Source organism: Trichosurus vulpecula, chromosome 8 (genome assembly GCF_011100635.1).
Source record: "Trichosurus vulpecula isolate mTriVul1 chromosome 8, mTriVul1.pri, whole genome shotgun sequence".
Classification (NCBI taxonomy): Eukaryota; Metazoa; Chordata; class Mammalia; order Diprotodontia; family Phalangeridae; genus Trichosurus; species Trichosurus vulpecula.
In genome coordinates this window covers 93,731,661-93,875,839 of record NC_050580.1, presented here as the reverse complement: position 1 = coordinate 93,875,839, position 144,179 = coordinate 93,731,661, and positions in this window count along the sequence as shown.

Below are 144,179 nucleotides of genomic sequence, written 5' to 3'. Positions count from 1 at the left end.
GGAGAGTCCTATGATTAACAAAGAAGAGTCTTCCCAATGGAACTTGGGCACAAAGAAAGTCTATTTATGCCCAGGAATCATAGACATAGCTCACTTCCTTCCCAGTTCATTCTCTGATGTCCTCTATCCACTTGTTACCTCCCTCCCACCTCTGCTTTCCACCTCCCCTTTGTGTTTTGCATTCCCTCATTAGTGGGATGGGATGATCTTGTTTTGTATCCCCAGCACTTAACACAGTACCTGGCACATAGTAAACACCTAATAAATGCCGTATCTATTTACCTATCTATCATAGAATTGTAGAATCCTATGATGTAAGAGTGGAAGGAAACCTTAGAGATCACCTACTCCAAAATTCCTCTTCCTCCCCCTCCCCCATTTTGTAGATGAAGAAATTGAGACCCAAAGAGATTATTAGCATGCATGTGGACATGTGTCAAGGGCAGTTTCCTTAGCCCAGGGTTAATTAATCCTGGGGCCACTTACCTAATTATACCTAATGAAGCATTGTAAGGGATGACAACAACAAAATGTATGCATGAAAGAGAAGATAGGTCACGTGGAGAAGCAACGGACAGCTCCCTTGCTCCACCTGTAAAGGTCCAGGGTACTCAAGGAACCCCTCCTCCACCTCACCCCCAACATGTTTTGGTAGAGATCTCTTGTGGCAAACACATGGGAAGACATGGGCAGGAGTGTCATAGGGTGGACAGGCATGTATGAATAATAATTTGCATCCTTTGGGAGAACACTCTCATTGGTGAGATCAAAGATGTACTTGTGTATTTGAGTACACAGAGATATAGACAGCCCCTCCTTTCCTCTCTTTGCTGCTTCCCTTCCCTTTGCTTCTCCGTTTGTCCCTGCCTCCCCTTGACAAGTGATAGGGGAGCTAATTAGAGGTGTGCCAAATCCTCTCTCTTCTGTCTGGTAGCTAGAAAAAAAAGGAAAAGAAAGGTCAAGTGGTCTTCTCTCTTAGAGGGAAAAAATACAATCCTAGTTCTTCCCCTCATCATTCCCCTTATCTCCTCCTCCCTTCCCCCTTTCCCAGCAAAAGGGATTCTTATAACCTGAATAAAGTCCATATGAACAATTAATTTCCTCTGGATAGAGGGGACCCTTAGAATAAAGGCTTTATCACTTCCCAAGACTTTCTTGCCGCAGCCTCTGGATGCACATCATTTTTATATTCTAGAACAGAAGGCTTTTCCAAAAGCTACTGGAGGAAGCCGTGGTCAACAGCAGAATATAATAGTAGCTGACATTTCAAGGCACTAGGAACACAGTTTGGAGCCAGTCACTTGGGATAGAGTCCAGGTTCTCTCTATGCCTCCTAATGAAGACAATACTGGAAAAATGGTTTACATAACTGGCTGAGGATAAAAGGGGCAGAGGGGGGAGGGGAAAGGAAGCTTGTGGTTCACAATTTTCAGATTGTATTGCTCCATTTTGAAAAATCTGTTTCACTGCTGTGCAATTGGAAGTTTTGACCCGGTCCCTTGAAGAGATAGCCACTGGTTCCCTCTGATTGAATTAGTATCTATCCAGTCAATCAGAGACCCTGCTCAGGAATGACAGCAGCAGGAGCAGGAGAGGCCCCCTTTGCTAATGATATTTCCTGTGGCAGCCAACACAAGACAGTTTCACTGCACTCCAAGGCGAGTAAGGAATGCATCATGGTTCATTTCAATAATATTTTCTGAGTTTGGGGGGACAAGGAAGGAGGCTCGATAGCTAGCAGGTTGCCCCGGAGTAAGAGGGAGCTGGGACAGGCTCGATACTCCCTGCTGTCTTCAGAGTGGCAAAAGCCAAGAAGAAAGGAGAAATCCAGTCCTGACCTGATGCTTGGCACTCTCCTGTCTGGAAAGCCTAGCCCTGTTCAGTCTACTTTTAATTTATGCCAGTGTTCCATGCCCAGCCATTCGGCAGTGCCCGGGGTTGAGCTAGAACAGAGGATGACGGGGTGTTTGGCAAAAAACCAGGCTGGTGCTTAGAAGGGGGGCCCACGTCTTTTTGTAGTTACAGGAAGAGAAAGGAAATGTCAGGAGCTATCTATTGTCACTTTTCCCTTAGGCCTAGATTCACCCACACCAGAACATTGCTCCTTAGGTGTGGGGGCAAAGGGAGAAGGTTTGGACCAGTTTGTGATTTCACTGGCCTATGGCATTCCCGATGAGGAAACTCCTTTCACCAGCTCTGCAGGCGGGCACCAGCTCTGTAATTTCTAGTCTTTTGTCTGGAGAGATGCGCAGGACTGAGAGGGTAGCGGCTAACCTTCCTGTTTCATCGAGACATATCAAAGGGCATTCTCCAACAAGGGTTAGGGGCTCGGAACAATCTTATTATTTTCATGTAAGTTCTATATCATCTTCTGGATTCCAGACCTTTTTCTGCCTTGACCAAAGAGCACTTTTCGGTACTGCTTCAATCTTGGTGCCTTCTGCTTTTCCTTCACCCCTGGGAACTAAATAGCTCAGACTTCCTCACTGAGTCTTGACTACTTGGCTCCCAGGCCTCTAACCTGACCATGAATAGCATGAACTTCTTAGCCCTTCTCTTGACTTTCTAAATCCCAGATGCCCACTAACCAAAAGGACTGAACCTCTACCCGCTATTCCCCTGGGTCCAGTCCCTGGCCATACTATCCTTAAACTCTGTCATTATGGCACTATTACTCCAGCGGTAACCATTCATCCACAGAGTACTCCACTGTGGCCTAAAGTGGAAACTTTTCCATCCTGTCGTCTTGTTCTAGTTCAGCGCTCATCTTGGGGAGAGGAGCATGGGGGAGAACATCCTTCCAAGAATTTCCCCCCAAATCACCACACATTCATTCCAGCTCTACCACTATATTGCAGGGTGACCTTATTCCATCTCTCTGGGCCACAGTTCCCTCCTCTGTTAAATGAGAGGACAGATCAGAGCAGGGGCTCAGCCTGTTTTTGTATCATGTATCCCTTTGGCAGTCTGGTGAAGCTTATGAACCCCTCCTCATAACAATGTTTTTAAATGCTCAAAATAAATACATGAGAAATAAAATGCAAAAAGGAAGCCAATTACACTTAAATAGAGTTCAAAATATTTTTTAAGTTCACAGACTCCTGGTTCAGAACCCCTTTATTAGATGATTTCAAAGGGCCCTTCTAACTCAAGCATTCTTTGCTTCCATGACTGTAGTTGTATCAATTCCATCCAACAGACAAAAAAAAAAGCCAGATCTTGGACACTTTAGGGCAGGCCTGAAACACAGGTAAGATTAAATAATTTACAACTAAGACTATGAGTAGTTAATTCATATCATCTAATGGACTGAAAAAGTGATCCAAAAAAGGGGCAGCTAGGTGGTGCAGTAGATGGAGCACTGGCCCTGGAGTCAGGAAGATGTGTGTTCAAATCTAGCCTCAGACACTTAATACTTACTAGCTGTGTGACCCCAGGAAAGTCTCTTAACCCTGATTGCTTATATGCAGAAAACAAAAAAATGTGATCTTTTCAAGCTTCTACAAATAGAAGTCAAAGGAATAAACTTCTTGGTTCTGAGCATACACACAGAGGCTCTTCCTCTGTTACCCTGAACTTCCTCTGTCCTACAGCATTGCCCAATGTGGTACCTCAGAGATGATTCTAAGGCTTTACATGCTCTCCCATAGTTGTCTCCTTGTGGTCATTTGGGAGCTCTGCACCTACAAGATTGTTGATTGCTGGGAACCCCTACACTTTCTTTCAGTGGTCTGTCCTCCGAAACACCTTCTACGATCCTGCTTTCTATGGTTTAGCTTAGAATTACAGAGTTTTTTATTTTTCTTCTTTTCTTTTTCTTCTCCTTCCCCTCCCCCTTTCTATGGCATGAGTTCCTACCTATCCTAGAGTCCATGACCTTGTTTTTTAAATATTTTGATAACCAAATCTCAATATAATTGTTTTCCTTATTAATGCTAGGCATTTTGTTTTATGTCTTTCAAAACATTATTCTTAGAAGGGGTCTATAGGCTTTACCAGACCACCAAAGGGGTCTATGATACACAAAGGGTTAAGTTTTCTGTGTGGGGAAGAGGAGGGAGAGATTTGGAGTAGGGCCAGAGATCAAGCCCAGGGCATGAAATACCAGTCACTCCACACCCTAATGTTGAAAACTCACCTGTTATTAAAAGCATTCCAGCTGCCCAAACACATGCATTCCACTGCAGCCAGGCCCAGCTCCCACCCACCCCTTTCCATCCTGAGTCATGTGGCTCCCACCAGCTGATTCTGATTGCTGGCAGAATCCTAGGCCAAGAGCCCCACAGGTGACGTGGTGGGTTGTACTTGGGGAACACCATACCAGGTGTCACTCAGAGCAACTCTAGAGATCTGGGGCTCTTTCTAGAGAGGGAAGGGGAAAACTAGAGCTGACCAGATGTCCAGGTTCAAAAGGCAAAGGCCACTCAGCTAGGGCTATGTATGAGAGATAAAATTAGTCTCCCATGCCCAACCAACCCTTTGTTATAGAAATGAAGAATGTTAGACCTGGAAGAAACTTTAGGAAACCTCTAGTCAGAGGTTCTTAACCTTTTGTATGTCATGTACCCCTTTGCTAACAGTCTGCCATACACCCCAAGAATCCCAGATCTAAGTCAATCCCCTCACACACAAGTGAAGCCCGGAGAGGAAAAGAACCAGATAGTAGTAGAATTGGGTTTACATTCCCATCTCCCAAACCCTAATCTGCCACCAGCTCAATGGAGAGCACTTCTACCCATCAGTAGGTACCTAATAAGAACAATAGGCACTGAAAAGGGAAAGAAGTTGTGTGTGATTAAGAGATTAGACCTTGGATACCTCTGTGGAAATACCAGAAGATAAACCCTGTGGATGCCTTCAGCTCGCCTACTTACTTGGCCAGGTGGGTGTTTTATCCTTATCACAGGAGAAACGAAAATATTTACAGTCTCTCTTCCCTGCCCATCAAATATACTTTTTAGATTTCCCTTTGAGTACCATTTAAAATTAAAAAGGAAAAAATGGCTAAATTTGTTGCAACTTCTTCACTAAGTCAGCTTCTAAGCATCCTTCTTCTGAGGGATTATTTAGAGTAGGAGTCATTTCCTTCACCATCTTTGTATTCCTAGTGCGTAGTACAGTGCCTGGCACATAGCAGATACTTAATAAATACTTTGGGATTCCAGGGGACTCAAGATGAAACATACTAGCTACCACCTGATGGAAAGGAGATGGGCTCAGAAAAGAGAGAGAGAGAGACAGACAGACAGAGACAGAGAGAGAGAGACAGACAGAGAAACAGACACACAGACAGAGACAGAGACAGAGACAGAGAGAGAGAATAACAAATGTGGGAATTTGTTTTGCTTGACTATGTATATTTATAACAGGGGTTTTGTTTTACTTGGTTTCTCAGTTGGAGATGGGAGGAATTCAAGGGACAGAACATGGATTTGAAAATACAATAAATGTTCATTTAAAAAAGAAGAAGAAGAAAGGGAGATGAGAACAAGTGCTCACTGAGCATCTATTTTATGCCAGGCATTTTACAACTATTATCTCATTTGATCCTTACAACCCTAGGAGGCAGATGCAATTATCCCCATTTTACAGTAGAGGAAAGTAAGGCAGACAGAGGTTATGAGATCAGTCCAAGGTCACATAGATAGTAAGTGTCTGAAGCCAAATTTGAACTCAGGTCTTCCTGACTCCAGGCCTGAAAAGGAATGAAGGAAGGAAAGAAGAAGGAAGGAAGAAAGAAAAAAAGAGAAAGGAAGGAAGGAAGAAAAAGAAAGAGGGAAAGATAGGAAGGAAGGAGAAAAGGAAAGAAAAGAAAGAAAGAGAAAGAAGGAAAAGAAGAAAGGAAGAAAGAAAGAACCTATTGGCTAATTCTTCTTATCACTTTAGTGAGATCTCTGGGCCTTTGTAGATGCCCCAAATCCACCCCCTCCCCCACCTTGACAGACAGCCTCAATTAGGTTGCTGAATAACTGAGAACATGGCACTATAGTAAACCTGTCACAAAAGCATGTTAATCACAGCCCAACTGACGCTTGACATCCGCTGGTGAAAGGCATTTTTACAATGTTTCATTAAAATTGAAAGAAGGATTAAGAGGCCTCTTTCTTGATTAATGACGTTCTCTGCCTGGGAGATGTAATCCTATCTATAACCCCAAATTACTGGAAACAAAATTAAATTTCTGCCAGTGGATCATTCAGGGCACATATTGCACTGTGGGTGAAAAGTATTATTTTCTTTACATATTTTATCTAGCTTAGAGGTATGAAGAGTTCTTCATGTTAAAAACAAACAAAACAAAAACAAAAAACCAGAACCACATTGTCCTGATGTTGATGGTACCAGAATATCCCTGGGCACTTCATGGTCAGTAATAAATATATGTTGTTTAAAGAAAGAACCACCCTTCCTTATATAATGAAATCTGTAAGATGGGGAAGGGAGAATGGTTTAATCAGAAAGCATCTAAACAAAACTTGTCATTCTACCTCCTTTTCTGTGCCTCTAGCTCACCGACAGCTTCTACCAGTGCCCAAGGTAAACCTAAACAGCCGTTCCATCCCATCCCCATTCCAAATAGACTACCACTGCATCCATGTGAACATCTGAACTCAGTGACTGCCCCAATCTGGACCCAAGAAAACTAGTGGATTCAGGCCCCACCAAGGCATTGTGGGGCCTGGAATATCTCAGGAAAGACTGGGGGGTATCTGTCCTAAGAAGTGGCGCTGACTTGGCATCTTTGGTCTACATTTATTATCCCCCTCTCAGAGTTTCCAAGGATGTTGGGACACTGACCTCACGGAAGCATGGGCTTCTCCCAGCCAAGATTCTTAGCATAATTGTGATGATCAGAGGGTGACTGTGATGTTTCTGTAGACAGAAAACATGCTGATACTATTTCTGGCTTGACTAATGCCTCATCCACTTACCCAACCTTAAAGGCTTCACCCAGGTTCCATGTCTACCATGAAGTCAACTTTCCTCAACTCGTTGGCTCATCCTTACTGCTCAGTTTCACTCAGTTTGGCAGCACGGTGTATGGGGAAAGAGTACTGAATTTGGAATCATGGGATCTCAGTTCAAATTTTGCTACCTGTATTACCTTCGATAAGTCACAACCTCCTTGGACCCTTAGGGTCCTCATCTGTTAGATGAGAAGGTTAGTTTAGATGATGTCTAGGACACTTTCTAGTTCTACATCTATGCTCTTGTGACCCAATGACCTCTAAGGTATCTGACAGGTCTAGCTCTTTGATCTCAATTACTATATGTGTCACTTAATTCTATTCAGGTTGTCTATTCATAGCACATAGCAAAAACTGGGACTAGAACCCAGATCTCAGGATTCCCCGCCCAGCACTGTTTCTACTACCTCCTTCATATATAATTCCTTCATATTTATATTGCATTGACTTTGTATTGATTTGTCTGTGTCAAGTCAAAACAACAACCATTTATTAAATAATTACTACATGTCAGGCACTGTGCTAAGTGCTGGAGCTACAAATATAAGCAAGCAAAAAAAAAAAAGAGCTCCTGCCCTCAAACTTACTTTCCAATGGGGAAAGAGAATATGTAAAAGGTAACTGAAAAGATGGGGGGGAAAGAAGGTACCTGAGTAGGGGCAAGGCAACAAATTCCAGAGAATGAAGAATGGCTGGTCTTGTCCCTTTCTCAAAACGGAGAAACTCATCAAGGCCACAGGGCCCAGGGATGAGACAGCTGAAACATGGTGATAACGTCCAGAGAGTAAAGCCCGGCTGCTATGGGCTCATTTTATTTCTGTCTTTATATCCCTAACACCCAATATAGTACCTTGCACATAGTAGGTGCTCAGTAAATGTTTGTTGGGTTGAATTGTACTGGAGAGCAAACCGTTGCCTTTATCCTAGCATAACAAAAGTTCTTTGTGAGAAGCCTGTTAGAATCTTCCCCAAGTGATGCCTTATTCTTCAGTAGAGAATGTCTCCCAAAGTAAATCAACAGAGAAAATGAGGACTTCTATGGCCTTTTCACACTTCCGTTTCCCCTTCCATTCCCAGAGCTGCTGCTTTGGAGTGGAACCGAGAAAAGGAAGAAGATGTCATGTTCAGGGTGAGGAGTCACAGATAAGCCACCCTCTTCCTAGTGTGATTTTCCCTTGAGAAATAACAACAGCTAAAATGAAAAATCAGTTTCTCTGAAAATGAGTCCTGAAGGAAGAGGAAGTAATGAATGCCAACACACACACACACACACACACACACACACACACACACACACACACACACGAATGCTGACTCATCATACTCCACTCTTACCAGAGACATCCTGATGACCAGTCTTCTGAAGTCAAGCTCTTTCTAGAGGCCACTGGGTGGCATGGTGGATAGTTAGCCGGGCCTGATATCAGGAAGACTTGAGTTCAAATCCAGTCTCAGACATTTGCTACCTGTGTGACCCTGGGCAAGTCACTTAACCTCTGCCTCAGTTTTCCCAAATGTAAAAAGGATCTATAATACTAGAACCTACCCAAAATGCCTGGCACATAATAGGTGCTTAATAAATGCTTGCTTCTTTCCTTCTTACATGTCACTTCATCCAGGATAGTGGAAGCAATAGCGGAGTTAGGAGAGAACAGAGTTCAAAACCCTTCTCTGACACTTAGTAGTTATTTGTGTGACAACCCCTCAAAATCACAATTTCCACAGCTTAAAAATAATACCCACATTAAAAGTTACAAGGATCAGCTGAGGTAATATACTTACAGCACTACCTAAATGTTGCTTATTAGTATTACTACCATTTAATTCCATGTTTAGCTGAGCTGAGAAAACTTCAGCAATGTCAAGCAACTAGAAATTGTTGCTCATGGGGGTGGCACCTCTATAAATTAAAGCTATTCCTCAGGAAGTCAGTTGGCTACATATGTGATTGGGGGTGGGGGAAGGGCACCTTCCCTTCTTCCTCCATAAAGTGTTTATAGGGACCTCTGGGTCAGCAGGTAACAATTCCCAGTGTACCTAGGGGTAGCTGAGCCTTGACGAGCACCTTTCTTCATACAACACATGAAGGAGACTGATCAGTCATTATCTGGCGTCCCACCACACCATGCTGTGATCTCTCCCAGCTCTCATGACAAACTTTACTTCCTGAGGGAGTAAACAGACCTGGTTTCTGGTCCCATCTCTGCCACTATATCCCTATGTAACCTTGGGCACTCATTTAACCTCTGTGGACCTCAGTTCTCTCATCTCTAAAATGTGCAGATCTGCACAATGTGTAAACTTCTTGGGTTGCAGATAGGTTAGACTAGAGACAGACTGATGATGATTGGTTGCCGAGGGTCATGTGACAAATAGGAGAGTACACAACGGCAACCCTACATTTTTTGCGGAGCCACCCAAAATCCTTTGGTGGGCCACGAGCAGCTGAGAGCCTTGTGTTGTGCAAACCTGGACTAGAGGATCCCCAAGATTTCTTACAGCTCTAACATTCTGCAGACCAAAGCTGGATGCTGTAAGATGCTATTCTATTCAATTCAATAAACAAGAATTTATTAAGCTCCCACTTGGGAATGCAGAAACAAAACAGCAGTCCTTGTCCTCAAGCAGTTTACATTCTACTGAAGGAATATAACATTCACAAACACATTTTTTAAAATATATACGCCTGTATATATTATGTATGTATATATATATATGGATGTATACATGCACAGCATAAATGCAAAGTAATTAGGAGATGAAGGTAAGCCCTAACAACTGCAAGGATGGTGGGACATAAGCTGAGCCTTAAAGGGAGTTAGAGATTGCAAGAAGCTGATATCAAGAGAGAGAGAGAGAGAGAGAGAAAGAGAGAGAGAGAGAGAGAGAGAACGAACACTCAAGGCATGTGAGAGAGGCTCAACAAAGCCAAGGCTTTGAAGACAAAATGGTATACAAAAAGGAGAGCATAGAGTCCAGTTAGTAGTTATCCAAATTAGCAGGTGACACAAAGGTAACAGGAATACTTAATACATTAGGTGGCCAAGTCAGGATTTGAAAAATCTGGGCAAAGTAGAATGATGGACTCACATGAACAAGATGAAATGTATTAGGGGTAAATAGGAATAAAGTCTGGTACTTGAATTTTTAAAAATCAATTCCACAAGTATGTTAAGGGGGAAGCACGGCTAGATTACAATCTGTCTAAAAAAGATTTCCATTTTAATGAACAGCACATTCAATGGGAGTCAAGAGTTTGACATGAAAGTCAAAGAAACTAATGTAATGCTGGCTAATTCTAGTATCAAGATTTCCATTATGAGTAAATACATCATTATCATTATTATAATCATACATTCAACTGAAATGCCCTGTATAATGTCATCCCCATATTCAGAGATGTGGTAATCCATTGACAGATGTCAAAGTCTCTGCCAAAGTCCAACCTTCAAAAGGACTTAGGAACATTGCCAATGGCTTAGGAATTATCTTCTCTGAATCTCCGTGCTTAGATTCACTGAGGAAGACAACTGGGAGGGCTAGCCCCTGGGAACTTTGGGGTGAAGGATCATTGCTCGAGGTTTCAGGATCCATGGCAAATCACATATTGTGCCTATCACCATCTTATTTGTAACATACACTTATATCCCTGCATTCATTCAACAAGCATTAATTATGTGCAAAGCACAGGGCTAGCTGATGGAGCCAGGTTAATATAAATATCAAGGACATTCTTGAAAGATAAAAAGTCACAAAAGAACAGTCTGGGTAGGAATAGAGAAGAAGGGGGGGGAGTTTGCCAATATATAATTTGCCTTGGTGGGGAAGTTTAATATACCTTTTTACAGATATATGAGCTTCTAATCTCTCCCAGTTGAGAGAATCACCATCATATCTCTTAATTCCCATTACCCTGAGTCACTTTACAGAAGCATAGACCTCAGTGCCCATCAAAACATGGTCAATCATCTCAAGTTACTATAGCTTCAGCTCATCTTGGAGCATGGGATCCTATAGTTACTCATTGTATAAGATGAAGTATACTGAGGAAGGTGAGAAGAAAAATCCCTAGCTTCCTAATTGCATCCACTCAAGAGCCAGAGCAGAGGTTGCTCACTCCAGGACCCTGGCCAGATCCCAGAGAGTGTCACTAAATCCAACTGGCTTAAAAAGCTTAAACTTCCCCCAGCTGTTTCAATTAGGAACATTATGGTTCTTTTCTGTACCCAGACTGTAGAAAGAATTGGCTTTGGGGCATGGAAAAGAGCAAGACCACACACCTGCCACAATGACCTTGCAGAGCTGGAAGGAGCAGTCATAGGCTGCCACCCTAAGGCTTCCCATGAGGTCATCCAAAGGGTAAAGCTTAGCTTTGCCTCAGCACTTCCTGACCCTAGTCATTTAAAGTCAGTGTCACAATTCACCTTTAACTTAATTTCTTCTAGATCAAATAATGAATGAATCCTCTTTCCTGAAAACAAATCAGTATTAGGTGCTCTGACAGATTGTTTACAGCAATTCATAATCAATTTCCCACTAGGTCAGAGATGTGTCTTGCAGTTAACAAAAGGATTGATTTTTTTAAATGCCTTTGATCATTAAGAGAATTATTAAGGCTCTCTCTCAGTTATACTTCTCCAGAAATGAGCAATGGGTCTTCTTGAAGAAAAAAAAAATATCAGGAGATTTTTCTAATCAAACTTTTTTCCCTGGCAATTTCTTATTTTTAATTAGTCTATTTCTTCTTATGAAATACTTCCTTTTCTATTTGTGATTTCATTCATAAAGAAGATCATTTACATCACATATGGCTGGTTTTTTATTTACTTATTTATTTATCACAGGGCCATATGGCGTGGGGAGCTGGAAATTTAAGAAGGAGCATATGCTGAGCACATCAATGAGAACCAAAGCCTCTACCCTGTCTGGATTTAGGATAAACCCTGATCAGTTTGGCGTGACAAACAGCAGTCACAATGAAGGCATCACATTTGCCCTACCATGGTGTACACGGTAGGCGTGCAATAAAAACCACTTGACTGATTGACATGCACAACTCACTCCTAAGCCAGGGTGGTCTCATTTAAAATTGTATTTAGAGAAAATTTATCAGGAGAGACCCCTGCGTCCCTTCTATCGAACTAGATGACCTCCAAGGTTCCTTTCAGCCTTACAGCTATGATCCTATGGCATGCAGGTGTGGGTGAAGGATGGGAGAAGAGGTTCCCAGTATCCTCCTGCTGTCTCTCCCTCCCACTATCAAAATCTCCTCTCTCATCTTTCGGTCAAACCTGGGTGTTACGGGATCATAAAGAAAAGCCCAAAAGGGGTATTAGTATATTCCCTTTGGTTTACAGGTGGAGAAACTGAGGTCCAGAGAAGTTAAATGACATTCCCAAAGTAGAAAGCAGCAGAGCTAAGAATGAAATCTAAATTCTCTTCCTGCATATATAGTGTTAACAGATGACACTCATTGGATAGATATTACCTATTAGGCATTGTGAGGAATAGGGATGTATAAAGCATAGTCCATGTGCTTGGTATAGGAGTTTATAACTATTAGTCTTATCTACATTATTTGCCCAATTTGAAAGAGCTAACTAATGAGTAGGGCCTGGGTCTCTTGATTGCTGGGCCAGTGCTTTTCCCATAACACCAGGCTTCACTGGGGAAAGATTAGGGGAAGGTCTGGAGCTTTGGGAAGCAGGGGAGAAAAGCACTACAGCGGGGAACGCTGGGTAGACACCAAATGGAGCACAAGGAAAGGCCTCAGGGATGCTGAAAATGAGTCCTGTGAACATGTCACACTTGAAATTCCAAGAGACTGAGTTCCAGTATGATTAATCAATTTATCAATTAGGCTAGCAAATAATCAATAAACCCAGGTCAGTAATCTCTCTCTTGGTGATCAAAGAGCACACCTTAATCTTCCGCTTGACGCTGTATCATTGGGATACCCTTTGGTTTTCGAAAGGCAACCCTAATTGGGGGACATTTAATGAGGAGGTAGGCTAAGAGTTCTTCATTGTTGGGGAGAGGAGAGGAAACTAAGAAATGTGGCCTGGTTGTGAGACTCAGTTGTCTCTAGTAATCTGGGCAAGGAAAACCACCCTAATTAGAATCTTCCTGGTTTAGTTTCCCCTTTGTAGACCAGGTTACCCCTAATCTTAATTAGAAAGCAAAGAAAGAAGGGGTCACTCTTTGATAGTGTGGACTTAGCTCAAGCTGGCTTCTATTTATGGGATAAACAAAGCCAGGGTCCCTGTCCAGGCAAATGCCTTGGGGGCTGGGAGTTATTGTATTCCTCAGCTAGAATGGAAGAGGTTTCTTTTGAGCTGGGCTAAGAGATGGAGGTTTTGACAGAAAAAGGAATGATGCAGATTAATATTAATAATCAAATGATACAGCATTAAAATTAATTTTCCTCCCAACATCAGCTCATTTCTCCTCATCAGAAGACTACACCACACCTGATACAATGGGCTGCCCTGCCACCCTCCCCACAATCTGCACCATGAGGATGCTTACTGGGAACCAGTGAACAAATCGATGCCCCCAAACCTCAAAACAATTCCAGCAGAGCAAGTGGCTTTTTTCTTTACTCTATATAGAAGAAAAGGGGCAGGGGGGAGGGGATAGAGGGAACTAGTGGTGACCTAGGAGAATGGGTTGTCATCCCAGCCCTATCATTAGCTCACTATGTCACCTTGGGCAAATCATTCCACTGCTCTGACCTTGGTTGCCTCCAAGGCTAAGTTAAGTGAATTCACTCTATGATCCCTTTAGGTCTGGACATACAGTGACCCTCTATGAGTCTGAGAGAGCCTCATCACCCTGCAAATGGGAAGTGCCAAACCAAGGATGACAGCCCTGCTGAGGAAGAAATCAAAAGAAGAGCATCAGCTGGACAGCAAACCATGCTGCTGAGCCAGAGAATCTCCCTCCTGCTGGATAACTTTGGGGTGTCAGGTCGAATTTAGCTGGAAGATTTCACAGCTTTTCATCATCCCAGCCATTCCCAAGGGGAGATAGATCCCTGCAGCTTAAGGAGAGGAAAAGAAAAACAGTGAAGACCAGCTTCCAGGGCCTTCTATGTAAAAGCTGCTGTGTTGGATCAAAAACAGCCGCCCCACTGAAGTCAGTGGAAGGAAAGCCCAGTGAAAAAAAGGCTTAATCAAGGTGCCAGGCAATACTCTACAAAATGGTATGATGAAATCACGGTATCTCAGAGGTGTCTTTGGTGACCGGTGAATCAAAGCAACGCCCTAAGATGAATGTACACTACAACATACCTGAGAAGTTGTTATCCAGCCTCTGTTTAGAGACCCCCAAAGAGCAACCCCCCACCTCTAGAGGCAGCCCATTCTACATTTGAACATCTCTAAGGAGGCAGGGTGGAATGATGGAGAGAGAGCTGGTGTCACAGAGAAGTCCTAGATTCACACACACACACACACACACACACACACACACACACACACCTACCTCCTGGCTGTGTGACATTGGGCAAGCCACTTAGTCGCTCAGTGGAGTCCAGGCAACTCTAAAATTCTAAACTGCAGAGAAGAAGCTAACCTAGATGGGGAGGGAAGTCTCCTCATCTAGGAGTTCCCTATATCAGTAATCTCAAACTCTGATAGAAACAAGGGTCACTAAATCGTGCATAAGGATCCCTGTGAGTCATAGAATACAACATACTGACATTATCTATGTTCTATTGTACTTTTATTTATTTTGCTAGATATTTCCTGGTTATATCTCAATCCGGTTCTGCCAGCCCAGGATTACTGCAGGCTGAATACCCATCTCTGCCCTCATATATGAGGGTAATCACAGGTCTGGTACCTATCACACCTAAGGAAGCAAGGTGGTCCAGCGGAAAAAGCACCAGCTTTAGAGTCAGAATACACAGGTTCAAATTCACCTCTGATACTACCTTGGGCAAATCAATTACCCTCCACCGTCTTCGGTTTCCTTATCTGTAAAATGAGGAGGTTAGACTGGTTAGCCTCTCAGATCTCTTCCAGCTCTGTACATCTATGTTCCTAATCGTTAAGAAGTTTGAAGCTCTCAGATAAGATGCCTTTAGATGACTTTGTTTCCAAATATGATCTCTCCCTCCTTCTTTCCATTCCTCTGTTAGTTTGAGCAACACAAACTGGCTCCATCTGTCAGATCAGACCAGAACTTGAGTACACCTGTCACAACAGGAACTACCAGGAGATGAGATTTCAAGGGAGGGAACCATTCTTTCAATCATTCAACAAGAACTGAAGGGCCTACTATATGTCAGGCACCATGCTAAAGGCTACGGATATGACAAAAATAAAAAATTCTCTACCTTAAAGGAGCTTATAGTCTATGGGGTAGGGAGAAGCTGAACAGCACATATATAGATAAATAACTATATTTAAGGGATAAGGGGTGTGCATTGTCCCTGTAAGATGTATATGTCCACATAGGTGACTAAATCTGACCCACAGGGAGGCATTGATGGATGTCTCTTAGATTCCTGCCTGAAGCGGAACAAAAGTGGGATCCACAAGGCTGGCAGCCAGGTGGGGCAGTAGACAGAGTACTGGGCCTGGAGTCAGGAAGACCTCAGCTACTTACCAGCTACGTGAACCTGGGCAAGTCATTTAACTTCTGTCTGTCTCAGCTTCCTCAACTGTACAATAGGGATCATGATAGTATCTACCTCCCAGGGTTGTTGCGAGGATCATCTGAGGTATCTGTAAGTACTTAGTAGTAGATGTTTAATAAATACTTATTCCCTTATCCCTTTCTCTTCCCCCATTCTGTTCTTTTCTCAGAGAGGGAGTGCCAAACTAGAATATCTTTCTTCCCCTCTCTAAATATAGCGGATTTATGGGAATGATTTATTTAGGTTCAAAAGCAACAAAGATGTTCCTTGGTTTATCCCTTAAAGGGGAAAGGATGACCCCAAGTTTACTCCCACAGGCTTGACTCCTTCCTACCAAATCCTGTTACCCAAAACACCATCACAAAAACAGACAGTTCTCGTTTCACATAAGTGGACCATTCCATACATGAAGTGATTTTTACGTAATGTCAATTTGTCCCTACACCACCCACTTCATTAAGCCCACAAAACAAAGACATACACAAAATAACACCTTTACACAAGTCATAAAATGCACTAAAATGCAGACACATTAAATACTGTGCTGTGAATGATCCAAAACAACCCCAAGGGACTCATGATAAAGCATACTATCTGCCTCCAGGGAATAAACTGATAGTCTGAATTACAGGGTGAAGCATGCTGCTTTTCACTTCCTTCCTTCCTTCCTTCCTTTCTTTTTTTTATTTGAGTCTTCTTGTACAAAATGACAAATATGGAAATGTTTTACATGATTGCACATGTATAGCCTATATCAGGGGAGGGAAAAGGAGAGAAGGATAGAATTTGGAAGTCAAAACTTTTTTTAAATGTTAAAAATTGTTTAACATATAATTGGGGAAAAATATTGTATTAAAATTTTTTAAATACCTTACCATGATAAACAGAATTATGAAGTGAAAGGTAAAGTTGATGATATATATGCACAGTACCGTACAGTAAAGTTAACATAGGTATACAGTATGTTGCCCCTTCCCCACCCACTGCACCTAGTCTTTATCATTGGAGGCTGGCTGCCCAATGTTTCTTATGAAGCTATGGAGAGATGGTTTAGACAGTGGCTCTCTTTTTTTCCTCATCTTTATGACAACAGCAAGCAATATTATCCTCACCTAGTCTTTCAGGATTCTTTCCATAAAGTCAAATTTGCAAAATGCAAATTTACATAAAGCAAGAACTGTCTGTAGTGAATAACAGGTAATCCCATTTATCCAAGCAGATGGCAAAGGGAAATTGGAGAACTCGTACAGATTAGAACATACCAGACAATATGCAGAGTGTACAAGCTCTCTCACTGGAAACAAAATATCTCAGCTCAACCAAGAGAAAGTTTGCAATCTCACCCAAGGAGAAATTCCTGGAAGTCCCTAGGCAGGTAAGCTGGAAATTATGAACACGTACAGGCATCAGTCCCTCTACGTCATCCTTATCTGCTTCATCCCAAAGTCTTTTTCCCCTTTCTTCACAGATCTCTCCCACAAAGTAATTTTGGGGAGCAGGAAAGCATTAATACACAGGAAGAGGCATCTAAGAGGTAGAATCATGAAGAGAGTTTTAGCTAGGTGTGGCTGCAGATTGGGGCATACCCTAAAAAGAACATAACCTCTTGCCTTTCACCAACTAGCTTGTAAACCTATAGCAAACCTTTAGATGAAAGTAGGAAAGAGTATATTCAAGGAATGGGGAAAAACCTGTATAAAAGCTTCTCACCGGGAAATGGAATGTTGTATGTGGAGAACAGCACGCAATAGCTCACATTTATTGAGCACTTTATACTTTATTAAGTGCCTGCTCTCCCTTTTCGACAGAGGTGGAGGACTATGGGTATGAAACACTGCATCAGGTATTTTCAACATATTGGCTAGTTTTGCTGATTTCCCCTCTCTTTTTTGGTTTTTATTATAAGTGATAGAGCCAGAGATGTGCTGGAGCCAGCTCTAATCAGCTTGCACCTATTGTTAAATTTTCAGTGTGAGCACTTACACCTCAGAAATAAGCAACCTACAAACCAGGGCTTAATTTATTGTTTTGTTAGGAAAGTGTCGATAATACAGATTAAACTTACAAGTGTAAGTGCATACCTATCACCTCATTTCCTCAGCCTGGTTGTTAAACATTTACCAGTAGGCTCCTATATTGCTCAATAAACATTGTTTGAGAGGTAGGTAGGTGACACAGTGAGTAGAGCACTGGCCCTGCAGTCAGGAGGACCTGAGTTCAAATCCTCCCTCAGACACTTGACACATTTACTAGGCTGTGTGACCTTGGGTAAGTCACTTAACCCCAATTGCTCTGGGGTTCCCCCCTCCAAAACAAACAAACAAACAAAAAAACATTGAGTTCAGCAAGAGTGTAGTAGGAGGTTCAGAGAATGAAGCCATCATCACAGGAAGGCTAACAACAACAGTAACTGGCATTTATATAGCTCTTTAAGGTTTGCAAAGTGCTTTATCTCCAGGATCTCCTTTGAGCCTCACAATACCCCAGATATCTATCTAAGAAGGGGTGGGGGAGGGGTAAGAGGAAAGGACACTTGGAAAATGTAGGTGATATTAAAAAAAATTTTTTAATGTAAGTGCCTCCTTTGCAACAGCTTTGAAATAAGTGTTTTGCAAGTATTCTTCTACCCAAATAAGGAAATTTGAGCTCAAAGAAGTGACTTGTCCAAGGTCACACCACTAATAAATGATAGAAACAAGATCGGACCCAGTCCATCTGTCCAGTTCCAAGTTCCAATGCTCTTCCCATTTCCAGAAAAGAACCTGCTGTCATATAAAGCCAGATCTGGGAAGGATCTGAGAGCTCATCTTGCTCAGCCTCCTCATTTGACAAATGACCAAACTGAGGCACAGGGTTGGGAAGTGGCTTGTCAGCGAGTTTGCGGCAGAGCTGGAAATCAAACTCACCATCTCTTGTCGGTTTCCCAGTCTAACATTCTATCTATGCTGCCTCTGTTTACACCAGCAAGGCTAGCCCTGTTCGAACCTAGAGCTAATAATGGGAGGTTTTCCAAGCACCTTACACATGCTATATCATTGGATCCTTCCTGGAAGAGAAGTGCCATTACTGCCCTACTTTTACAGATGAGGAAACTGAGACCGAAAAAGAGATTAAGTGGTTTGTCCATAGTCATATAGTCTACGTGTCTGAGACAAGATTCAAACCTGAGTCTTCCTGACTTCAAATCCACTGCTCTGTCCACCCCACCAATAATCATTATTATCATCATCACTCCCCCGGGATAATAATTGTTACCCTTCATATCGAACTGGCCTTTCTCTGATCTCATCCTACCCTTTCTGATCTTTCTTCATGCCTTTGCAAAAACTGTCTCCCATGATTGAAACAGTCTCTCTCTACACTTCTGCCTGTTCAAAATCCTTTCATTCCATATTTATACATCAGTCAAGCGGTGGCTTTCTCCAGTGTGGGATGGGAAAGGAGGGAAGGAGACAGTTTGGAACTTAAAATGTAACAAAAAATAAATATTTTTTAAAAGTCTTTTCAATGAGGCAGCTAGGTGGCACAGTGAGTAGAGCGCCGGCCCTGGAGTCAGGAGGACCCAAACTCAAATCCGTCCTCAGATACTTGACACACTAGCTGAGTGACCTTGGGCAAGTCACTTAACCTCAGTTGCCCTGCCTTCTCCCCTTCAAAAAAATCTTTTCATTCCATCAGACACTCAGACAGCACCACCTCTATTCCACCACCCTTGATTGCCATCCCCTATTCACTTTAGAGTTCTCCTACACAAAAATGTCCCAAAAGTCTTAGTGCAGTTTTAAGCTAGTAAAGCTTAATGCGGCTGGGGGTGGGGGGAAGATAGCAGCAGAGCATATCTATCTGTGTAGTTGTCATAGGACCAAAGGATTTAGAGCTAGGAGGGACCTTAGAGTTTATCTAGTTCAAACCCTTCATTTCGCAAATGAGGAAACAGGCAGAGGGACGTTAATGACTAGGTAATTTTCACATGAGTGACAAGTAAGAGAGCCTGGATTCAAACGCAATTTTTCTGGCTCCAACCCAAGGGTTCCTTCCAGTACAATCATCCTCCCCACTCCTACTAGACTGTAAGCTCTTTGAGAGCAGACACAATGCCTCATTTCATTTCTGCAGCTCCCCAGGCCCCAGCACTTGCATTGTACGTGGTATAAGCACTGGATTATTTTATGTAATCCTGACACAACCCTATGAGATAGGCAGGGTAGATATTAGCATCCTCATTGCACAGATGGAAAAACTAACGGTGACTGGATTTAGTGCCTTGCCCAAGTTTACACGGCGAGTCTGCGACAGTCAGCTTGAAAATGCTATGATGCTATCATTCTGTGTCTTCTGAGAAGTATCTAAGGGTTGCCTGGAGAAAAGAGAGCAAGGAGATGGAGTGAGGACAGATGGAAGGTCGCAAGGTCTCTTAGCAGGTCCGAAGCAGTAGCAGAAGACAGAATCAGTGCACGATCAGGGTAGAAGCACAAAGAGGCAATTTGGAATTGCTTAGAAGACAGGCCCTCCGTCCCAGGAGCTCAGCGGCTTTTTGGACTCCATCACCACTCAGCAAATAGCTCCCCTCGCCAAGCAACACAAAGCATTCCTGGCCTGCTGGAGTCTTTGTCTCTGCACAGCCCAGCTCCAGTTTCATGGTCTAATAGAGCCGGCCTTATCATTCCAAGGAACAATGCATCCTGCCATTGGCATCTGAGGCAAACAGACTCTAAGCTTCTCAGCACATTCGTGGGAGAAAGCAGAACTGCTTATAAAGACAGGATTAGAAAAAATCTTTTAACTGCTATTTCGCCTAATAAAATCAAGTCTGGCTCTGGGGAACTAGTTCAGATCGTACATTTCACTAGGACACCACAGATCATTCCTTCCTGAAGATGGTGGTTAGTTCAAGGTCTCCATTTTATAGCAGCTGGGCAAACTGAGGCATGGGGCAGCATGCGTGTGTATTTAATAAGAATGTACGTGTGTGTGTGTGTGTGTGTGTGTGTGTGTGTATTTAGAGATTCTTCTGCATTATAGAATGAGAGAGTGAGAAAGATTTTCTAAATTAAGAGCAAGACCAGAAAACTTTGTAAAGGGTTTATTCTCCAGCATCCCAGACTACCCACTCAGCTCTTTGCCAGAGCTCTGGAAAGAAATTCATTAGGAGCCCCTCAGATGCAAGGCTCCTCTCCAAGCCAATCTTTACCCATCTTTTCTCTGCTACCAATGTAAAACCCCACCAATTTCTTTATTCTTCATTCAATGTGCTGATTGATGTCAGTATCATGGCCCATTTATACCCTACAAACGAACCCACATAATATTGTCCTGAATAACATCTTTTCATGATAAGATCGTTAATATGTTATAAACAAAACTCACTGTAATTTTCTAAAGCATCTCTATGACATCATTGGGCAGACTAGCCACAACACAAATCAGATGGCATAGATGCCCCCTATGATTTAGTTTCATCTAACATGTTTTCATTAAAGAAGGAAGGAAACAAACATTGAAGTGCCTACTGTGTGCTAAGCACTTTGTAAATATCTCATTTAGTTCTCACAACAACCCTGGGAAGTAATTACTATTATTATTCCTGTTTCACAATTGAGGAAACTAAGACAGACAAAGGCTAGACGACTTGCCCAGGCTCACAAAATAAGTTAATATATGAGGTTGGATTTGAACTCAGGTCTTCCTGACTCTAGGTCCCCACACTATATCCATTGTACTACTTCACTCTCTATTAACTTCTCTAAGGCAGGAAGGGAGAGGAGGGTAAGAAAAAAAAGTTATATGATATTTTTACCATATATTTAAAAGGAACAGCAAGTTGTATATAATAGATTTGCAGTTTTGTGTGCAATCTTTTTTTTATTCCACTATGTCATGGAAATGCTTATTTTACTTCATAAATTAAAAATTAAACCAATTAATAGTGGTAATTGATGTATACCTGTATTGTTTTCTATTTTCTCTAAGTGTTTCGTATGAGTGAATCACTATAAGTCTCTGAAAGTGACCCCTCAGTGCCTTGAAAATAGTAGGTGTTCAATTTGTGTTTTGAAAATGAAGGCCAAGATTCTGTTATCTAGTTCCAGGTTCTTAGGCTAATTGTGGAAACTTGCTTCAGTGGAATCTGTACTGGGAATGAAGTCATAGCACCCGGGTTCAAATCTCAACTCTACTACTAACTAGGCCTGTATGACTTTAGACAAGTCCCTTTTCCTCTCTGAGCCTCAGTTTCCAAGTCTGTAAAATGATTTCTAAGGTCCCTTATACCTCTAAATCCCAGTATTTGTATAACAGTGTTTAGAAAAGGACATGGAGGGGAGCTAAAATATAGAGATCTGCCTTTCTTCTAGAACTGAGACACCAGGGGTAATGACTCACATTTCAAAAGAATTTTTCACTTTCTATAGAGTTGCCTTAAGATTTCCATTAGAGAGAGGCTTAGAATCACAGAAGCACCTCCCTTAGAATTCTGTAAGGGCCAGAGCTGAAAATAACCTTAGAGATCTGTGGGGTTAGTCCAACCCACTCACGGGCAGATGACAGGATGGATGCACACAGAGATGACCCAGGCTACACAAGAAGTTAGCAGCCAAGCCTGGAGTAGAGAAAGAGAAGACGTTGGAGGTAGCCTGAAGAACAGTAAATACAACTCCCAGTTCTTAGGTACCATGAAAACAAGCCCATCTTGGAAATCCATTTATAAAAACAGAGCTTGGTTTAGGTTTTCTGTGTTAATGCTGAGGGGCCTTCCCCACAGGATAACTTTAAGACAGAAGAGGTTCCAAACCCTGAGCCCCTTGCAGCAGCTGAACAAAATGTCATTTCAGTAATCTTTTCATTATTCACCTAAACTTCTGTAACGAGGTGGCTAACTATTGGGTTTTCATTTAGGACATACACATTTATCATTTGATTAAAAAGGATTACTTATTTTTATATAAAACATATATCCCTTAACAGGGGCAGACAGTTACAAATAACTTGCAAAACTCCAGCCGACTCCCCAAACATCATGATTTAAGATGAAAGAAAAAACCTTTCTGATCACTGTCCTTTGGTGTTGGCCAGCCCATTTTTCATGTTTATTTGCTATTGGGGAGGATAAGTCATCACTGGGGGTTGCATCACATTTCCTCCCCATCCAGGAGGATGTTATTGCAGAGGAAGGGAGGAATAGCTGTCAGATCAGAGACACAGGGCTGGAGCCCTCCAGGAGGCAAAGCAGGGGTCCAGGGCCTCTGCCCTGCAAGCTGACAGTCAATTAGCTCCTGTCTAAATTGGTCCAGGTTGACAGCTCCCCTAGAGTTGGTGGAGGCTGGTTCAAGGTTAGAGCCATACACAAGGTAACAGCTGGGAAAAGGGGTTCAGGAACCACAGGGTGAAAAGGCAACCACTTGTATCCCCCCTTTGGGCCTTCCCACCCCAAAGGGAGAGATTTCCTTATGTGGGCTGGCACTCCTGAAAGGTTGGTCCAAATGGTTTCTAAATTCAAAGTGAAAAGCATCCAATGTAAAAACAGACTGCTCTCTCCCTACGAGTCTCTTTTGCTTTGAAACTGAGGAAGGTGAGAATGATGGCTGGGAGCCACAGACTCAGAGAGGTCAATGGCTGTCTGATCTGTCCCTGTCCTAGCCCAGAGCCCAGCCTCAGCCCCAGCCACAAATGGCCATTCACAGGGTCATTTCCAGTGGTTTCTCTGGACCACAAGAAAAACTCTGGCTCAGAAATAAATGGTTGCTGGGTTTGTTGCCTGATGGGTTTATACAACAATGGTCCAGACCAAAATCCTTAGGGGACTACAGAAAAAAAGGAAATGGAATGATGGAAAATGGATTTGTGCTTTCCAGGATAAAGTGTCATAAGCACCAAAGACTTTCCCAGCCATGGGAGAGGGAAGGAGAGATGGGGGTAAGAAGAATATGCTGCAGTCTCCAAGCTCACGCATGAGAAGAAGAAGCGATGATTTCCACATGGCAATTTTATCAATTTTGAGTCGAGGGTAATAAGGGCAAGTCTGATAAACTATGAAAATACAGTCAAGCTCACTGATTTGGGACTACTTAATAATAATAACAAAGATAGCTAGCATTTATATAGTATCTACTACGTGCCAGGCACTGTGATAAGTGCTTTATAATTATTATCTCATTCGATCCTCAAAACAAACTGGTGCTATTATGACCCCCATTTTATAGATGGGGAAATGGAAGCAGAGGTTAAGTGACTTACCCAGGGTCACACAGCTAGTAAGTGTCTTTGGTCACATTTGAACTCAAGTCTTCCTAACTCCAGGTATAGTGTTCTATCTACTGAACCACCTAGCTCTTTTAGGTACCACCTAGCTGCCTGCCTAAAAGATCAGGTTGAATCGGTGAAAAGCCTAAATTGCAGAACTTTTTAAAAAATGCAACCCCCATCAAGGAAAACAACTGTGGTGTTAGAGCAAAAGCACTGGGCTGGAAAAGGTCAGGTCTGAGGTCAAATCTTGCTTCAGATACCTAAAAGCTGTGTGACCTTGGACAAGTCACTTAATTTCTCTTAGGCTTTTTTTTTCATCTGTAAAATGAGGTTAATAATAGCACCTGCCTCTTCGGGTTGTTGTGAGAATCAAATGAGATTAATATTTGTAAAGTACTTTGCAAATCTTAAAAGCACAATATGTTAGCTTTTATTATTAAATTCTGACTCTGCTATTGACTTTGTGACCTCAGGGAAGTCACTTATCCTCTCTGAGCCTCAGTTTCCTCATCTGTAAAAGGGGGAATTGGAGTAAATGACCTCTCAAGTCCCTTCCATACACTGTATACCAAGCTAAGATCAAAATGGGTACCTGATTTAGACAAAAAGGGTGCCACCATAAGCAAATTAGGAGAGCAAAGAATAGTTTACCTGTCAGAGCTATGGAGAAGGGAAGAATTTATGACTAAACAAGAGATAAATAGCATTACAAGATGTAAAATGGACAATTTTGATTATATTAAATTTAAAAGTTTTTGCACAAACAAAAACAATGCAACCAAGATTAAAAGGAAAGCAGAAAGCTGGGGAACAATTTTTACAGCAAGTGTCTCCGATAAAGGCCTCATTTCTCAAAAATGTAGAGAACTTAGTCAAATTTATAAGAATACAAGTCATTCCCCCATTGATAAATGGTCAGAGGATATGAAAAGGCAGTTTTCAGATGAAGGAATCAAAGCTATCCATAGTCATCTGAAAAAATGCTCTAAATCACCATTGGTTAGAGAAATGCAAATTAAAACAACTCACACCTATCAGATTGGCTAATGTGACAGAATAGGAAAATAATAAATGTTGGAGGGGATGTGGGAAACTGGGGACACTGATGCATTGTTGGTGGAGGTATGAACTAAATCCAACCATTCTGGAGAACAATTGGGAACTATGCCCAAAGAGCTATAAAACTATGCAAACCCTTTGATCCATCAATATCTCTACTAGGTCGGTATCCCAAAGAGATTTTTTTTTCAGGAAGGGGAGGAAGGACCTATTTGTTCAAAAATATTTATAGCAGCTCTTTTTGTAGTGGCAAAGAACTGGAAATTAAGAGGATGCCCATCAATTGAGGAATGGCTGGACCGGTTGTAGTAAAGTATTGCAATGGAATATTACTGTGCCACAAGAAATGATGAGCAGGCTGATTTCAGAAAAACCTAGAAAGACTTATATGAACTGATGTAAAGTGAAGTGAGCAGAACCAGAACATTGTATACAGAAACAGCAATACTATACAATGATCAACTGTGAATGACTTAGCTACTCTCAGCAATGCAATGATCCAAGACAATTCCAAAGGATACATTATGGAAAATGCTCTCTACCTCTAAAGAAAGAACTGATGAAGTCTGAATGCAGATAGAAGCATACTGTTTTTCACTTTCTATATTTTTTGTGCATGGTTTTTCCCTCCACTTTGGGCCTGTCTTCTTTCACAACATGATTAATATGGTAATATATTTTACATGATTGAACATGTATAACCTATTGCTTACAGCTGCTGAGATGGGGAAGTGAGGCAGGGAGATAAAAAATTTGGAACTCAAAATTTTTTAAAAAAGAATGTTAAAAATTGTCTTTACATGTAATTGGGAAAATAATTATTTTTTTAAAAAGAAGTCCCTTCCAGCTATGATGGCCCATGATTCTATGACTTTACCCTAATCTATCAGAACTCTCATGTCTCCAACCCCACCCACCCCACCCCTCCACTACTAACCCACAAAAGGCACTAGATGGAAAGTCAAAAGATCCAGTCAGCCTACTCACAGCTCTACCACTAACTACCTATATGACCTTGGGCAAGTTATGTACCTGAGGCTAAATTTCCTTGTTTTCATAAAGGTGAACTTTAAAGTCCTTTTTAGGCTTTGGCTAACTGGATCTACAAACTAAAAGTTATACAGCTAAGTAAGTTGCCGCTGTTTGTCCTTCACTCTCAAAGAGGACCATGACATCAGGGAGATGATGCCATGACATGCAAGTGACATGGATTTAAGTGAGGGAGGGCTGTGCAAAGTCACCAGCTCTACTTTCACCTCCCACTAAGCAAGCAGAAAAAATATCACCCCTACACTTAGCTTTGTCTCTCCGTGCACCTTTCTCCAAACCCCCACTCATCTATCTACTTGGGAGAAGAAAAATGAGTTAAAAAACTGGGGACTTCAATGGGTTTTTTGTTCTGATTTCTATTTGGCTCTATTATTTCACTGATATAGGGAATTCCCAGAGAGAGAAATTCCTCCACCAATATAGACTGACTTCTGTTCTACACTTTTTAGGCTTAGATAGTTGCCTGTGGTACTCAAAGAGTAAGTAACTCACTTAGGGTCACAGAGTCAAGATGTATCACAGGCAGGACTTAAACCCCTATCTTCTTGGCTCCAAGACTATCTTAGCACCATGATGCTTCTCTCTTTCTTTGAGAGAGTAGATTTTGTTATATATTTAGGGCAGATAGATAGCACAGTGGATGCAGCCCTGGGGCTGGAGTCAGGAAGACCTGAATTCAAATTCCCCCTCAGATACTTACTAGCTGCATGACCCTGGGCAAGTTACTTAACCCTCTTTGCCTCAGTTTCCTCATCTGTAAAATGAGCTGAAGAAGGAAATGGCAAAGAACTCCAGCATCTTTGCCAAGAAGACCTCAGTCATGAAGAGTCAGATACAACTAAAACAATTAAACAATAACAATGCTATATATTAAAAAAAGAAAAACCTTTGTGTCACACACTCTCCTTGTAACAAGTGATGAAAGGGCACTAGACGTCACATAGTATGACCTTCCTTTTTTTCCCTTCCCTCACTCCCTTCCTCTCCCCTCCTTCTTCTTGCCCCCTTGCATTCGAGTCCTGCTTAAGTAAGACCTCTGATAGTTTGGCCTGCTGTTCTTAAACACATGAAGACTAATCCTGGCTACTGAGACAGATAACTTAATAACCTGTACGCAGGCCCGGATCAACCATGACAAAATCCCTTCTCAGTGGCCTCTTTTTCAAGCTCTCCCTGTCTAGCTCCTTCAGCCCTTGCTTCCAAACGTGCCCTTCGGTGCTGCAGATAAATTCTCATTTGCTTTTGCTTCCTCCCCTTCCCCCTCCTCTTCTGAGTGATCTCTGAGCCATAGAGAGCATTATGGCGGCTCTCCTGTAACAGCAGCTTCTTGGAAGGGGAAGGGAATTAAGATTGATTAGCTTCATATGATCACACAGCTCAGAATCTCTTCCCCACACCCACACCCCACCTCCTTGCAGAAACTAGGGAGGGGTGGAGAGGAAGGGAGCTCGTGGGGGACTTGCAGCTTCAGAAACAAACAATCCACCCAGTGCCAGCCCCCTCAAAATCCAATGTGCATCAGCCCTCTAAAATACACCTTCACCCTCAGGGAAGGAGACAGTGCAAGCTCATTGGCAGACCTGAAAAGGGGATTTGAAGCAGATGGATGTTTAGGCCTCTGCTGAGACTGGCTGGGCCTAGAGGAATGCTTTGGATTCATCCCCCATCTCTCCTGAATTCACTTTAATTCAGGCAGCTGTCTGTCAGTTGGCCTTAAAGGAATGTGTCTCCAATTGCTTTTAAACTGACATCCCCGAGACAGGTCTCTGTTTCCCACTACATTTGTCTCTGCTCTGAGAGGCCTTCTGCCACCATAAAATAAGAGTCTTTTAATAATAGGAATCATATGACCATTCAGCCAGTTATTAGCCAGGATTACAGACCTCTATAAAGCCATAAGAATGTCTGAGGTTTGGTAGGGCAAAATGATGCTTAAAAATTATAGTGTCATTAACTGTTTCAACTGTTTTCTCCTCTTCTCCGTTTATTAAAGAGACAGTGAAAAAGTGCTATTCATGGAATAAGAAGGCCTGGGTTTCAATTTTAGCTCCATTGCTTACTAGCTGTGAAACCTTAAGCAAGGCTACCTCTGAGATTATTTTCCTCATGTGTAAAATGAGAGCAAATTACTTATGCAGTAGTTACTGTACAACTTTCCTCATAGAATTGTTCTGAGGACAGAGCTTTGCAAAGGCTCCATAAAGGTAAACAGTTACTCCTCCACTAACATCATCCTCTGGTGCCTACTCATGGTATTAAGGAGTCCCTGAGTTCTCAAAGCCTAGGCTAGGGGTAAGCTAACTCTGGATAATTCTCCCAAGCTAGACACTGAACTGACAGACCATAAAAGGTCTGAGAGCCTCATCACCAGATTGTCCAGGGGGGTGATTAATTTTCAGACATAACTACTTTTTTTAAATTTCTAAACATTTTCATTTAAAAATTTGAGTTCCAAATTCTATTCCTCCCTTCCTCCCCGCTCCCTGAGATAGTAAGCAATCAGATATAGGTTATACATGCGCAATTATGTAAAACATTTCCATATTAGTCATTTTGTACAAGAAGACTCGAAGAAAAAAATGGGAGAAAGGAAGTGAAAAATAGCATGCTTCCATCTGTATTCAAGCAATATCAGGTCTCTCTCTGGAGGCGGAGAGTATGCTTCATTATTAGTTCCTTGGGATTGTCTTGGATCATTGTATTGATGCAAATAGATAAGTCATTCATAGTTCTTCGTCGAACAATATTGTGGTTACTGTGTGTGAGATTCTTCTAGTTCTGTTCACTTCACTTCACTAGGCTGAATCAGCTCATGTAAGTCTTTCCAGGTTTTTCTGAGATCATCCTGCTTATCATTTCTTACAGCACAGTAATATTCCATTACAATCACAGCACAGCTACTTTCATTGACCATCTGCTAAGTCAAAGAATGGCTACAATCTGTGTCATATTCCTAATTTGTTCATTTTTTAAAGCAAACACATCCATTGAAGCAACTACTGGCTTTTTAAAAATTACTACTTCATATACTTTCAGTAGAATTTTTAATTCTAATAACTCATTTCTTTGACTTTGAAACTTGAACAGAGGGCTAATAAGGGACACATGATCAACTCAATGAGGTTACAAGAAAGAGAGCCTTTGATTGGGACTTTGATTGCATCTCTGTGGGCACCCTAATACCTCACTGAGAGGACTGAGCATATCTCCTGGGCCTGGGTACCTATTCGCGTCTTATTGAGAACAAGTAATTAAATCTCAGCATCAGATGATTTGATTGGTTCAGGGTATGGTGGATCAGGGTCACTGTTTTTGCACTGGGCCTTTAAAAGGGAAGGAAGAGGTGGGCGGTCAGAGAGAGAATTGCAAAAAAGCTAAGAGTAAATCTGGATCAGGGAGATGTAGGGAGGGGAAAAGAGGGACAGGAAAAACAGAGGTGGGAAGAGAAGGGAAGGAGTGAGGAAGGGAGAGGAGAGATAGGCTTGTGGTAATCTTCGAGCAGCAAAGGCAAAGGCACATTCCAGTTACCTGTACTTTTGACCTATGTGGCCTGCGAGGGGATTTAAGAAACAGTAACAGGGCCTCTGGGCTAGGTAGTGCTAAGAAAGGACGGAGCCACATGACCAGCCTTTGAATAGAGGAGGAGTGAACTGTGTAAACCGAGTCCCTGGAATCATTTGTGAAAAGGCAAAGGATTAACCTCTCAGGCTGAGAGGGGGTAGCCTTAAAGACAGTAGTTGCCAAGTGATAGGAGTCCCTGTACTCCAGTCTTCAGGAAAAGTGTCCAGAGGTCCTAAAACTATAGCATTCTGGAGGAGGATCAAGAATTCTGGGATTAAGTCACTAATAAATAGTGAAATACAAAAACATCTTTGGAGTTTCGCCTCACACCTAGCAAATTGGCAAAGATTATAAAAGTCAAGTCAATCAAGAAGCATTTAAGTACCAGCTATGGGCCGTGCATTGCGCTATAAACAGGGTACCAGAAAAAAATTAAAAAGGTAAAAAAAAAATCCTGCTCTCAACCTTATCTGGGGAGGTAACATGCATATATAAAGGAACGTAAAGAACAAGCATACAAGATAAATACAGAAGAATAAATATGAGGTCCTTAGAAAGGGAAGGCACTATTAGTTGGGGAGACCAGGAAAATTTTTATGTCAAAAGTAGCGCTCAAGCCGCACCTCTAAGGAAATACAGAATTTCATGAGATGTAGGTGAGGAAAGGGTACATTCCAGGCACAGAGACAGGAGATGAGGATACTTAGATACTGCTGCTGGAGTTGTGAATTCAAACAAACATCCTGGAAAGCAATGTGGAATTGTGTTAACAAGGTGGCTACAATATCCATATCCTTTGACCCAGATATCCCACTTTGAGGCATATACCCCCAAGAAGGTATCTGCACTTTGGCCACATGGCTCCCCTCTCCAGGGTACCATGGTACCAACAGGTACCATTTGCTTAGTCCACTGACTTTTCACATTTGGGTCCAGGTTCTATTGATGTCTTGGTTAGTTTCTGCTGACCTACTTTCTCTCAGTCTCTCTCTGTCTCTGTCTCTCTGTCTCCATGGACAGTGAGAGAGGGAAGGAGAAGGGATATATTTAGAAATGAAGTCAATGAAAAAAATTTCGAAAAGTTCCCAGACTAAGGATTAAGCATGTGGTCCCAGAAAGGAAGGAATAATAAGGGACTGAGCCAAAATAGAAAGGACAAAACAGAAACCTGGATCCTGCCTTCCACTACTTCTGTCAGGAATTTGGATGGTACAAAAACAATAGGAGAGTGAGTTTTCTCACTAGCAATCCCAAGTTTATTGTCTTTCCATCCTTACAGTAGCACAGTAAGGCTGGAGATCCATGGGATGAAAGCAAGACCCACAGGGAAGGGGAGAATTGCATTGACTATTTATAGGCTAGTGAGAGTCTTTGGTGGTGTTTTGCATTTTCTTTGGGGTGAAAAAGAGACTGTCCTCTACATGATAAGCCTAAGATTTGTGGTCCTTTTACCTCTATCTGTGGAGACCTAGTTACATCTATTCTCTAGGATTTTCAGAAGAAAATCTTGGTGGTAGCAAAACTAGGCAGAGAGATAATTTTTTTGGAGAAGATCCCAAGATTGAATTCAGATTGTAAAAGCCCAGAGTCTGGGACATTGGACCATGGGATTAACTTAAGTTTTTTCAACTTTCTCAAAAGCAGGTAGGCATACAAGGCAATCAGACTTATGGCACATAGGAAAAGAAGAAACATTCTTTTAAGGCAGAGTACAAAGCATAGCAGTCTCTGTGTGTAAGAAATTAGAGAACAGTCTTGGTGGACCAACGTGGTCAAAGTGGTATTTGAGGGTTTAGGGTTCTCACCCTCTGTGAATTTCTGTGGGCTCATCTGGGCTTGACAGGATTCCCAGAAAACTCTGAAAGTTCATAGCACTAGGAGTAGTGAAGAATGAGACACAGAGGATGTGGAAAAGGCCAGTGATAAAAAAAATCATTCCAGGCTCAATCTCATGCTACCTGACTGACACAGCTAAGTGGAATATCAGATTAAGGGCTGGACGTGGAGTCCGGAAGACCTCAGTTCACTGACCTCAGATACTTACTGCTGTGTGACCCTGGGCAACTCCCTTAATACCCTTTGCCTCAGATTCCTCGTCTATGAAATGGGGCTAATAATAGCACCTACCTCCCAGGGTTGTAAAGATCAAATGAGACTATATCTGTAAAGCCCTTTGTAAATCTTAAGGCATTATATAAATGCTAGCCATTATTATTACCCAGAAAGCCTTGAGAATTATTATAAATCTGGACAAGGCTTACCTGCCAGAATCAGAAGCTCCGGTCTGTCAGAATAGGCTCTTGATTACTAATTGTTCCTAATTGGTAAAATTTTAGAGAAATTTTCTCAGTAAAGAGAGCTGGTGATTAGAAGGTCTTCCACATTTCTTAGCCAGCTTTCCCTCTCTCTCAGCAACCGTCTGAGAACGTTATCATCTGCAGACTGAACTTATCTCTCTTAACTGATGAACGGCCCATATACAGTTAAATTTAGGGTTGAGGAAGCTGAGCCGTGTCACTTAGAGATCTCGAAATCATTTGGCTCAGAACCATTGCTTAATAATTTCATAGGGCAGTGAAAACACATTTGTGCTTGTTGTGAACTGCAAACCATATGGGGGAGGGAAAAAAAGTTTTAATTAACCCTGGCATCTTGAAGTCACCCGCTGGGAATGGTGGGATACTTTGGTAAGGGGAACATGTGACTGTGTTGTGGGGGGCAGAGGCCAGTATCATCTTTTTCAGAGTGAGTCCAGAATCCAAAGAAAGAAGGACTGGGACAACAATAATGGTAATAAAAGCAGCCCACCTTGGGCTCTCCTCACAAAAATATCTGCCTCAGTTTCCCCATATGTAAAAAGAGAAAATCTACAAAATGCTATAGTAATAGCACCTACCTCCCAGGGTTGTCCTGAGGATCAGAAAATACTTGTAAAGTGCTTTTCCTACCTTAAAGTGCTATATAAATGACAGGATGTAAGTGCTACCACCCCCATTCAACGGACGAGGATACAAAGGTTCAGCAAAACGAAGTGACTTTCCCATAATCACAAAGCCAAGTGTTAGGGCTAGAACTCAAACCTAAGTCAGCCCTCTGACTCAAAGACCAGCGTTCCACTAACTCCACAGTGTCTGTCTCTTAATATTAATGTGTATACAGAACTTTAAGGTTCACAAAGCTCTCTGTGTATATGTATTATGCATGTATGTATATGCATATATGTGTGTTTATGCAATCCTATTTGATTTTCACAACAGCCCTATGAAGTAGGTAGTATATTTATCCCCATTTTATAGACGGGGGAATTGAGGATGAGTTTAAGTGACTTATATGGGATCATACAGCAATTGTCTGTGGTGGGATCTGAATTCAGGTCATCCTGACTCCAAGTTCAGTGCTCTATCCCGTGCCTTCTAGATGTCTCTTACGCAAATATGTGTGTGTGTATGTATGTACACACACATACATGTACATAGGGACATATATGAACACATACATAATCATCTCACGAATACAGCACTTATAATGAATTGTTACCTTACTGTTAAGAATTTAATGCTGCATTTTAAAAACAATCAAAGAAGCTAGCATTTAACTTTGCTGTACCTACGGTTTCAGTTCCTTTCTCTTCTATTCTTCAGCACGTTCTCCCCCAGGGGGTTACTAGACAGGTCCCCCAGGCCAGAAACCATTTCTGTCCTCCACCTTCTGTCCCACAGCTTTCTGGCAACCTTCCCCATGGAATTCCCAGCACACATATGCAAAGAACCTTTATGGCTTCCCACACACACACACACACTCCACAGGGTTGTGACCAGATACGTGGGGGCACGAATGTTAAATGAAGAATCCTAGTAACAGCTCCCCGGAGAGCTCATCTTGCTATTCCAGGCGCTGCTAATGCCTGAGGTCCTTGACTAGCTCCAATAACTGCTGAGTTTCCCTTTCTTACTGGTGCTTTCCTTACTATCTGGTTCTTACCAGCTGCTAGGCCTCCCTCAGGCCAAAGAAATCCTGAAAGAAGCATGGAAAAAAAGGCTCTTATGTTAGGCACATAAAAAATTTTTCTGGTCTTCTAAGATCCCACAGGTCTTTGGAGTTAGAGTGACTCAGCCCATACCCAGGGATTGTTATTTTTGAAATGGGAGGTTTTCAGAAGGACACTGGGAAAAAGATGGAGCGTTGGAAGGGAGATAATGGCCATAAGAGAAGCCTTCCCTGGGATCACATGGGACATTGCCTTGTCTGGTTGGGGTTGGCAGACACTGTTTCTCATGGAGGTGTGGTTAAAACACATACTATTTGAGGAACCTCAGGTGTGGACTATTTTCTGCTCAGTGATCTGACACTGTGTCTAAAATACAGCATGTTGCACTGGGCAAGGGTCCAGCTAAAGGGCCAACTCATGCCAAGAGCCCATCTTATCCGGTCTTCCAAATTTGACTCCTCCCCCAACCACCTCTCCAACAGCCATGTAATATCTACCATCTGATTTCAGAAACATAATAAAAGAGAAAACTGAGTCTCAGAGAAGCAGAGAGACTTAGCCAAGCGTGCTATGTACTCAGGAACACACAGAGAGGTGGAGCAGCTACCTGATAGAGTGAAAAGAGAACTGGCTTTGGAGTCAGATGACCTGGGTTCAAATTTTGTCTCTGTCGCTTGCCTGTGTGACAGGGAAAGTCACTTTCTCTAGTCTTCAATTTCTTCATCTATAAAATGAGGGGATGGTGGACTAAATGGCTCTAAAGTCCCTTTCGGTTCTAAACTCATGATCGCAAGACATGGCCACTGCCTTCCAAGAGCCTTGAGCCCAGCAGCGGGCAGGCACCATCTCCAGTCTTCCTGATCTGTATCTGGCCACTGGACGCAGATGGCTCCAGAGGACAGAGTGAGGCTATTGATTTTGTACAGCCCTGCCTCACTTAAATCCAATTCACCCGGCATCCTCCTCCTGATGTCACGGTCCTCTGTGAGAATGAAGGACAAACAACAACAGCAGTCCATGAGGATAAATGGGGACTGGATCTAGGTGGTTCTATCCCATCCTGGGAGGGAAAAGGCCTTTTTCCAAGTGAGCAGCTTTCTCTCATCCCCTATACGCATATGTTCTGATGGTTAATGGGCATGAGTGGGACCACAGCACAGTGAGGGACATCAGCACCGTTTATGTGACAATTATGAGGAATGCGACAATTTGAGCAGCCATCAGCATTTTAGCTCTCACATCAGATGGTCTCCAATCAGCTGTGCAAGAAAACTGTGATAATTTTATGGCCCTTTAACAGGCCCAGCAGTGAATCTAATGCCAGGGAAGCAGGTGAAGGCGCCTCCCCCTTTCCCAGCTACTTACTGTGACTCCAAGCTCTGTTAATGGGCACTACCCAGCACTACCTTCACCATGACACCAAAAATTATTTATTTCCCTTTCATGTCCACCACATGCCCAGTGTATTCAAGGGGCCCCATAGAAAGCACCAGCACTTTACAAATGCTTTGAAAGGGAAAGAATTAGCCACAATATTCACTGGTATGACCTCCACTAGGGAGGCTGTAAGTGAATGGTATGACCCCACACTCCTCCCCACCCCTACTTGATTGGCCCTTGGGTGGGACAAGGCTCAGTTTGTGCTTCTCTTAAGGCAGCATCTTGGTGGCTTCTGGCTATTTTGATATGCCTTCTTGGTCACCTACGGCATAAAAAATCCATCCACAATGGGACAGTGCCCTCTGTGACTCGATAAATGCCCACATGCCATAAGAATCACTCCACGCTGGCAGCAGAACAGAGTGGGTGGAGGAAGATGGGGGTGTGCTAAGCTAAGTGCTGTTGCATCTTTGTCCCATATCTTTGCTATGTTAGGGCTAAGTAAATCTCTTGTTAACTGTTCAATGACCTGCCACATTTTATCCCTCCATTGAATGTGAACTGTCAGTGTGCTGGCTAAGGACTACCCCTAATTCTTTGATAAAGACTATTCTCACTAGCTGTGTGACCCTGGGCAAGTCACTTAACTTGTGTGCCTCAGTTTCCTCAAAGGTAAAATGAGGCTAATAATAGCACCTCCCTCCCAGTGTTGTTGTGAGGAGCAAATGAGATATTTGTAAAGTATCTGGTATACAGTAGGTGCTTAATAAATACTTGTTTACTTCTTTCTTTCTGTGCCATCCCAGATTCTATTTCTCAAGGTTGCAAATAGTTCTCTGGTAAACTGATCCAAATTTCAGGATTAAAAGGCCATTTGTGGGCTGTTATCCTTAATAACTTAACTGGAAGGAGTGATTCTCTAACAGTAGAAGGAATAAGATCATAAAATCATAAATTTAGAAAAAGAAGATCATATGATCATGGCTTTAGAGCTGGAAGAAACTTTAAAGATCATCTAGTCAGTCCGTTAAGTAGCATTTATTAATCACTTCCTTATCCAATCTCATCATTTTACAGAGGAGGAGACTTAGGCCCAAAGTAGTTAAGAGTTGCCCACAGTCACACAGGTAGTGTCTAAGGCAGGCTTTGAGGTCAGGGCTTCCTGAATCCAAGTCTATACTCTATACCACACAGCTATCCCCTACACTCTGTTTTCGTAGATGAAGAAGCTGAAGCCCAGTGTGGTTAAGTAATTTCCCTAAGGTTCTGCAGGTAGAAAGTGGCCAAACTGGTATTCAAACCAGGTCTCTTACTCTAACTCTTTTCACTGTGTCACAGTGACTCTCTGCTTCTCAGAACAAATGATGCGGACAACAGGGAGAGAAAACAAAACTACTCACTCTTAGCTCTCTCAAGAAGGATGATCTCTGCATCGAGACTGACAGAACAAATATCAACAGAGATCTAAAACTCAATATATGTAAGGTGATGGTAAGGGAGGACCTGGTTGACCACTGTGAGGTCAAATCACAGGCTTCACCAAACTATATCTCAGGGTAACAAAGGTATTTACATATGGAATCACTGAGCTGCTGTCAGGAATGTATCAAAAATCATGCAGAATATTAGGATGGTCAAAGGAATGGAGAAAAGAAATCTTGTCCTTGTTTTAAAAGGGTGTGGGAATAGGGCTCTAAGGTAATGAGCTTGCTTTCCATTCCTGTCAAAATTGGGGAACATAGTAATAAAGTGACAGTTTGTAAGCATCTAGAAAGGAAAGGGGTGATCACTAGGAGCCAGCAAGGTTTCACATTTACCTCCTTTCCATTTTTGACAAGGTTACTAGGTAGGTAGACCAGGGGAATCCTAAAACACCATACTTAGATTTCACTAGAGCATTTCACAATGTCTTTCGTGCTATTTTTCTGGACAAAAAGATTGTTGTTCATCCTTTGTTCTTTTTTTAATGGTATTTTATTTTCCCCCAATTATATATTGACTATTTTTAGCATTCTTTTTTGTAAATAAATTTTTTTATTTAATATTTAATATTTTTAGTTTTCAGCATTGATTTTCACAAGAGTTTGAATTACAAATTTTCTCCCCATTTCTACCTTCCCCTCCACTCCAAGTTGGCATATATTCTGATTGCCCTGTTTCCCAGTCAGCCCTCCCTTCTGTCACCCCACTCTCCCCCATCCCCTTTTCCCTTACTTCCTTGTAGGGCAAGATAGAGTTCTATGCCCCATTGCCTGTATATCTTATTTCCTAGTTGAATGTAAAAACTTTTTTTGAACATCTGCTTTTGAAACTTTGAGTTTCAAATTCTCTCCCTTCTTCCCTCCCCACCCACCCTCCCTAAGAAGGCAAGCAATTCAACATAGGCCACATGCATATCATTATGTAAAACACTTCCACAATACTCATGTTGTGCAAAACTAACTATATTTTCTCCTTCCTACCCTATCCCCCTTTGTTCAGTTTTCTCCCTTGACCCTGTCCCTTTTCAAAAGTGTTTACTTTTGATTACCTCCTCCCCCATCTGCCCTCCCTTCTATCATCCCCCCTTTTTTATCTCCTTCCTCCTTCTTTCCTGTGGGGTAAGATACCCAATTGAGTGTGTATGTTATTCCCTCAGGTCAAATCCTATGAGAGCAAGGTTCCCTCATTCCCCCTCACCTGCCCCCTCTTCCCTTCCTACAGAACTGCTTTTTCTTGCCACTTTTATGCGAGATAATTTACCCCATTCTATCTCTCCCTTTCTCCCTCTCTCAAGATATTCCTCTCTTCAACTCACCCTGTGCCCTCTGTTTAAATATATATATATGTATATGTATATGTCCTTCAGCTACCTTAATACTGAGAAAGGTCTCATGAATTATCCGTATCATCTTTCCATGTAGGAATGTAAACAAAACAGTTCAACTTTAGTAAGTCCCTTATGATTTCTCTTTATTGTTTACCTTTTCATGCTTCTCTTGATTCTTGTCTTTAAAAGTCAGCTTTTCTATGCAGCTCTGGTCTTTTCACTGAGAAAGCTTGAAAGTCCTCTATTTTATTGAAAACCCATATTTTGCCTTAGAGCATGATACTCACTTTTGCTGGGTAGGTGATTCTTGGTTTTAATCCTAGCTCCATTGACCTCCAGAATATCATATTCCAAGCCCTTCAATCCCTTAATGTTGAAGCTGCTATATCTTGTATTATCCTGATTGTGTTTCCACAATACTTAAATTGTTTCTTTCTGGCTGCTTGCAGTATTTTCTCCTTGATCTGGGAGCTCTGGAATTTGGCAACAACATTCCTAGGAGTTTTCTTTTTGGGAACTTTTTCAAAAGGCTATCATTGGATTCTTTCAATTTGTATTTTTACCCTCTGGCTCTAGAATATCAGGGCAGTTTTCCTTAATAGATGGCTTACAGGAAAAAAAAACAATCTGGGAGGGGAAGACCATTGGGGTTTCTAGCCAGAAAAGAAACAATTGCTATTTATACTCAGAGCCATCAAAACCCAAATGATGATAGAGTGAAGCTTGGGCTCGGACCTATTATTGGCCAATCAGTGAGAGTCAGAGTGATTTGGATTTAAGGCATAGTCAAATAGTTCCATTTGAATCCCAATGGGCTTTATCAAAGCCTGGTTTTCCAGAGCTCTATTTCAAGAAATCATAAATGAAACTACATGGGACAAAAGAGCTAACTGTCACAGTTTAAAAAAAAAAGAACAAATATGTAGGGGACAGAAAAAAATCCCAAGATATCTTGTAAGGTTTAAGCAATCAAAATTTATATTCCCTTGGGCAGAGATCCACATACGCTGGTATATAGTTTGGCATTAGATGAAATACTAGATTTACTTTAATGGAGCAATAGCAACTCGAAGGGATGGTATATAGAGAAAATACAATCCGGATGGTGAAGGAGACAAGGGGCTCACTCCATGGGAGGATTGATCAAAAGAAATGGATATGGTAAGCCTAGGGGAAAAGAAGACCTGGGGAGAGGCACCATGAATCTGACTTCAACTATTTAAAGGCTGATGTGTAGAGAAGGAGTTTTTGGATGCAAGAGACAGAATCAGGAACCATAATGAGTGGAAGTAGATAAAGAACAGATTTCAGTTGGATGCAAAGAAAAACTGCCCAATAATTAGAGCTATGCAAAAATGAAATGAGCTGTCTTGGGAAATGATGAGTTATCGGAGGTGTTTAAGTAGAGGCTTGTGCTGGGCCAGGACTATTCCAGCTATACACCCTTTTACTCTCTGTGAAATTATTGCTTCCCATGGGCAGCTAGGTGGCACAAGGGCAGCTAGGTCTGGAAACGGATAAAGTACCCTGCCTAAAGCAGGAAGATTCATCTTCCTGAGTTCAAATCTGGCTTACAGACACTTACCAACTGTGGGGCCCTGGGCAAGTCACTTAACCTTGTTTGTCTCAGTTTTCTTATCTTGCAAAATGAGCTGGAGAAGGAAATGGCAAACTACTTCAGTATTTGTGCCAAGAAAACTCCAAATGGGATCACAGAGAGTCAGAAACGACTGAACAACATGGGTTAAGTATCATCTCTATTCAGATGACTCCCAAATCTATATATTCAGCCCTGATTCCTCTTCTGAACACATATCTCTAATTGCCTATTGAAACTTTCCACACAAATGATGTCTTTGTATCTCAAATCGAATATGCCCAAAATGGAAATCTTCGTCTTTCCCTTGAAGCCACCCCCCCACACACACACACACTTCTAACTTCCCACTCAGATCTTTCACACCTGGCCAAGACAGGTACAGGCTCTGGAAAGCCCCCTGAACTTTCCTTTGAATACCTAATATCCAAATTCTCTGTTGCCCAGCCCTCCATTGTCTGTTACCTACAGATCACCTGGCTACTTCCCACCCTTGATCCTATCTAGACTCCATTCTCTTGGTCCAGGCAATCAACCTCCAGTCACCCCAGCCTACTGGCCACTCCCATCAAGATCCTCACTAGACCCCTCCTCCTGTCACCCCTGACTACTTGGCCACTCCTAGATCCCTCCCAGAGTCTCTCTGTAAATAAGATCCATCTTGTTTCCATTAAAGTGCTCATATTCAATCTGGCCAGCTTGCATTAGTGATACAAATGTTCAGATTCCTTAAGAGTCTCACCAATATGATGGATTTTTAGAATCACACCCACCCAGTTGGTGTTCTAATAGACCTTGTCTTTGGCTGAAAGAAGGCTTGGGTCGAACTCATTCAGGCAGAACCCGTGTGTCGCTACTTCGTGGTCCCAGCACCCCTAAATCTCAACAGCCAAAGCCAGGTCTCTATCCACTACACCACCTTGCCTCTCCTCCCTATCCATCTTTATTAAAGGTGCCTCTTCCTAGTAACACAAGTTTATAACCACAAAACCTTGACTTTTCTCTCTCCCTCAACACCCTATCTAATCAATCACCAGATCCTGTCAATTCTACCTCCACACATGAGTCACATCTGTCTCCTTCTTTCTAACTCACCAACCACAATCCCTCCTCTTGCCTAGTAGCAGCCTCTTCATTGTTCTGCCTGATTCCAGTATCCCCTCTCCAATAAATCCACCATGCCACTGCCAAAGTAACCTTAAGGCACAATCCTTGCTGAAAAATTTTCAGTGGCTCCCCATTGCCTCTAAGATAAAATACAATCCCTCTCGGCACGTCATTCAAGGCTTAACAGCATCTGGCACCAATTGACTTTTCTAGCCTCTTCACAATATTCTCATTCACACACTGTACCCCAGCCAAAGTGAACTACTGGCTGTGTCCCAGTCTCAACATTCCATGTCTCACCTCCATACATTCTCACAAGCGAATGCATTCCCTTCTCTTTACCACTCAGTTTTTGCTCCCCTCTAAGTTTCCACCTCCTCCATGGAGCCTTCCCTTGGTTCCCCTTGGTTAATATACCCTCTAACCTTAAATCACCATATATTATACTTGTCTACAAATATTTTGTTACTCTTTACCAGAAAGTGAAGGACTGATTTTTTTTTGTCTTTGAATTTCCAATGCCTAGCTCACATAGTAGGTTCTTAATAATGATTTTTTAATTGAATTGAGGATGAATGACCACTTGGGTAGATCCTTGGTCAGGTACAGGTTGAACTGGATGACTTCTGTGTGAGGGTCCTTCCAACTCCAGGATCCTATTGATTTCACACAGTGGTAGACCAATGCGAGAGAGAGATTTATAATCAGTTTCAGTGCCTTCAGATCACTGAGTTGTCTGCTGTCTACACAACCTATCCATAAGAATAGCTTTGCTAACATTCTGAGAGAAGAAATAAGTAGAAAGAGAAGAAAGAAGACTCTAAATACAGGGTAATTAAAGAAAGAGCCACAATAATAAATACCAATTTATATTTACATAATACAAAGTACTATTGTCACAACAACCCTGCATGGCACGCACTGTAAATAGGTTTTTTCAAGCAGTCATTAGAAAACTCCTTCTCCCAATGCAGATAGCGCCTGCTCTGCAACTTCTCTTCCTATTACAACACTTGTGATGTCAAAGAGTTAGTCAGTCAACAAGCATTCGTTAAGCTTTTACTCTGTGTTGGGCACTGTGAGAGGTTGCCCCAGGCCTCACAAAGACAGTAAGTTTCTGAGGCAGGCCTTCCTGACTACTAGGCTGGGTCTCTAACCACTACAGGGGTTAGTAACCACACCACCCCAGAAAGATGAAATGACTTAGCTAAGGTCTCACCGGGCAGGATTCAACAGCAGAGTTTTCTTGACCCCCAAGACCAAGGTTCTTTACACCCGTACCAGGGTGCATACCTGCTACAAACCACAGGTACTATAGTCACCCTATTCTTAAGAGAAAATGCACAGAGTTATGTTCCTTTGACCAAAAAAGAGAAGAGGGGCTGGGAGCCTAAAAATCTAGAATAAAACCTTGTTGAATTGAATGAATTGAATTACCTGGAGCTGAAAAGAGTAGGCGTGAGGTGATGTAAAAGGAGTCCAACCTCACCCATTCAAAACTCCAGGAATAATTCTTTTAAAAGCAACTTGGTTTTAAATAGCTTCAAACCACCCAATAGATCTCATCATAACTTCTGCAGAGGGAGAAAGAGAGCACTTAGGGAGGCTGCCCCCCTTGGCTAAGGAGCCTGACTGTGAAAGGTGCTGATTGCTTTTGCCTGCAAGGAGGGGACACTTTGTTTATAATCTCAGCCTCTCCTCCAAATGACAATCAGAGTGATTGGCACTGACTTCCACACAAAGAACTCAGGGACAATTCTGGTTACCTATTATGTGTACTTTAACTTCCCCAGAGATATATGAATAGGGACGGTGATAGAGGCATGACAGCTTTTCTCTACTGCTCCAACTTTCTCACCCCTATTGATCTGGATTTCTCAATTCATACTCCTTAAAAAAAAAAGAAAAGAAAGCCTAGAATTCAAATTTAGAGGTTCCTCCATGGAGCCCAGTAGTTCCTGCCTTCCTCCTTCAGAATTTCAACTGATTTTCAAAACAGAAAAGGAGGGACTAGATTGGGAGTCAGGGAATTCCAGGGAGACTGGGAATCAGGGTTTAAACATGGTTCTGCCATTAAGAGGCTATGTGTCCTTGGGTAAGTCAACTTCCCCTCTCTGGTCCTCAGTTTCCCCATACATACAATCCATATATATAGATATAGATAGATATGTATATATGTGTATTATATGTGTATATGTATGTATATATAATATATTATATATACAGATTAATTGATCATGATGATATATTCTGGCCCTGAAAGTGTAGGCTTTAAGGTACTGGGAATGGGCCCAGCAGATGGCTAAAGGAATTGGAGATGAGATACTTAACGGAACACAAAACCTGGCTAAAAATAAATGAAGCCCTACCATGTAGAAAAGGCTTGATCTATTCAGCCTTGGAGGATAGAACTAGCATCGATGAATGGAATTTACAGAGATAAATTTCAGTTCAATATAAAGACAAGCATCCTCCTAGTGATGATAACTTTCCCAGAATGCAATGAGATGCCTCGTGGAATATTGAGTCCTATCACTAGAGACATTGAGCAGAGAGGCTAGCTGATCATTTGTCAAGGCTGTTGTAGGTAGGATTCATGATTTGAGTAGGTGGTAAAATAGATGACCTCTTAAGTCCTTTTCCCATCTGTAAGTAATTCAAAAACTCTATGGTAAAGAACAGAATGCGAACGACAGCGGTAAGACTGATTATGACTACACCTGTAAATTCTCCAAGGACCAGAAACAATCCCTCTGTGAAGTCTGCTTCAACCTCAAAGGGTCTTGAGGTAGTCAGGGTTCCATTAATATAATATCTACAGCTTCCCCACCCCAAGAGTCCTGAGTCAGGACACAGATGGAACTTTCTAGTTTCCAAAGGTGTGAGCACCCTTCACTTCCTTCTCTCAGCCCCCTAGCCTTGGGGGTTCTGCTCTCCAATTCATCCCTGGATGGAGCACCTTGAAAAGGGAACCAGGGACCCTGATAGTTCTATAATGGTCCAGCCACACTATCTCACCCATGCTCTTTTGTAATCAAGTTTATTAGGAGTTGTTAAAAATGTTAGGAATAGAAGGAAATTGAGAGGGATATACAGATGAGCAGGTGAGTGTTGGAACTAAACAGTTTCAACTATAAATCTTTTTTTCCCTGCTTCTTTTTCAATATTGAAATATTTGTGTCCGTTGGTATTAGTTAAGTTTGGAAAGACAGATTGACAGATAGATAGATAGTTTGATAGATAGATAGACAGACAGATACATAGATAGATAGATAGATAAGGAGTTAGGGGCACAATGTGTGGTTATGTAATAGAGTAAAATAAATATAGCCACATAGCCACAAACCTGAGACAGGACTTCATTAGTCCAATCACTCCAGCCAAACAATCTAACAGACTGGTGGTATGGAAGCTAGAAGCAAAGTATGACATCTGAGTGGGCTAGAGTGGCCAGGGCTGAGAAAGTCCCTTCTAAAATCAATAAATAAATGTATATATACATATATATATACACACGTATACATATACATATCAGCACTAATAGCTGAAATCAGACAACTGGAATTTGTTGTTTTGTTTTTTGGGGTTTTTTTTATTAAAGTTTCTTCCTGTACTAAAATGCAGCTGTACCCTAGGAAGGTCATACACTGGACAATCAATAACTAACACCTTAAGATGAGTGAATTTATGGGATCATACCCTAAAAACAGGCTTTCCTATGCAATGTCTTCCATAACTGTCTCTATTTTCAAACTCAATTAAATTTCAATCTCAATTTGGTTCCAATTAGTGTCCCTAATTAGAAAAAAATATTTCTTTCCCTGAAACAAGGGGTGTTAAACAGTGGCAGTTCTGCACCATATTGAATGTTTCTTTCTTGGGGTGGGGGGAGGGAGAGAAGAATTAGTGGCAAAAGCAGAGAACTGATTTTTGTCCTATAACATCACATGACTGCAGCCTGCATGTTAATTAAAGAAGGCTTCCAAAGACACATTATTTTGATCATTTGCAAGAGGGCAGCTGAGTTACAATCTGGATTTAATCTTCTTTCAATCAGTGTGAAACAATTTTGCCTGGTGCTACAGGCAAAAGAAGCTACAGAAGGAGCCTTGGATTTGAAGACAGAGGAGCTAAGTTTGAATGACAGATCTGCTGCTTGCTAACTATGTCACCTTGAGCAAATTATTTAATCTCTCCATTCCTCAGTTTCTTCTAATATACAAACCCATAGCCCAGTCTTGGATCTGGCTTTAAACTGGCAGATACCCAACCATATCTTTCTTTGACTTGCTTTGCTCCCACTCAGAGTTTATATTTCAGAATATAGCTCACCATATATATATGTAAAAGGGTTCTCAAGTCCCATACAAGTACTCATGGTAATAGTGCATATCAGGTATAGGACAACCTTTATTGCATCCCACCATATGTGTGTATGCATGTTTGTGTGTATACATATACATATGTCTGTCTGTGTGTGTGTGTATTTATAAAATGGACTCACCTTAGCCCATAAATGTCAATTAATATAATTCTCTCCCCATTAAGTGCCACCTTTCTCTAAAGCACTACAACTCTCTATTCTCATAGCACCACACTATGGATTGGACTCTCTTTGGAAGGGAAACAAAATTTGGGTTGCAAGTGGATATACTCTATCGTATTCAGTGAGACCTTGTTATATACACATACACATACCCCAGAGACTCATACATGTACCCAATCATATGATACTAATCTGATGGTTCAGACTCCTTCAAGAAGATAAACAAACTTGAGCTGCTAGATAGGCAATCCCATGGGAATACACTGTCCAATTAATTCTCTGTAATAGTGAAAAGAATTGTGCCAGGTCTTTTGCTCCCCTTTGGCATAGCTTAAAATTTCCTGCTATTCTTCCAGCTTCAAGGGTTTTATATATTATCTTGTCTCCCTAAGAAGCTGGTGTTGCCCAGGAACTCACCAAATCTCTTAAAATGGCTGGATTGTGGAAACCTCTTTTCTCTCCATGATGCTTACAGTGCCCAGGAAAACTGGGTCTTAGAACTTTCGAACTTGAAATTGCTAATGAAGCAACCCCAATTCTGGGTATAGCCTAGGAATGGGAGATTAGATTCTGGGATAGTGCCTAGCACACAGTAGTTCTCCCTCTCCCTTCCAGGAGATTGGTGTTCAGGAAGTCCCATAACTCCATCAACTGAACAAGCATTCACTAAGCTATATTATGTGCTGGGCACTGTACTAAGTGCTAGGGATTAAAACAAAGGTCCTTGCCCTCAAGGATCTTATTATCTAGTGGAGGAAAATAACATGCAAACAACTATATACAAACAAGATGTGTGTGTGTGTGTGTGTGTGTGTGTGTGTGTGTGTGTGTGTGAAACTGGAAATAATCTTAGAGGGAAGGCACTAGCATTAAGGAAGGCATGTATTAATTTCATATATTAACTGGTGGCATCCCTAGTGTTATTTTTTTGACATACCGGGTAGTTGTTTCAACAATCTGGCTAGTAGCCCTTGTGGGGGTGAAAGACCAACACAAGCCCAACAACAAGCACACTACCAGTACACTGCAAAAGCCCAGGTTCTTTTGATCTGCTTTAGTAAGGAAAGCAACGTTAAGGGGTTGACAAGCTTACTTTAATTCATCATACAAATATCACTTACTTAGTTCAGGGGAAAAAGCCAGCACCCTGAACTTCAGAGCAAATACAATTTACAAACATCAGATAGACAGACCAACTACAATTCATAGTTACCAACATCTAGGTTCAGCCCGGGAGCTCATAACAAGGGCTGGCCCGGAGTCAGTCGTGCCACCACAGCTGTGGGTAAGAGCTCCAAAAAAGAGAAAGCCAACCCCTGGTTTTATATCTTTTTCAGGGTCAAGGGTGAGTCACACATGCGAATCACCCACGTGACCTAAAATCGCCACAAAGAGGCGACTTAAACCCACGTGGTCTAAAAGCCTCTGATGTCCCAAACGTGCCACTCAAACTCACGTGTAAACTAGGTCCTGCCCTGAGGCAAGGAGGTCACCAAGGACTCAATCTAATCAAGGAAACAAAGGCCAAACTCTTCAAGGGCACTTGGTTGAACTGAGTGCTAAGAGCCCACTTTGTTTACCCACACAGCAGTGCCTTGGATTTTGGAAGAGGAAGACATAAGTTTGAACCCCACTTCAGACACTTACTAGCGACGTAATCCTGGGCAACTGTCAAATGGGGATAATAATAGCCCTTACCTCACGGGGGTGTTATGAGGATCAAATAAGATAATATTCGTAAAAAGCACCTAGCATAGTGTGCGGCACACAGTAGGCAAATTAAGTGACGATTCCCTTCTCCTCCCCCTTTTCCCATAGACAAATCACTTAACCCCTTTCAGCTTCTATTTCCTCATCCATAAAATGGGGATAATATTAGCAACTATTATTAAGGGATAAATGAGATAACATATGCGAAGCACTTGTAACCTTAAAGTGAAATATAAGGCTAGCTATTATTATTATATTATTATATTATATTATATATTATTATAGTTTCTGCCTTGCCTCACCCCCCATGTATCCAGCCTTATCTAGACTCTAAGCTCCTTTAGCAGAGGAAGTGGGTCTTAGACATCTTTGGATCCCTGCCCTGAGCCCCACCCCCGCCCCCACCCTCTTTGAAGCACCTACGTAGAGCAGTAGACAGAGTAATGGGCCTGAAGTCAGGAAGATCTGAGTTTAAATTCAGCTTCACATACTAGCTGTGACCTTAAGCAAGTCACTGTGTCCTGCAACTAAATGGGGATAGTAACAACAATTACACCAAAAGAGTTGCTCTTTACCAATAATATTCGTAAAGCTCTTAGAACGGTGTCTGGCACACAGTAGGTGCTATATAAATGCTTATTCTCTCCCCGAACCTCAGTACCTGCCACGTAAGTAGGCGGTCCATGCACATTTGCCGACAGATTGTTAAGAACTCCTCCTTCCCAGCTAGGGAGCTGGTGAAGGCAGTGTAAGACCAAAGGGATCCTCAACCATTCATCAGATTCTACATAGAAGAAGCCCCAGGCACAGGAGGGCAGAGGGCTAGATTAGCTGACTGTAAAGGAGAGTGGAAGCCAACAGATTTAAATCAATTAACTCTTAGAGTGAGTGGCTATCTGTTACCTGAGATGACTGGGTCCTTACTGAGGTGAAGACTATACTTACAGAGGGAAAGCTAGTAGCTTGTGGGATCCCAAAGACAGAAAAGAAGTAAAGATGGTTCATTCTCCTCAAGGATGTATAAAGGAGCATAGCAGAAACTGGGCATAGACCAATATCTTACACCATATACCAAAATAGAGTCAAAATGGGTTCATGATTTAGGAATAAAGGCTGATACTATAAGCAATTTGGGAGAGCAGGGAATAGTTTACCTGTCAGATTTATGGGAAAGGAAAGAATTCATGACCCAACAAGAGATAGAGAATGTTACAAAATGCAAAATGGATAATTTTGATTATGTTAAATTGGAAAGTTTTTATATAAACAAAGCCAATGCAACCAAAATAAGGAGGGAAGAAGAAAATTGGGAGAAAATCTTTACAACCAGTGTCTCTGATAAAGGCCTCATATCTAAAATATACAGGGAACTGAGCCGAATTTATTGGAATACAAGTCATTCCCCAATTGAGAAATGGTCAAAGGATATGAACAGGTAGTTTTCAGAGGAAGAAATTAAAGATATCTATAGGCACATGAAAAAATGCTCTAAATCACTATTGATTAGAGAAATGCAAATCAAAACAATTCTTAGGTACCACATCTCTCCTGTCAGATTGGCTAACACGACAAAACAGGAAAACGATAAATGCTGGAGAGGATGTGGGAAAAATGGAACACTAATGCATTATTGGTGGAGTTGTGAACTGATCCAGCCATTCTGGAGAGCAATTTGGAACTATACCCAAAGGGCTATAAAAATGTGCATACCCTTTGACCCAGCAATACCACTTCTAGGGCTATATCCCAAAGAGACCATACAGGTAGGAAAAGAACCTGTATGTACAAAAACATTGATAGCAGCTCTTTTTGTGATGGCAAAGAATTGGAAATCAAGGGGATGCCCATCAATTGGGGAATGGCTAAACAAATTGTGGTATATGAATGTAATGGAATACTATTATGTTATAAGAAATGAGGAGCAGAGGGACTTAATTATAACCTGGAATGAACTGATGCTGAGTGAGGGGAGCAGAACCAGGAGCTCATTATACATGATTATAGACACACACTATCTGTAAGGACTAATTTTGATAGACTTGACTCCTCTCATCAATGCAAGGTTCAAAGACAGCTCCAAAAGACTCATGATGGAAAAAGCTATGCACATCCAGAGAAAGAATTATGGAGTCTGAATGCAAATTGAGGCAAACTATTTGCTCTCTCTTTTTTTTCCTTTTTTTTTTTTGGCTTCGTTTCTCCTTTCCCATGATTCATTCCATTGGTTATAATTCTTCATTACAACCGGACTGTTATGTAAATAAGTTCAATGTGAGGGAACCTACATTGGAATACATGCCATCTTGGCAGGTTGGGAAGAAAAGTGGGAAGGAGAGAAAATTTGGAACCCCAAAACTTGTGGAACTGAGTGTTGTAAACTAAATATAAAAACATTTTTAAAAATACATGAACAACAAAACAACAATTATTCTGTTAGTTTGATTTCCTGTTTGATTTTATACTTAGTACTAGGTATAATGTCTAGAACATGAAAACTGCTTAATAAAATCTTGTTAAAATTATAGCATACAGGATCTATCTATCATCTATCTTATATAATTTTTGCTGTAACCAAAATTTAGAAAGAGTATGTCCTCCTATCAGAAAGCAGCTAAACAAATTGTGGTGTAGGACTATAATGGAATATCACTGTGCCATAAGAAGTGGCAAAACAGACGGTTTCAGAGGAAATTGGGAAGACCTTTATGAATTAATACAGAGCAAAGCGAGGGAAAACTAAGATAATAACTCATGCAATGAAAGCAACATTATAAAGAAAAAAACACTTTGCAAGACTTTAGAATGCTAGTCACCACAATGAGAAACCATAAGTTCAAAAAAATGAAGATGAAACATGCCACTCATCTCCTGACAGAGAGGTCATAAGTCTAAAATACTGAAAGACATAAATTTTTGGATATGAATAATGTCAAAGTTTGTTTTGCTTAGACTATGTATACGTGTATTGAGAGATTTCTTTTTCTTTTAATTTGTTTCATTGGGAGTAGTGGGAGGGACAAATTAATTAAAAATACTTGTTACTTAAAATTTTTAAACAATTAAAATAAGTAAAAGGGAAAAAAAGAATGTAAAGGAGCAAAGATGGACCTGACAAGGGTGTTGGGGCCCCTTCTCTGGAGAAATGCCTTCCAAATGGTAAAAGAACTCATTTTCTCTTTGCATACTTTCATGCCCCTCCCTTTATCACTTTCCCTACCTACTGTTCCACAGTTCCCAAAGGTAGCCCCACAACCTGTCTACTATGTACTCAACCTCATTGCCTCAACGTTCTGGTAGCTAAAAACTCAGTGTTTGGGTAAAGATACCTCAGCAGACTGTAAAGGAAAAAACAATATTCAATGGAACGAGATACGTACAGACAGGATGGGGTTCCATATGGAGTAAATGCTCCGATGCAAAATGGTTCACATTTTAAGCTGCAAAACACCTTCAACCCACCATGGGCCAAGAATTTAATTCAACAAGTAATCATTGAGCCTCTTTATTGAGCCTGTGCATGGTAACATATTGGTGTTTTGGGGGATCTTGTCAATTTAGATCTGGAAGGGACCTTAGAAGCTAAGTCCATCCCTTTTATAGATAAGAAAACTGAGGCACAGAGAGGTTGCCCAGGGTCACATGGGTAATAAGCGGGATTTGACAAGGTCTTGACTTAACTCCAAATCCCATCTTCTAGCCACTAAACCATACTACCTCTCCTCCAAATGTTAATTATCTATCAGGGGTATAAGACAGGTGTACAAATAAGAAACATTAAACAATGATGCTAGAAAGGACTACAAAGATAAGTTAGCCTAACTACCTCATTTTACAGATGACAAATGTTCTTCAACATGTTTTGCTAGTATCCCAGAGGGATCAAAGCTTCTTAGAGCATCTTCTTCCCCCAGAGAAGGTAAGTGGCAGGCCAGAACTACCAAACACCAGGAAGAGGAAGAAGAGGGAATATTAAAAAAAAGAGGCTATGTAGGGAGTGAACAATTGGAGCAGTAAATGGTAAGACTCCTACAAAGCAAGACAATCATTTCAAATCAAGATGATTCAAATACCCTAACAGATCTTCCATTTCATCGGATTGGGAGCTCCCTCCAGCAATACAGATCCCAACTCAGCCATATCTGCCCAACCTGGACTTCTCGTAAGGTCACCATAGGAGCACCACCTAATGTGCTAGAGGTCTTCCTTACTTTCTCCTCCAACTTCAGCAGGTTACCAGCTGACTGTCCCTCTATCATCCCTTGCCCTCCCCATATGACCATCCCTTCTCTCGATATCATACTTTGCCTTGATTATCTATTTTGCTCACACCCCTCGCTGCCTCTCCATTGTCCTCTGTGTGGTATCAATTTTTAATTGTTCAGAGACTGCTATATTCCAGGTCTTGAGGCCATACAGTGACACCAGTAGAGTGTTGGCATGCTTTAGATGAGCAATGGAAAGCTCAAAGTCATTAAAGCAACTGTGCAACTTATTGACAGCCACCTAGCCTGCTCTCCTCCTCTGAATATCTTCAGATTCTGTTTGGTGTCCGTCTGTATTGTCTATCTCAAATAGACACACTGGACAAGCCAATCCTATCCATCAATAACACTTAACAACTCATATTTATGTAACGTTTTCAAGTTTGCCAAGTGCTTTACAAATATCATCTTATTATATCCTCACAACCATCCCGGGAGGTAGGTGCTATTATTATCCTAATTTTTATAGATGAGGAAACAGGGGCAGACCTAAGGGACCTGCCCAGGGCCACAGTGGTAGCAAGTGTCTGAGGCTGGATTTTACCTCCATACTTTCTGATTCCAGGCCTCTATCCGCTATACCACCTAGCTGACTCTAATCAAGGCATTAGGGCAATAAACATGAAATATCAATATACATGGCCACAACGATAAAATAACTAGCAATGTTTTTATCTACAGCAAAAACAATTGGGGAGAGAAAGTCATAAGATCAAAGAATTATGCTGGAAGAGACTTCAGACCTCCTCATTATACAGACATACAGATATATATATATATATATATATATATATATATATGTATGTATGGAGAGAGAGAGAGCTCATTTATATACATACATATATATATACATATGTGTGTATATATATATATAGCGAGAGAGAGAGAGAGAGAGCTCCAACCTCCTTATTAAACAAATGAGCCTGTTAGAGCCCCTGGAGGGCTTTGTGGATGGGGACAGAACAGAAAATCCAAGATGGAATCAGTCTGGGAGAGGGGGTGGTCCTACCCTCAGCCCTAAAGGGATTCAAACAAGGCAGTCAGTGGAAAGGTTTCATGGCCCAGGATCCTGGGATGGACAAGTGATCTGAGGGTAGTTTTATCATGGAAGTCCAAGAGGCCCAGGACCAGGACAGCATAGGGTGAAGCTCCTCACCCCACCATGTCAGCACCCTAATGTGAAGCCTTTGTTGCCCTATGCTAGTTACAACTCTATAGTAAGTCATAAGAACACTTTTCTCTGCGTGGCTTATGCTGTGACACAACAGTGTCTCACCTCCATAGTCCACAATCTAGTACTGCCAAGCACCCTAAAGAATAAAGAAGGAAGTACTATGGGTCACATCCTTAAGGGCCTTCCATTCTATTGGAAGAGGCAGTTCATTGTGGTAAGAACTATACTAAACTGAGAGTCAAGCATGGCCCTCTAACATTTCCCACCAACCTCCCTTTCCAATCCAATCGCATCACATCCATTCACATCCCCACTGATGAAGCCAAATTGTTCTTTTCAGCCTGGAATGAACTCTTCCCCTTAGATCTCCTGGGTCCACCTGTTGATAGTCTAAGGCCTCATTCAAACACCACCTCATCCATAGAGCCTTCCCTGATCTCGCGCCTTACTATGGGTCAGATGGAAGTGATTTTTTTTCCTCCTCTGAACTCCTTTGTATCTCTACTTAGGGGCATCAACCATAATCTACCCAGTATTCTATTTATTTATGTATTATTTCTTTGGGGTGTATGAGGTGTTCAAGGATAACTAGCCCCTCTGGGTGAGGGTTTGCCCAGTCCTCTTCAGGGCTGCTCATCTATCTTTGGTGTCCACCCGCACCCCAACTCTCCTGTGGCCCCAAGAAGCTGTAGCATGCACGGTGGCCTCATCCTGGCAAAACCATCTGAGCAGATGTGCTAACCCAGTCTGAGGGTAGCCAATGGGCCTCAAACTCCTCCATGAATTAGGGTAGTGGCTACCTGAAGCATGTCAAGACTTCCTCCAGTAGAATGGTCAGATGAAAACAATTTGTCCCTACAGCCCTGAAGGAGGCCAAAGCAGGTACCTGGTCCAACGTGGAAGATGCCAAGATCATCCCCTCCATCCTGGGCCATCACCAGTTGTCCTGACTGCCACTGTACTTTTGATGACTCTGGAAGAGAGTGAGGCTGATGACTTTGCCCAACTCTGCCTAACTTAAATCCAATTCATACTCCAGTCAAGACATCATTCTGTGATGTCATTGGTCCTCTTTGGAAACGAGAAACAAACAACAATCTTATTTCTTCTCCTGCTGTAAGGTCTGCCAGGACTGGGACCACTTGTCTTCCTCATATTTGTATCTCTAACTCAATGAAATGTCTTGTGCATCGTAAGTAGTCAGCAAGTATTTGCTAAATGAATAAATGAATGAATAATCTTGATTAAATCTCTTCATTTCTCTGGACCTGAGGTTCCTTTCCTGGAAAAGGGGAGGATTAGACAGGATCATGGAGGCCTGACCTTCTTTGTGCCCTGGAGACATTTGGTGAAATCTGGTGAGACTAAAGGTGAATTGGTAAAACCTACGTACTCCTCCAAATAATGTTTCTAAATGCAAAAAATAAAACATGCAAGATTACAAAGAAAACCATATTGAAATCATTATCAAAATATATTATTTAAAAAACAAGCTCAAAGACTTTCTCTTAATGACTCTTTTTCTACCTCCAACATTCTACAACCCTCTTGTCCCAGTTAAATTGCAAACCCTTTGTGGACAGAAAACTCTTAAAACCACCTTTATTTCCAGCAAGCAAAAAACCCTTACACGTCCCATCTTTATTTGCTACCAATAATAATGATAAGAAGAAAAGCATAGCCCCCAAATAACACCCCTGAATCTCCAAAACTCTGCCAAGCCCAAGGAAAGAGCAACCCTAATCTAGAGAACTGCTCCTTTTTAATTAATAAAGGGCATGGAGGAAGGTCCTCTCTGATACCAGGGGACCCAAGAGTTAGAGCTGGAAGGGACCCTAGAAATCATCAAATCTAAGCTCCTCCCCCTCCATATTTCAGATGAGGAAACTGAGGGCCAGATAGACTTAATTATTGACTTGTGGTCACACAGCTGATAAATCGAGGGGAGGGGAGGTGAAGGCTTTGAACCTAAGGATTCCCAGCTCTCAAATAAAGCACTTTATCTAGCACAGCTTCACTTTGCCTTTCTACTGCTAATAATATGCTCAATGAAGCTTCCCAAGAAGGAGTTGGGTTGAATAACACTTCCTCCCCAACCATCTTTTCAATAAATAAATGAATCAATGAATCAGTTAGGATAATATGACTCAGCCACTCCTCCAGGCCGGAAAACGGCTCTAGCCTCCAGCAGCCAGTCAGCATCACCAGAGCATTCAGGCTGTTAATTGACTGTTATTACACATTAAGGTCACTCCTCAGAGTCTCCAGAGAGTTCTGATCCTCCCCTTTTCTTTTTGACTTGACTAGAGATACTGAAGGCCTGAGCTAAGTAACAGCTCTGGGTGGGGAGGAGGCAAAGAACATGCCTTTGGATTACTCGAGGTTTGACAGGATTACTCCTGCCTGCATTAAAGCATAGTTTGAGCTTGGAGTGGGGGGTGGGGGTGCCACAAAAGGGGAAGGGTCAGAGGATTACTTCTTGAAGCCTACTGACCCCAAAGGCTCAACTGTCAAAAAGGGGAAGCCCTTGTACCAAAGAAAATGACCCCAAGAATCCTGAAGAGAGGTTTGTTTATTTTTTCAAATGAGGTAAAGGAAGACTACTGAAATTTTAACTGGAGACCTGCTAGTTAGAACTCACAAATGGGCATCCTGGCAGACAACTTTGTTTAAAAAAAAAAAGCCTAATCTGACAGCTAAATGCAATGTATACAAATATTCTTCAGGGTTAGAAAGACTGGAATAAAGCCCATTAGCAAATCTAAATGAATTCTGCTCTCCACCTTGGAATATATACTCTATCTGTTACTTCCTGGTGCCCCGGGAAATATTTCACGGTTTCTGTCAGTCAACTGCTTGGATGCTCAAGAGTTTACCAACCACATTATATTTATTGATTTTTGATGAATGACAGATCTCTCTGGGCTATTAAGGTTTTGTTTCCAAACCTTATTTAATTGTATGACTATTTTTTTCCCAGAGAAATAGATGCAAAATGTTTACTCTCCAAAGGCAGTAAACAGAGATCTCAGGTCTAGTTTCTATGACAACCCCACTTGATACAGCAAACCTAGATTATCTCTAATGACAGACATGAAGTTTAAATTGCACATTCTGAGCAAATTGTGCACTGTTGACCTTTTATTGAAAAGTGGAACACAAGGTGATTAGCATAATGGGCTTTATAAAAAAAGAAGAAAAGGGGACCCACAAGCATTAGGAGCTAATGACCAACTCCAGTGCTAATGGCGAGCAAACTCTTCGCTCACAGGACAGAGAGCTTTGAAAATGAAGATTTCCCATCTATCATTTCCAAATTCAGCAAGATTGGTGGTTGTAATTACACTAAAGAGTCTTCAAATAACACTTGCTGCTTCTGCTATTTATTCAACTCAGTCTTTGAGCAAGGGAATAGGAACAGAGGAGAAAATTGGGTAGAAAACAACCACCACCACTTTGTCAGGTAGGATAACTACGCAGAAACCCTCTTGAAGAAATCTCTGCCTCTTATCCCCAGCTCCATCAGAGAGGAATGCTGCAGGAGGGTGTAGTCCATCAGCTGTCACTGGCTGAAATCTGTTTCCTTCAATAGAAAGACACAATTCCCAAATGGTGTTTTTGTGGGCTCAGGTCAAAGCCCGAGGTCGCCCTGAACCGAGTTTTGACATCCATTCGTTCATTCAAGCACGCATGGGTGAATCGCACACTAATTAAGGATCTATTGTGCTGGGCACTGAGGGAACTATATGCAAAGTTTAGATAAGAAAGACCCAGGATCCTTGTTGTCATGGAGTTTACAATTTACTAGGGTAAATACAAGACACACTCAGATAACCATAATGTACAATATTCATACAATCATAGATTTAGAGTTGAAATTGACCTTAGAGCTCGTCTTACAGATTTTTTTTAACAGATTAGGAAACTGAGAGGGTAGGGGAGAAGTGATTTATACAAGGTCACACAGCTAGCAATAGACAAAAGCCAAACTTCAAAGCCAAGTCCTTTGATTTCCAGATCCTTTCCCACTGTACCACCCATGATGCCTCCTTAAAATTTCAGATATGTAAGTTTAATTTTTAACTCTTTTTTTTTACCATTTTTTTAAAAAATGTATCAAACCTCTAAAGAGATCTCAATCCTTTGGGACCACACCTCTTCTCAAATACTGTTAAGATTTACGGCAGTAACAGCGATGATGTTTTCAAAAAAAATGTCCGCAATATTCCATAAGTACATCGGCCAGGTGCAAAATAATAATAATCAAAACTGATGTTTATATAGCCTTTTAATGTTTTCAAAGCCTTTTGCATGTTTTATTTCATTTAAACAAAACATGGTGCCATAAGGAGATGAGGGTAATCTCTGCCTCCTCAGTTCTCTTCTGTGCTTTCACAACAAATTGCTCACATACTGTATTCAAATCATCACATTCCCATTTGTTTTAGCATTATAGATGTACATGTCTTATCTCCCCTACCAGTGTTTCAATCATTCATCCTTCAATTTACAAAAAAAAAAAATTAACTAAGCGTAAAGTACATTGTTTAGTGTCTAGAGTGCTGGGCTCAGAGTTAAGACAGACTTGTGTCTTCTGACACCGTGACCACAGTAGATCTCTGAGGCTCAGTTGCTTCATCTGTAGAGACAATATTTGTAGTGCCTATCTCACAGGATTGTTGGAAACTTTGATGTATTTCATCAGTGTCAGCTGTTATTATTACTAGGCACTGAGGAACACACAAAAATAAATTAGACCCAGTCCTTCCTTGCCTTCAAGGAGCTTATAGTAAAATAATGACAACTGGATGGTACAAGCATAGCATGCTGGTGAGTGAGATGAATGAAAGTCTCCCATTTAGGGAAAAGAGGATACTTAATAATTGAGCTTCCATAATGCCTGAACTATATCTTTAAGAAGTAAACTCCCCCTTTTCTCTCCCGCTTAAACTTGCACATACACCACATATATCCACATCCTGCATACCCATAGGGTGAATACCACTTGTAGCTGCTGTCTGTTAGTTTGAGGTTAAGGTGTTAGATTAAGAATCTTTCTTTGTTTCAAGAATGTGAGGCCAACAACCCCCATGGATGGGGATGGAGGTCCAGAGGCGGCAGGGCTTTTGGGGGCTTCTTAGAATTGTTATTGTAATGGGGCTTCTTAGAATTGTTATATAAGGGGGCTTTTGGGGGGGCCCTTTAAGAGGTATATAAACTTCCTGCCTATCCTCTGAAACTTGCCTCCCCACCCCAAACCATTCTGGAGTGGGCGATGCCCAATTCTCACAGGAGACTTGCAAATAAAGCCTCTGTCTTTACCTTGAGAAACCTCTGATTGTTATTTCATTTGGGGGGATTATTGTCCCACACACTGGGTTTGGAGTCAGGAAGACCTGAGTTCAAATCCTACCTCAGAAATGTACTAGCTGTGTGGTCCTGATCAAATCACTTAACCTCTCCCAGACTCTGTCTCTCTATCTGTAAAATGAATATAATAATAGCCCCTCCCTCATGAATGAAATAACATATATAAAACGCTTTGCAAACCTTAAGTCAACATATAAATGCTAGGTATCATCCTCACAAAGAAGCTTATGCATAAAAGTGGTACTGAGTGCTATGAGATCTGATAAAGGAAAGGAGCCCATCTGGGGAGATGAGGAAATCTTCATGGAGGCAGTCACATCTGAGCTGAAATCTGAAGGATGCGCAGGTGGATGAAAGGATCATTATATTCACTTCCCTGAACATAGCAGGGACTTAACAAATGTTTGTTAAATTTGTTGTTGAAATATAGCCACAGAGCTATACTCAAACCCCTCCTACCTTGGCTCTCTAAGAATTGGGTCTCCCCAAGGCAGACATCAGGAAACTTGGAAATCACCTTGGAAACCCTTTTGGCAAAGCAGAAGCAATTTACCAAAGTCAGAGGCAGAGGAGGCTCTTGGGTCGGAGCATGTATATAATTCCCATTAGCGTTAATGGGAGCAACATGGACCTCCAGGGGATAATCGACCCTTTAACTACTTCCTTCCTTCCCGTGTTCTGCAGCCCCATAAGTCATTTCCTTCCTCTTTCACATCCAGTGTAAATAGTGGCACGTACACGCATCGCTCCGGTTTCTGACTGGACAGTCCCAATACTCTTGCACCCATTCAGTAAATGCTGCTAAAGAGAAGGTCCAATCCAAAGGAGAACCATGGAAACTGGGGTAAATGGGACCTTAATTAGTGGATTTGCTAACAGTCATTGATGTCCTATTTGCAGGGTATATTATCTCACATTCAAGCCAAGGGGAGTAAGTAAGGGAGTTATAGAAAGGGTGGAAAGGGACCTCATAAAAATGGGAGGAACCAGATGGCTGAAGAGGTCAGTTACTGGACAGAGAATCTACTCTAGGTCAGGGGTTCTTAACCCTCTTTGAGTCACAGACCCTTTCGACATTTCAGGGAAGCCTATGAACTCATTCCCAGCATACAGTTTTTAAAAACCTAAAAAAAAATACATAAGATTATGAAGAAAACTAGTCACATCTAAATAAGAATAATAGCTAGCATTTACATTGTGCTTCAAGATGTGAAATGCACTTTACACATGTTACCTCATTTAATCCTCACAACAACCCTGGGAGGAAGGTACCATTTGTCCCTTTTTACTAATGAGGAAAGTGAGGTGCAGAAAGGTTAAGTAACTTGCCCAGAGTCAGCTAATAAGTGTCTGAGGCAAGGACCTAAACTTGTGTCTATCCTGATTTCAAATTCGGCCCTCTGTTCACTATGCTATTTATTTATCCCACACATAGTAATCAAAATATTTTTTAAAAACAAAGCTCACGGACCCCAGGTTAAGAACTCTAATTTGGAGTCATCAGTCAAGCTGGGGTCAGAAAAAGAAATTAAAAGGTAATTTAGCAGAGCCTATATCAGCTTGCCCGCTGTCATGGGGAGGAGAGAGGGCAGGGAGGGGGAGAAAATTTAGAACTCAAAATCTTATGGAAGTGAATGTTGAAAACTAAAAATAAATAAATTAATAAACTAAAATTAAATTAAGTCTTAAAAAAGGTAATTCAGACACTGATACACTGTTGGTGGAGCTGTGAACTAGGCCAACTATTCTGGGGAACAATTTGGAACTATGCCCAAGGGCCATAAAACCATGTATACCCTTTGACCCACTACTAGATCTATATTCCAAAGAGATCAAAGAAAAAGGAAAAGGACTTACATGTACAAGCATTTATAGCACTTTTTTGTGAGGGCAAAGAATTGGAAACTGGGGAATTGGGGAATGGCCAAACAAATTATAGTATATGATTGTGATGGAATATAATTGTGCTATAAGAAATGATGAGTAGGATGCTCTCAGAAAAACCTGGAAAGACACAAACCGATGCAAAGTGAAATGAGCAGAACCAGGAGAAGATGATACACAGTAATAACCGCAATATTGTATGATGATCTACCATGAATAATTTAGCTACTCAGCAATATAATGATCCAAGACAATTCCAAAGGACTCATGATGAAAAGTGCTATCCATCTCCAGAGAAAGAACTGATGGAGTCTGAATGCCGATTAAAGCATGCTTTTTTTACTTTATTTTTCTTGGGTTGGTTTTTTGGGTCTGTGTTTTTTTTTCACAACATGACTAATATGGAAATATGTTTTGCATGTCTGTGCATGTTTAACCTGTATCAAATTGCTTACCTTCTCAATGAGGGGGAGAAGAAAGAGAAAGGGAAAGAATTTAGAACACAAATTTTTTTAAAAGGAATAGTAAAATTTGTTTTTACATGTAATTGGGGAAAAAAATAAAATATTAAATAAATAAAATAGTTTAAAAAGCTGGGGCGGGGCGGGGGGAGGTGTTGCTGCTGTTGTGTGTGTAGCACTTAGCTTAGGGCTGTTCTTCAGGAATGTGCCAAAGGCTTCTCATGGGAAGCAAGCTACGTGAATGGTGATTTAGATTTTTATTCGAGGTTCATTAAATATTTTCAAATGCCTATTATGTACAAGGCTCTATACTAGACACCACAAGGATAAATATGATACTGTCTCTGTCCTCCTGAAGCTTATAGTCTAATGGGAAGATATGACATGTACACATAGCAATCCACAACAGAATGAGAGAGGCACAAAGTACATTGTTGCTGGTCAGTGGTTTTTCAGTCACATCCAGCTCTTCGTGACCCCATTTGGGGTTTTCTTGGCTAAGACGCTGGAGTGGTTTGTCATTTCCTTCTCCAGCTCATTTTCAGATGAGGAAATGAAGGCAAACAGGGTTAAGTGATTTACCCAGGGTCACACAGTAAGTATCTGGGGCCATTTTTGAACTCCTGGAAGATGAGTTCCTAACTCCAGGAGCCCAATGCTCCATCCGCTGAGCCACCTTCCTACCGACAAAGTGGTACTGGAGTCTAAACAAAAAAGAAGGATAACAACTCACTTATATAGCATTGTCAAGTTTTTCAAAAGCACTTTCTACCCAACAACCCTGTGTGGTTGGCATGACAAGTATTACCCTCATTTTACAGACAAGGAAATAGACTTAGAGAAGTAAAGTGACTTATCCATGGTCATGTGGCTAGTAAGTGTCATTACCGGGATCCGATGGTTTGTTTCGCTTTGGTATCATAAAGATGAATAAGTATCTCCATCCCTCACCATCCACAATGAAGAAGACATAACCCCATCTAATATGCTTCTGCCAGACCTTTAGGGCAATTGGAAGATCTAAATGTTTCTTTTAAAACCTGGCTCGACAAGGATAAGCCAAATGCTACCCAGCCATCTTTTTCGCCCTCTTGAAAACTGAGGGGAGAAAGCAGATAGGTGATGCAGTGGATAAAGCACCAGCCCCAAAGTAAGGTGGACCTGAGTTCAAATTTGACCTCAGACACTTAACTAGTTAGTTGTATGACCTTGGGCAAGTCACCTAACCCTAATTGCCTCCCCTCCAAAAACAAACAAAATAAAAACTGTGGGGAGAAAACATGTTATTCTCCTTCTACTTTTGTATCATACAGCCAGGTTTTGGTTCAGACAGTCTCCAGAGGCTGGTGTCCCCAAAAGCAGGGACTGAAATACCGTATTTCCCCATGGATAAGACGCACCTTGATTTTGGGCCCAAAATTTGAAAAAAAAAAGTGTATTACATAAAGTTATCAAACTCAAGTTTTATTCATCTGGTCATAGCTTTCAGGCATCTTTTGGGCAAGTCTGGTGCATGTACGCATGGTTAGTCCATTCCGTTTCATGAACCTGAAGCACCAATTGTGTCCTCCTTTGAAATCATAACTTCTTTTTCAACAGCAATTCTTCTTGACTCATGCTGAACCATCTTTGTGGACACAGGAATTCCAATTGCCCTTTGCTCTTCAATCCATATCTTCAATTCCCTCTCTACATCAGGCCATTTTGCTGACTTGCCTCTCATGGCCTTCTTCTGCCATGGCATTTTCAGTAGGGTTTCTTCTTCCCATAGCCAGTCTTGGATTGTTTTCTCAGTTGGAGGAGGACCAAACTTATGTTCAGCAGCACGATTTCCATTCACTTTTGCAACCTGGATTACTTTTAACTTGAATTCAGCACTGTATGAAAATCTTTTCTGAGCCATTTCTGGGCAGAACATGGCAAAACATAACCTAATATACTGGTAACAAATGCAAAACAATGAGTGCAAAGACAACAAGCATGAAAAAGCAGGAAATGCAAGTAAAAAAATCTACAACAAGAGCATAAAAACAAGCGTGAAAAAGCAGGAAATGCAAGTAAAAAAATCTACAACCACTGTATAAGACGCGCCCAGTTTTTAGACCCCAAATTTTTTCGAAAAGGGGTGCGTCTTATACATAGGGAAATACGTATTCCTGGCATCTTAAAAAGCCTTACACACACACACACACACACACACACACACATACCCTATTATCAGTTGTCCCTGTCTGGTTTTTCACTTGACCTTCAGGCTGGTTTGATGCAGGGACTGAAATATGAAGCGAAATGAATGTAAAGAAGTTGAACTAAATAATCTTTTAAAAATCCCTTCAAAGTCTACTATTCCTTGAGTCAATATGCACATTATCCAAGTACTAAACAGGAATAGATGTCTAATATTTTTAATGATTAACTGAAACCCTGACCAAGTGAAACAATAGTACAGGGAGCCAGGAACACTAAATAGCATGCACACCCAGAAAAGCTAAAATTCAAACTATGAAATGTGAAGTTAGTTTTTTTATAGAGATCTGAGATTATAATTATATAATAATAATAATAATAATAATAAGCTAGCATTTATATAGCACTTTAAGATTTGCAAAGCATTTTACAAATATTATCTTATTTAATCCTCACAACAACCCTAGGAGATACCTGTTATTACGATCTGCAATTTACAGGTGAGGACCACCATGGCAAAGAGAGAGAAGTCAAATGACTTCCCTAAGGTCATAATGGCTAACAAGTATCTGAAATTGGATTTGAATTCAGGTCTTCCTGACTCAAGACTCAGTGTTCTATCCACTGTGCTAGCAAATATTATCTCGTTCAATGCTATATATTAATCTATTTACCCATATTGTACAGGACATTCTGTTCTCATAATCTTGTCAAAAAAGGGAAATGGGACCAGTTTGGTGTGACCTGTTCTTGATAAAGCCACGCTAGTTCTTTGAGATCACGATTTTCCTTTCTAGAAGTTTCCTCATTCACCAGGAATCCAAGTCAAGTTTATTAACCTATATTGGCAGACTCCATTCTCTTACCTTTTCTGAAAACCCAGGCATCAGCCTTTCTCTAGCTCTGTCACCCCTCTCCCACCCTCCAGATTCTTTCAAAGATCACTGATTAGTAATGACCACACCAACCAGTTCCCTTGGTTATATATTTTTAGCGTTTTCAACATAAGTGCTGAATGTTGTCAAAGGATTTTTCTGTACCTCTTGATATGATCAAGTGGTTTTGTTGTTTACATGCTTAACTGCATTCTTTCTGTAATGTTGAACCACCCTTGCATTTCTGCAAATTTGCACCCTTGCAAATTCAACTTGATAATAATTATATATTGCTGTTGTCTAAAGAATTGTTCAGCCCCTCTAAACTCTGAAAGGCTAAGTCAAGGAGCTAGTACCTGCACTGATAGAGGTGTAGCCACCCAAAAACCTTGAATTCATGAAGAAGTATATCTATCAAACCTCCAGTCCACACTGTAAGTTCTAAGAAGACAACATAATCTATAATCTCTGTATCTTCAGCACCTAGTATAGGACTCTCCTCAACGGAGGTCAAATAACTCGGTCAAAAAGGAAATGAGTTTCATCTGGTAGGGTTAATAAATACTTGTTGAATTGAATCGACTCATATTCCACCTCAAAATTTCTTTTTCCTCAATATCATATTTTTTTGTCCCCCTTGAATTATTCTGGTAATTGCTTCACCTTTCCCCTTCAACTCTCAGCAAAAGATTGAACTTCTGTGCTATTCTATAACCAGGGAAATGGCAATAAATTTATTCATTGGAACCTATTTACACTTCTGTTTTCATCTATAATTATTTATTTGGTTTGACTCTCTATAGCTGTTGCTTCCTACTGTAAGAGATAATATTGTAATAGGAACTTGAGAACTGACTGGTATTCTACGATTTGTAGTTTAGAGAGTCAATCATTCCCTCACAGCAATGACCATGATTGGGACTTTCATGATTTTTAATTCCAAAGGGGGATTTTAGTCATGCCGGGGAGTTTTAAAAGACAGACACATAGTCTTCAAGAGGCTGGGAAGAAGGGGTAGATCGGGGGTGGGGAACTTGCGGCCTTGAGGCCACATGTGGCCTTCTAGGTCCTTGGATAGAGCCTTTTGACTGAGTCCGAGTTTTACAGAACAAATCCTTTTGTTAAGCAGATTTGTTCTGTGAAGTTTGGATTCAGTCAAAAGGCTGCACTTGAGGACCTAGAGGGCCACATGTGGCTCAAGGCTGCAGGTTCCCCACCCCTGGGGTAGATAAACTTGAGGTAGTGAGTTGAAATGGAAAACATTGGCAATACAAAGGTGACAACCAACAGAAGGAATCAAGAAGAGGAGCCAAAAGGAGGAAGAAGCTATAGCCGAAAAGAGATCAAGGTAGGTCATCAGGCCTTGGCCAGCATCTTGGAACAGAGAAATGGGGCTAAAGCTACTTGTTAAACCCACCTCTTCAAGGACTGAGAGAAGTTCCAAAAAGTCTGCTCTTTCCCCAATTTCCTCTCCCCATGGCTGTCAAATAATATTCACTAATATATTCTATACTTGTCCTTTTACCAAAATGTTCTCTTTATCCCAATTTTGCCCCAAATAAAGAGAGACCAAAGGTTAGCTAAAGAAACACAAAAATTCAACAAAAAAAGCAAAAAAAAAAAATAAGAAACTCAAAAATTTAAATTACAGCAGAGAGTCAAACTTCAGTTTGGGACATTTAGGAATTTCCCTAATGGGGGCTCTGAGCTACTGTGATTGTGACCTTCCATTTGATATAAATGATATGAATAGCAGAGGAGGGTAACACGTGAAACTTGAGGGCCATCATATTGTCCCCAGGCTAAAAAGGGAGCTGTGACAGTTTGGCTGATTAGATCTCCAGAGAAGGAGCATAGTCAGGAATGGGAGGAGGAAGCCAAAGAGAAGATCACTTCCAAAAGCCTGGAAAGGATCAGGTTCTGCCCCTCTCCAGCAAGGAAGGGGAAGCAGGAATAGTCAGCCAGCTTTCTACATTCCACAGAAGCACCCAACAACCAAGGGGTTACAGTGTTCTTCTACTTCACAAGTCTATGTGAATCATACAGTATGGAATTCTACAAAGATCACTAGACTTTTGGCCTGAGACATGAGATCTGGGTTGTGATCCAAGTCCCACTGCCAACGAGCTGTAAAATCTTCACAATCACAATAAGCACTGACATAGAACACTTTGTTCAGCTGTTTTTCAGTCGTGTCTGACTCTTCATGACCCCATTAGGAGTTTTCTTGGCAGAGATACAGGAGTAGTTTGCCATTTCCTTCTCTAGCTCCTTTTACAAATGAGGAAATTGAGGCAAAGAAGTGACTTGCCCAGGGTCACACAGCTAGGGACTGTCTGAGGCCAGATTTGAACTCAGGAAGATGAGTCTTTCTGACTCCAGGTCTGGCACACTCTCTACAATGCCACCTACTATTACAAGACTTATTCCCATTTTGTAGATAAAGAAACTGAGGCTAAGAGACCTTAAGAGGTTAAGTGATTTGCTCATGGCAGCACAGCTATTAAACAACAAGGTGGAATTCAAAACCAAGCTTTTGTGACTCTAAGTCCAACATCTGATTTTTGCTGCTACTTCAGCTACCCCTCAAGGCCTTAGTTTGACCATCTGTAAAATGAGAGGCTTAAACTAGATTGTCTCTTCCATTTCTAACTTTTTTTTTAACCACACATCCATCTTGCATTTTACATGACCAGTTCCAGTCGACATTTTTACAAAATTACAGTTCTCTAGAAGGCACAGCCCATTACTTGAGCTAACATATCATTCGCCTTCACAACAGAACGGCAAACAGGCCCCTAATGAATGCATTTGCTAATAGCTATTCCCTGTTTGCAGACTTTACCCCGAGTTCAGTGTTTAACCTGACAAGGAGGACAGTTTTCTGGAGTATCACTAATAGCTCCTTTGAAAGGAAAAGGAAGATTCCATGGGGACATAGCTGGCTGGCATACTGGACTTTTCACTATTAGGCTTTTGCCATTCTCCAAAAGCTGAGCTTCCCCCCTCTCCCAGCCCCAATGTCAAAAGAAAGCTTCCATTTCCCGGAGGTTAGTGAAGACAACCATCTGAGTTTTCCCTTGTCACCAGTCTATTTGTTACTGCATCAGTTAATTGAGTTATTATGATACTGTGACATAAGTGCACATAATTTTATTTCACTGAAGCAAACACTCTCTCCATGGTGAAAACACCAGGTTTCTCCAGGAAGCTGGGGCTGAAACACATTTTGCTTTGAAACATGCTTTCCCATTAGAACCCAGATGTGCACAGCCCGGAGTCCTTATGCAGGCGTTTTCTGAAAAGTAACTTGGTTTGCAAAAGGGCAGGCTACAAACCAAGTTTTCCCCTGTCATGTGAGAAGGATTGCCTTGAGATATCAAAAACCCATTACAGTCAAGCCACATCCTGGCTTTCCTGTAAAGGGAAGGAGGATTACAGGTCCTAATCTTCACATCTGTTCTTACATTTAAAAAGATAGAGAGAGAGAGCCCCATGACCTAATGCTCCAGATGTAATGGGGCAAGAACAAAATGGGTAAGACTGGCACCATGGGAAGAAGGAAACTTGAGTCAATTGACACTGGATACTCCTTTCCCCTGAGCAAAACATGCCCCCAGAATTCCTTTCCCTTGCTGGAAGCCTACTTCAAGGCAGGGTGTTGGATGGCCTGAGAATTCGTGAGTAGTTACTTATTCTTTATTTTGCCTTCCTTTGGCTCTGGCTCCCTTCCTTCCTTACACCATTTCTTTCATAACATCTGATCTTTTCTTTTGGTGTTTCGCTTGATACTCCTTTCACTTTATCCAGTTGATCTCAGCCTTTTGCCAAGTAGCACCGTCCACCATTGATACCCTTAGAAAAACAGCTTGGGCATGGTTGAAAAAGTTCTAGACTCAGAGTCAAGAGAACTGAATGAGTCCTCAGTTTTCCTATCTGTAAAGTGAGGATGACAATCCTTGTACCATCCTACCTCACAAGGTACTAGTGAGATTTGAATGAAACAAGGTATGTAAAGTACAGCTTGGAAATCAGATAAAAGGGACCTGTAAGCAGGGACCCCACCCCAAGGTAGGAACTAAGAAACTTGGATCTGGGCTAGAGAAATGACACTGGAGAATGGCAGTGGTGTGGGAAGGGCCCTGGAAAGCAGCTACTGGGGCTTCCTGGAGCTAACTCCATTCATCTACCCCTCTTTGATCCCTGCTTGGGTGGAGCCTGAGTTCTTCCAGTCTGGAACCTGAACCCATACGTCCACGAACACATTTATTGTATTTGTATCCCCAGCAATTGACACAGGACCTGATACCAAATAAGTAGATTGATTGGGTCCTTTCCAGACCCTTCTCATGCATGCTCGCCCACGCACACACACACACACACACACACACACACACACCCCTACCTGCCTAGGTCAAGTGATTACAAAGGCTCCTGTATTAGCAAGCACCCCAGCACACACAGGATGGCCTGCTAGCACAAGTTCTTTGATCTGCTTTTATAAAGGAAAGAGAGCTTCAAAGGAGTTAACAATCCTGCTTTAATTAAACAATTCAGACTTTATTCTATCTAACCTTCTCACACAAGGCTTGCTGAGCACCAACTCCTATAGCATTCCCTAATCACTCTTCTTCCAAGGGCCTGCAACTCCCCCTGTGTCTCGATGAGATCAATCGAGGCAGGCACAGCTTGTGCATACCCCTGAATCCTCTCAAGCCTCAATGGGAGCCGGTCAAGGCACATACACATCCTAGCTTGTGCATTTCAACCCTAAAGGTTCCCCACTCACTGACCAGTGCTCACCTGCTTTATACTTACACTCCACCCCTCCAGGGTCCTGACCTTTACAATCTAAACAGGCAACACCCGGCCCTTACAATCTAAACAAGTTATGGTGGAGATGTTTTGAACTATAGAACTCATCTCTAACACTGGGGGACAAGATATTGCTATGGCCATGGATCCTGGAAAACCAAACTCCAAAAAATAGTAACCAAAAAAAATGTCCACTTTGCTTATGCTTATAGCTCCTCTAGCCTTTGAATTGATTCAGGTCACAGGATTTCTCATTTTGGGGAACTGGGGGAAGGAAAGCTGGTGGGAGGAGGAATCTGTTCTCCTCTCTCCCGCTTGCTCCATTCAAGGTGGGGAGAGGGGGTTGGGTCCCCAGATTAAGCCTGGGTTCTTAACCCCTAAACTTTACCTGTCCTTGGATTGAGCACCACACTAGCAGTCTTTCTCTGTCAGCTAGGGCTGAGATACGCCCTGCTCACTTCTTCAGCCTATGCAAGAAAAATTAAACTCTTTCCCTCCTGACATCCTATAAGAGGACTCTGACAATGATGACCGCCGTGGGTCAGGAATAGTGAGAAGAGGTGAAACCTGCATTCATCCATCACTTATTTCACAAAGAAGGGGAGTGTAGTAGAGTGGAAAGGGCCTTACATTCCCAGATCCAAATTTGATTACTAGCTCTCCTGCTTACTAACCTGCGTGACCTTTGGTAAGTCATTTAACTTAGAAAGCCTCTCAATGGATGACTCTTTGATAGAGGTGAGGTATGAGTTATACCTGGCTGAACGGTGAGGCCTTAGGTCAGAGAGCATTTCAGTACCACAGGGACTATAAACATGCCTGGAATACTCCGCCTCCTCATCTCTACCTCGTGGCTTTCAGAGCTTCTTTCAAGTCCCAGTTAAAATCCTATCTTCAAAAGGAAGTTTTTCCTGACTCCCCTTTCATGCTAGTGCCTTCCCTTCGTTAATTATCTCCAATTTATCCTGTATCTATCTTGTCTGAACAGATGTTTTCCTGGTATCTCTCCCACTAGACTTGAGAGTTAGGATGGTCTTTTGCCTTTTTCTGTATCCTTGGCACTGGCACAATAGTAGGTGCTTAATAAATGCTTGTTAACTGACTGATCAAAGGCAGGAAGGAACAGACAAGCATGGAATATTTGAGAAACTGATTGCCTTGCTGTGGAGGGAGAGAGGAACCCAATAGAATCAGAGAAGTAAAAATGGCCTTCAATGTGCAGCAAGGAGCGCAGGGGTGTTGTAAGGCTCTAATGAGATAATGGAGCTAAGATACTTTGCAAACCATATACAGGAATATATAGAATACATACATACAATAAATAACAAAATATTTATGTATAATGTTAAATAACAAATATTACATATTAATGTATTGCATAATATATTAAATAATAAATATATAATATATGTTCCAGTTATTATTATTATTAATTATTAGCCTCTAGTCACCAGGCCTCCAATCTGGTGATGATTTCATTCCCTGGGACTTCTATTGAATTTCTGCTAAACCCAAGTTATGTTTGTCGAGCAATACATATCTGTGCATGTATTTATATATACATACACACACGATATATACGCACACACACATACACACATATATTTATATACACATTGTTGTTGTTCAGTAATGTCCAACTCTTTATGACCCTATTTGGGGTTTTCTTAGCAGAAACACTAGAGTGGTTTGCCATTTCCTTCTCCAGCTCATTTTACAGCTGAATAACTGAGCCAAACAGGGTTAAGTGACTTGCCCAGGGTCACACAGCCAGTAAGTGTCTGAGGCTAGATTTGAACTGAGGAAGATGGGTCTTCCTGACTCTAGGCCTAGCACCGTCTCCACTATGCCACCTAGCTACCCAGATATATGCATAGATACAGACATAGATAAAGATATATGTGTATATACACTTTTAAATTTAATCTGTATTATTAACACTTTCTTAAGTCTAGACCACCAACAAAACAATAAATCAACCCCTGATTTGCATAGAGACTCCCATTTCTAAGGTGTAAATGTTCACACTGAAAATTCAACCATCGGCTCTCAAGAGCTGGTCTGAGCTAGCTCCAGCATGCCTCTGGCTTTTCTCTACATATTATCATCCTTTGCCTACAACTTTGGGTCTTAACCTTTGTTGCATCATGGACTCCTTTGGAAAACCTTTGGACCCCTCTCAGAATAATGGTTTTAAATAACTGAAGGAAATGCCAAATTTCAAATAGAAGTTAGTGAAAATAAACATGTAATTTTTTCCCCATCCAAGTTCAAAGATTCCCTGAAATCTTAATCCCGGGTTAAGAACCTCTGATCTATGAAATCATAGGATTTACAGCTGGATAAGACCTAAAAGATCATCTAGTCTAACTTCCTTATTTTACAGGTGAGGGAATGAAGGCCCAAAGAGGTTGTGACTCGTTCCCATTCACATGGCTAATAAGCATTAGATCTACATCAAGAACAGAGAGAAAGCCGGGCTCATTCCTCTAAATATTATGTGCTTTAAAAAAAAAAAAACAAGCAAACAACAAAACAAAATCCTGAGGACCCTAAATTAGATTGACACCCTTAGGGCTGAAACTTGAATGTGGAATTTTAACATTTATATTATAGAGGTCATGCAAAGCTTCTCAGCAACCATACTTAGTTGCTGATTAGGTTTCAGAGGACTCTTCATTGTGAGGAAAGTAGAAGCTGTGATTTTGAAGATATGTGCCCTAGCTTACATAACCTTTGGCCCAAGTTGGTTTGAACACTGGGTGACACCAAGATGTGGGCACTGCCTAATCTTATTTAGTGGTAAGGCCTGTCAAACTGTCCTGTTTGACACCAGACGCCAAAGGGCATGAAGAGCTACCCACAATGCCCCCTACTCACTTTGCCTACTCAGGAAAACATTTATAAACCTGTCTCTGCTGTGCTGTCAATCAAGGTTGTTTAGAAAAAGCATAATTGTATAGAGCTCTTTAATTATGATATTAGAATGGAATAAGGACACATATCAAAGCACCCAGCAAGGGTATCTCTTTCTTCCAACGTCAAGAACCCTGTTCATGCCAGCTTTGCCCCTGTTTCAGCAGGCAAACCTAAAATCTGGGAGCTCCACAAGATATAGTTCAGGTTCTTGATTCAAACCTCCTTCTCTGGGTGCTTGAAAAAAGAGAAGAAATCAGCCACTCATGGAGCCCCATGGCCTGGCTGGAGCTCCTGCCTGGATCCTGCTGCACTCATGCTCTTCCTCATGGGTCTAGTCTCCTACACTCTGCTCAGTGGCACTGGCTGCCAATCACTCTGCTCTGGGCATTCTTCTTCCTTCTATATATATTCCCCACCTGGCCCCAAAAGTATATGGCCTTACTATCTTATCATAGGAAAATTCTGGGGAGGAAGGAAGGAAGGAAGGAAGGAAGGAAGGAAGGAATGAAGGATTATTTAGTGTCTACTATGTGCCCAGCACTGTGCTAAGTGTTTGACAAATGTTGCCTCATTTGAGCTTCACAACAACCCTGAGAAGTAGGGACTATTATTATCCCCATTTTACAGCTGAGAAAACTGAGGCAAACAGAGGTTAGATGACTTGCCCAGGGTCACACAGCTAGTATATATCTGAGGTCGGATTTTAAGTTGTGTTTTCCTGACTCCAAGTCCAACCTTCTATCCACGGTGACACCTGGGTACCAAGGTGTAAGCTGTCTTTCTGCCACTTGCTATTTTGTCTCTCCTTTGTTTACCTTCACCTAAATCTTCACGGTCTCACGTCCCATGTCACTTTCCCCAGGTTTGATTGCATTTGGAAAATTGTGTGGTGTTCATAATGAACCCAAGCTACTCCCTAGTACAATGACCCTTTTTTGTTGTTTTGGTTTGTTCTACTTTTTTTAACCACAAATATTCTCTTAATGACATTATATGTTCATAAATCTTGAAGTAGCACAACTTTCTGAAGAATCACCATTATGCTGACTGAGTCATGGGTGAATATAAGTGGGCTGCAGCATATTTCCAATGAGGCCCCAAGAAATGACATAAGGGACAACAATAAGGAAATACAGGAACAGAACACAAGTTGGGCCAGTCATGAGAGATGAGAGCAAGGGATAAGAGACAGCCTGAGTTCTCCACCGATTTCTCCCAAAATGTAAAAAGAACTGGAGGAAGGTCCTTAACCTGAGATCCAGGTACCCCCCAAGGAATCTGTAGATAAATTTTAGTGGGTCTGCAAACTAGGATGAGAAAAAATTTACATCTCTAAAATTACGTATTTATTCTTACTAACCTCTAACTAGGCAGCCAGGTGTCAGTGGATAGAGCACTGGACCTTGAGTCAGGAAGATCTGGGTTCAAATCTCACCTCAGATATTTGCTAGCCATCTCATTTAACTTCTTTCTTCCTCAGTTTCCTCATCTGTAAAATCAGGATGATAATAGCACCTATCTCTCAGGGTTGTTGTAAGGATAACGTGAGATATTTGTAAAGCACTTTACAAACCTTAAAGTATAATATAAATGCTAGCTATTATCTTGGCTGAAAATGAGTGTTTCCTTCAATTATAGATTTTAAAAGAAAAATATTATTCTGAGAAGCAGTCCACAGGCTTCACCAGACTGCCAAAGGAGTCCATGGTACAAAAAAATTAAAATAAAGCTTCCAGCCTGTTACAGGGATCCTCGGTGGAAGATATTTTGGAAGACTATTGACAAGAATCGTGCTGGATGAAAAGGTGTGGAGGGGTTGCTATCTACACCAATGGAAGGAAGGAATATTGACTGTTAAAAACACAGATCCTTTGAAGGATTGTTGTTATTAACAGTTCTCTTAGTAAGTTGTGAGTAAGTGGCAGATCGCATACTCAAAGCCAGCCTCCTATCTCCAAATCCAAAGCTCTTCCCCCTATACCATTTCACCTCAATAAAACGCTTACTGGGCATCTATGCAATGTATTTAGTCCAACTGTAATTCTTCAGGGGAAAACAAAACAAAACAAAACAAAACTGAAACCTGTCAACTCGCATACACAAATATTTATAGCAGCGCTTTTCGTAGAGACAAAAAACTGGAAATAAAGGGGGCACAAAAATTGGGGAAGGGCTGAACAAATTTCGACATATAAGTGTAATGGAATACTATTAGGGTATAAGAAATGATGAATATGTTATCTCTCCCATTAGACTGTGAACTCCTGAAGAGGAAGGATTGGTTTTTTGGCCTTTCTTGGTGTCACGTACTCGTGCCTGGCACATAGTAAGCACTTAATAAATGCTCATCGACCGACTAACAGATTCAAAGAAATAAGGGAAGTATTTTACTAACTAATGCAGAGTAAAATGAGCAGAACCAGGAAAGCAATTTATAAAATGGCAACTACGAAGGAATAAAACTCAGAACCCTGATCAAAGCAAGGAACAACAGTGACTTCGAAAGACTGGCTATGAAAACATATCCCCCATTCCTGACAGAGAGATAAATGGAGGCAGAATGAGGTATGCATTCTCAAATGTGGTCATTTTGTTTGTTTGGGTGTTTGGGTGTTTGTTTTTTTAACTGAACTATTCATATTGTAGTGAGAAAGGGCTCCATTTTTGAGTAAAGATGGCAGGTATACAGTAAGGAAAGATAAACCCAAAAATGTATCAACAAAACCATTTTTAAATACACAAAAGAAAACAAAAACTGCCTAACAAGAAACAGATCAAGCAGTTTTGTTCCAACATTGTTAAATTTAACATGTTTGTATGTGTGCATACACACACACACATACATATATGTGATTTGGGCAACTAGGTGGTGCAGTGGATAGAGTCATGGGCCTGGAGTCAGGAAAACTCATCTTCCTGAATTCAAATCTGGCCTCAGACACTTATTAACTGTATGACTCTAGGCAAGTCACTTAACCCCGTTTGCCTCAGTTTCCTCATCTGTAAAACAAGCTGGAGAAGAAATGGCAAACTACTCCAGTATCTTTGCCAATAAAACCCCAAATGGGGTCACAAAGAGTCAGACATGACTGAAACAACTGAACAACATTATACACATATATACATACATGTGCTACTTAAGAAATAAAGTATATATAATAGAATTCAGAGTTTCTTATACAACAAGCTTCTTTCTTGCTCTTTTTTGTACATTGAAATGTTTGTGTCTGTTGTTGAATAAGTTCACAATAAAAAAGAAAAATTAAAAGAACAATTCATATTTAGATAGCATTTCAAGGCTGATTTTTAAAAAAAAGCCTTCTCCACAATAATAACCCCATGAAATAAGTTGGTATACTGTAGTTATCCTCATTTAACAGATAAGAAAACTGAGGTTTGCCCAAGGAGCTTAATAAAATGGTACAGTACAGGTTCAAACTCAGATTTTTCGAGTCTAAGACCAATATTTTAAATTTTCCTATTATTATAAAAGGCCTCTCAATTTACATTCCACCCATTGTCTCGTGTAACTGAATTATCCACACTGAAGGTAGGGTCTAAGGACAGATTGGGGCAACAAAAAGGAGGAGGAGAAGGAGGAGAAAGAGGAGGAGGAGGAGGAAAAGAAGAAGGAGGAGGAGGAGAAGGAGGAGAAAGAGAAGGAGGAGAAGGAAAAGAAGGAGGAGAAGGAGAAGGGGAAAAAGAAGAAGGAGAAGGAGAAGAAGGAGAAGGAGAAGGAGAAGGAGAAGGAGAAGGAGAAGGAGAAGGAGGAGAAGGAGAAGGAGAAGGAGAAGGAGGAGGAGGAGGAGGAGAAGGAGAAGGAGAAGGAGAAGGAGAAGGAGAAGGAGAAGGAGGAGAAGGAGAAGGAGAAGGAGAAGAGAAGGAGAAGAAGAAGGAGAAGAAGAAGGAGAAGAAGAAGAAGAAGAAGAAGAAGAAGAAGAAGAAGAAGAAGAAGAAGAAGAAGAAGAAGAAGAAGAATCCTCAAGCAATTTAGATACCAAGGAGAAACTCTAAAGCTTCTGAGGTCAGGGTTCCTGCTGACTTCAGTCATGTATGTGTGATGAATTCTGCCTCTAGAGACAGGTTTTGACCAAAGGATAACTGAAAAACCCCAGAGTTCACTCTGAGTTTCCTCCGGTCCTAAATAGGAAACATACACATGCTCACGTAACAGCACAAGGGAAAACACACAACTTATTTTCATTGCACAATAAAAAATGCCTTAATTAGTGAAACAATAAGATCGCATTGCCTCTTGCATCATGCCAAGTTTGGGGCTGGGGAAGCAGATGTGAAATCCATCTTGTCCTTATGACATGGCGGAAAAAAGTCTTCCATAAAGAAAAAAAAAAAGGAAGTGAAAGAAGAAGGATCACTTTTACTTTCCAGCTTTGCAGACCAAGACATTTGGAAAGAACCTCATAAATTCAATCTATAACAAAGCATGCTTTTAACGAGCTGGGGCTGCCTCTGTTGAGTTTTCTTGGCCCAGCACGATTTCATGCTCCAGCCTCTGATTAACTGGAACCTTTCTGGGAAATGCTTCCATGTGGACAGGCATGGAAGGCAGGCAAGTCCATCATTTTAGAAAAGGGGGCTCCTGAAGCTAATCTCAAGCCCTGTGGGCCGAGCCCAGATCAGTCTGTGGGCGCAATAAGCGTGATTGGATGACTAGGATTCTGCTTGAAAATGCCTTAAAATGGATCTCAATATCATTAAGCTTTCAACCTTTAGGGAGCCTTCCAAGCTCAGTGTGCACACACTGGGGTCCTTTTGCCTTTAGCCAGAGCGCAGTTCTGATCTGCCACAATCATTCTTGGCTTGCAGGTAAAGACAAGCCGCTAGGGGGGAAAATGTATTTATTATTTTGATTTATAAAAGCATGCCCAGTGCTTAGGCTTCTGGGTACACATGCTTTAAAAATGACACTTATTACAATAAATAATACAAATGAGACTGCTTTGCCAAGGGGGAAAAAGCTGATTTTTAAAAAATGACTCAGTCTTATTTATGCTACCAACCAGATTGTTGCTGAACAGAAGCAGTAAATTTTGGCGTTGTTCCTGAAATGTCAGGGAGAGGAGTCGAGGTGAATGATGGGAAATCTCAAAGTACTTTAAAAGCAGTAGGTGAAGGAGAAGAAGAAAGGGAATGGTGCTCTGGCTCTCTAATCCTTGGCTTATCCTGCTTATATTTGTCCAAATATAATATAATATGCTATAACGTGATTAATATAATACAGTATAACATGATGTAATATAATGCAATACAATGTAGTGTGATGTGACACAATATGATACAATGTGATAAGATACAATGTAATTCGATACAATATGATATGATGCAATATCATGTAATTCCATATATGGCCCTTTTCTCCTGCTCGCCTCACTAGTTTTTTGCATATGCCTTGAAGAAAGGCTGTTGGCCATCCACATCTGTAACTAGAAATACATGTGGTTGGGGCAAGTATCACAAACTTTATCTGGGAGCAGAGACAGAAAGATGGGACACCACCTCATAGGAGGGGGGAGGGGAAACAAAGACCCTAGGATGTCAGTAGCTGCTAGGGAGGTTGCCATGGGGATGGAGGAAAGAGGTAAGGGAAGAATTCACTCTACTTGCTATCTAGTAGCCTAATATTTTACTTCATTATTCTTGCTAACTAGATACTACAATCTTTCATTTTTACTTTGCAGAAAGACTGTACATGCTATCAGAACCCTAAATCCTCTAAATGCAGCACCCTGTGGCAAAGCTCTGGTCGCCACTCCCTAATAATAATGTATCCATTATTGTTGGATGCGCTAATGTAACTGTTGGCCACTAATGTAATTCTTTCTTTCCATGATCTAGATAACATCTTCTTTTTCCTCTTTTTTTTTAATCCTCACATTCAAGGTGAAAGGGATAGTGTACTGTAGTAGACTGAGTCCTGGATTAGGAGTGTGATAGGAGCATCTTGAGTTGAGAGTTTGGGATTCTCATCCCTTTGTGTGCTCACATTCAAACCGTGGGAGTCAGCTTTGTATGGCGAATTCTGTCCTAGATTTGAGGTGATCATTTCAGAGGTCCAATGCTGGAGAGATGATCAGTCTCTCCTTCCTTTTCCCCAACATTTAGCAGCAAATGCTCTCGAAATGGATGGTTATATGGTGAGCATTCACCATCACACAACTAAAAAGTAAAAGCAGAGCCCAGTGTATAACTTGTATATCTAGATGAGGTTTATTAAAGGATTTAATATAAGTTGTCCAGGTCCTAAAATGGCAGAGAAGGGTACTGATACATGACTACCTCTGAGCTGTCTTCATGTTATTGTCAGTTTCTGTATCCATGGAATGCAGATAACATAGGATCACAAACTTACACCTAATCTCAGGGAATTTTCAGCAGTGATCTTCAGCAGTAGTCCATCTTGGGCAGAGCATGATTTGGGTTGGATCATTCTTGCTTACATGCTGGGGGAGGGGGGACAGGGAGGGAAAGCCTTTCTTCTTAAAGCAATTATTAGCCAAGTTTGGGCATCTTCCTGGTCTTGAAGCTTTAAGGAGATCTAATCAGCTGAGGTACATGTGGCTAAGTTCATGCACAGCCTTTCAAAATTCATGATTGACTTTTTGAGCATTCCAACCTTGCCACACATTCAACACCTTCACTGGCTTTAGATACAGGTGACTTCTAAATGGGTGGGAGGGAAGCCTGTATTACTCAGTATCTTATAATTAGCCTGAGGATGACATTCATAATCAGTGATGTTGGGAGGTGGCTCTTTTTTCCATTAGGACAGTCTGGCCAATATGGATACTAATAATTATCCTGAGAATGATCTTGGTACAGGTGTCAAGGCACAGCCACATATAGCCCAAGACAAGCCATTTAATTCATACAGACAGAGGTAAACTACTTAGAAGATAATGATTGTCATACTATTTCTGTGGATGACCTTGATACATAGAACCAGCTGGTGACACTTCTGAGAATTACCGTGTTCCCTCCATGGGGTTGCCCAGGGAATTCGGAGGAAAGACATGAAATCATTAGAAGGCAGCAGAAATTACAGCTCTCTGTGTGTGAGAATCCCTGTCTTCATGTATGTGAATCTGTCTGCATGTGTGTCTATCAAGTCTGCATTTGACCCTTAGCAAATTACTCACCTCTCTAACATTTTGTCTTTCTAGTTACAAGGCACAGAGGAGAATATTTGTTTGTAATTTACCTGGACTCTTAGCTTGCCAATGGTATGTATCAGGGTTGCTCTGGATGGACCATGGAATGGGTGTAAATATTTTATTTTAGCCATATGTGATTTTACTGATATAGAAAATTTCCACTGAGGAACTTCTTCTACCAATGCCCAACTAACAGTCTTAGAGAGTTACCTAGGGTACCAAGAGTTCAGTAATTTGCCTATTCTTATCCCTGGTTACAAAAGAGGAAGCTGAGGCTGAAAGAGGGTGACTTGCCTAGGGCCATCTGGCCAGTATGAATTACAGAAAGGATTTGAATCTATGTCTACCTGACTTCAAGGCTAATTCACTATCTACTGTGCAGCCAGGAGGCACAGTGGATAGAGTGCAGGAGTTAGAGTCAGGAAGAAAGTTCAGAAACCTTTTACTATTGCCAAATTTTTCATGATCCCATATGATGTCATAACCCACAGTTTAAGAAGTATTGGCTCAGTGTGTACTAGGGGGTTGAGTGACTTGCCTCAGATCACAGTCAAAGGCAGAATTTGAACTCAGATCTTGGTGATTGGGGTCCAGCTCTCTCTCTCTCTCTCTCTCTCTCTCTCTCTCTCTCTCTCTCTCTCTCTCTCTCTCTCTCTCTTCCTCCCTCCCCTATCCATGCTGCAGCTGCTCAGGGATGTTTGCATTTTAATAGCAGCTGTTTGAAGGTTTGTTGTACAGTCATTTCAGTCACGTCAACTCTTCATGACCCCATTTGGGACTGTCTTTGGCAAAGATACTAGAGTAGATTACCATTTCCTTCTCTAGCTCATTTTACTAATAATAGCTTACCACTTCCTTCTCTAGCTCACTTTACTGATAAAGAACTGAGGTAAACAGGGTTAAGTGACTTGCTCAGGGTCATACATCTAGTAAGTATCTGATGCTGGATTTGAACTCAGGATTTCCTGACTACAAACCCCTACTGCACCACATAGCCGCCCTTTGCTTGGGGGTGGGGGGATCACTATTTAATCGAAAGGAATCCAATTCAACAAATGTTTATTAAATTCTACAATATGCAAGGAACTGTCCTAGGTGCTAGGGGTATAAAGCCAAAAAAAGAAAGAGGATGAGGCATACAACCTATACATAAATCTATACAAGCAAATGTTACAGAGTAATTTCAAAAGGGAGAGAGTGCTAAAAACCAGAGGAAATGAATCTTTGGATATGGAACTTCAGGCCCTGGAGTACTGGAGGGTGGGGGAAGGAATTTGGGATGAAAGTCTAGCCAATGTCTTTCAAATGATACTTAATTTTGCCTGTCATATGACTCTAGATCTATTGTTTACCAACTGATTACTTTTCATCATTTAAGCTCAGTGAGTCCCAATTTGAACCAGTGACACAGATATGAGGGCCCTCAGACAGTTCCTCAACCAAGGCCCTGTGCCATCCATTCCTGCCAAACATAGACAGTCCTTTTAATCTCTCCCACTTCTTCACCTTCTCACTTCTTTCAGGAGGCATTCACTCACTAGCTTGAGATGAAACAGCTTCTCATCACCCTCATCCTTTGGAGTCCCCAGGGCAACCATGTTTTATGTAACCATAGCATATGCTAAGCCATGGAAGGAAAAAAAAATCTTGGAATTACAGAATGTGAGAACTGGAAGGAACCTTAAAAACCATTTGGTCCAAGGCCTTCATTTGACAGGTAAAGAAGCTTAAGACTAGGGAAAGAAATAACATCCTCAAAGTTACACAGCTATGTAGTCACAGAGTCACGACTAGACCCTAAATATTCTGACACCTAGGCCAGTGGGTACCCTCCCGCTTCCATTATACATTGCTACTAAGGCTTCTGTGACAGAAAAATCACAGAAAGTGCATTTGAGTCTATGTTGTTCCAAGTCACCCCCCTGCTCTTGCTTATACAGAAAGTTCAAGCACCACCCAGCATCCTCACAAGCAACTGAAAAGCTCAGGACGTGATAGACTTAGGAAGAGCATGGGTTCACTTTCACCTATGACCTTGACACAGAGAAGAATTTAAGAACTTACCACGTTATCTTTTCTGATACAGAGATGGTGTGACTAGCATTTAGTCACTAAAGCACATTGAAGGCTAGTTTTTCATCTGTAGTGGAGATGGCTATGCAGTGAATCATCTAAATTCTCTCACTCCCAACAACTCACCTTTGCCCCATGGTCTACTGATTAGGAGTGAGCTAAATGGTTTGAGTTAAGAGTCAGCTGGGGACTTCTGGGCAGTTGTCAAGTAATAGGGATACAATCTCTAGCCATAAAATGGAGTAAAGATGCCTAATTCATCAGGAATCAAGCTAATAATCTCAGTCTCATTAACACCATGTTCTAACTAACTAACTGTGCTAACTAGCCACCATATAAGCCACATTACAATTTTATCTTTTTCCATAAATCATCTCATTTAACCCTGACTCAGGTTGGTTGCCAGGCAGTTTAGGTCCAATATTAGAAAGAAGTGAGAGACTTATAGGTCATTGAACAGTAAAATAAATAATTAAAAAAATAAAAATAAAAGGTTAACTTCAGCCATAGCATAGAAAGGATACTCAACAAGTATATAGAACTCAGCTGGATAGACAAGGCATATCTGGCCCATAGGATAGAGTTTGGTGTCTTGGTCTCAGACTTGGGATAAGTCTGAAGAGCCCAATATTCCACATTCCTTTCTCTGCTCTTAGGTAAACAAGAAGTCACCTCGATATAGCCTGCAGCCACCAGGAAGCTGTATTAACAGTTATGAAGCTTGAAGATTAGCCCCTTGGGCCAACCAATTCTTGAGGACAGTTTCTTTTGCTTTAAGGAAACTTAAACATGTACAACCTACATAGCATGGGGTTGGGGTGGGAGAGGACCCTGGCTCATCATAGGTAGTTATCAATATCCCCATTTTATATATAAGGAAACTGAGGCCCAGAGAGGTAGCAATTTGCTCATATGAACATGGCTAGTAAATGAAGAGACTGGGATCCGTATCCAAGTCTTTGCTTTCTGATCCCCACGTGCTTTTCCCCACTCTACCACAATCGAGATTGCTAATTCAGAAGACTGAGAAATCAGCACTCTGACAGCCTTTGTAAGAGTTCAAAAGTACCAGTCCCCAGAAATCCAGAGGCCCATCGGAACCTGACCAGCCAATGAAACTCATTCTCTCCAGGTCTGACTCCTAGAAACATCTAGCATCTCCTGATACGTCTGTGGCTGGAAGGAGGTCGGCCTAAGGGATCCCCAGAGCTCAGCTATCTCTTAATATAAAACACAATACAAATTCTTGTTGCTCTGGTTGCCATTGTTATCTGAAGCGGTGTCAGAGCTCTGCTACAGCATCTCCATGTCAGGCTGGGAAAAGGAAGGACTGAAGCAAGGACGATCCAAATCCCTTCCAACCTTCCCATGAAGTCTTCAGCTGGGGAGCATGGATGTCTTAAAACTCCCCCATCCACAACATTCACCAATGCTGGATCTTCGAAGCTCTGAGAGTTTTATGTTGCTTAATTTAAAGCGGATGGAAAACTCACCTTGAAAAACTCTGTATGTGCGCCCACCCCGCTGGAATTACTTTCTAATGTGACTCTGCAGGGCCATTTTTCACTTGAAGAAAAACAACTGCAGCGGCAAAAGCATCTGCACAAAATAAATCCCCTCCAAGTGCCCGAGAAAGAGCTGGAGGCAAGATCAGAGCACTCCCAGAAGCTAATGAAAACCAGTGCACTTAACCAGAACCCGGCTCAGACTAATGAATTATCCTTGCTTGGTTAATTCTCTAGCATTGCTAATCAGACAAGAAGCACAAACTGTGGAGTTCATTAGCAAGGCAGCAAAAAAAAAAATCATACAGATATCATTGAATTTAGGGATGGGAAATTCAGCTTTGGGACAGTGGCAGTTTGGTCTGATGGAGGAAGCTTTGGACTTTGGAGGCAGAGACCTGGGTCTGAATCCTAGTTTTGCATGTTATGAATTGCATGATTTTAGTAAAGTTCATTCATCTGAGCTTCAGTTTCCTCATCTGTAAAATGGGAACACTGATATTTGTTCAATCTGCCACACTAAATTGTTACAAGGATCACATGATAGGGTGTGACAAAAGCCTTAATGCAGTTTTGAGCTATTGAAGACTAAGATGTTTGGGGACAGCCTGTATAAACCTTAAAGAACTTTATAAATGTCACTTATTATTATTTTTCTGATTTTTAGATAGGATCTTCCATTTTATTGGCATAGGGAACTCCCAGTGAGCAAATCCCTTTAATAATGCAGATCAGTACCCACTCTTCAATTTAAAGCCTTACAGAGTTGTATGATGCCAGGCAGTGGCAGTTAATAATGATTTTTTTTAAAGTAGGATTAGCTGGCATAAAAGGCATCATCAAGGACTTATGGCATGAGAAAAGGAGTTGGGCAGGTCGGTCATATAACAAGATTGATGGACAGCCTGTGTGTTGCACTGGTAGACCTGAAATATTAATAGGGCCAGAGAAAGGTCTTTAGCACCTAAGGCAGCAATCTGCTAGAGAAGATTTATAGTAAGACCTGGAAAAGAATAACACAGATGAAAAGGTGTAAAGGGACTGTAACCTGAACCCAAGGAAAAAGGACCCAAGATCCCTGAAACCACAGGTCTCTGAATCCCCTACAACACCTAGGACATAGTCTTACACATGGTAGGTATTCAATACTCCATTGATGCATGCATATGCACATGAGATCCACCCCAGCCCCAAATAATCCCAGAAGGCCCAATAATCTAATCAGTCAACCTGTCACTCAAAAGCAGAGGAAGTATGAATAGATTTTTAATCAATCTGAAAGATTCAGGGACTGTGGGTCATTGAATAAAGAAAGATGACACCACCCAGGAAATAGACTGTGATTGGTTGAAGATCAAGTCATGTCTCTTAGGCCACATGGGAAAACAGCAAGCTAGTGCAGGGTGAGTCAGTTGAGTAACAGAGGATCCAAATCTCCAGATTCAGGAGCAGTGGCTTTCCAGAGAGGAAATTGCTCGTGAGGGAAGGGGAGGGTTTCTGTCTCTGTGTCTCCATCTCTGTTTCCTCCCTTCTTCCCACTGACCATGTTACCAGAGAGATTAGATTAGTAGGAGACAACCTATCCAGCTAGGAATAAAGACATACATTCCAAGGGCAAACAGGTCTCCTGAGAATCAACAAGGTTACCCATCTTGTGGTCTTCAAAAGGTCAAAAAAAAAAAGCTGGAGGTCCTACTGTCTCTCACTCTTTCCCTCTGTGTGTCTGTATCTGCGTCTGTCTCTGCTTCTCTGTGTGTCTCCAGCTCTGTCTCTATTTTACTCTGTCTTCTTGTCTGTCTCTCCAACTCTGTCTCTGTCTCTGTCTTTCTGTCTCTCTCTGTGTCTCTCTCTCTGTCTCTCTTCCCCCACCCACCCATTTATCTCCCTCCATCCCCACCCTCCAAAGCATAGGCTATATTAATTTGGAAAAGTTGTATTTGGGTCCCTGCTCAAGGAACCTATGCTTGCAGTTTCACCACTGACTTCCGTATCAGAGGGAGCATCCATAGCAAGGATGACAGGATGCTTTCCTTCCTTCAGTCCACCAAAACAGCAGTCCCAGGGATGCTGAGCCCCCGGGAGACAAGCTGCTTGCTAAAGAATATGAGGTTGACTTCAAGACCTAAAAAGGTTGTTTTGCAAAATTTTTTTCTAGGAATGTAGAGCACCCCAGGCCCCAGCTGCTCCAAGGTGTACCTCTGTCTCACAGTCCAATTTTCCAGCTAGGCTAAGTTCTGTGATCTGGTCTCTTGCCCTAAGCACAGACCACACAGGCATCTAGGTATCCTGCTCCCTCCTACCTGTCTCTGGGCATTTGTTTGTACTATAGCCCACCAAACCCTGGCTAAAAACCCCAAAGGGGCTGGTTTTCCCAGGCAAAGCTGCTTGCTGACCAAATATCATTTTGATAACCACTAGAGCAGAAAGTACAAGTCTGGTGGCTAAGTCATTACTCATTCCCAGGTAAGTGCTTGTAGGACCCAATTATTCATTTCCATCCCTTAGGACCAACAGGCAAAGAACTCCAGATGAATCACCGTGCCAGGACTTGCAAAAGACCATCAGGGTGTGTGGTGATCAAGGGGCCAGGGAGGCCTTTAGAGCAGGAGAAAAGCAAATATTATTTACAGCACAAGTGTATTTTAATATTTAAGTATATCTTTCAGGCATATCCCTTCAGTTCACTAGATTGACTAGGGCAAGGCAGTCATTAGCTCTCTGTTTCTCATGTTCAATTCTTCTTCACAGTGGGAGAAACATAAAAACAAGAGGTCAGATGCTGGCCATTACATTACCCCAGTGAGGAAATGTGATTTTTGCACAAGTGGGAAGATATGTTTAAATATAGATTCAGTTCCAACATCAATGCGGAAAAAGTTCATCTGGGGAGTGGGGGAGGATTTGAAGCTATCATAATGGCTATTTTGTAATAAAGAGCTGAAAGAAGAGGCCACATCACACGGCTTGCTCTTTCTTTCAAAAAACTTTTTATTTTGTCTGAATTCTGGATTATTTTACTGTCATCTTTTTAAAGGCCCATTAGCAACCATCCTGAAAATTACTCTTACAAGGTCAGAGAACACAATCAAGTGAGCAGAATGGAATCAAAAACTCAGAAACCCTTTGGCTGTTTTAAATTTAAAGAGGAAAGTAAAGCCACATTTTTTTTTTAGGAAGCAAAGTGGGGAGGGGCCTTACTGCACATTGTCTGATTAGAGAGGCATTCAATCACCGAAACAGATGGCTGTCTTTGATGAAGAGATGACCTATATGAAAGACTATTAAGTCAGGAAGAAGAGCACCATGGAAAAAAACTGAATTTGGAATCAGAGGGATCTGGATTTGAACCCTAGATTTGTTACTTACTACCTGTGTGACTTGGGACATATCTCTTCCCCATCTTCCTCTAAAGAATGAAGAAGATGGACTAGATGATTTCTAAGGTCCTTTCTACTACTACTACTTCTACTTCTATTACTATGACTACTTCTAGTACTACTACTACTACCAGCATCACTACCACTACTACTACCAGCTCTATTGCCACTATTACTATCACTACTGTCAATACTATTGTCACTACTACTACTTCTACTACTACTACTACTACCACTACTACTATCATCACTACTACCACTACTACTACTACTTCTACAATTATCACTACTACTACTATCACTACTACTACTACTACCACTACTACTACTACTTCTACTACTATCATCACTACTACTACTACTACTACCACTACTACTACTACTTCTACTACTATCATCACTACTACCACTACTACTACTACTACTTCTACAATTATCACTACTACTTCTACTACTACTACCACCACTACTACTTCTACTACTACTAACTTTTTCCTATTACTACCACTGCTACTGCTACTACTACTACTACTACTACTATAATTACTACTACTACTATTCCTGTAGTCAGGGGTTTACTGGATGGTGCCAGCTCAATTGGAGAGCCAATTATTAAATTTTCAATATGAGAATTTACACTTTGGAAAGTAGCAAATGTTACAAATCAAGGGGTAATTTATTATTTCGTTTGTCTAGACTTAAGAAAGTGATGGATAAAATTTCAATAATGTAGATTAAACTGAAAAGAGTGTCTTACATCCTGCCCCTCCATGCAGAGCTGGCTATCAAACACCGACCGTCGTACTCCTGACTCTAGAAGCATTTATCATTTGTATTGTATTAGTCAGCTCTTAGTATTATTTATGTGTCAGTCTTGTCTCCCTATCTAGACTAGAACTGTGTCTGCTTCAGCACCATCCCCTCCCCACCCCCCACCTCCAACAGTGCTACGGACAGAAAAGGTGCTCAAAAGTGCTTGTTGAGTAACTGTTGATTGACTCTCCACATTTAATCATTTGAGCTCATCAGACAGTTTGGCAAAAGATACTTCCACTTCCCAGGCTGTACTCAGGATTTGGAATCCTAATACAGTGGATTTGATTCTAGACAGAGAGATCCAGAAATAGAGGAACAAGTCATGAAGCATACATAATAGATTCAGAAGATACTGGGAAGAGAGGAGGGAATCTGCCCCACTTCCTGCCTCTTGCTCCCTTCCTTCCACCTTCTCCTGGGAGCAGCCTATCCCTAGAGTTCCAAAGAATATAAGAAAGGAATACTTCTGGCAACTTTCTTCTTCATTGTTTCTTCCCACTTCCTGAAAAATAGCCAATGTTATTATTCTTGGTCCAATTTCACACCCAAAGAAACCATTCATAGTGGGAAAAAAGAATATTAGAAATCCAGACGAATCTGAGAAAGGGACGGTGACTTAACCAATGTCACACAGTGGCCAAGCCAAGACCAGAACCCACTACTAACTCCCAGTCCAATGCTTTTTCTAAAAATCTGACATGCTTTCCCATGGGATAGTATAAATTCAATGATCCAAGCTTTTCCTGAAAACAGGTTTTGGGGGCCTAGGCAGAGGAGGAGGATAGACACATTTGGGAAAAAGAAAAGAAGCTGGTGAGAGCAGAAGGAAAAAAAAGTCTCCTTTGCATTGTTTTGTCCAGGGTAGGTCCTGTTTAAGGAGACCAGATGTCTTGAGCAAATGTCCAAGAAATGTCCTAGTCAGGTCATGAGGTCCCTGCATGTTGCTGTAAGACAAAATGAGTAGCTGTTTCCATTGCTTTGTGAATTACCATAACTGAAACTGAACAAATTTCAGAAGTCATTGCTACCTGAGCAATTTACCTATAGCTTGAAGTCTAAGCACTCAGTCTGGGTACTAGAGAAAGTACTTTCCAGATAAGCTTCTTTGCTAAGGAGCAGAGTTGTAACTTGGATGCAGTGAATAGGACTTTGTTCCAGGGTGCTGACATCTGGGAAAAGAGTATGCTTCCTTCCCAGAAGGACATACTTTCTCCCCATGGAGTAGTCCTCCACTGGCCTCCTGTGTGTTATACAACTGACCCCAAGCCAGAAGTCCCAGAGTCCTGTCACTATAGTAGATCTGTCCTAGGGGGCCAGGGCCAAATCACCTCCCTCTCCAGATGAGACTACATCCACAATCGGTCTGTATTCTGTGCAACAACTCTTTCCCATCCCAACTCTGTCTGCCCTAGGTTAAAAAAAATAATTCAAAAATAAAATTCTAGTTGTGGTTCTGTTTGTCAGGAACCTTAGAGGAAGGCGTGTGCTCTTAACGCCAGTATGAGCATTTAGACCTCAGAAACCAGCAATTTCTATAAATCAGAACTTGATTTGTTATTTGGCTGATGGTCCTGACTTTTAAAAGTGTGAGTAATGCAGGTTAAACTTTAAAATGTTTGTGTGTGTACATTTTTTGGAGAGTCCCAACATTAAACATTTACCAGCACATCAGCATACCAGAACACACTTTGTTCTACAAACATTGCTTTGGCTCAGCATGAAAGCTTAAGGAATGGAGTCATCACTGGAGGCTAATAATTAATATATAATTAATTATATTAATGTAATTGAGATATTATTAAATAATTAATATATAATTAATTATTCAAATGTGCTTAATATACAACTAAGTAATGTGTGGTTGATTGTATTGATGTAATTAATGTATTGCTAAATAATTAATTATGCTAGTATAATTAATATAATATTCATGTAATAATAACTGGTATTTATATAACACTTTAAAGTTTGCAAAATGCTTTAAATTAATGATCTCATTTGAACCTCACAAAACCCCTGTTAGAGGTTAAGAGGCTCTCCTGTCCCAGTTGAGACAGGGCCCGTCTCCCATTGGTACAGGCCCTAGTTGCCATACAGAAGGGAGAAAAATCAGTGTGGCATAATGGAAGGGGCACTAGACCTGGGCTCTAAACTGCTACTAACTGATTCTATGAGCTTGGGAAAATTACTTAACTTCCCTGGGCTTCAGTTTCCTCATCTGTAAATTAAAAGGTATTGGATTCAATTATCTCTAAGGTGTTTTCCAGAATTTGTAATGGTTTACCTTTGAAATAACTCTGTCTGATGAACATCAGTGTGATGAACATTCTGTGTAATGTAGCAATTTTTCCAACTGTAGCAACATGCACCCTAGCATACCCAAGGTGACCTGCTAACACAGGTTCTTTGATCTGCTTTTCAAGGAAAGCAACTTTAAAGGGGTCAACAATCTTCTTTAATTAAATCCACTAGTTCAGGAGAAAAAGTCAGCACCCTGAACATCTGAGAAAATATAAGCGGAGAAAATACAAGCAGAGAAATTAGCAAGGACCAACAGACAGGGTTCTGACTACCTGAAGAAAAGCAATATTGCTATACACTTTGCATACATCACTGGATAGAGAGAGCCTTTACACCTGAGTAGTCAGGGAGCTCTGAACATATGGCTACTCAGTCTCGACCAGGAAATCAAAAGATCCTTCTCATAAGCAAATCCCCAAAGCAAAATCTTAACTCAGAGTATATATGCACTTCTCGGAGCCAGAAGGCATCACAACCCTCATGACTCAATGCCTAATCAACTTAGTACCAAAAAGTGTGAAAGCCTTCCTACAAGCAAGCCTCCCCTAAGCAAGCTTCCCTCTCCCAATGGGATCTATGTGACTCAGCATGTATCACAGCTGTGAGCTGGGCAGAGCTCAAAGCAGGTCACATAGGCCTGGACAGGGAAGATCTTCCTATTCCATTAACATTACACCAACACATGTACCCATAAGCCTCTTAGCCCCATCACTGCCACCATCACACTGTAACTGCTACCACCATCCAATCCATCCATCCATCCATCCATCCATCCACCTATCTATCCATCCATCCACCCATCTATCCATCTAACCATCCATCCATCCATCCATCCCAATGACTGGTCAGAAACATGGTCATTTGTTTTTTGTACTCAATTACCACATGACCTTCCTTGTTCATCTAGTATAGAGAAACTCTAACTTTTTTTTTAAAGTTGCACAAACTTCCAAGTCAACACCACAGATTTCAACTTTCCAGATCCTGGCATTTCACAGCAAGAAAAGGAGATGTTTCTGTCCAAATGAAATCAGATGCAAAACTCCAGCCTACACCGGAAGAAACAACATAAAACCTGCTAGAACAGCAACTTGTGAATGGAAACCAGCCCGAAGGAGTGGCTTTCCATAAATCTTGGAGTGTGCAGTTCAGTGGCATCTGTGATACATTCCACTCAATTGATGAGCTGTATGTGAAAGAAGTGGAGTCTGCATTCTCATAAAAAAGAGGAGAAGGGAAAAAAAAGTTTGCACCTGCTCAAAACAAGCAGCTGCTTTTAGGAAAAGCCAGAGACAGTTTCATTGGCTTCAAAACAATAAGGCCCACCTTATCTACATGGCTCATCGGTTCAGTGCAACAAACAGTAAATATTAAGTAAATTCTTACCACCTCAGAGGCCTTGGGCTGGGCCCAAGGGAATGAAAAGTTGACAAATGGCACAGTCTTTGCCCTCCAGGAGCTTTCAATTGAGTAGGTACCATCTTACACCAGAAGGGCCTGCATTTCATTTGCAGGAAAATTCAATTCCAAAGACATTTATTAATAATAATTCCTCACATCTGCATAGCCCTCTATAGTCTTCAAAGCACAGGCTTACCCATCATCTCATTAATCTTGCACCTGCTGTATAGAAGCCCTCTCTCCCCCTCCTCTCCGAGGCGAGGAAATAATTGCCTTCTGGGAAATTAGTCGAATTTGTAATGGCTTATCTTTGAAATAACTCTGTCTGATGAGCATCAGTAGTTCCCCCAAATTCTGGAACTCTTCACGCTCGTGCTGAGCTGTCCTGATTGGTGAAGACATGAGTGCAAACCCACCCATCCCACTACATCTAGCTGGCATCAAATCATGCTTCGCATTCCATCCAGCTGTAACCCACCAAGAAATCGACCCGAGAAAGGCATCATCTTGGTGAGTGTATTCTGCACCGCCCCACCCCCCAACATCATGGAAAGCCATTCCTTTGGGCTGGTTCTCCATTTTCACCAGTTGTTCTAGGAACAGTAATCAAATTCACACTACCACCGCCACTAGAAAGGGCATAACAATCTCCTGCCCAGCGGCTTCACTCACCACACCCTGTGACTGCATAGACCAAAACTCCCTGCCCTAACCCTCACTCCATTACCTGTGTGACCTCTCCCTATTAGAATGTAAGTTCCTTGAGGGCAAGGATTCTATCTTTTTATATCTATATCCTCAGTACCAACAAATACATTTTCATCAGTCATTCAAGGTGAAATAAATCTAAGGTATATACTGTTACCTGATGGCAACCTAGCCACAGTGACTTCAAATCTCACCACTGGTACTAGTTTCAGTAAGCACCTAGCTAGACAACCATCAATGAGTCACTTAATCTTACTGAGTCTCCATTTCCCCATCTGTAAAATGGGATAATAATACCCAATCTGCCACCAAGGTTTGTTTTTTACCTTTGTAACACCCCTTAGATGTTCTCTCTCCTCTTGTCTAACATTACCACTGCACTTGTGTGGGCCCCCATCACCTCCTGCCTAGACTATTGAAAGAGCCTGCTGATTGGTCTTCCTGACCCAAATCTCTCCTCCAGTCTATCCTCCACTCAGATGCCAAGGCAATATTCCTAAAGTATAGGTCTCACTGTCAACCCCTTCCCCCCTTTAAACTCTGGTGGCTTCCTATCACCTCCAGGATCAAAAATAAAATCCTCCGTTTGGCATTCAAAGCCCTTCATAATCTTCCCTCTTCTCTCCTCACCCTTTCCCATTCTTCTTACACCTTACATCCTCCCACGAAGACCCATCCTCTGCAATCCAGTGACACTGGCCTCCTCGATGTTCCTGGCACAGGAAATTATGGGCATTGACTGTCAGGGGACACCTGGCACACTCTCCCTCTTCATTTGTGCTTCCTGGCTTCCCTGGCTTCCTTCAAGTCCCAAGTAAAATCTCACTTCCTATAGGAAGCCTTTGACAGGAAAATTAACTTTAAAATCATCAATATCAAGTGTAATATTCCCTTTACACATTGACTTCAGGACTCCTGTTAATTCTAATGCCTTCCCTCTGTTAATTTATTTTGATCCTGTAGATAGCTTATTTGTATGTGGTTTTTTACATATGGTCTCCTCCATTATTCTGGGAACTCCTTGGGAATTGTCTCTTGCCTTTCTTTGTATTCCCAGCACTTTTCACAGTGTCCGGCACACGTAGTGGTTGCTGTTGTTGTTGTTGTTCAGTCGTTTCAGTCTAGCCTGACTCTCTGTGATCCCATCTGGGGTTGTCTTGGCAAAGATACTGGACTGGTTCACCATTTCCTTCTCTAGCTCATTTTACAGATGAAGAACCTGAAGCAAACTGGGTAAAGTGACTTGCCCAGGGTCACACAGCTAGTAAGTATCTGAGGCCAGATTTGAACCCAGGAAGACTCATCTTCCTGTCTCCAGGTCTGGTACTCTATCCACTACACCACCTAGCTGATGAATCTGGCACATAGTAGGCACTTAATAGAGGGTTATCAATTGGCTGACTGAATCCTCTTTTTTTCTTTTACTATGTATATGGAAGTGCTCTTATTGATGTGGGTTAATTTCAGAATAAAGAAAAATAAAATTCTTTAAAAACAATAAAAATGTGTGAAAGAAAATAATGTGAAATCAACTTGAGATGGGTTAGAGCCAGTTAGTCAGGGGCTTCCTAAACCAGAAAGAGGAGTTTGTATTTTGTGCAAAAGGAATGCAACAGTGAGCCATATAAGTTTCTTTAGTAGGGGACTGAAAAGATCAGACGTGTTTTAGGGAGTTCAGCTGGACAAAGGATGAAGACAGCAATGACTAGGGGACGCAGCGAAACCAAACAGGAGGCTCTTGCAAGAGTCAAGATAAGATATGATGAGGGTCTTGCTTGGTGGTTGTATGAGGGGGAAGAAGGATATGGATGCGAGATAGTTTGTGGAGGTAGAATTGGCAAGACCTGACAGCCAACTGATTATGGGACTGAGGAAAAGCGAAAATCAAAGATCGACTCCAATGCTGCAAGCCTTGGTGACTGGAAGGATGATAGCAGCTCAGCAGAAATAGGGAAATTAGGGGAGGACTGTTTGGGGAGGTTTTTTTGGTTGGGGGATGAGCTCTTCTTTGGACATGATTTTAAGATGCCTATGGGCCATCCAAGGAAAGATGTCCAACAGGAAATTGATAATATGGGACTGGAGCTCAGGGGAAAGATAATGAGTTGCACATGGAAGGTACTTAATAAATGTCTGAATTGAATTTTATCCAGGAAATCAGTATTTTATATCTATAAAATTGCAAACACTCAGAGTTGGAAGGGAATCTATAGTCATCTAGTTCAACCCTCACTTGATCCATGAATCTCCCCATCCTTACTAGGCAATCATCTCACCTCTACTTGAATGCCTTTAGTGACGGGGACCTCACTCCACCCCAAAACAGACCATTCTCTTTGCACAGCTCCCATTAACAGGAATTTCTTCTCTAAATTAAGCAGATAGATGTTTCTCTGCAACTTCTACCCACTGGACTTGTATTGCTTTCTGGGGGAAATGTAAGTTGAATCCATCTTCAATCAGACAGCTCTCAAGACTTTTCAGCACTGCTATTATGGCTCTTTTGAGGTTAAACACTATAGTACTTTCAGCTGTTCATACAACATGGCTTTGAGTCTCTCCAACATTCTTGATACCCTCATCTGGCCATACTCTGGGTTGCCAACATCCTGCCTAACATGTGCTACCTTAGAACTGAACACAGGGAAGGTAGGCTGAAGGAAATAAGATTTACATAATACCTACTCTGTGTTAGGCACTATGCTGAGAACTTGTACAAATATTATCTCATTTGACCCTCATCACAACCCTGGGAGGTAGATGCTGATATTATCTCTATTTTACAGCTGAGGAAACTGAGGCAGTCGGCAATTGGGTTACTTGTCCAGGGTCACACAGCTAGTTAGTACCTGAGGCTGGATTTCAAACTTAAGTCTTCCTGACTTCAGACCTATAGACCCATCCACTGGGCCACTTGGATGTCCCTAATACATGATACTTAAGCTGTGGCCTGACCAGTGCAGAGTACAGCAGAACTGTTACCCACTTTGTTCCAGATGTTCGACTTCTATTCATTCATATTGAGATCACATCTGCTTTGATGCCCGCCATGTCTGACTGTATGACAGCCCCCGTCCTCTGCCAGTGGTGTCAGATTGGTATCAGGTCTATCCCTCTCGGTCTTTCCATAGCCAGTTCACCATTCACTGTGCTTGGAAAAGAGCAGGCCAATCAAGAATAATGACACAAGGCCATTGAGTTGTTTGTGACTTAAGCACATTGCCTTCCCATTGGAATTCTTCCAGCAATTGAAGGGATGAAGCAGACCTGCTATTGTGGTTTAATGAGAGCAAAGAAGAGGTTGTAAGCTGTAGGCAACGGCTCTCCTGCGTTTTAAAATAAATTACTCTTCTCTTCAAATCATGATAGGAAAGAAGAGGAAAAGGAGAAGGGGGAGGAAAGGGAAAGGGGAAAAGGAAAAGGAAAGAGAGAAAGAGAGGCAAGGGGAGAAAGGAGGAGGAAGAGGGGGAGAAGGAGGAAAAGTAGGGAGGGGAGAAGGAAGAAGGAAAAGGAGCAAGGGAGGAAGAGGGAAAGGGGAGGAAGGAGAGAAAGGAGAAGGAAAAGGAGGAGGACAAGGGGAGAAAAGGGGAGGAGGAGGGAGAAGGGAAAGAGAAGAGAGGAGGAGAAGGGAGAAAGGTAAAAGGAGGGAGGAGGAGGGAGAGAAGGAAGAGGAAAAGGAGAGAGAAGATGGGGAAAGAGAGAAGAGGAGAAGTGAGGATGGCAAGGAGGGGAAAGAAGAGGAGAGGGAAGGCAGAGGGGGGAGGGGAGAAAGAGGAGAAGTGAGGAGGAGAAGAAGGGAGGAGGAAGAGGAGAGGGGGAAGGAGAGGAGGGGGAAAGGAAAGAGGAGGAAGGAGGCAGAGGGGGAGGAGGAGGGAGAAAGGCAAGGGGAAAAGAAGAAAGGGAAAAGGAGGAGGGGGAGGAGAAGAAGGAAGAGGAAGAGGAGGCCCCTTTCAGATATTTTGCATGCCTCTTTCAAGACCAGAGAAGTTTTCACTGAATGATTAGCATAGTACTTCTTTCACCTCCCTTCCCTAAATTCAAGTCTCCTCAGGTCCATCTCCATCCGTATCTTCTGAAGTGCCTACATAGTGCTTTGCACATTGAACATACTCAGTTTGTGTCTGGTGAATGAATAAAGGTAACAAGAGAAGGCAAAAAGAGATAGCACAGTGGTATAGTGATGGACTGAAGGCATTAAGATCTGAGTTTGATTTCTATCAGAAACCAACCAGAGGCAAATGAATTCCGCCCCCCTCTCTCTTCTCTCTGTTTCTCTGTCTCTGTCTCCCTGCCTGTCTTTCTCTCTCTCTGTCTCTGTCTCTATGTCTCTCTGTCTCTGTCTCTCTCTGTGTGTCTCTCTCTGTCTGTGTGTCTCTCTCTCTCAACTGTAAAATGCGATAATAATAGCACCTAGCTCACAAGGTTGTTGGGAGGATCAAACAAAATGACATATGTACAATGCTTTGCTAGCCTGTGTTATTATTACCACCATCATCATTCTAACAATCCATGTTAGACACAAAACACTAGACTAAGAGCCTTGGAAAGTAGCCTTCAGAATATGTCCATCCCCTTGAGTCTGAGGAAGTTACACCCAGACAATCACACTCAGGCTCCATTAGGAAAGAAAGCATTCTATTATTTTCCTTAAATATTTCCAGAACAAGAGACCTAGCCCCCTCCCTTAGGCTTCTATTCCTTATGACAACAATAAACTAAAATTGAATGACAGTGGAAGGGTAGAGAAGTGGGAGGGAGAAAAGGGCAGGGAAAAACAGAGTTTATGCAAATTTCCTTAATTTGATGAATTTGATCCAATAAAGACATGTCCCCACCATGTAATTTGTACCAAACAAATACCAGAGGGACTCATTTGTTTTCCTCACCCCCTGTCGGCCTTGTCTTCTACCGTAAGAAATGAGAATTACTCAGCATTTTGCTGAAAAGCAAGGCTTACAGATGTCACCAGGTCAGGGAATCATTGCCCAAGGCATAGAACTAGGAGCCTATTAGGTTTGGAGGAGAAATCAGCCTCCTCTGAGCTTCCTTCTTGCAATTGACAGCCCCAAGCTCAAATGCAGGAAGGCATCTTGAACAGATTTGCAACGATTCTGAACTGTGACACTGGACTGATCCCCAGTGACATCCTCGCCCAGCACTCATGTGGTGACTAGCTCGAGGGGAGAAGGGAAATCAAGGATTTCCTTTTGGGTTTATTATTGAACGCTCAAAATGTTTCCTGGAGTAAACACCACTGAAGCCATCTGGTTTTCCTAAAACAAGAGACAAACAACAGTATTGAGCAGCCAGTGGAAAAGTACAGGTTTGCGGCAGTGGCTGTCTCCTGGACTAATGGAAAGAGAGGTTTGTAAGATGCTGAAGGGCTGGGCCCAGGCTGCTCTGGCCCAGATGGGATTGTAGACTCTCATAATAGATATGAGAACATCCAAGTGATTCCATGGCCAGCTGTATGCTTTTGAGGGGAAACTATAATTAATATAAATTATATTAAAAATTATCAATATAATTAATGCTTAAAAATACAATTAATCCATCAAGAACTAAGTGCCTAGTTCAAATGATTGCTTTTAAGGCTCAAATGCAAAGATGAACTTAAGTCTGGGAAATAAGAACTAATATCCTCTGATTTGTAATACACTGTACCTCTCTAATGAATGAACTGAGCACAGGACCCAGGGCTTCATTGAGTTCCAAAAAGGTTATGCCCAGAGGCCCATGACGCTACAGCAAAGCTACAGTTTGGGCAGCTCTGTCTGGATTTACATGGGTTTCCTGCCAGTGCTAATCCCCAGAAGGCACTTGCCTATCCTGGACTGGATCCTCCGGTGCCAACTTTCTTTTCTCCTTTGACCCCAATACTGGCCTACTTGTTCCACAGACAACAGTCTATCTCTTACCACCATACCTTTTTGTACAAGCCATATTCCATGCCTGGAGTGCTCTCCCTCCTTACCTTTAGCTCTTGGTCTCCCTATTTCCCTTCAAAATTTGGTTCAGGTGCCACCTCTTACATGAAGACTTTCCTGATTCTCTTCCCAAACTCCACCCTGTTACTTAGCTTATCATTATGTAATTAGCTTATTATCTCTCAAATTCCTCCACTAGTTTGTGAGCCCCTCAGAGCCATATCTTATTCATTAACATCTTGTTAGTGGTCCCCACTATTCCCCCACTGAAATAACTGAAATTATATTTAATTAAGTCATACTTTTTATTTGCTTATAATTGTACATTTTTAATTATTTTATTTTTTCAATTATGTGTAAAAAAACAATTTTTAAATTCATTTTTTTAAAATTTTGAGTTCCAAATTCTCTCCCTCCGTCCCCCTTCATTGAGAAGGCAAGTAATTTGATAAAGATTATACATGTGCAGTCATGAAAAATATATTTCCATATTAGTCATGTTGTGAAAGAAAACATAGAGAAAAAAACACCACAGAAAAATAAAGTTAAAAAATGCTTCAATCTGCATTCAGAGACTATCAGTTCTTTCTATGGAGGTACATAGCATTTTTTATCATAAGTCTTTTGGAATTGTTCTGGATCATTCAGTTGATCATCATACAATATTGCTGTTACTGTATGCAATGTTCTCTTGGTTCTGCTTACTGCACTTTGCATCCGTTCATAGATGTCCTTCCAGATTTTTCTGAAACCATCCTGTTCATCCTATTTTATAGTACAGTAGTGTTCCGTCACAATCACAAGTTGTTCAGTCATTCCACAACTGATGGAAATCCTCTCAATTTCCAATTTTTTGCCACCACAAAAAGAGATGCTATAAATATTTTTGTACATATATGTCTTTTTCCTTTTTTAAAAAATTTCTTTGAGATACAGACCCAGTAGCGGTATTCCTGGGTCAAAGGGTATGCCCAATTTTATAGCTATTTGGGCATAGTTCCAAATTGCTCTACAGAATAGTTGGATCAGTTCACAACTCCACCAACAGTGCTTTAGTATCCCAATTTTCCCATGTCCACTGTAATATTTGTCATTTTCCTTTTCTGTCACATTAGCCCCTCTGATATGTGTGAAGTAGAACCTCAGAGTTCCTGGGTCACTTGGTTAATTTCAACCCAAAGCCATAACCAACAAATTTTAGTACCCAGAGCCATTGTCTCCCCAGGACAAGTAGCACCCACTGGAACAAACACCCTGAAATAAATGCACCCTTGAACCAAGTTCTCAATTCATGATGTGAAAAATAATGCAACAAGTAATTAAGACAAATTCAGTTCAGTGGGAGTGAGAACCAGTTGCTCTAATGGCTTAGGGCAGCCATTCCCAAACTTTTAGATCTCAGGATCCTTTTTACAACTCTTAAAAGTTGAGGACCCTCCCCTAAGAGCTTTTGTTTATATGGGTTATATCTGTCAATATTTAAAATGTCTTGGCATTTTTATTACAAAAATAGATTTGACTTCTAAGATCCCATGAAAGAATCAAAAGGACCCCTGGTGAATAGGGTATAGAATATGCCTTATATTGACTTAGGATATAGAATCTCAAAGCTGGAAGGAACTTTGGCATCATCTAGTCCAGGGATGGGACACCTGCAGCCTCAAGGCCACATGTAGCCTTCTAGGTCCTCAAAGTGCAGCCTTTTGACTGAGTCCAAGTTTTACAGAACAAATCCTTTTATTAAGGGTATTTGTTCTATGAAGTTTGGATTCAATCAAAGGGCCACACTTGAGGACCTAGAGGGCCACATGTGGCCTCAAGGCCACAGGTTCCCCACCACTGAATCCAATTCACAGGATGGTAAATTTGTTTGCCCTCTAAATCTCACAATGTTTCCATCACCTTTTCTTAACCTTCCCCACCCACCCATACAGTTCTACAAGAAAGAGACATAGGTTTCCTCTTTCTTCTGGCTTTCTGAATCAAACAAGTATATAACCCTTAAGATTTATAATGATTTTTATTCCTAGGACCCAGAAGAATATGGGGTTTTAAACATAACTCCCCCCAAAAGGGAGGAAAGTTATAAAATTTCAGAAGTCATAAATGCCTGTCATTAACCCTGCCCTTCAATGAAATGTAAATGGATCTAGTCCTGGTGTTTCTTAACCCTTCTCCCCTGTCACTGACTTATTCTGGGGGTCCTTATCTCCAAAGTCAGCTTCGATGCAGTCCCAGCTCTCTGACTCTGACCAGGTAAAGCTCTCCAATTTTATTCTCAATCCCTTCCAACATGTGCTTCCTAGTCATATCATCTAGATATGGGTACTCTGTTAAGGAAGACTTCCCTATGTGGCACCTGCCCTAGATTCCTCCCCTAGACTTTGGGCTATCTTGCTCTAACTTTGCAGTTTCCTCCTCCTTCTCTCCTAGAGGTTCCTGTGGCTCTGGATCCTGGGACAGCCTACTCTCACCTTTGGCCCAGAGAAAAAAAGCCCTTCCCTTTCTGTTCCCCAAAGATTCCTCTCCTAGGATTCGAACCTTTGCACTGGACTTATTTATAGTTGCTCCCTTGTACCCTTCTAGGAGCTCTCTCTGGTTCTGACCTTTGGATGGACTCTCCTTGCCCCAGTTCCATTGTCTCTGTATTGGCTGATTTGCCTGCTGTTTATTAAGTCTGGTTTCCTGATTTTGTTGAAGCTCAGCTTTGTCCCTTGCCGTCCTGGGTTAGCATCTGCATCTAGTCCTTCTAAAGGACTCAGTGGTGGGTATCATCATTCCTAGAGTGCAACTGAATCATATCAGTTCCTTCCACTAGCCAACACTAACTACCATCTTTTCCTCTTTTTAAGCATCTGCTCCCCCGTTACCCCACCCATGAAGTTTACGTGCCTCACCTAAGAGAAGCTTCTAGCTCTCAATTCATTTGTGGAATTGAGGTGACTGCCATAGCCGGAGCCCAAAGCCTGATCAAACTCTGATTACAAGTTCGGCCAATTTCCCCAGGTTGTCTTTGATGGTTCACTCAATGGCCCCTTGCTCATAAAATGGCTTTTCTAGAAATTGATCGCTGCAGTTCTATCATAGCAAATTCTTTTCACAAGTGGTTATAACGACAGATCATTTCCACCAACAGTGAGAGTAGACTGATTTAATACTGCTTCAATTTTCTTGTCTCTCCCAATAACCTGGCAACATTCTGTTAAATATCATATCCCTTCCCCCCCCCCCTTTTTTTTAAATTTTGCAACTCCTGATGCTGCCTGAGCAAATGAGTCCCTGGGTCATCTGTAAAAAGGATGTAAGAAGAACTCATTGTTTTCCAGGGATGAGAACTCAAGCTAGAGCTGCTGCTAGGAGCTGGCTGAGGAGGAGAGTCTACAAATTTGACCTGGAGTCAAGAGCACAATCCCATTCTCCTGACCTAGTCTTGGGATGGGATGAGTCCATCCGGCTATAGCCAACACATAAAAATCTCTTCCTGCCGTTTAAATCAGTCAGTGGTAGATGTGGCCTTATACCTGGAAATAATGTAACACAACAGAAATAATATTAAACCCGGAGCCTGGAGACCTAGGTCCTAGCTCTCCCAAATTAAGTTACTTAAAGCAATTGTCCTTAGAGCAATTCTTCGTTTTCAAGGCCTCTCTTTCAAGGTCTTCATTTTCCTGTCTACAAAATTGATATGATACTGTCTGTCATGCCTACTTCATCAGGTATTATAAGGGACTGCTAAGATAAGGTAAATGAAAGTGGTTTAAAACTGTAAAATGCAATAAAATATAATAGATACTTTTCATGAGTTTAGGCAAAATTGTGAGTCTTTAAGGAGTATTCTGCTTCTTTCAGGGGTCCTTTCACCTCCTAATGTCCACTCTCCCTGAGAACACCTCTTATGCTCTATTTCCTTGAACACTTGCTCATGACTAACCCTAAGCTTACAAGTTAAGTTATAACCTATCTCAGAAGTATAGTCTACAAATTTAATAAGCTGAGAGGCCAGATGCTATAATAGCTAGAGAACTAGGTTCAAAGTCAGGAAGACCTGGGTTCAAGTCTACTCTGACAAATACCGTCTGTGTGACCCTGGACAAGTCACCTAACTGCTCTATACTCTAGGCAAATGAGACTGTAAGTTACAAAGAAGGTGCCAGTGTTCACTGGCACAGATAGGTACTTCACTGGGGAATACTCTATACCAGTATAATCACAGGTCTAGTCAGATCCCTAATCCCTATGCACTTACACAATGTATAAAACACGATGCTAGGTACTAGGTGAGTTGCAATAAACTTTCTTTAGTGATCTATTAATTTCCATTACTACATTGTTCTCTTGGTTTTGTTTATTTCTCTGTATCAGTTCTTATAAATCTTCCCATATTTCTCTGATTTTCTAGTATTCAGTATTTCTTACAGCCAGCCCATCAAATTAATTATTAAGCACCTACTAAGAATACAAAGAAAAGCACAAATAGGGCCTCTGCCCTTAAAGAAGAGATGAAATGCAAATAACTCAGTAAATACAAGATATCTACAATCTGAAGCAAAGGTAACATCAGAGGAAAGGCTCTGGTGGTAGGGGAGAGGTCTTCTGCCATCTACAATAAGCAAAGGTAACATCAGAGGAAAGGCTCTGGTGGTAGGGGAGGGAAGAAGGTCCTGCAGAAGGGCGGATGTGAGCTGAGACTTTGAAGGGAGCCAGGGAAGCCAAGTGGTGAAGGTGAGGAGAGGGCATTGTAAGCACAGGGGGACAGCCAGTGAAAAGAGATGGAATCAGAAGTTAGGGTGTTATGTGAGAGTAAGAGCAAGAAGGCTAGCTAGTATAACTGGATCATATAGTAGATGGAGGGAAGTATAATTTAAGAAGACTAGAAAGGTAGGAATGGGACAGGTTATAAAGGCTTTAAGAACCAAATAGAAGATTTTATAGTTGATCCTAGAGGTAATAGGGAGCCACTGGAGTTTACTGAGTAGAAAGGTCATGTAGCCAGGCTTACTCTTTAGGAAACTCACACTGCCAGTTGAGTGGGGGATGGATGAGAATAGGGAAAGAATTTAAGCAGAGAGACCAACGAGAAGGCTGCTGCGATTATCTAGGCATCAAGTGATGAGGGCCTGAACCAGGGTGGCACCTGTCCGAGTGGAAAGAAGGGAACATATACAAGAGATGCTCTGAAAATGGAAAAGACAAGACTCACCTAGAATTGCCTTGCTACAGGGAGAGCTCAGGTGAGACTATGTAACAAATTAGTAGTAGGCCCAATTAGCCTGATTTCACTACTTTCTCCAGCTCTATTCAGTAGCATGGGAGTAGGAGCAAATATGGTAGATGGTGGGAGTAATCCAAGTCTGGAGCTTGGCAAGGGAAGATTAGTAACAGGTCAAAAGAACAAGGGAATTTTGGGACAGAGAAGAGTACAGAGCAGAGGTGTCAAACATGCAGTCCACTGGCCGAATGCAGAGTGCAGCCCAAACCAGATTAAAATGAATTGGGAAATATTTAACAAATATATAAAATATAATAAAACATAGATAATATTACATTTTGAACCTAAGTCCATATGTGGCCCTCAGGGACTCTTACACGTACAATTTAGTGGTGCTTGTTTCTGTTTGAGTTTGATACCATCAGTGTAGAGTTGAACTGGGTCACCAAGTGTTCAAGATAGGGAAGGCAGGAGGGTGTAGCCAGTCTAGGGGTGATAGCCTGGCAAAGAATCCAGGGATGGGGGAACTGTGGGTCAAAGTGAAGATGAAGAACAGGCTTACGGGGTCATAAGACAGAGGAAAAAGAGGGAGTGATAAAAGATAATGACTAGGTAGAATTTCAGAGTCTATGAACATCAAAGCAGAGTACTTTATGGGTGATAAGATCAAGGACATCATGACCTGCATGTGCAGAGAGCAGGTCATGGTAGTTGAGTAAATAGGAAGTTAGGATTTTTGAGGGAGCATCAGTGTATAGGCTGGAGTTTCATAGTATGAGGGCAGGAGTTGGAGCCAAAAGAAAGCCTATAAGCCAGGCATTGAACTCACTGACGAAGGAAGGGTAATGTCCTGAACAAGACTATTCCATTACATTGTATCGTCTTTTTCTTTAGCCATTCCCCATTCTTATCGTAGGGGCAGCTGGGTGTCCAGCGGATAGGGTGTCTGGCCTGGAGTCAGGAAAACTTGTTTTCCCTGCGTTCAAACCTGGCCTCAGACACTTACTAGCTGTGTGACTCTGGGTAAGTCACTTGACTCAGTTTCCTCATCTGTAAAATGAGCTGGAGAAAGAAATGGCAGACCATTCCCATATCTCTGCCAAGAAAACCCCAAATGGGGTCATGACTGAAAAATAAATAAACAACAACATTCTCATTGTATTATTTTTATTGTAATCATTGTGTATGTATTATATCTCCCTACTAAACTCCACGAGACCAGAGACCTTGTCCCATGTAATCTTTGTACGTCCTCCAATACCTAGAAGAGCATTCTATATACAAAAGATATTTAATAATTGCTTGTTGGATTTAATTGAATACAAAGTCCAAGGAAGGAAAATTAATTTCCAACTGAACAGATCAGGAAAGGTTTCACACAGGTGGTGATATCTGATACTTGACTGGGACTGGAAGATTGAGTAGGATTTCAAAAAGCAGAGATTAGGAGGGATAAAATGGACTTCAGGCACAGGTACAAAAGCATAAACAAAGGCACGAGAAGAGGAAGCAATTGACAGAGTACAAGGAATAATGAGAACTCCTCTTTGACTGTGGTATAACATACCAGGGAAGACAGCAATGCAAGATAAGGCTGGAAATTTAGGAATTCAGAAGATTACAGAGGACTTTGAATATGAAGCTAAAGAATTTGGACTTTATTTGGTAAACAAAAGGGAACCATCTAAGGGGTGTTTGGTAAACAAAAGTGAGTCATCAAAGGAGTGTGAGTAATATGATCAGAAGCATCCGTAAAGATTAACCTCTCCTGGGTGAGAAGAATATTTTGGTGAGGGAGGGAGACTGGAGTTGAGTAGGCCAGTTTATAGGATCACAGATTTAGCCCTAAAAGAGGTCTTAGAAGTCATCTAGGCCAAGACCTTCATTTCCTGAAGGAAACTGAGGCCCAGAGAGAACCCAAGGTCAAACAGGTCATGATCGTCAGAGCTAGGAGCAAACGCAGGTCCTCCGGCCCTAAATCCAGTAAAAGGCTATTGGAAAGGGTTCCAAACCCACAGGGGCATTTCAAGTCAGTATACCACTTAGAGATGCCTGCACCTCAGATAAAAGTCATGTCTCCCCCCAGCCCCTTTCCTGCATTTCCTTGCAGCTGGTAAAGGCAATACTGAGCCTAAGTCGAAGGATTTCCAAACATCTGCTCTGGCTTTGACATTTCCACAGCAGCAGTACACACTGGGCATCCTCAGATACTTCCAAAGAATTTGCTCTTTTGTTGAATCAACAGAGAGGAAAAGTCTTATTCCCAATATCACAGATGTATAGCTGAAAGGGACTTTAGAGGCCATCGAGTCCAACTCTCTCATTTTACAAATTTACTGAGGTGCAGTGAGTTTAAATAATTTGTCCGGAGATCACAAATAGCAAAACCAGGATTTGTACCCAGGACCTTGAGACTCCAAATCCAGTATTCTTTCCACTATACCATAAAGCTTCAGTGACTTATCATTTGCCTCTCAGCAGCCAGGAATAGTCTAAACAACTAATCAAAGCTGACACTAGCCTGTGTGAAGCTAACCAGTGACATGGCTAAAAAGAGGGAACTAAAGAGGCTTCCTCTTCCAATAATAAATTCTGCTTGGCTTGCCTCTTGTTACGTGCTCCAAAACCATTTCTGAGGTTGGGATTTGTACAAATTCCTGCAAATGACTCTGGTCCCAGATTTTTAAGAGATGCTGTTTACTTCCCTCTATAACCTGACCTTTTCATAGTGTGTGCATGCAACAGATGTTGGGCAAATACTTCAACACTGAAAGAAAAAAAACCCACTAGTTATCAAGAAAGGCAACCAAAATGACAAAGGGCCTCCTCGTTTCATGCCATATAAGGATGGATTAGCTGACAGAAGCCTTGTAGGGAGGCAAGGTGCTGTCTTTAAGTATTTCAAGAGGTAGCATATGGAAGAAGAATTAGACTTTTTCCACTTAGCCCCAGAGACCAAAACTAAGAACAAGGGATAGAAATTTTAAAGGGCCAAATTTAGATTTTATGTAAGATAAGAATTTGCAATGATTAAAACTATTCAAAAGTAAAATTCACTGCTAGGAGCAGGCTTGAGACAAAAGCTAGATGACCACTTGACAGGTATGATGAAAAGAGGATTCTTGTTCAGGTCCAGGTTGCACAAAAGATGTTCTCTGAGGTTCCTTCCAACTCTGAGATTCCATAATTCTGTGAAACAATGTTTTATTCCACTGCCATCTCCAGACATGGGTCCAATCAGCCCTGGAGGTATAGATATCAATCAGAACCAATCCAGCAGATCAAGAGTTGAGGAAATATAAAGGTCTCCATTTAAGATCAGCACTTCAGTCACAGTGCCCTTCCAAGTACTCTGGTGAACCAAGGATGACCTAGAATTTAACCAGATTTTTTGGGACCCTGCTAGGTTAGCTCTTATTTCCTTGTGCTCTCTCCTATAAGGACAACCAACAATAACAACAATTTGCAGACTCCTGACTCCTGGTTTCTTCTGGAGAAAAGAAGGGTACTTGTGTTGGAAAAGGAAGAGAAGAAATTTATGTACAAGATGACTTGGAAGGATCTGGACTAGGGAAGGTAGTCAGAGATAGACTTGGAGGAGGGAAAATTGGGAACAGATGAAGGAAAAATTGAGAGAGAACAATTTCCAAGCCTAGATACTGAAGAAGATTCTGTTTCTGGGTCGAGAGAGGAAGAGAGTGAAGAACAATTAAGGACCTAAAAGCATGAAGGAGGCTTAAGGATGATTAAGGAAGATTAGTGAATAAAACCTGAAAAGGTAGATGCAAGAAGAATGAGTAAAAGATAGTTGGCAAAAAAAAAAAAGGCAAGATAAGTAAGAAAAGGTAAATGGAGCAATTAAAAGGTAAAGCAAATTGAGAGTAAAATTGGTGAGGAGGGGCAAATTGATAGAACAGAAGGTTGGTTCCAGACTGATGGGGGAGTGGGTGTGGCTGTGGAATTGTTGATATTAAAGAAAGGAAGTTGATTGGGGTTGTCAAGTTATTAAGAGGTGATAATTGGATTAAAGTTTTTTTTCCAGGTGCTTAGGGTTGAGGTGTAAATTCTCACAAGTAGTTCAAAAAACAAGGCTGAAAATCTCAAACAATTACGGAGAGTGGGGAAACTTTGGAGTGATTTACATTCAGTGTGCTGTTCTTTGTATTTCTGCTGCAATCAAGTAACTATTACCTGTGTTCCACAGGTGGGTGAAGCTCCCTCCTGGAGGAGAAAGTGAAGACACTTTAGGATTGTCTCTTCACATGTTAGGCTGTTAGGGACAATTAAATATCCCTAAAGGAAACAGAAGAGAGGCTGCAATGGGGGAAAAAGAAATGTGAGGTGCAGGAGAAGGCACTTTAACTTGTCAGGATTTTAGGGTAGAAGAATGTTACCCAGATGAGAAAAGGACAGTTGTACAAATTGAGCTTAAAACCAGATTTAAGACTCTTCCCGATGAGAGAGCTGGATGTTCTGAGGAAGAAGAGCAATTCTTTGTCCTCCAAAGAATAATATAGTAGAGTCACAGAATTTATAATCCACTAAGGGTCAAAAGGAGAAGAGAAGAGTAACAGTAGTTCCTGACTTCCTTCTCAGGGGTACTGAAAAGTACTGTCACCTTGGCAACAACAATAGAGAAGTCCACTGTCTTCCCTGGGGGAATGTATACTAGACAGAACAAAGAACCTCCCAAGACTTATTAAAATGGATAACAACTACCCGCCTCTAGCAATTCACATAGATGCAAATAACACTGCCAGAAGGAACATAAAAATTATCGCCAACAATTATGAAATGTTGGACAAGAAACTGAAGACCTTAGGCTGTGTTTTCCTCACTGTTGCCCCCAGAAGGCAAGGGATAAAAAATGAGAGAAAAATTAATTTGAGAAATGAACAGCTCACTAAGAAAGCAATTTTTTGAAAAGAGCAATTGAGTAAATAACCATAGGAATCTAGTGTTTGATAAATCCAAAGATTCAAGAAATCACTATTTGACAAAAATTGCTGGGAGAACTGGAAAGCAGATTGGCAGAAACTAGGTATAGACCAACATCTGACACTGTATATCAAGATAAGATCAAAATGGATACATAATGTACACAAAAAGGGTGATACCATAAGCAAATTAGGCGAGCAGGGGACATTTTATTTGTCAGATGGATGAATAATTTGTAACCAAACAAGAGATAGAGAGGATCATGAGATGTAAAATAGATAGTTTTAATTACATTAAATTAAAAGTTTTGCACAAACAAAACCAATGCAACCAAAATTAGAAGAGAAGCAGGAAACTCATGAAAATTTTACAGCAAATTTCTCTGGTAAAGGCCTCATTTCTTAAATATTGAGAACTGAGTCAAGTTTATAAGAATCCAAGTTACTCATTGTGAAATGGATAATTTTGATTACATTAAATTTAAAAAGTTTTGCACAAACAAAGCCAATGCAACCAAGATTTGGATGGAAGCAGAAAACTGGCAAAGAATTTTTACAACCAATGTCTCTGATAAAGTCTTCATTTCTAAAATATATAGAGAACTGAGTCAAATTTTTAAGAATACAAGTCATTCCCCAGTTGATAAATGGTCAAAGGATATGAACAGGCAGTTTTCAGGTGAAAAAATTAAAGTTACCTATAATCATATGAAAAAAATGCCCTAAATCACTATTAGAGAAATGCAAATCAAAACAACTCAGAAGTACCACACCACACCTATCAGACTGGCTAACATGACAAAACAGGAAAATTATAAATGCTGGAGAAGATATAGGAAAATTGGAACACTAATGCATTATTGGTGGAGTTGTGAACTGATCTAATCATTCTGGAGAGCAATTTGGAACTATGCCCAAAGGGCTATAAAAATGTTCATATTCTTTGACCCAGCAATACCACCTCTAGGTCTGTTTCCCCCCCAAAAAATCATAAAATGGGAAAAGGACCCAGATGTACAAAAATATTTATAGCAGCTCTTTTTGTGGTGGCCAAGAATTGGAAATTGAGGGGATGCCCTTCAACTGGGGAATGGCTGAACAAGTTGCGGTACATAAATGTAATGGAATACTATTGTGCTATAAGAAATGATGAGCAGGCAGACATCAGAAAAACCTGGAAAGATTTATATGAACTGATGTTGAGTGAAATGAGAAGAAACAAGAGAACACTGTACACAGTAACAGCCACATTGTTCGATGACTAACTTTGATAGACTTAGCTCTTCTCAGCAATGCAAGGATCTAAGACAACTCCAAAAGACTCGTGATAGAAAAAGCTATCCACATCCACAGAAAGCACTATGGAGTCTGAATGCATTGAAGCATATTGTTCACTCTTTTGTTTTGTTTCTTCTTTCTGGTGTTTCTCCCATTCCTTCTAATTCTTCTTTACAACATGACCAATGTGAAAATATGTTTAATAAGAATGTATACGTACAGTCTTTATCAGATTGCATGCTGTCTAAGGGAGGGAGAAGGGGAAGGAGGTGGAGAAAATTTAAAACTCAAAAGGTTATGGAAGTGAATGTTGAAAATTAAAGTTAAATAAATTAATTTTAAAAAATATTTTAAAAAAAGAATCCAAGTTACTTTCCATTTGGTAAATGGTCTAAGACATGAACAGGCAGTTTTTAGACGAAGAAATCAAAGCAATCTATAGTCATATGAAAAAATGCTCTAAATCACTACCTATTAGAGAAATGCCTATTAAAACAACTCTGAGGTACCACCTCACACCTATCAGAAAATGTCAAATGTTGGAGGGAATGAGGGAAAATTGGTACACTAATGCACTGTTTGTGGAGTTATGAACTGATTCAACCATGCTAGAGAGCAATTTGGAACTATGCCCAAAGGGCTATAAAACTGCATACCACTTGACTCTGTAATACCACTACTAAGTCTATATCCCTAAGAGATTAAAAAAAAAGTTTTTAAAGGAAAAGGACCTATACAAAAATATTTATAGCAGCTCTTTTTGTGGTGGCAAAGAGTTGGCAGTTGAGGGGATACCCATCAACTGGGGAATGGCTGAACAAGTTACAGTATATGATTGTGATACTATTCAGCTATAAGAAATGACAAACAAGATGGTTTCAGAAAAACCTGGGAAGACTTATCATAAGTCCTTTGGAATTGTCTTGGATCACCATATAGATCAGAATAGCTAAATCATTCACAGTTGATCATCATACAATATTGCTGTTACTATGGACAATGTTCTCCTGTTACTTTGTATCAGTTCACATAAGTCTTTCCAGGTTTTTCTGATGAAGTCTGAGTACAGGTTGAAACATAATTTTTTTCCATTTTCATTGTTTTTCTTGTTTTTTTTAATTTTTTTACAACATGGCTAATATGGAAATATGCTTTGCATGATTTTACATGTATAATTGATATCATATTTCTTGCCTTCAAAATGGGTGAGGAAGGGGTGGGAAGGAGAGAATTTAGAACTTCAAAATTTTTTTTAAATGAATGTTCAAAATAAATAATTAAAATATTTAAAGATAAAGGAGTCTTAAGTCACTAAAAAGAAAAAGGGATTTGAATTCCTGGACTACAGCTTAAAATATAGGGAGTATAGTGTCCCAAAAGTCTGAATGGAGTTGAATTAAAGCTTAAAACCACACTAAGACTCTTCTAACTCTGTGTGTATACATGTGTGTTTACACACATACACAAATGCACACACACAGAACTTCTAACAAGTTAGATACCATAGAATAGTTACAGAAAGAAAAAAACATAGCAGTTGAGACAGCCAGAGGTTAACCAAAGACAAAACCCTAGAAAGGAAACAGTAGTAAAACCCATGGCCTCAAATACCTATTCACAAATGCACAAAGTTTAGGTAACAAACAGAAGGAGCTAGAAGTTTTAATGCAAGGTAGCAAATTTGATTTCATATGTATCACCAAGATTTGGGCAAGATGAAACTCACAACTGGACCATGGCTCTGGACATATATCTCTAAATTCAAAAAGAACAGAATAGTTTAAAGGGGAAGGGAAAGCCAAGAGTGGAAAGAGGTTTGAAGTAGCATGGATATTTTATTTATTTGGGCCATGGGGGTGACTTGCCCAGGGTCACACAGCTAGTAAATATCTGAGGCCAGATTTGAAATCAGGTCCTCCTGACTCTAGGGCCATGCTCTACCCACTGCACCACCCAGCTGCTCCTGTAGCACTGAATATTAAGAAGGCTTACTCATATGAGGGATTCACAGGAATCAGAGTGGGGGAGTACCATGGAAAGTATTTTGGTGAAGGCCAACTGATGCAGAAACAGAAGAGATTTTTTCATTGGAGTATATACTACAGAATACCTAGACAGAAAGAAGAACTAGGTGAAGAGCTCAGAAAATAGATCGCAAATCTTGAACAGAAGAATAATATATTATAACAGGGGATTTAAATTAACCAGATGCCTGCTTATTGTCCAGTAAGTTGTACTGTAACATAATATAGAGAATCTAGAAAAAAATATCCAGGGAAGATATCTATAATATAGTGGAAAGAGATTTGGACCTGTGAATATATGTGTGTATACATAGATATACATATATGTATATATAAATCTTAAGAAACAAACTGTATGTGACTATGGTTTACAGCATTTTACAAAAGCTTCTTTCCTGTTCTTTGTATGTTGAAATGTTTGTTTGTTGATCATTAAGTTCACAATAAAAAAGAAAAATATTTTTTAAAAGACTACACACGACTATTGGAGAAATACAAACACAGAGATAACTTTATTCAACAACTGTCTGATATCTGTATCAAGCAAGGCCTTGAGATGATGTGGGACAATGTATACTTGCCTAACACAGTGTGTCATGGAGGATGTTGTACCCGGTCCAAATGGAAAAGGGATTCCCCATAAATGGTAAGCTCCATCAAATGTTCTTGTCTGAGGACAATATTGTGTGATCACATCAAGCCCCAAGGCATTTTCTGTCTTTTCTTCTCAATGTATGGGACATAGGGATTGAAGACATGTCCCCAAAATGTATTTGAAATGAATAAACACCTACTACTGATGGGAGTTTAGGGGTGAGGGTGGGAGACAGGAACACTGGGAAAGAGATGGAAAAAGAGAAGAGCTAACAACCATAAGAAGATTTTCCCTTGCCCTTCTTCTACTTCTCATAGCTTTTAATTCTTCCCTCCAGTGTTCATCTCAATATTCTTTAAAAAATTCCCACCACTGTGTGCCTACTTTCCCCTGAAAAATTTGATAGTATAGCTAGTATTTGGATCCTAGACTAGGTGTGAGTGTTGTCCCCATGCAAGATTGCATTCATCCATGACAGTAGAAGTAGATGAGTCCAGGTCTCTCTGTCTTGGCCATCTGTGAGGCAACCGAGCATGAACACAGATTTCTCTCGGTGATCCATTTGTATAACAGCTCGGAGAATCAGACAGTGGGCTGCAACCCCTTTGGTGTTCATTTCTAGAATCCCAGGCTTTCCCTTGGCCTCCAGCACTGTATAATGAGACTGTTCTCAGGAATGGAAACAAAGGCAGAGCATTTCTAGGGGCTGGGAATTGGGCATATGGAAAGAAGGTGCTTTGAGATGCTGGCTGACTGGGTTTACAGCATTCTGCGCCATTTGTCTCCTGATATTTTCCTGATATCACCATGCATGCTATTTTAGGTATCCTTCATTGCTTTTACTATGACTTTAAGTCTAAATTATTTCTAATGCCTGAATCTATATAAGAGTTTCTAGAGGCTAGGGGCTGAGCCAAGAAGTTATCTGGAATCCAAGCCCTGAGTAGATTATCAAGGAATTATGGGGAAAGCAGGGCTGGGAGAACATTACCCACCTCTATTACATGAATGAGATCCACAGCCACCCAAAGAGTTCAGCCTGGTAACTGAAATGGGGGGGGAAAAAGAGCAAGTGGATGAAGAATGCATATTGCCCAGACTATTATATGCCATTGAATGGATAGAATGTTGAGTTAGTCCATTCATATATAGGCCTTAGACAGATACTGCAAATGAAAAAGCTCACCCATAATTGAATATAAGGAAGATATAAATTTTGATTGCTTTGGGAGAATTACACATATAATTTTCAGTTATTCCCTAAATGTTCTCTCACACAAAAACCTACCTTTATAGTACCAATCTTTTCTTGGTGATATTACATACCAGTAAATCATAGGCTAGCATGATCTCTGAAGAATCAGAATTGTAAGTAATTCACACACAGATCATTGGAGAGGCACATGGAAGGATGGATCACACATATATGTATGTATGTAGGTACCTACAGAGAGAGAGAGAGAGAGAGAGAGAGAGAGAGAGAGAGAGATGCTTTCCCTATCTCTTCCAGGGCTATGGCCACTCCTGGGCAGGATGACACTGATGATACACACAGAACTTTTGACCTGCTTGTTTCTGACCGGGAACAATTTGCCCCACCTTAAGCAGCCTGATGACCCTCCACTCCGAGAATTCACCACGTTGGTGCTGAACTTAGTGAAGACACCCAATCAAGCTTTAGCCATACTGCATCTCAGAACACCCAAGTTCAGCCTTCCCATTAGCAGGGATTACAGACTCATGCCACTATTCCTGGAAGGGCGCATTATATTACCAATCATTACTTATATTCAAGAAATGTTGTAATAGGCATATTAAGGAAATGTCTGATCAGAAAAGGAGGTGGGCTGGTCACACAGGAAGAGTGAGGGATAAAAGACAGAGCAGGTGCCGCACTGATTTCCATACAATGTTAAAAGAACCACAGGAAAGTCTCCGGCATATTGGGTAGATCCTGGGGGAGGATTTATGGGTGGGCACAGGATTAGAAAGCATGGATGTGATCCAAACCAGTAAGGGACTACTTCATTCAGTGACAGCACAGATTCATTGATGTCACTAAAAACAAACATACCCCTCTTCCATCCCTTATCAGACTGTAAACTCCTTGAGGGACTGACTCCTTTTTATTTACCTTTTTAAATGACTAACAATATTTTGGTAGCAGAAACTCAATAGATGTTTGCTGTATGAATGAAAGAATCCTCCGGCTCCCTGAGTGAGGAAGCTGCCAGCTCCTGTTCTAAGACTGTCAAAGACAGACGTCTTATTGCTTTTGTGCAGAGGTGAAAACACTGAGTTAAACACAGAGATCCGAGCTAAGCAATGCAGCTGAGCTCACCACATTCCCTTTTTAATAACTACATAATGACTCCTATTAACATCCCATCAATGACAATTACTCCTCTGAAGTAACAAAAGGCTCCCAGGAGCCATTCTGCTTACCTTTAGTAACTGGCTTTGTTTCTACACCTGCAACCCCATTTCTACCAGTGTTCTCTCTTTACTTCAGTTGGACTCTGTATGTTTTTCACCTTCCGTCTCTTTCTTTTTCCATTTCTCTCTCTTGCTCCTGGTGTTGAGGAAACATCTCTCACTGGAGGAGGACATCTCCTGACGTTAAGGATGGACAAAGAGGCAACATCTTTTCTATCTAGACTCCGTTCTATTGAAGCTGTCTTTCTAGTTGGATAGGTTCTGATTGAAGTTATCGATTTTGGTACGAGAGATCACTGTGACCTCGATTCCCAGGCTAACGGAAGTGGGGTGGGAGTAGACAATGCAATTCGGATCTTATTTTCTCCACTGGGTTTTGCAGTAAGAATCAATACCATACACAAGAAGGTGTTGGGTAAAGGGAGGGTAAATGGAGTTCATACTTTGGCAATTATCTGGACCACTAGTTTTGCATCACATCTTTGAGTCCACATTAGGTCACTCGCTAAGTGCCCAAAAGTAAAGTGAGGAGTTACCAAATGTCAGATCTGGAAGTACCTAATCCAACACCTCACTTTACAAATGAGGAAACTGAGGCTGAGAGAAAAGAAGTGATTTGCCCAGGGTCTCATAGTATCAGAGGCAGAATTTTAATCCAAACCCTATGTTCTTTTAACCGCCTCATACCCCAAGAAGACACAATAAAAGGTCATTAAGTTGTGTTTGCTTCTTTGTATTTAGATCATTATTGCTCATTTCTGCATATATGCATGGGGGGGGGGGAGCGGTGGATGATACAATTACTCTTAGTCACACATGCAATTTCCACTAAAAGCAATAGAGTGTGCACTAATAGAGAATCCTGAGAATGATAGCCAGTCAAGAGAAATCCGGGCCTAGCCCTCTCTAAGAAGGATTCATTTCCTGTCTCTGGCCTGGAAGACAGAGAGGCCAGAGCAGCTGGAGAACCCTCTCCCATCCTTTCCCAGCCATGAGGGCCCAGGCATGGTGGTGGAAAAGGGTGGGGACCCTAGAGGCTCTCCCTCAAGGTCTAAGCCCAAAGCTGTATCTAGAGTCTTCCTCTTTCAGCCACCTAATGGAAACCAAGCTCCAGGTTGAAATCAAGGTCAAGGGGCTCATGTTGATTTGGTCCAATTGGTCAGGTTGGATGGGATTCCTGTTGACTTCATGGGCATCTTTGCAGGTTTCAGGTCAGGGTCATTTTGGCTCCTAGAAGCTGCGGGGTATCATTTTCCCAGCTGCTGGGGGTAGGGTTAGAAGCTGTGTCAATGGGTAGGCATTTTTCTAAATGTCTCCTGGGAAGTGAAGGGAATGGGGGAGATTCACGACTTAGGCCAGCTTGGTGCCTTGGTCAGCTCTTGGGTCTTGGGGTTCCTATCAGGTGAGTGGTACTCCGAATTTCTAAGGAGAGGTCTTTGTCACATGAGTGCGGTTTCAAGCTGCAATGACTAGATCCCAGGGTCAAGGTCATCAAGTGGCTGGGGCTACTAATCTTTCAGGTCTGGTGCTGGGATTTGTGTTATTGAATGGATAGTTTTCTAAGAGGCTGTTGAGGGGTGAGGCGAGCCTTGGGTTGGGGCCCATATTTGGAGTTAGCACGCCCAATGCACACTGAGGTGGCCTATAACTCAGTGTCCTCGGAATCCTGTCAGCAGATGGGTAGGACTCAATACTGCTGAGGAGGGGTCCTACATTAGGTCTCAGAGGGGTAGGCAGGGCCTTGCGTTTTTATGGGAGATATTACAAGTTTGAGGTGGAATGAGTGGCTGCTGGAATGCCACGGTCAATGTCAGCACCTGGGCAGGGATCCAAGGGGTCCAGGCAGGGTGCTGGGGTTTGTGTCCTGGAGAGGATGGTTTTCTAAGAGGCCACAGGGAGAGGAATCCTTGGGGTATATCGACTGTGTTTGGAAGGTGTGGTGTCCCAAGCTCCCTATGACAAATGGAGACTCCTTACTGTTGAGGAGGTGTCCTGCATCAAATACCAGAGGAGTGGGCTGCTGTGAGGGGGTCAACCTTCTGTGAAGAGATCCCAAGGTTGACATCACATGGGGTCTGTGTCAGCAAGTGACCAGTTTTCTAAGAGACTGCTGGGGTGGAAAGGGGGTGGGTGAATAGTATAGTGAACTACAGAGGAAACAGTTCTCCTAAGTCCTTTGGGTAACTCGGGGCTCATGATTTAGTCTTGTTCCTGCCCAAAACTGGATTCAAACATATTGTAATCCCTCCTGTGTATGCAGAGAGAAGAAAGAAAGAGAGCTTGGATATGTAGACTCATAGTTAAGTCCAAGGCTATTATCCAGGGGTTCCTCATTGTCCTTAGGGTCCGCTCATTTACAGGAAACTCTTGCTCAGAAGGCAACAAAAGTCAGCAGATTTTTATCTAGAAACAAAATTCATTATAAAAGTGCAGATGACAATTGTTGCCTCCTTCCTCACCTCCCACTCACTTCTTGGTCCCTCGCAATCTGACTACCAGCCCAAATATCTGTCTAATGCTTTTCTTTCCAAGGCTGCCAGTGATCTCCTAAGGGCTTTCCAATGGTCCTTTCTTGTTGCTCATACTTCCTTACTTATCTATAGCTTCTGACACGGTTGACCACCCTGCCCCTACTCCTCTTGGACACTCTCTTTTTCTCTGATTTCTATGATACTGTATTTCCTTGTTATTCCTTCTACCTCTCTGGCTTCCATTCTCAGTTCCTTTTGCTTGATCATAATCCTTCTGCCCACTACGTGTAGGCTCACCACAAAGCTCTGTCCTGAACCCTTTTCTCTCTATTCTCTTTTGGAGATCTCATCAGTCCCCATGACTTCATTTACTATCTATGTAATTGCTTCCCAAATCTTTTAAAGCTTAAAACTTCACTGAGATTTGTAGGACACCCTGTCTATCCAGTCATAATCTCTCTCCTGTACCTTCAGTCCCACATCAATCACAAACTACTTGCTAGAATTTTCTGCGTAGATTTCCCAAAGATATCTCAAACTTAAAATGTCTCATTCAGAGAACTAATTTTCCCCAAATCCATACTCCTTCCCAAACTTTCCCACTTCTGTTGATGACACCACCATCCTTCGAGTCACCCAGAATCACAGACTTTATCCCTCAACTCTTGCGTCTTATCAGTTGCCAAGTCTTGGCAATTCTACCTCCAAAAATCCATTTCATGCCCTATCTCCCAGTGGCCTCTTAGAAAACTTCTCCCTCCATGACACAGACCTCAGCACCCCGCCTGAATCCCTCAGGGTCTTGCCCACCTGCTGACATTGACCCTAGGATCCCATTACAGCAACTGGGAGCTTCATCCACCATTGACCAGATCACTCATTCCACCTCCATAAAAGTGCAAAGCCCTGCCCACCCCCAAGACCTCTGTACCCTACCTGCCCCTCATGGCCCCACTTACCACTGACATTGATCCTGGGATCCTGACTGTCTACCCAGTACTTACCCTATAGGATTTCCTACAGGATTTGGGTCCTCATCACCTCTCACTAGCATTATTATAATAGCCTCCTAATTAGTTTGTGTCTCTAGTAATCTCTCCCCCCCTACAATCTACCCTTCACAGTTGCCAAACTGATATTCCTAAAACAGAGACCTAACCATACCAACCTCTACTCAAAAATCGTCACAGGATTCCCTTCTAAGAGAAAAATAAGATAAACTACAGATAGAGAATATCTAAAATAAGATAAAATAGAACATCCTCAAACGAGATGATATTTGCAGAGCACTGAGCACAGTGTCTGGCACATAGGTGCTTGTTAAATGCATATTCCCTTCCCTTTCCTAGCATATAAAGAAATGTAAATGCCACCTGCCTTTCAGTCCTATGTCAGATCACTCCAGTGATCAAGTATTCTCTATTCTAGTCAAACTGGCTTGTTGTTTCTTGTACACAACATCCTGTCTTCCATCTCCATGACTTCACACCAATAGTCCCCCATGTCTGGAATGTATTCACTCCTGTCTCTGCTTCACAGAGTCCCTCGCTTCTTTCTAAGTGCAGCTCAGCTTAATGGCCATTTTCTATATGGCACCTTTTCTCAACCTCCTCACTTACACACTTCCCCTTTATATTACTCTAGGTAGCATGTGATATACTCCATATTTACTTGATATGTGCATACTGTATCAGTCCAGAGGATTAAGAGCTCCTTGAAAGCAGGAATTGTTTTTATTTTTATCTTTATATCCCCAGCAGCCTAGTTTCTTACCTCTTATAAGACAGACACTTAATAAGATTTTGTCGAACTGAATTGTCGGCAGCCAAGAAAGCTAATGAAATCTTAGACTGCATCAGGAGAGGTAAAATATCCAGACCTAGGAGGGAAAGACCAGCTGTGCTCTGAGGTGGTCAGACCACATCTGGAATACATACTGTCTTCAGTTCTGGGTACCACATTTTAGGAAAGGCATTAATAAACTAGAGACTATCCAGAGAAGGAAAACCAGGATGAGGCTTCAAGTTCAAGTTGTTTGTTGAAAGAAATTGGAATATTTAACCTTGAAAAAAAACATGGCAGCATATGAAGGTTGTCTTCAGGTATCTGAAGGTCTTTCATGTGAAAAGAATTATACTTATTCTTTCTGGCTCCAAGGCCAAGGCTGCAAAGAGATTGATTTAGGCTTGATATAAGGAAATACTCCCTAGCAATTAGGGCTGTCCAAGAGTGGAATGGAATGCTGTAACAGCAAGCCTGCTGGCAGGATGGCCCGCTAGCACAGGTGTAGAGGGCCAGCTCTGAGATAGTCCGTGGTGGGAAAGGTACATGCCAGGTTTTCCTTTGAGCCTGAGCCTGTTCTTCTCTGGGCTGTGTACTCAGGATGTGGGCTCTCCAACTCCCTTTTAGCTGCCCCTGAGAACATGCAGAATGGCATGTGGAGATCCAGCTATATCCTTTTTAATCCTCAAGATCAAGGCCATTTGAGGACAGGTCAATGCAAGGCAAGACTGTCAAAGAATAAGAGAACATGGCAAGGAACCGCCCTCACAGCTGTTATCCGTATGAGAAAGACCAGTAATGTTTCAATATGGTTAGCATCTATGGAACTAAGTAACAACATGTCCCAGGGCTACATGGGCTATGTGGGCTACATGGCAAGATGTTACAAGGGAACAAAGTAAAGTAACAAAGCAACGCAACTCTTGGTCTACTTATCTGATTCCATAGAGTATATTAACTCACCGCCTCTGCTTAATAAACAGAGTTGTACTATACTCTCCTGCCTGGCCTGTGTCTTTCTTTCACTCTCTCTAGCATTCTTTTAGCACAGTGCCACCTCTGCAGGCAGCACACAGGTTCTTTGATCTGCTTTTCTAGGAAAGACTGCTCAAAAAGGTGTTAACAATCCTACTTTTAATTACATTCACTAGTTCTGGGGAAGGGTCAACACCATGAATGTCAGAGAAAATACAAGCAGAGAAAATACAGAGAAATTAACTGCCTGAACCACAGCAATATTGCTATACATTTTACATATACCACTGGATCGAGAGAGCCTTTACATCTGAGCAGTCAGAGAGCTCTGAACATACAGCTACTCAGAGTCTTGACCAGGGAATCAAAAGATCCTTCCCATAAGCAAACCCCTAAAGCAAAATACCAACTCAGAGTATATATACACTTCACAGAGCCAGAAGGCATCACAACATTCCTGACTCAGTGCCTAATTAGAAATTAGCAAAAGGTGGGAAAGCCTTTCTACAAGCAAGCCTCCCCTAAGCAAGCTTCCCTTAATGGGCTCCACATGAGGCCTATTAATGGGCAGGGAAAATCTTCGTATCCCATGCCTTAGGAAACAGTGGATTCCCTCTCATTTCAGCTCTTCAGGCAAAGCCACCTTGTTAGATACATCATATTGGGGATTCTTGTTCAGATACAAATTGGACTAGGTAGCCCATGAACCCCCTTCCAATTCTGAAAGTCTGTGATTCACACTAACATTATTAGTGACTTATTGAATTCAGCCTTTTGCCCCAACCTTCCAGGGGCATTTGCACTCACAAAGAGGTTCACAAGGAGAGGATAAATGTTTCACCCAAACAAATTAACATAAATGATAGAATTCGAGGTACTAGGGCACTTCAGTAGGAGAGAAGACTTCTCAGAATGCTTCAAAATGTATTATGTATTATAAAAGCATTGTATATTCACTCCCACCTCAAAGATCTCAAGATCAAAATCCCATTAGGCCCTAGGGAGTAATATTTCATAGACTTACAGGCTTTCAAAGTTGGAAAGAACTTTAGAAGCCATCTAGTCTAATAGATCTCTGACAATTCTGCAGCCTCTATTTAAGGATATAAAGTGATTGGAAACTCACCACCCCCTGAGGCAGCCCACTTTCCTTTTTACAACATTAATTATTAGGAAGTTTTTTCTTACATAGAGCCAAAATCTGTATCCCTCACATTCTCACCCATTACTCCTACTTCTACTCTCTGAAGCTAAGAAGAATAAGACTGATTTTCTACATAACAACCTTTCAAATACTTGACAATGCTTATCATGTCCCAGTTGATTCCATACTCCAGGATAAATAAAGATCCTCAGCTCCTTCTAAAATGACCTCAAATTCCCCACCTCTATCCTTCCTGCCTTGGATTGTAGCAAGTGTCTTCTTGCTAAAGGTCTTAAACAGACACTGAATGACCATTTGTATGATATATGATAGAGGGTATTCTTATTCAGATATAGATGATCTCTAATATCCCTTCCTACTCCCAAAGTTTATAATTCTATGAGGAATTTGGTTAATTCTGGATATTTTTTCTACTTGTCAATATCCTTTCTAAAACGTGGTGTCTATAAATTAACACAATATTCCAAATACAGTCTGATGAAGGCAAAGTAAAGCAGGACTTTCCACAATCTGAACATTGTATTTCTATTAATGCAATCTAATACCCCATTAATTTCTTTGAATGTCATGTCACTCTTGATTCCAGTTTTCCAGACTTAATAGAACTCTGGAATTGAATGATCGAGTGTTATCTATACTACTCCCCTTTCTAGACTCGTAAAACTGATTTGTTACCCAAGTACAGGACTTTACATTTGTTTATGTTCAATTTCATATGATTACATTGAGCCTATTGTTCTAACCTGACATCTTTTTGAATCTTGACTTTGTGTCCTTTGAGAGTTTGTTAAACATAGCATCCAAGTCCTTGATAATAGCACAGGGCTAAAAACAAATCCGTCCACTTAAGACCTTCTGCTCAGATGGCATGGGTCCATTGACAACTTCCCTTTGTTTCTGGTCATTCAACCAGTTCTGAATCTACCTAACTACATTATAGTTTAGAAGATATCTATAGAGCATTCTCCTAATCTATCAGAATAGTACTATGAAAAAAAAGGACATGAGATTCATCTGGAAAGATCTTTTCTTGATGAAGTCATGAATTCTTTATGATGCACTCTTCATGATCACTGCTTCCTTTACTAGATTTCACTAATTATCTCATTAACGGTCCATTCTAGAATTTTTCCAAGACTGACCTATGGTTTGTAGGCTCTATTCTCTTCCTTTTTTTGAAAATCAGGACAACATCTAGTCCTCAGATGGCCTGAGAGAAGAGTTATTGGACTTCAAGTGCCTGAACCCCTTCTTCCTTTTCTGTGTACCTTTCTGAACACAGAACAGTGACCAGAAAACTGAGAATAAGCAATCTTGCACACAAGATGGCAGCAGCTAGAGCAATGTTAGAGTTCCTATAGAAACAGATGGAAGAAACAAACATACCTGACACTCAGCCTAACAGAGGCATTCAGGGACAACATTTCACAATGTCAGTCTGCTCATTGGAAGGTGAGGGGAATTTCCAAAGCAGCATTAGCCCCAAATCTAGGCTGAGAGCAGAGAAGGGAGATTTCTTGAGCAGTGTCTACCTTGGGTGTTATCTTGAGAGCACCCATAAATTTGAGAATTTGGACATCAGACAGTCTAGGAAAGAAAAGAGAATTTCCTTAGCAACACGCCCCTTAGAAAAAGGACAGCCCATGTATCCCCTAAAGCCATGAGAGCCATCAGACTTAAAACCACATTTTGGGCAGATGAAGAAGAGATCTAGATTTTATCATCTCTACTCTTATAGTGAATTATTCAGAAGGTGTAGATCCAACGGGAAAGGAAAGGGTCTTATCTGTCCAGCAGGCATAAAGTGTTGTTTGCCTTGGAAGGAGGGGAGTCCAAACCATAAAGGCAAAAATTAATCTAGAAGGTACTTGTTGAAGAAAAAATATTAATACCATACTCCACATTTTAGGTTCAAGTCTGCCAGAAACAATTTCATTTAATTTAACATTAACATAATAGTCAAGCACCTCTTTTCACAACATGTAGCTGAGCCCTCCAAAATGACTCTCTTACCCCAGGACAACTTTTATGTAACATTTATAAGAATTTTGAAAAAGGAAAAGATATGTTAAAGTACAGTTTGTAGTTTACATTCCAAAATATTTGAATAACCAAGTCACCCTCCCATTCCTTCTTGTACCAGTCCTTCTCAAGAAGTCAATAGGATTCCTGGAATAATCTAAGGGACCTTCTCCCTTTGATAAATTGAGGAAGGTGGATCCTAAACGTCTATCACTGCAAGGGATAAAATAAGAGGAAGCAAAGATCTTATCTAAATAAGAGCTAAATTTGGTTTAATCTCTTTCCCTAAGGGAAGATTTTAGCTTTCATTCTGCCCATTTTCCTAAAGGGAAAAGTCTAAAAAGGGTTTAGGCTGGGGAAATATTGTTTCTTACTGTTTCTACAGAAACTAAAAAATGAGGCTTTAAATATGTTTCTACATATTGTATAGCAGTGCTGTCAAATTCAAACAGAAACAGGGACCACTAAGTATCCCTGTGGGCAGCATATTAACTTAATTTTAAAATGTAATGTTATCTATGTTTTATTATACTTTTATTTATTTTGTTAAATTTTCTCTAATTACATTTTAATCTGGTTCAGTATTGTAGGCTGTGGGTCACTTGTTTGACACCTCTGTGTTAGAAGATCAATGGATTCACCAAAATGTTAGTGTTGACCTGACAGCGACCTGGAACTCAATTCCTTCCAAAGGGAACCACTATGAGTTCTTTATATGTCTTCTTTATCTGTTTATAGGTTCCTCTGAGGCCATTAAGTGCTTTATGTGTTTTATGGTTCTATTTATGGGTTTCCTGTCAGTACTTTGAATCTTCTGCCTTTTCTGTGGGGTAAACTAAAGACTATACCATACTCAAAATGCACGTTATGTAGAATGCATGTATGGGAGCTAGGGACTCCTCTTACCCATATCTGTGGAAACCTAAACACAAATTATACTTGTAGACTAAATTTCAAGTGGAGGCATAATGAGCCTTTGAGAAAAAGGACCTTTTTAGTTTAGTCTTTAAAATCAGAACTGGTCCATAGTCTTGCAGCATGGGGAAAGGATGAGTAGGCAGCAGGTTATAAGTACTTTCTTGAATCTGACCAAGAATCAAAAGCAAATTTGCTAGCTTATAGCCTGAAAACTTCACTTCCTACCTTATTTCCAAAATTAGGACATTTGTCATACTAGTCCTAAAGCATCTCTACTGTTCTACTGACTCAGCAACCACATCTATAACGTTTTCCAGTAGCCTGCAATATAGTTCATCTGGCTCTGTATCTTGAACTTGTTGACAGCTGGGTGCCAACTTATTATCTTGACTTATCTTAGGTTTCGATTTCTTTGTATCCATTTTTGTCCTTCCTAGTCCAAATGTCATTTTCCTTGGTTTAAAAAAAAAAGAAAAAATGAATAGGTCAGCCTTTTCTCTATCACCCACTATCAAGCTCCTATTTCCTTCAAGCAATGGTCCTGTTCCCTTTTTTTAATTATCCTCCTACTCCTAACACAACTTTATAAAAAACCTCTTTTGTTGTCCTTAGTATTCAGAGAGGCAATGTGGCAGAGTGATAGGCTAGAATGGGAGTTAGGAAGATGGGGCTTTCAGTTCCATCTCTGACATGCTCTGGCTACACAGACTTTGGCAAACCTCACTTATCCTCTCTTAAGACTCTAAGTCATAGAGCAGATGTGTGCCAGCATCCGTAGATCCGTTTTCTCATCTGGAGGATGAGGACTATATACCAGAGACATGACAGGTCCAGTCCCGATCTCTATCCCTAGTATTCACTGTCACCTTCAATTCACTCTGAACTTTAGCATTCCTGATACCGTTCCCAAAGGACTGTGCCACTCATGGGCACTCATCCTTACTTATCTTGCCTTTGCTTCTATCTTCTATAGAGCACTTCAATGCTTCAAGCATCTGTGATTTCAATTATTGCAGTCTCTTCTTCCATCAAAGTAGATCATGGCCTATCATTAGTAGAGTCTTGAAGAGCTACTATGGCTTTAAAATTCATTATCCTGCCACCAAACATGGTAAGCTGCCCTGAGCTTGGACTGGTCCTTGGACAGCAGACATACAGTGTGACACTGGGCCCACATCTGAAGTCTTTCCAACTTCGTTGAACCTGCCAGAGCCTAAAATGCAGCGAGATAACCTCTAAGAAGGGAAGCTAGATAACACAGTAGATAGAATGCCAGGCCTGGAGTCAGGAGGACTCATCTTACTGAGTTCAAATCTAGCCTCAGACACTTACTAGGTATGCGACTCTGGGCAAGTCACTTATCCCTGTTTGCTTCAGTTTCCTCATCTGTAAAGTGAGTTGGAGAAGGAAAGTGCAAGCCACTCCAGTATCTTTGTCAAGAGAACCCAAATGAGGTCACGAAGAGTCAGACACAACTGAACAATAAAAACAATATTAAATAAGACAACTCAAGACTGTCAGCTGTTCTGTTTTTGGAAGAGAGCAAAATGCCAGCCATTGTGCCAAAAATAGCACTCCTCCAATTCTACTATATCTTATCTAGGCTAGGCTTATAATCTGTCTACCTAACACCTCATTTATTTCTTCCTTCTGGCCAGGAGGTCTGTAAATTAATTTCTGCTTTATCAATACTATCATAAATCTTCTGACCTTCCTGTTATGCTACAGAACTTCCTTCACCCTGGAGATTCACCGACAACTGGACTTCTCATATGGGAAGTACCTTCTCCCCTGCTGCCTCTTCCTTTGATTGGCTAGCTCTTCCCATAATCTTCATTTCAGGGAAGATGCCCACACCAGCCTTGCCTTCATTCCTCTCCAGGCTTCTCTCCTGACTCTCCAGTTTTTCTCTACAATGCCCCAATTTGGGAATCCTCCCTTCCTCTCCTTCACTTCTCCCTTATTTTCAGCTCCTTTTTTTTTACATATTCTGTTCCCCTCCAGATTAGAAATTAAGCTCTTTGAGGAGAGAGTCTTTCTTTCTATTTGTATTGCCAGCACTTAACACAGTGCCTGGCTATGATTAATAAATACTTGTTGATGACTTGACTTGACAGTTCTATCACTTGTGGTTTTCTTTCCATTGATCCTCACTCAAACATTCTGCTTTACATCTCAGGTTCCTGGATTTCTTCACATCAGTATAATCTTCTTAACACACAAAACTATTCCACTACCTCCTTTAGGAATTTGGTTCCTTTTGAATAATACGTGCCCTGGACGGGGGTAGGGGAGAGGCTGGAGCCAAGATGGCGGCTGGAAAGCAGGGAATCTCTTAAGCTCTCCCACAAATCCTTCAAAACACCTGTAAAAATGGCTCTGAACAAATTCTAGAGCTGTGGAACCCACAAAATAGCAGAGAGAAGCACGTCTCCAGCCCAGGACAGACTGGATGGTCACTGGGAAGGGTCTATCGCACTGTGCTGGGAGTAGAGCACAGCCCAGCATGGGCCGCGCCAGGACAGACTAGACCAGGAGTCAGCCACAGCAGGCCTTAGGGCCCTGAATCACTGAGTTGTGGCAGTTACCAGACTTTTCAACCTACAAATGCCAAAGACCACGGAGCAGGTTAGTGGGAAAACTGCTAGATCGGGTTAGAGAGCGGTCTGGCCCCAGCCATGGGGGCTGTGGAGGTGGCTCAGTGGTGGCTGCAGCAGCAGCAGGAAGCTCCTGGGGCTGCTTCCAGAGTGCCAGTGTCAGCTGCTTCCAGAGTCCCTGGCCCACATGGTGGGAGAAATCAAGTGGCAGATCAGAGGGGGAGTGCAGGGAACACTTTGCTGGAACACAGGCAGGGTTCTCTTATTTTGCTCTGCTTGGATCTGGGTTGTGATCCTGGTGGGAAGTTCTTGGGGGAGGAGTGCTGCTGTGGCAGAGCTTGTGGTGAAGGTAGAGTACAAGTAGCTCTGAAAACAGCAGCGCAGCCCCTGAAGCTTGGGACAAAGTACTCTCTACTCTACAAGTAGTCATACCCTGACAAAAAGCTCAAAGGTCAATTAGTTGGCTCAGAACATGACCAGGCAGTGCAAAAGGACTTAGACTTAGACTCAGACTCAGACTACAGAATCTTTTTTTTTGGTGACAAAGAAAACCAAAACATACAGCTAGAAGAAATCAACAAAGTTATAGGGCCTACATCAAAAGCCTACAAGAAAAATATGATTTGGTCTCAGGCCATGCAAAAGCTCAAAAAGGATTTGAAAAAGCAAGTAAGGGAAGTAGAGGAAAAATTGGGAAGAGAAATGAGAGCAATGAAAGAAAATCATGAAAAACAAGTCAATGACTTGCTAAAGGAGACCCAAAAAATACTGAAGAAAAGAACATCTTAAAAAATAGACTAACCCAAATGGCAAAAGAGCTCCAAAAAGCCAATGAGGAGAACAATGCCTTGAAAGGCAGAATTAGCCAAATGGAAAAGGAGGTCCAAAAGACCACTGAAGAAAATACTACCTTAAAAATTAGATTGGAGCAAGTGGAAGCTACTGACTTGATGAGAAATCAAGATATTATAAAACAGAACCAAAGGAATGAAAAAAATGGAAAACTATGTGAAATATCTCATTGGAAAAACCACTGACTTGGAAAATAGATCCAGGAGAGATAATTTAAAAATCATTAGACTACCTGAAAGCCATGATCAAAAAAAAGGCCTAGACATCATCTTTCAAGAAATTATCAAGGAAAACTGCCCTGATATTCTAAAACCAGAAGGTAAAAATAGAAATTGAAAGAATCCAATGATTGCCTCATGAAAAAGATCCCAAAAAGAAAACTCCTAAGAATATTGTCACCAAATTCCAGAGTTCCCAGGTCAAGAAGAAAATACTGCAAGCAGCCAGAAAGAAACAATTTGAGTATTGTGGAAACACAATCAGGATAACACAAGATCTGGCAGCTTCTACATTAAGGGATCAAAGGGCTTGGAATATGATATTCCAGAGGTCAGTGGAGCTAGGATTAAAACCAAGAATCACCTACCGAGCAAAATTGAGTATAATGCTACAAGACAAAATATGGATTTTCAGTAAAATAGAGGACTTTCAAGTTTTCTCAATGAAAAGACCAGAGCTGAATTGAAAATCTGATTTTCAAATACAAGAATCAAGAGAAGAATGAAAAGGTAAACAAGAAAGAGAAATCATAAGGGACTTACTAAAGTTGAACTGTTTTGTTTACACTCCCACAAGGAAAGATGATGTTTATAATTCATGAGACCTTTCTCAGTATTAGGGTAGTTCAAGGGAACATACATATATACAGACAGAGGGCACAGGATGAGTTGAATATGAAGGGATGATATCTAAAAAATAAAATTAAGGGATGAGAGAGGAATATATTGGGAGAAGGAGAAAGGAAGAGATAGAATGGGGTAAATTGTCTCACATAAAAGTGGCAAGAAAAAGCAATTCTGTTGGAAGGGAAGAGGGGGCAGGTGAGGGGGAATGAGTGAATCTCACTCTCATCAGATTTGACTTGAGGAGGGAATAATATACACACTCAATTGGTTGTATCAATCTCACCCCACAGGAAAACAGGGTGAAGTGAATAAGAAAGAGGGGATGATAGAAGGCAGGGCAGATCAGGGAGGAGGCAATCAAAACCAAACATTTTTGAAAAGGGACAGGGTCAAGGGAGAAAACTGAATAAAGGGGGACAGGATAAGATGGAGAGAAATATAGTTAGTCTTTGACAACATCATTATTCTGGAAGTGTTTTGCGTATTGATATATGTGTGACCTGTGTTGAATTGCTTGCCTTCTTAGGGAGGGTGGGTGGGGAGGGAAGAGGGGAGAGAATTTGTGACTCAAAGTTCTAAAAGTGGATGTTCAAAAAAAAAGCTGTTTTTACAAGCAACTGGGAAATGAGATATACAGGCAATGGGGCATAGAAATCTATCTTGCCCTACAAGAAACTAAAGGAAAAGGGGATGTGGGGAGTGGGGTGACAGAAGGGAGGGCTGACTGGGGAACGAGACAATCAGAATATATGCTATCTCGGAGTGGGGGGAGGGTAAAAGTGGGAAGAAAATTTGTAACTCAAAATCTTGTGGAGATCAATGTCAAAAACTAAAAATATTAAATAATAAAATATGAAGAGATAGTACTGTCAAAAAAATAATACATGCCCTGGAATAACCACATTAGTCCCATCGCACCAATCTCAGTGATACATAGGAGGCTAAATCTCCCTTTCTAGTGCACTCTATTACCATATGTTGTGCATGTATGAATAGATAGCTGAGGACGTGGGTTTCATTGCTCTCTTTTCTTCTTAAAGATCGTCTCCTAGGAACCTCTTGTCCTCTTTGCTGCTGCTCTTCCTATGCTGTACTTTCTACTCTGTGGTATCTCACTTGACCAATTTATACGGTCAGCTTTCTCTTTTCCTACTCTCCCGCCTCATTCCATTATCACTTTTAAAATCTCTTAAATAGATTTGTAACACACTATTTTTACCAGACCTCCTTATCCCTGACCAAAAACCCCATGATTCCTGCTTTAAATTATGGTTCAAAAGTCCAAATTCCATTTTAAGACCTTCCTCAGGTATTCATTTTCCAAATTCATCTTTCTCTTTTGAAATCCCTGCGGTAGTAGGAATGAAAACTTGGCCTTGGCCTCTAAGGTCTTCAGTCTCTTACCCAGGGGTTGAAAGTTCTCAGCAATGTTTTCTACATTCCCTCTTGTAGTATCACTCTTTCCCATGAATCGCCAGAAGTAACATTGATCTCCAGACCTGAGAAGCAGTGAGAGGTTCTCTGTCACATCCTAGACACATACCTCAGGAAAAGATAGCAGACCACTCTCAGCATGGTTTCTTCCTCTATCCCTTATGACAGTTTCAAAGGAGTAAAATTTCACCCTGATCCTGGGTCAAGCCTTCACAGTGATTTAAGTAAGGATACTGTACTGTGGGAACACAGCAAAGTAGAATGAGTGCTGGATTTGGAATAAGAGGTCATAGATTCAAACAAATCTCTATGACCCCTGGATCTTGGGCAAATCGCTTAACCTCTTTGGACCTCAGTTTTCTCAACTGTAAAATAAAGGGATTGGCCTTAATGGCCTCCAGTTTGAAATATATGATCCTATGACTGTCTTATGGCTAAAGGCATCCAAATGCAGCTCTATCCTCGGCATATCAGTATGTCTGAGATCTGTCCCCAGAGGTGTTCTGTGAATAAAGCAAAACAAAAACTGGTAAATGTTCAACTCAGCTCATTCTGCAATTTTTTGACCTCTTCATTTATTACCCCATCCCTAAGGATGAACAGGAAGACTTCTCTCCCTCCCATTGTTTGTCTCAAAAGCAGCAAATACATTTTAAATAAATACCTTTGAAGCCAAACCCCCAAAGTTTTGGCTTACTCTGGGAGAGAATGCTGAATGAAGTTCCAAGCAGAGCGAAGAAAAAGAAGGGAGGGGAATGGAGATCTCATGGCCAGCCTTCTGCCTAGGAATACCAAGGTCGGTTATACACGGTCCTTTATGTGCCAGTCTACAGCTTAAGCAGCTGACCTTTGCCAGTAATCCACTATCTACATAAGAGGTATCAGTCAAGGTGTGCTTATGAATAATTAACAAGTACCCTGTACTAAACTGATGCATAGTATAATTTTCAAAGCAATCTGTTTCCAACCATTCACCTTCTACCACCACCCACCATAAAAAAATATCTTCTTTCCTTGGCTTCTTGCTTGCTTCCCCACTCTACCCCTATTCTCTTCCTTTTCCCACTTCTCAGAAGATCTTTAGGTACCTGCTCTCTTTTCCACTAATGTTTTTCTCAGGCAGCTAGGTGACAGAATGGATAGAGTGCTGGGCCTGGAGTTAGAAATACTCATCTCTCTGAGTTCAAATCTAGCCCAAGACACTTACTAGTTGTGTGACCCTGGCCTAATCACTTAACCCTCTCTGCCTCAGGTCCTCATCTATAAAATTAAAGAAGGAAATAGCAAATCACTTCAGTATTTTTGCCAAGAAAAGCCCAAACAGGGTCACAAAGAGTTGTACACATTTGAAATGAGCGAACAACAATATTTTTCTCTGGATTTATTTTTTGTTCCTTTCCTGAACTTTGTTAGAAAGTGCCCTATTTAAAATACAGCACAACAGAGGAACCTGGCATTTTCTCATGCCTCCCTTGGGGCTTCTAGGTGTGTGTCTGACATCAGCACCATCTTCTAAGGATGTATCTTTTTGAGCCAAAAGCATAGAGCCCAGTAGACACCATTGTGGAGGTCTTGCCAGTGAGGATGCTAATCAGTAAAGCCTTCCAGGTTGAGGCCACTTAGATATAGTGCAAAGCTAATCTTCCTCCATGCAGCCTGTTTTGCACCCATAATTAGCTGCAGGTGCAACCGTCTGTACACTACTAATTAAGCCCAACCAAGCTGGAGCCCAGCCCTGCTATTGGACACCCTGTGGCCAATTTGCCAATTGCAGGTGCAAATCAGCAGCACAGGTGATATGTGTGCACAATTAGAAGCAGGTGGGCTAAGATGCCTGCCAATGAGAGAGCCAAGCAATTTTCCCCATATGAGGTCCCTGGGCAATCTACAGGAGGAGCCTGTATGGCCTTTATTTTCTCAGTGAAAATTTCTGATGAGACAGAACACAAGTTGGAAAAAGCCAAGGCAAGTAACAGCCCCATATTAGCTTAAATTTATTCCTAATAAATAAGGCCCTCTTAATATCCCTGAAAATTTTCAGTATTCTTTCTGTGGGCTTTTTGGAACTGTGCTTCTAACACAGGAATTAATAATCTATAGCTATATTTTAGGGAGTCTGTGAACTTGGATGGGGGAAAAATACATTTTAATTTTAATTAATCTTTGGTTTCTTTTGTAATCCCATGTATTTTATATTATTCCTTTAAAAACATTATTCTGAGAAGGGGTCATCAGAGCTACACCAGACTGCCAAAGGGTTCCATGATATAAAAATAGGTTAAGAACCTCTACTGTAGAGAACATTTATTTCATTCCTGGGCCAATGCTGAATGTGAATTAAATTAAATTAAAATTGTTTTGTATGGAATGCATATAAGAGGTGGCATGCCATAATGAACAGAGAGCTGTTCTTCAAGTCAGGAAGACCTGAGTTCAAATCTCCCCTTGGACACATATACTGGTTATACAATTCTGGGCCACTCACTTATTATTATCACTATCATAATTATCTCATTATTCTAGGCAACTGTCTAAGATAGCAAGTTGCAGAGAAGGTGCCAAGTTTCATTGGTAGAGGGAATTTTCCTCATCTGGAAGCTATCAATATCAGTGACATCACAGATGTAACCCTAACCTGAAAAAGTGCATGACACTTGTCCTTATGGTAGGAAGAGGCCACCATTTTAAATATTTATTGAACTCCTACTCAGTTCCAAGTACTGTTCTAATCACTGTATGGGAGACAGAAGTTTAAGGCTTGGAGATGGGAGATACACATAAAAACTGAATCATAAAGAACAGTGTACATGACCACAATAATGTAAAGGAAAATAATGTTGAAAGGCCTCAGAATTCTGATCAAAGCAGTGACCAATTGTGACTTCAGAAGACTGACCTCAAAGCAAACCTCCTGCCTCTCAGTTGAGAGGTGATGGGCCAAAATGTTGGGGACATTTTCAGATGTGGCCAATATGTTGATTTGCTTTGCTTAGTTGCATTTTTTGTTAGTAAGAAGTGTTCTATTGGTGGCTGGAAGTCATTGGAAAGTGACAGTGGTGGGAAAAAAATCTATAAAACATTAAAAATAAACACAAAAGTATATTTAGAATTTTTAAAAGATAGAATAAAAATACAATCGTAGAATCATTTGTAAAAATTTTATTATAAACTGAGTAATCACCAATAAATACAAATGACCTAATAAACATTTCAAAATAAGGACTAAAATCATACATAAAATTCTCATGCCATGTGTTGTAACAGAGTAGAACCAAATGAATTGACAAACAGATCAGACAAACCAAAAAATTGTCTTTGCTCTGTATTGCCTTCCAGCTCCCTCAGAAGTCCCATTAGCTTCAGCTTTGTTTTCTGTAATTGTAGTTGATGACTGTGTTACTCTGGTTCTGATGATCTCAATTTGCATTGCTTCATATAAATATCACTATATTTCCTTGTATTCTTCATATTTATCTTTTTATGGCATTGTAATATCCCAGTACATTTATATACTATAATGTATTCCGGCATTCTCAGGTCATTTGTTGGGTAGATAGGTTGTTTCCCATTCTTTGCTATTACCCATGAAGCAGTTTTGAATACTGTTGAATTGGTGGGTCTTTTTTCTTTCTGTCCAGGAAATTGTTAGGATAAAGTCACAGAAGTAGAATTGCTAGGCAAGTTTTGAGAATCATAGAACCTTAGACTGAACAAGGATCTTAGAGATAATCTAATTCACCCGCATTCCCCTATTTTATAGACGAAGAAACTGAGAAATGAAGTGGGCTTGTACCCCACCGCAAAATTAGAAATAATACAAAGAAATACATAAAATAGAAAGAGGAAATAGGATAAGAGGAAAAACACAGGGTATACAGTAAATGCTAAATTGTGTAGTACAGGTTATAAAGACTATGGGAATTCACAGGCTCATAGATTTAGTGCTGGAAATAACACTAGAGGTCATCCAATGCAATTGCCTCAGAAAAAAAAATTGAGACTCAGGTTAAACGGCTTGTCTAACTGAGGTCACACAAGTAGTAAGGGGCAGAGGCAGGATCTGAAATGAAGATCTTCCCTCCCAGAACTGTTCAAGGTATACACACAGGCATTCAGCCAGTCATTCAGTCAACTGGCATCGATAAAGCACTTACTATGTGCCAACCACTGTGCTAAGTGCTAGGAATACAAATATGAGAAGAAAAGACAATCCGTGGCCTCAAGAAGCTTTTTGGGAGGCAACGTATTAAAAGGAAGCAGGGGACTGGGAGATGGAGGAGACATAGGAAACAGCTAGGGGGCACGGTAGAGTTAAGTCCTACATGCGGCCTGGAAAGGAATAAAATATGGCTGGCCTAAGGACCATCCTTAAATAGAAGTTCTGGGAAGAGCCATCCAATTGAGAGAGAGAGAGAGAGAGAGAGAGAGAGAGAGAGAGAGAGAGAGAGAGAGACAGAGACAGAGACAGACAGAGAGAGAGAGACAGAGACAGAGAAGGAGGGAGGGAGGGAGAGGCCACAGGCTGGAAGGTACCAGTGACGTGTGAATTCCAAGAGTGAGGTTTCAGTATGAAAAGCTGGGGCATGATGGCATTTCAGAATAATAAAGGAAGCCTGGAGTACAGCTCGGCATCGAAGAAGATCACTTTTATCAAGTTCCAAGTCCAAAGCCTCCCAAGGACTCCAGTCTCAGCATTCTGGCTTCTCTGGCTTGCCTGCTGGGGCTAGCGGCAATATCCAGCCCAGAATGCTGCTTCCAAAGCTGCTCTGGCTCCCAGGTCCAGGGAATCCCCACCTGTTCCTAGAAGCGAAAAGCATAATGGACAAAACAAAAACCCGAACCCCATCCTCAGGGCCACAAGGCCTAAAGGGGTCGGGGGCAGAGGCACAGAAGGGAAGGTAACCTTTTCCCCTCATCCACCTCAGTGCACAGCCCTAAGCTTCAGGTGAACAGAACCTTTTCGCTGCGGACCAAACCACTCAAGTGCCCTCCTTGGGAAGTTACTCAGCAACACTATTCAGAGGTCACCCTTCTTTCTACTACCACCGAGCCATGCTTCCTGTAATGAGATGTCTGCCTTTTTCAGGTGAGGGTAGGATGGACCCAAGGATACCATATAAGCAGGTAAAGGGCAGTGCCAAGGCTGTTCCAGCTACTTCCAAAATCCCAAGAGAAGTGCTACCACCCCCCCCCCAAGAATGAAAAGCACATCTCTGAAGTCATATTATCATCTAAGGAAACTGAGGCACAAAGCTCAGAGACAGAGTTGACAACTGACCGTACTGCAAAGGGATGAAACCTGGACATCCAGACTTTGGGCTACTCTAAAGCTATTCACAGTAGATGGGATTCTCTGCCAACATTCAAGGCAGTGAATCAGGGACCACCTAATCAGCCCCCACACCATAGGAGACTTTATGAAAGGAAGGGGTATTTATTTTGCTAATAATAATGTCACATTTCAATAATTTTTTTAAGATCTAAAAAATGCTTTTCTCACCAAAAAACCCTGTGAGATGTATTGTTATTTCCATCTTACAGATAAGCAAACCAAGGTTCTGGGAGAATAAATGATTTGCTCAGGGCCACGCAGCTAGAATATCAGAGCTAGAACCTGAACTCAGGTCTTCTGGCTCTAAGACCAGTGCTCTTTTGAAGATGCTATGAAAAAGGTGAGGGGACCCTGTCTGAAAGGCAGGGACAATATCATAGACATAGCATAAGGAAGGTCCTTAGAAGTCATCTGATAAAGGTCCTTATTTTACAGATGAAGAAACCAAGGCCAAGAGGAATAAAGGGCCCAAGGTCACACAGGTCCTAAGTGGCAAAGGAAGGACTAGAAACCACATTCTCTGTCACCAGGTTCAGTATCCTTTCTACCGCTTCATCATAGTCTTTGTCTCTTTAGAGCCTAGCACTGTTCCTGGCCTAGATATCACTTAGTAAATGCACACTGAGTGAGTGATTTCTACTATAGTTAGAGTAGGTGGAAAACATTTCTCCACAGCAGCAACAAAAACCAGAAGAAAATGCTGGAGAAGAAAACTCGTTTTAAAAAACAAAAACAAAACCTCCAAAATACAGAAAATAGCTGGGAGTTAATTTACCAAGACACACTTGAGATATATAACTATAATTCTTAATGTTCTTTACAGAAATAAAGGAAGACAAATAAGTGAAGCAATATTCATCACTCAAAGTTGGGCCATACCAATATAATGATAATAATACTAATACCTAAATTAATTGATAGATTTAGTGGTATACCAATCAAGCTATCAAGGGACTACTTTATAGACCTAGACAAAATAACAAATTTCATTTGCGGCAATATATCTACAATTCAAGAGAAATAATGACAAAAAAGTAGGAGGGGGTGGGAAGCAGTACTTTCAGACCTCAAGCCATATTATAAAGCAATAATCATCAAATCTTTTGGTACTGGCTAAAAAAATGTAAAATAGATCAGTAGGATAGATTAGATGAGAGAATCCGAAACAAAATAAAATTAAATAGCTTGTCGTTTGATAAACCCAAGGATGTAAACCACTTGGAGAAGGAGACTCAGGGATTCCACAAGAATTTCTGGGAAAACTGGAAAGCAGTTTGAAGAAAAAAAAAATTAGGTTTAGACCAGCATCTTATACCATATACCACAATAAGGTCCAAATAGATACGTCATAAAAATATAAATGGTTACATTATTTTAAAATTTTAGAAAAATTAAAATAGGGTACCTTTTACTTTAGGCTTCCTAATCATTAATCCTGTTCAAAAATAACCACTAGTGTGGTGATGGGGTTCCCCTGTCTTGGAGTTCTTCAAGCAGAGGCAGAATGATCGATTGTTGGGTATGTTATAATGGGGATTCCTTCGTCACATAGTACAAAACTTATACTAGGTGGCTATCAAAGTTCCTTCCAACTCTCAAAGACTGTACTTCTAGAATTCAGATGACTTCTGAACCATATAACCCTCCTAAAGCCTCTCTGATTACCCACTGGATGTCTTCATTGGCTTTCCCAGTGGCATGTTGAATTTAACGTGTCAAAAAGAAGATTTCATCATCCTCCCCAAACACTCCCCTCTTCCCAACTTCCCTTTTTTTATTGACTGAATGTGGGAGGTGAGGTGAGAGATGAGAATGAGGAAAAGGAAAGAGCTGGAGGTAACGAACTCTGTGGGTGTAAACCTGGATGACTGGAAGAACTGTCATATCCTCAACAACAACAGGGAAGTTACTGAACTGAATCGAATCAATCAACAGATATTCATGAGCATCTTGTATGTGTCATGGTGCTACGTGAGATGAAAAGAAATATGAGATATGGTTCTTGTCCTCTGGAAGTTTACAATCAGGTTGGGGAATATTCAAAACCACTCAGTAAACATTTTTCTGCCTTCACGGAACTTAGTTAAGCTGACAACTTTTCTAACCATTGTTCTAAGAGGCTTGTCCCTTCATGGTGCAGAAAGGGCCTCACACCAAAGGGATGCCCCACAGTTCAAGTCTCAATCAGAGGTGTTTCACTGAAGTGAAAATTCCTTAACAACAAAAGTGTGAACTCAGAAAGTCCTCATTCCATTTTTTTGTAGGATAAAAACAAAAACCTTTCGTGTCTACAAAAACATTTTGAATGAAAACAAAAGCGAAGGTCTGCAGTTGCCATCATGGTCATGAAGTTGTGGTAGGTGTTGGCAGGGGTTTTTTTGAGGCTGACAAACTGTTTTTTCTCTATTTTGCCTTTTCCAATTAAAAACTAATCTCCTTAATTGCCTACATTCCCATTAAACTCATAAATTTCCTATGATCAATATGTGGTTTCCCTTTACCCTACCTCAATTCATTTAGTTGCTTGTGATCAAAATCCCTAGCTAGAAAAATAAGGTCAGCAGACAGGGGCTGCCTGCCCACCTGGGCTTGCTCCGGTAGTGCCAATCCCTCTTCAACCAATCGCTAAGAAATACCCAGGTGAGGGAAAACTACAGCGGTGTATCTGAAGACAAAAGGGTAGCCCCTGTGTTCAGGCCTAGCAGGCTCTTGTCATCTTTCCATTAAATCACATCTAGGCAGATCTTTCACCATAAGAAAACTCCAGGAATGAGTCACCAGCTCTCTTCTTCCCCATCCTGGCTCATCTCCCACCTCCCACCCATCCCACACACCTGCCCTTGAGCACTGAGGCAGCAGCTCAGAATACTAATGTCCTTTCTCCAACAGTTGGTGAGTCCTGTTCATCAAGGGTAGAAAACACGGAAAACTAAACAGGGTCAATAATTAATAGCTCCCGTTATATCATTCTCTGGGCTTTCACAGTCACTCATAAAGTTACAGGATCACAGATAAAAAGCTGGAAGAAATCTCAGAGGTTACCTGGTCTAAAATCCCTTCATCACACACGAGGAGATGGGACCAGAAAGGGGAGGTGACTTGTCCAAAAGTCACGCAAATAGTCCATGGCAGGGCCAGGATTTGGATCCAGGTCTTCTGATCCCAAATCCAGCTCACAACAACCCTGTCCACTAAGACAGGGCAAGTGTTAGTGTATTAGTCTGCTGATGAGGAAGCTGAGCCCAGCCAGGTTAAGGGAGTTGCATGCTTTCAAGTGGCCTTAGGAACAGAATCCACATCTCCCGAGTGCTAACTATGAGCACTTTACATCATGCCTCACTACCACTCCAATAACAGAAAGGATTTTGAGGATTGCCATTATTTAAGTGTCATTGTGGCCAGAACTTTACCTGGGTCCTACAACATAAAGATAGATCCTGGGATAGACTTAGAATTACAAAATCCAAACAAGAATGTGTAGCATTCTTATGTAGCATTTTCAGGTTTACAAAGTGCTTTTCTAGCGATATCTCTGTTCAGCAGGTATTATTACAGATGAAGAACCTGAGGCTCACAGAAGCTGTGACTTGACTGAGGTCATACAGTTAATAATCTGGGATTTAAACCCAGGTAGGTCTCCTGACTCTCAAGTCCAGTGCTCTTTCCAACAAACACAATACTACTCCAATTCTTGCCTTCCCGGCCCTGTACAAATAATCCTTCAGCATGTGGAATGAAGTTAACTCCTATCTGTCTCTGCCTCAAGGGCGGCTGGGTGGCACAGTAGATATTCAGCCTGGAGTCAGGAAGAGCTGAATTCAAATCTGGCCTCAGACATTTACTAACTGTGTGACCCAGTTTGCCTCAGTTTCCTCATTTGAAAAAATGAGCTGGAAAAGGAAATGGCAAACCACTCCAGCATCTTTGTCAAGAAAACCCCAATTGGGGTCATGAAGAGTTGGACATAACTGAACAACAATCCATGACTTCCTCCAAAACACAGCTCAGGTACCCCCTCATACATGAGGTTTTTCTGATCCCCTTCTCCCAGTTAATAGCACTCTCTTCCTTCTAAAATGGTTATATTACTTTGTATTTATTTTTATAGTTATATGTATTTATGTATATTATGTATATATGAATACACACACATACATATGTGTGTTTGTATACATATATTAATATATACAATTAATATATAATACATATATTAACATACACTAATCCCCCGAGTAGAATGTAATTTCTTTAAGGCCGGGCATGGTTTTGTTTTTTGTCTTTGTGTCTCCAGTGCCTAGCACAGTGGCTTAAACAAGGTGAGCTCTCAGTAATGTAGGAGGTAATTGAGTCACCATCGCAATGCCCTCAATAAGGGGTCCAGTCTCCACTTGCACACTTTCAGTGACTGGGAAGTTACAGCCACCTCCAAGGAGCCCATTCTATTCTTTTAACATCTCTAGTTATTAAGATGTTCTTTATATTGACCTGGACTCTCCCTCCTTTATAACTTGCACATCATTGGCCCTAGTTGTGCCTTCCGAAAGCAATACAGCATAGGTCTCCTATGGTACCTCTTCTACAGAACAACCCTATGGATATTTGAAGACAGTGATCATGTGCCCCCTAAGTTCTCACTTCTCCATGCAAAACACCCCTAGTACTGTCAACCTAATGGGGTATGTTTTCACTAGCCTCTCTGCCTTCCTCTGGACATGCTCCAACTCCTTACTGTACTTACTACAATATGGTGCCCACAACTGAAGAAAATATCCCTGATGTAGTTGGACACGGCAGAGGTAGGGCTGCCAGCTCTGCAGCCTGAGGAGGCAGCATTACTCTATTCACTCATCCTGAGCAGAAATCCATGAACACCATGCCCACCACTACACCTCCCCAACTCCAGGCTTTTCTCCCATGATCTGGTATATATCCTTGCACACAGTAGGCACTTAATAAATGATTGCTGGGTCCTCTACTTGGACACCATGTTTTAACTCAAATGCAAGGCATTTCTCCTTGTCTGACTACAGCAAGATGGGCCAAAGGAAGGCAACGGAAGGGGAGAGAAGCAGAGGACCTGGAAGAACCAGAAAGGGAGTCACCAGCTCCATACCGCTGAGGACGATTGGTTGCTCCGGCATCTTCTCCTCCCTATCCTCTTCTTTCTGGCTGCACCCAGATGCAAACAGGCTGTCTTCTGAACTATTGTCAAATCGCACTAAAAAAAAAAAATGAAGCCTCCAGTAAGAGCGATAGGATTTGCATTTCTGATCTGAATCAGTAGCCTCAGCTGGGGGAGGCCGGGGGCTGAGTTCCAGAAGGCTTGAAGCCTTCAGGAGCAGGAAGGCCTGAGCACACCCCAGCTGTTGGAGGCCCGCTGAGGTTCCCACACTCTGGAAGCCCCATCGCCTCTGGCTTCTCCCTGCTAATTAGTTAGTGTTAATACCCTTGGATAGTCTGCGGAAAAGTCACATTTGCCAGGCTCTCCCCCTCCCCAACAGCTGCACTCCCGAGACCGAGGGAGCGCAGCCACTCCAAGCTGTCAGCTGATTCATCTCCAGCGAAAGTCAACTAGGCCATAAATTGGGAGTTCTTTATCTCCCAACAACAGACTGCGAGGGGGGTTTAATTGCCGGGCTATGCTAATGAGCCTTGTTTGTCACACAAGGTGCTCCGGGTGCCTCCGTTTAGAAACCAGGCAGAGTAACCCCCCCAGGGTAGAGACAATCAGCTTAAATACACCTCGAGCCGTCTGGATACAGAAAAGAAATCCAGGAGCTGCCTCTTTGGCAGGGCCGCTATCAAAGGCATCATTAACAGCTGCTGGGCGTAGCACGTTCTCTAGGGCCCCCCAAGGTTCATTCGGCTTCGTATTTTTCAACACAAGTTTTAGGAACAAGTTTTAGGGATCCGTACATCGGTGAAGTGGAGGCAGATATGCCAGAATTGGGATCTGGGCACCTGGCATATCTCCACGCCTCTCTCTGTGTGTCTCTGTCTCACTCTCTGTCTCTGTGTTTCTTCGTGCCCCTCCCTCCTTTCTCTCCTTTCTTTTCCACTGCAGATAAGTCCCCATGCTCACCCCCCCCCACTTCAAAAAAAAAAAGAATAAACTGGGGAAAAGAAAGATGTTAATGACAAGGAAACAGCAGCTTATTAATTTTTATCACTCCAGTGGTTTTTCAAAACAAGATCAATCATGCCCAAAACTTGGGATTTTTTCCCCTACAGACTCCATGGGTAATAGATGAAGATGCTAATAAATGGAAGAGTGTGTTCTCACCTGGTTCGGGAAATAGCCTGGAAAGGTCTGATTCAGAAGCTTCTCTTTGACTTCCAAGGACCACCCCTTGCAAAAACCAACCAGTCAACAAATACTTACAGGACATCTATTGTGTGCCTAGTACTGTGATACACAAGAGCCCAAGAATAACTTTAAAATATGGCACATTAGAGCCAGAAGGGGCCTTAGATATCATACAAATTCCCCGTGTTAGAGGTGAGGAGACTGAAGCAGAGGCAGGTGAAATGACTTGCCAGAAGCAAAGCAAATGAATGACAGGTGCAGAACTAGAACCCAGGTCCCCCTGGCTCCCTGAACCATATTATGCATCACACACTTGGAAGGGATCTCAGAGGATATCTATTCCAACTGAAACTTGGAAAAGAATTCCTCCCTACAATATTCCCCACAAACATTTGTCCATCGTCTGCTTGAATACCTCCTGTGAGGGTAACCCCATTACCTCACAAGGTGGCTGTTCTATTTTTTAACCTCTTTAAAAGCCTACAATTTTACTGCTTGATAACACAGAAATATGTTATCAACAAGAACATGAAAAATATTTGTGACATAATGGAACAGCATCATCCATCCAAAATGGGTTAAGAAGGTAGCATCCCGTGAACACACTGTTGAATCGGAAAGATAATATTCTAATTTTTATTCTATATTCTCCTTAAGGACAAGGATAGATCTCATTCACATTTGTATCTCCGCTCTTAGGGATAGCTAGGTGATGCAGTGGATGGAGCACTGGGCCTGGAATCAGGAAGATTCATCTTCCTGAGTTCAAATCTTGTGTCAAACACTTATTAGCTGTGTGACCCTGGGCAAGTCACTTAATCCTGTTTGCTTCAGTTTCCTCATCTGTAAAATGGGCTGGAGAAGGAAATGGCAAACCCCTCCAGTATCTTTGCCCAAAAAACTTTCCATGGAGCCACAAAGAGTCAGACGTGACTGGAAAAAGCCCAAACAACTGAACAATAACAAGGTTCCTTCCTTCCATGCACAGAGGATGCTAAACTCAGAATCTTGACCAAAGTCAAATTCCGCCTCAGACACTAGCCATGTGGCAGCAATTTAAGCTCTCTGCCTCATTCTTCTCATATATAAAATGTAGATAGTAAAGGCACTTATCTCACAGGATGTGAATGGATAACATGAGATTACATAGGTAAAGCACTTAATTAAGGTTGCATATAAATGTTAGCTATTATGAAATGCATGTGAAGTGAATGAAGCTGTGGACCATGCCGGCCAAGCCAAACACCACCTACCCTACTTTCTGCTCTGAATGAGACACTTTTGAAGGATATGATAAGCAAGGAACAAAAGAACAGGCAGACCTCATCTTCTCCATGTATGAGCTGGGCTGTTACTCCTCAGGTGTCTTTGAGCCGAGGAAGATCCTGCCACACTCATTATTAGCAGCTCAAATCAAGTAGTTTTTAGGAAAAGCTTAAGAGGTGAGAATGATAAAACCTACACAGTCATCACAAGACTCCCAACCTCTGGGATATTCAGTGGCACAGATGGCATCCGAGCATTCACCAACAAGGATATTGCCTGGCCCAGCTCAGGTCTGACTGTCCAGGCTAAAGTGACCCAAGGGAGTGACTTCAGGGGCTGGTTTTTTCTAGTTCCAATCAACATAAGCTCCCCCTCCCCCCAAGCACAAATACAATTCTTATACCAACTAGTTCATAGCTTTAAGTAATGGACCAAGAAGAATTAAAGATTACAATATGACCCCTTGTGAGTAGGCTTCAAGCTTTGGCCTTTCTCATCAGAGGAATCAGGAGTCACCTAACTAGAATTCAATGTGTGAGACACCTGAGTTGTGCAAGCAGAGGAAGAAATAATTCTAAGAATATCTGGTGAGCTAATATACATTTTGACACAAGAACTATTCTGAATCATGAAATTTGAGTTAAGACCTCCAGACCAGTGGTATCAAACTCAGAAACAGGGGCCATTAAACTCTACATAAGGATCCCCGAGGGGCCACGTATTGACGTAGAAAACCACATGTTAACACTGTCTGTGTTCTATTGCATTTTTATTGATTTTGTTAGATATTTTCCAATTACATTTTAATCTGGGGTTCTGGCCAAAGGGCTCTAAGGCTGGGTGTTTGACACCTCTGGTCCAGACTGCTACTTTATTGCAACAGCCTAGCCTGTATACCACTTAGAGGACACTCTCACTATCCTAAAGCTCTTGACTCCATCTCCAGAAGAATGCTATTGCCACGAACAAAGACCCATTTCTCAAGGACTAGGCATCCAGTCATGGCATTTAAATGGAAACATGAAATGCTTATGAGGCAGCAGGCCATGCCACTGAACTCCAGGGCACTGATCCACGGAGCCATCCTAATCTCAAACCCGGTGTGGCCAGAAATCATCTAGGACCTTGCATTTCTCTGGACAGAAACAGAAGACTGGTACAATTAAACATTCGACTTTGGGAATGCCTGGGAATGTATGCACATACAGCAAATCACATGGGATGCATGACCCTGTTTCAATCTCTGCCATAACTTTGGATACCAGTCTTGAGTTGTTGGGTTGCTCCTCCCCTGCCCCCTTGTCTTCCTCTTTCTGTGACAAGATTAGTCTTTTGAATTTAAATCTAATTGAGTGCCATTCTTATATCAGAGATGCCAAATGACTGCTGAGAATTCCATCCCACGGACACCACAGGATGGGCTCTGCCATATAATCACCAGGCTCTCTTTTTAACATTGATCGGCTACAGAGACTAGACAGAGCATACTAGGAAGCTCTTTGATGCCATACATGAAAGTCTGTTTGAAACCAACCATCTGCGCTGCACACATGGGGTGAAATGCAGTTAATCCCTTATGCGCATTAAGTTATTTTTTTTCCCAGTGAACTAGTTGTTAAACATTTACCAGAACACTCTTGTTTAAAGCATTATATAAAGGTAAGTTGCTGTTATTTCAAGAGCAGCTAGGTGGTGCAGTGGATAGAGTACAGTCAAGGAGTCAGAAAGACTCATCTTCCTGAATTCAAATTTGCCTCAGACATTTACTGACTGTGTGACCCTGGGCAAGTCACTTAACCCTGTTTGCCTCAGTTTCCTCATCTGTAAAATGAGCTGGAGAAGGAAATGGCAAACCACTCCAGCATCCTTGCCAAGAAAACCCCAAAAGAGGTCACAAAGTGTTGGACACAACTGAACAACAATTATTATTTCAACTACTTTCAAAGACCTTCTGTTAGAATCCAGGAACTGTAGAGGCAGTGACTACATCCCTGGAAGACTGAAGACATGTTTTTCCAGAGCTATGAATTATGAACTATGGACTTTTTGCATGATAGGAACAACCCAGAGATTAGGTAGTAAGGGGTAGTATTGACCCTTTGCAAAACTCTCGATTTGGCAGGAAGATATGTGCTATATATAGACTATACACAAAAATAGTTATGGGGGATAGAAAAATGCAAATACCTGGTAGGAGGATAGGTAAAGGGATTTCCAGCAGAAGCTCAGGCATCCCCAACAACCCAGTGTGGTCACAGCCCTACAAGAAAGTTATGCTTGTCTGTGTCATACTCTTTTTTTGTGGGAACCCACACAAAAGATTAAGTCCTATGCAAAACCGGCATCCCCTTTCTCTGCCTTTTCCACCAAAGCTATCTTATTGTTGGGCTTTCCAGAATCTACCACAGTGCCTGGCAAAGAGCAGGCAATTAATAACTGCTCCTTAGTTGATAGATGGATTATTGGTTCAGAAGAAAGCAATCTGATTAAACAATTTATACTAAAGGATGAATGATAAGCTAGCTGGCCTGGGGCACCAAACTTTCTAGAAATGTTTGGTGTTTACAAGAGTGGTTTCTTAACCCACAGGAAAGCATCTGAAATGGATGGAATTTCAGCAGAGATCGGGGGATGGTAACTTTGGAAGCCCCTTTTTGTTTTTTGTTGTTCGGTTGTTTTTCAGTCATGTTCGATTCTTCATGACCCCATTTGAGGTTTTCTTGGCAAAGATGCTGCAGTGGTTTGTCATTTCCTTCTCCAGCTCATTTGACAGATGAGGAAACTGAGGCAAACAGAGTTACGTGACTTGCCCAGGGTCACAAAGCTAGTACATGTCTGAGGCAAGATTTGAATTCAGGAAGAGGAGTCTTCCTGATTCCATGCCCAGTACTCTATCCACTCTGCCACCTAGTTGCCACCTAATAATTAGTATTATTATTTTTAATTAGCTATAGTTGATATATACCCAAAGGGATATGGAACCTCTGACTGGTGTCTTATAGAGAAATCTGAACATACTGCATTTTTCTAGAATGAACAACAGAGGAAAGAGGCACTTGCCGTCTCTGGAAGCTGCTTACCAGCCTGATCTTGTGGGAGTTTGCCCAGCTCGCTCTGTGGAACTCATAAAACCTGGATGTTGCTACAGCTTCCCAGCTTTATTGATTCATGTCCCCTGGTAATAATTGCATTTCAATGAACATTAACTATCCCATCGCCTTCCTTCTCATGGCTGGAGTCTGGTTTCTCTTCCCTAGCAAGATGAGGCTTGAACAGTGGGAAAGAGCCTGCAGATTACACCTAAATCCACTAGCTGTCCCCTTCCAGGGTTGCATTTACAAAGTCCAGCTGCGATTTCCTCTTTTAAAACAACATGACTTTTCCATCGCAGCCCACCTCCTCCAAGCTGATCCTGAAGAGAAGTGATGCTGTCAGACCTACAGCATAATCATTTTCCTTGCTAGCAACTTGAATACCATTAAGAGAAAAAAATAAGGCAAATCAAACAAACAAAAAAACCAACTGCAACAACTTCACCATTGGCCTGAACAGGCAAGGGAAACTGCTATATGTGGGAGAAAGTTCTCATTAAATCAGAAATATCCTTAGGCATAAAAAATGAAACAAAGTGGGATATTGCAAATGACTTAGCAAAATCCTTTCGAATTAAATTTTTTATTCTGCCTCCTGCACCCCATAGAGATGCTCTCCTTTTAAGGGCATATAGCTATAATACCTAATCACCAGCACCAATGGATGAGAGTCATGGGTAATCCAAAAATCTTTTCTATATGGCTTCCGATGTGTTTATATTTAGAGGAGTGGGGGAGGATAATGTGCTGGAAAT